The sequence below is a fragment of the Dasypus novemcinctus genome, chromosome 6, assembly GCF_030445035.2.
Source record: "Dasypus novemcinctus isolate mDasNov1 chromosome 6, mDasNov1.1.hap2, whole genome shotgun sequence".
Lineage (NCBI taxonomy): Eukaryota > Metazoa > Chordata > Mammalia > Cingulata > Dasypodidae > Dasypus > Dasypus novemcinctus.
The window spans coordinates 92,732,636-92,876,814 of NC_080678.1; the positions used below are offsets into that span (position 1 = coordinate 92,732,636).

Below are 144,179 nucleotides of genomic sequence, written 5' to 3' on the forward strand. Positions count from 1 at the left end.
ACTCAAATATCTAGGAATAAAATAAAGTGTTTAAAGTCCATGTATAAGAAATCATAGCTAACATTGTAGTCAATGGTAAAGATTGAAAGTTTTCCCACTGAGATCAGGAACAAGATAAGGATGCCTACTGTCACCACTGTTTTTCAACATTGTGCTAGAATTTCTATCTAGAGCAATTAGGCAAGAAAAAGAAATAAAAAGCACTAATAGGAAAGGAAGAACTAAAATATTTGTTTGTTGCTGATATGACTCTATACATTTAAAATCCAGAAAAATCCACAGCAAAGCTACTAGAATTAAAAATGAGTCAGCAAAGTAGCAGGATACAAGATCAATAAGCAAAAATCAATAGCATTTCTAGACACTAGTAATGAGCAATCTGAGGAGGAAGCTATAAAAAACTTGATTTATAATAGTGACTAAAAGAATAGAATATTTAGGAATAAACTTAACCAAGGATGTAAAGGACTTCTATTCAAAAACTACAAAAATTGCTAAAAGAAACCAAAGACCAAAATAAATGGAAGGACATTTTGTGTTCATGGATTGGAAGACTAAATATCATTAAGTTGTCATTTCTACCTAAACTGATTTACAGATTCAATGCAATCCCAATAAAAATTCCAAAAGCCGCTTTTGCAAAACTAGAAAAGCCAATTATTAAATTTGTCTGGCAGGGTAAGGGGCCCCAAATAGCCAAAAATATCTTTAAAAAGAGGAATGAAATTGGAGGACTCTCACTCCCTGACTTTTTTCATTTTTTATTGTATTGTTTTGAAGATACATAGATCACAAAAAATGTTACATTAAAAAATATGAGTTTCCCACATACCCCACACCCCACCCTACCCACTCCTCCCACATCAGCAATCTCTTTCATCATTGCAGCACATCCATGTATTTGGTGAATACATCTTGGAGCACTGCTGCACCGCATGGATTATAGTTCACATTGTAGTTTACACTCTCCCCCAGTACTTTCAGTAGGTTATGGCAGGATATATAATGTCCAGCATCTGTCCCTGCAATATCATGTAGGACAACTCCAAGTCCCAAAAATGCCCCACTATCACACCTTTTCCCCCTCTCCCTGCCTTCAGCAATCCCCATGAGCAATGTCTCCACATCAATGATATAATTTCTTCCATTGCTAGAGTCACAATAGTTCTATAATAGAATACCAGTAAGTCCACTCTAATCTATATTTTATTCCTCTATCCTGTGGACCCTGCATTGGTGATGTCCACTTCACCTCTTTATTGAGAGGGGGCTTAGATCCCACATGGTTGATGGTTGCAATTCTGCTTGGAGTTGTAGGCACTCTTGGCTCACTGTTGTGGTGGTTGACCATTTTCACCCCCAGTTAGCTGACCCGGGAAGTCCAACAAACCAGAGTAAAAGTTGCAATTCTGCTGAGGCTCACAGCCTAGCTGGCACATGGCAAGTCCAGAGATTCAAGTCTCCTGGGTATACACCAACCCCAGTGCTAGCCACAGGTTCAGTAAAAATGACAAGAGGCATGTATAGAAAAGTAACATCTCAGTCCAACTTCATCACACTCAGAAACACAAATTCCAATATGGGGCCCACTGACAAAGCACTGAACTCCAGAACCATCTGCCATGACTGTAGAACCTGTGTGTCTCCATAGCCCTCAGGAGCACCAGTACCTGGGATTGTATCTACTTTGACTGTCTCTGGAATCCTTCTGAGGTGTGCATAAGCTCAACCCCTCTGATGACCTCCTGACTCTTTTTTGAAGACTCTTAGCCATATAAACTCATTTGTCTTTACCATTTCCCCCTTTTGTTCAAGGTATTTTTCTAGTTGTATCACCAGTTATTGATTGATAGTAATCTCTCGGTGCCAGGGAGGCTTATCCCTGGGAGTCATGTCCCACATTGGGGGGAAGGTAATGCATTTACAAGCTGAGTTTGGCTTAGAAAGTGGCCATATTTGAGCACTATGGAGGCTCTCAGGAGGTAAAACTTAGGCCTAGTTGAAATTTAAGGAACACAGGCTCATAAACATAGTCATCAGTATCAAGAGCTCATCATTAGGCTATCCTTCTTCACTGGTCTATGGCCTTGCACTTTGAAGATTGTTGCTATTCCATTGGGGAATACAACTGCGGTCCCCTGGCTAGGAACTCAGCACTCCCTCAGTTGTCATTTGTAAGTGTAACTACTCTGAAAATACCCAATGCATATCTCAACTTATATACCTTATATACATGCCCTGGAGAACTCCCTCCCAACCACGTGTCCCCCATCCATAACACCCCACACCAGCATTCCTCCCCTGCCATAACTGACCCCCTCTGTGGTCCAAACTTCTTCAAAAATTAAGCCTATTATATTGTCAAATTCAATTAATAGGAATTTAGAAAATTATACAGTCTAAAATATAAACCATAATGTAAACCAAAATAGAACCATGTTTGATAGTTATGTGTCAATATCTGTAAATCAGCTGCAGCAAATATAACATGAACTTGTAAAAAGATCATTGCCGGGGAAGGGGGAAAAGGGTTTGATGTTAGATATATGGGAGTCCCCTATATTGAATATGTGACCTTACTTGATCTAAAACTTTTCTGAAGACAAAATTAAAAATGAGAGAGAAAAAAAAGACACTGAGGAAGAAATGAAAGAAACTGCCTTGGCACTGTACAGACAGGGCAACACCATTTATGATATTTTTCATTTTTTAATACCCCAATTTATTTATACTTCATTTTAGTTTTTCTAAATTGTACATATTCTATTTCTAATCTCTAAACCTATCATCACTCCCTGACTTTAAAGCATTTTACTTAGCTACAGTGGTTAAACAACAACAACAACAAACAAAGTGGGGGGTGGAGCTAAGATGGTGACAAAGTAAGGAGCTCCTGGAGTCAGCTCATGAAACAGGGCAGTTGATGGTCACCCAGAGCTACCTAAAGCACATTTTGGAGGACCCAGGAGACCAGAGGAGTATCCTGAAACATCCTTGACAGTGTGGAAGGAGGAGACTACCCATCTGCAGAGAGGAATCATGAGTAGAGTGCTCCACGCTGTGGAGGTCAGGGCCCGTTGCATGCAAGCCACCTAGGGAGTTCCATGGTCAGGATTGGAAGTTCCATTTCCCCCAATAAAAATGGAAGGAGAACACAGTTTGGCACCAACTTCAGCTACTGATTAGTGGATTCAGCCGGCTGAAGTAGAATCCTGGGAACAATTAAACTTTGAGTCTGTTCAGGTCAGAGGGAAGCCAGTGGCTGTGATTCTGACTCTGCCCCAGGCACGAGGAGAAGCAGCACTGACTGAAAATCATAATGCTTGTAGGGACCAGCTTCTTTCCACCCAGGTTGGATTGTAGGTCTAGCTTAAACCTCAGTCCCAACTTTGGCAGGGAGGAAGCTGGGGGGACCTGCACTACCTCTCTTGGAAGCTGCAAGCCATGCCACAGAGACTAGTGCCCATCCTACTCTAGGGGCACAAGCCGCCTCAGGAACTGTTCTGTAGTTGGAGTTGGAAGCTCCATTTCCCATAAATGGTGGAGGAAGAGACAGATGTCTACTGACCTCAGCTACAGATTAGTAGACTTGGCTGGCTAAAGTATAATCTTAGAGACTGCTAGGGTCTGAGCATGTCCAAGTGGGAAATTCTGGTAGCTGCCATTTTGACTCAGCCTCCCAGCATTAGAGGAAGCCAGCTGACTGAAATCCAGTGAAGTTAAAGATGGTCTTCTTTCCACCAAGATGGGACTGCAGCCCTGGCCTGGGCTCCAGCCCCACTCCAGCAGAGAGGTAGCTGGCAGGACCTGCACCAGGCTCTCCAGGCAACTGCAAGTGCTCTCCTCTGGTAGAGGCTGAATAGTCAGACAACTGGGGCTGCATCCCCACACCCCAAGAGAATAGGAGAGGAGCTGGGTTTCCTTGGCCTCTCCAGGTGATGGCAAGAGTTTTCAAGCCCACACAGATTTGTTGAGTGCCTTTGAGCCCATCTCCACCTCTGTCCCCCCACAGGATAGAACGGGACTTGTGTTGCTGCCTCCCTTCACCCCTCCTCTTAGCCTTTGTTATCTCCCTTTTCCAGCTGTTGCTATCCTTCACCGCCTACCTCATAGCTGCCTGCACAGCTCCGCCTATCCACTACCGCCTCGTAGTTAATCCACCCCCGTTCCTACCCCTCCCTTGACCCGACCTTATATAATCAAGTGTATTTCCGCAATAAAGTGGACTAGCTCACTCTCACAGGCTGTCTCCGTGGTTTTTACCACGCGTCCCCCACACCTGGAGAACCTAGGCCTACGCGCTGGCCTAGGGGCTCACCGCCGAGCCGTGGAAGCCCGCCCGGTCCTCGTGGGTTGCTAACTTAAAATAGCAAGCCCACAGCTGGGGGCTCGTCCGGGATCCTTTCCTTCCACCGCCCTCCGGCCCCTCTCTGCTGCTGCTGCTGCTGTCTACAGGCGACCATTTCAGCTCTCCAGGTAGGGACCCCATCGCCGTCTTTTCTTCTCCCACTATGGGCGCCTCTCTCTCCTCACACCATACCCCTCAGGTTCGGCTTTTAGCCGCCCTGCTTGATAAGAATGGAGTCCGCGTTTCCCTGAAACAGCTCCAAAAATACTGGGACCTGCTACTCCCTTTTAATCCGTGGCTCGCCACCTGCCAGCTCTGGAGCCCAGACACATACTCTCGACTCATAGATCGAGTCACCTCCGCCATAGAGCATGAAAAGCGGTCTTTTCCGCCTGGCCTGCTGCCTGCTCTAGTAGCCATACGTGCCTGTCTCCTTGGTGCGCCGTCAGAAGCCATCCGAGACAAATCGGTTAAGCAACCCAATGACTATGAGCCCGATGATCCTGGCAACACAAATTCTCTGTCTGACCAGCTCGCCGCCGCTCTCGAGTGCGAACCTCCCCACCAGCGCTCCCCACGACCCACAGAAGCAGCTTCAGTAGCTCCTCAAAATAGCGGACTTTCTCCCTCTTCTTCCACCTCTGCCCAAAATAGCGCACTTCCGGCTTCTTCTTCACCTATATCTGAGCCTGCCGGCGGGAACAAAGGCGCTTCCTCTCACCTTTACCCGCCCCTCCCTGTCCCGTCATCTTCCGGCCCTGCCCCGGAAATAATGCAGCTGCCATCTTGGCCGGCGCCCGGAAATGATGCGACTTCGCCGCCATCTTGGCCGGCGCCCGGAAATGACGTGACTTCGCCGCCATCTTGGCCGGCGCCCGGAAATGACGTGACTTCGCCGCCATCTTGGCCGGCGCCCGGAAATGACGCGACTTCGCCGCCATCTTGGCCGGCGCCCGGAAATGACGTGATTTCGCCGCCATCTTGGCCGGCGCCCGGAAATGACGTAACTACACCGCCATCTTGGCAGGCGCCCGGAAGTGATGTAGCCGCTCCGCCATCTTGTCCAGCACCCAAAAATATCCCGCCGCCAGTTTGTTGCCGCCTTGACGCTGCTAAGCCATCATTCTCTCATCTGTTTCCCGCTACCGTTCGTCCCTCGCCACCACCGTATGGCAGCAGCCCCCCACCTGCTTCTAGCGAAGCACATTCTCCCGCTCCCCAGCTATACCCGCTCAACCCGCTGCCCACGCAGCAACGCCCTCAAACTTGGCTTCCCTTCACAGCAGAAGAAGTTAAAACTCTTTGTAAAGCCGTTAAAGAAGACGGCATTGATAGCCCATATGTTCAAAAACTAATAGAAGAGTTGGGGGTTCAGCTTGTTCTTCCCTATGATTGGATTTCTCTAGCTCGTTCCATCCTTCAGCCAGGCCAGTTCCTTGAATAGCGCGCTCACTATCAAGTAGCTGTTGATCAACAAGTAGTGGAAAATGTTCGAGCGGGTGTCCAAGATCCAGCTGATGCCTACACAGGGGTTAACAACTATGCTGACCCTCGTTCCTATGTGAACATAGACCCAGGGTTTTGGCTCCGAGTGAAAGTTCTCGTTCAGCAGTCATTCTCTTTAATTTCCACCAAACAATCCACCAAGTTCGCGCAAATGCTTCAAGACTCGCAAGAAACCTTTCCGGCATTTGTCGCCCGCGTTATCGAAGCATGCCAACGTAAAATTACTAACGAAGATGCTCAGTTTGCGTTAGCAAAAGAACTCATTCTCGATGGGTGCCTCGCACCCTTCCGAGCTGTCATCCTTCCTATCCGCGACAAGCCGATGCACAAATGGGTCCTAGCTTGTCGAGACATTGACCCACAGACTAAAGCACTTACTGCTGCCTTCGCTTCCGCCATGGCTGTCTCATCTGCCTCCACTTCTGCCTGCTTTCGATGCGGTCAGCCCGGTCATTTTGTTCGCGAATGCCCTCAACCGGCAGCTCCCCGCCCTGCCGTAGCACTGCACAGACCAAGAGGCCCCCCCATGCCATGCCCGCGCTGTGGTAAAGGGTATCACTGGGCCCGCGACTGCCGCTCAGCGCAACGTTTTTCTCAGCCTTTAAACTTCCAGCGGGGCAGGCCTCAGCCCCTCCCCCAAGAGGCCCTCCACAAAGCTCCAAAACCCTAATGTGGACCATGCCTATCAAACGTCACCAAAAACCTTCACTAGAACTTAAAATAGAGGGACAATGGCTTGACGGACTCTTAGACTCGGGTGCCGAAATCTCTTGTATTCCCTTCGAAATCGCCGCTTTTAATCACTGGCCCCTCGAAACTGGCCCTCAAGTCATCGGCGCCACAGGAGCTGCTACTTCTTGGAAAACATCTCAGCCTCTGCATTGGAGCGACCGAGAGGGTAACGAAGGTCAAATTCGTCCACTCGTCCTCTCTTCAGTCCAAACCATCCTGTGGGGAAGAGATGTACTCAGCCAGCTAAAAGCTCGAATCACCACAGAAGCCTTCTTAGCTGCGCCGCCCCCCCCTTATAGGGGCCACTGCTCCTGTTTCAAAACCTGACCCTATCCCTCTGGAATGGGACACAGAAGAGCCCATCTGGGTCGAGCAGTGGCCCTTGCCAACTCACAAACTACAAGCTCTCTCTGCCCTCGTTGAAGAGCAACTACAGGCAGGGCATATTGAGCCGTCTACCAGTCCCTATAACTCGCCAGTTTTTGTCATCAACAAAAAGAACACAAGTAAGTTTCGCCTCCTCCACGACCTTCGAGAAATTAACAAGCATATTAAGCCAATGGGGTCACCTCAGCCTGGTTGCCCGCATCCCACTGCAGTCCCCCAGCATTTTTATGCAGCCACTATTGACATCAAAGATTGCTTTTTCTCCATTCCTCTTCACCCGCGAGACTGTCCACGGTTTGCGTTTACAGTCCCGCGTACCAACAATCAAGGAGCAGCACTCCGATTCCAATGGCGAGTACTACCACAAGGCATGCGGAACAGTCCAACTATATGTCAGCTCTATGTCAATCATGCCATTGAGCCGCTACGCTCTAAGTTCCATCCAGAGCACACATACATCATCCACTATATGGATGACCTTCTTTTAGCAGCAAGTTCTAACACACTTCTCAATGATTTACTTTCTGCAGTTATGACGAACCTCTCAAGTCTTGGATTAATAGTGCAACCTGACAAGGTCAACCCCCAGCCACCTTTCCAGTTCTTAGGCTTTCATTTTCATCAATATATTCGGCCCACCAGCCCGCAAATCCATGTTTCTGATCACATGACGCTGACTGAGCTCCAACGGCTTTGCGGACAGATCAATTGGCTTCGATCAGCACTCCCCATCACAACAGCGCAAATGCAACCCCTTTTCGAGCTCCTGCAGACTAAGTGCAGTCCATCCGCTGCAGTCGTTCGCCCCATCACCATCACCCCAGCTGCCAAAGAAGCCATCCAACAAGTAAATGCTGCACTCCAGCAATGCCGCCTAGAGCGATTCTCTCCCGATCTCCCAATCCTTGCCTTAGTTTTGCCAACACCAGTCACCCCAACGGGTCTCCTATGGCAAGATGGTCCTCTTCTCTTTCTACACACGTCAAAAAGTAAACTCCCAAAAATCTGCCCATTTACAAGGGCTTGGATCACATTAGCCACTGACTTAGTACTTCTCTCCATACAAACGTACGGCGTCCCGCCACACACCATTGTTTGGCCCTTTGATGCAAAAGAAGTTACTTCCCTTATCATGAATAATGCTCAAATGCAGAGCCTGATAGAGTTCTTTCGTGGCTCCTTCGACAACCACTATCCTCATCATCCACTGCTGCAAGGTGTATCTCAATTAGCATTTTTCAACCCGTTCCGTCCGCTGCCCGCAAGAAAGCCAATCCCCTTTGCCATCACTGCTTTCACTGATGCCTCAAAAAGGGGCTTCGCTGCTGTCATATATGTGCCAGGAAAGCTTGAGCCACGACAGTTGATGTTTGCCAATCACCTTTCTGTTCAAGTGGGTGAACTCTTAGCTGTCGCTGCAGTCCTCAATCTTTACCCAGACCAGCCTCTCAACATCTTTACAGACAGCTTGTACACCTTACAGGTATGTCGCAGCCTCCCACTTGCTACCTTTCTACCCAGCGACTCATCTATAGACCAAGCACTCGCCTTTGTACAGCGACTGCTTGAAGAAAGGCAACAACCCTGGTTCATCGCTCATATCAGAAGTCACTCTGGCCTGCCAGGACCACTGACTCAAGGAAATGCCCTTGCTGACGCCTTAGCGTCCGGCCGCCATGTATACCCAGCTGCCATTCGAGAAGATTCCATTGACAAAACAAGACTAGGAGACTTTGTCAACCAAGCCAAACTTTTACACTCTCAATTCCACTTCTCTGCGCGATCTATCCAGAGGCTCTTTCCAGACCTCCCCATCGAAACATGCAAACATCTTGTGCATTCCTGCCGAACATGCGCACCTTTGCTACCCCTTGGACCCTTGCAGCCCGCGGAGCTAATCCCCGTGGCCTGCGGCCTAACTCCCGCTGGCAGCTAGACGTCACCCATGTTAGTGCTTTTGGGCGCCTTAAATATCTTCATGTTGCAGTTGATACCTTCTCGCACCTATGCTATGCCGTGCCCCTCACAGGAGAGAGTGCCAAACATTGCATCAAAGCGCTTCGGCAAGCCATTCTATTCATGGGAATTCCCTGGGATCTCAAAACCGACAATGGACCAGCCTATCGCAGTGCCACCTTTGCCAGCTTTGTGCAGATGTACCACATCACACATCATTTCGGCATCCCCTACAACCCGCAAGGGCAAGGAATTATTGAGCATACTCACCAGCAGCTCAAGCTACTCATTCAAAAAGAAAAAGCTTCCTCTCCCCACAAGGCCCCTGCCGACGTCATTACTGCCTGCCTTATCCATCACAATCTCCTGACCTTCGATGACAAAGGACTCTCCCCAACCCATAAACATTGGGGACCCATGTGGCAACCTTCGCAAGTTCCCCTTGTTCATTGGAAAGACCCCGCCACAAACCTTTGGCAAGATCCAGCTCCCTTGCTAGCACAGGAGAGAGGTTTTGCTTGTGTCTTCCCAGACTCCGAGCCACAACTGCTCTGGGTTCCTGGGCACTACATCCGGCCTGCCACCGACCCCAAAGTTCCACCAAATGATGAACACACTATGCCCTCCGTAAGAGATAATATTAACTGCGGAGGCCCAGATGTCGCCCCATTCGCTCAAATCCAGCACCAACCAGCCCCTCCCTGAAATGTTTATATTAGATAAGTGCTCTCTCCAAGTTTCCTTCTGCTGATTGTCCCTCCCCTATGAGGGCTCTCTTCTCCTTTCTTTGTCTTTACAGATTCCCCAAAAGGACTCACCTCTGCACAGTCTACAAGAAGATCCTTATTGCCGCCTCTACAACCTGCTGCTGACAAGTGCCTAACCTCCACCGAAACGTGCCTTACAACTTATCAGAGAAGAACTCTCAGTGCAAATGCTCTTCCCACTCCCCTCGCACCCTCACCCACTTTTATACTTCTTTTTTATAGTCTTCATTTTTTTAACAATCTTTTCAGCTGTCTGTCTCGCGGCTACAGCCCCAGCAGATTGGAACCTCTGCCAACGCTTTCTCCTTGCTGTCGCCTTTCTACTTCTAATTGGCGTTTTCACCTCCCTCGTCGCCCTCCTCCCATGACCACCATGCGCCCCCAAGTAAATTCACTCGAGCCTACCTCTCCAACACCACCGTCCGTGAGAACCACACCAGCTCCTTCTCGCCGCGAACGACATCGACAACGCTTCCTTGCCCGCCGCTTAAGCCGTCTTTCCCTTGAAGATGATGACCCCATCGAGCGCCAAGTTCTCCAGCTCCTCCGACAGGCCCGCTCTGTTCACACCCCCACCTCCTGTTCCCCTACCCTTCCCTACCTCATCCATCTCCTCATTCTCATGTTGTCTCTAGCCTCCTCTGCCCAAAGCTCCTCATCCCATCAGCCATTCAACTGGACCTTGCAGACATTCCCGGAAAAACGCATTCTCGCTTATAATGTTACTAGTGTCGCTCCCTCCTTTCTCACACACGTCTGCCCTCTTGCTGGAATTTCCTTCCGTCCCGAATGCCAAGTAAGCAACATCAGAAAAGCGAAAGTAGGCCACCACTCCTCCTCATCCTGTCGAGGCGGGAATACAACATGCCTGCTTTCTCGAAACAACGTCTCCTTGGCCCTCAATTCAACCCTGTGTCTGGTTTTTACATCTGTCCTGCTAGTGCTCGAGGTTGTCATGACCCATCACACTTCTACTGCCCCTCTTGGGGATGTGTGACCATGGCCCATGGATGGTCCGGCACCCCCAACAGAGACCCGTATCTCTCTCTCCAAGTAGCCAACAATTCCCGTTGGGACTTCATTTGGCTGACAGTAAAAAACCCAAACGACGATACATGGCTGGCCGCTCGCCCCTATGGACTCCGGTTGTATATGAGCAACTATGATCGTGGCGCTTTGTTTGAAATCCAAAAGCGTGTTGTCTCTGCCCCACCCTCTGCTATTGGTCCCAACCACATCCTTAACCCTCCTCCCTCACCCACTGTTCACCTTCTTCCGTCCTCATCTACCCCCCTCAAAATCTCTTCCACCTCGGCCGCCATCGTCCCTTCTACAAGCCCCACTTCCCCCCCCCCCCGCTTCAGGTATACAACCACATCCTCTCATCCCCTCTAGTCCCTACTTCAAACTCCTAAACGCCTCCTATTCCTCTCTCAACGCCTCCCACCCCAACCTCACTCGCTCTTGCTGGTTGTGTCTTTCCCCCAGCCTCCCCCTCTATGATCCACTTGCTATCCCTTCACCACTCTTTACTTCCTCCACCGACGATTCCCCCTCTTCCTGCAATTGGAATCAATCTACTCATGTCCCACTCACTTTTACGCACATCTCTTCCAAAGGTTTATGCATTCACCCCCGTTCTTCCCACACTCCTAGCCTTACTGCCTGTACCAACTATACCTCCCCAAACATCTCTGCCAAATACTTAGTTCCCCTAAACACCACCCAATGGCTCTGCTCTTCCACCGGACTTACCCCATGCTTATCTGTTGCCACACTTAACAAGACCAAAGAAACGTGTGTTCTCATCCTCCTCACGCCTCGAGTCATCTATCACACTCCTCTACATTTCTTTGAAGCCTTTGACCACACTCAAGAAGCTATTTACCTCCACAAACGCGAACCTATTACTGCTGTACTGTCACTTCCCTCCTAGCTACAGCTGGAGCTGCCACTGGTGTTGCAGCCCTAGCCACACAAGCCTCCGCCCTCCAAAACCTCAGACAAGCAGTAGACTCTGATATCATCTACCTCCGAGATGCAGTCAAATATCTTAAAGACTCCCTCAATTCCCTTTCAGAAGTTGTCCTGCAAAACCGCCAAGGCCTTGACCTCCTCCTCCTCAAAGAAGGTGGCCTATGTGCAGCTCTGGGAGAAGAATGCTGTGTCTATGCCAACTATACCGGTTTAGTAGACTCCAGCTTAAAAGAACTTGAAAAAGGTCTCAACCAACGCCGACTTGAACGAGCCCAAACTGCTGGTTCCTGGGGCTTCCTGCAGCCCCTCCTCCCCTATCTCCTCCCACTAATAACCCCAGTTCTGCTCATCATCCTAGGTCTCACCGTTGGTCCTTGGGCCATTCAACGAATCATCCGCCTTGCCAAAGATCACGCTGACAGTGTACTTTCCTCGTTTGTTCAAATCCATTACCACCGTCTTGCTACCTCTGATCTCGCTCCTCAATCTCGCCCTTGTCCTCGCCCCCCTTCCCACCGTACTTCCCGCCTGTGAAGCTGCTTGCTGTGAAACTCCCTGACCTTAGCCGCCGGCACGGGTTTGTTTCCCTCGGCGTAAAGGGCTTGGGTGCACCCTCCGCCGCTATACGTCTGAGAGTCCTTCGCGGTTAAGCCAGCCACAGCGCTATCCACCCCAAAAAAGCGTGCGCAACATCATGTTAGATATTTCGTCTAGCACCGGCACGCACCGACCCTAAGGGCTATGCATACATTCTGGCCAAATGATATGTCATTTGCCCATCGCCAGTCAATTCTACCCCCTTTTTCTCTCACCCTCCACAGCCCATCCCCCTACTCTCTCACGCCTTTTTTTTTATAAAACAAAAGGAGCAATTGTTGCTGCCTCCCTTCACCCCTCCTCCTAGCCTTTGTTATCTCCCTTTTCCAGCCGTTGCTATCCTTCACCGCCTACCTCATAGCTGCCTGCACAGCTCCGCCTATCCACTACCGCCCCGTAGTTAATCCGCCCCCGTTCCTACCCCTCCCTTGACCCGACCTTATATAATCAAGTGTATTTCCGCAATAAAGTGGACTAGCTCACTCTCACAGGCTGTCTCCGTGGTTTTTACCACGCGTCCCCCACACCTGGAGAACCTAGGCCTACGCGCTGGCCTAGGGGCTCACCGCCGAGCCGTGGAAGCCCGCCCGGTCCTCGTGGGTTGCTAACTTAAAATAGCAAGCCCACAGACTTGTGTTGCCTCAACCTCTCAGGGCAAAAGTTTTGGGCTGCACAAGCCTGACTGTTCAGCATCTGTGACTCCACCTCCATCCCCAATAGGACAAAAAATGGACTGTTTGCATAGCCTCTTTGGGTAACTGCAGGTGATTTTGGCCCAACAGCCTGGTCTGGTGGGTACTTGGGGATGCACCCTCACCCCCAATAGGAAAGAAGGGGGCTGGCCTTTCCACAGCCCCCTTTGGGCAACAGCAGACCTTCAGCCTGCATGGACTGGACTATTGGATGCCTATGAATCCACTCCCACCCCTAATAGGATAGGAGTGGTTTGGTGTCTCCATAGCCTCTCTGGACAACAGGGACTGAACTGTAAGATGGCTGTAGATCCAACCCATGCCTTAAGAGGATAGAAGGGGACTGGTGTTTCCTTACCCTCTTCAGGCAATGGCAGGTATTCTCGGCCTAAAGGGACTGAACTGATGAGAACCTATAGACGTACCCCTACCACCCAATAGGATAGGAGGGAGCTGGTGCTTCCTCAGCCTCTCCAGGCAATGGTGGGTACTTTCAGCTTACAGGACTGAACTGTTGAGCATTTGCAGTTCTGTTCCCACCCCCTAAAGGGCAGAAGGGACAGTACTCCTTAAACCTCTCAGGACAACTGCAAGCATATTTGGCCCACAGAGATTAGATTGTTGGGCACTCCAGGGGGTCCATTCCCACTCCTGGCAGGGAGAGAGTCTGGTGATACATCAGTTTACCTGAGCAACTGTGGTCATTTTGGACCCACACAGCATATGCTGGCCAAAACTATAGCTCCATCCCTGACTAAGGTAGGGGAGGAAGGGGTATGAAGCTTCATTAGTGTCACTGGGTGACTAGAGATAGTCTTGTGCCCAACTGGGATTATTATACACAGCTACAGCTCTGTCCCTACCCCTGACAGAGGAGAAAAGTGAGAGAAGCATCATCCCTTCCTGGGGCAACATGGGCAGCTTCAGCCTCCATAGCTTATAGCACCAACTGCATTCTTGGCTCCTAGTACATAACCAGCAAGGGAGAAAAGAAAAGGAATCCCTAAACTAAAGGGAGAAACTGCACCCAGAATAAATACATCTAGCAAGGTAGATGCAGAAATGCCAACAAAAAATTACAATACATACCAAGAAACAGGAAGAGATGGCCCAATTAAAGGAACAAGAAAAGGTTGCAGATGACATAAAGGAGTTGAGACAACTAATCTTAGATGTTCAAACAAATCTCCTTAATGAATTCAATGAGATGGCTAGAGAGATTAAGGATATTAAGAAGACATTGGATGAGCACAAAGAAGAATTTGAAAGCATACATAGAAAAATAGCAGACCTTATGGGAATGAAAGGTGCAACAAATGAAATTAAAAATACACTGGAGGCATATAACAGCAGATTTGAGAAAGCAGAAGAAAGGATTGGTGAGCTTGAAGACATGGCCTCCAAAAGTGAACAAACAAAAGAACAGATGAAGAAAAGAATCAAAAAAATTGAACAGGGTCTCAGGGAACTAAATGACAGCAAGAGATGTGCAAACACACATGTCATGGATGTCCCAGAAGGAGAAGAGAAGAGAAAAGGGGCAGAAAGAATATTTAAAGAAATAATGGTGGAAAATTTCCCAACCCTATTGAAGGACATAGATAGCCATGTTCAAGAAGCACAACGTACTCCCATGTAAACAAATAGACCAACTCTGAGACACATACTCATCAGAATGTCAAAGGCCAGAGACAAAGAGAGAGTTCTGAGAGCAGCAAGAGAAAAACAATGCATAACATATAAGGGATACCAATAAGATTAAGTGCCCATTTCTCATCAGAAACCATGCAGGCAAGAAGGCAATGGTATGATATATTTAAGATAGTGCATGAGAAAAACTACCAGATAAGGATTTTATATCCAGCAAGATTATCTTTTAAAAATGAGGGTGAGGTTGGAATATTTACAGATTTAAAAAAACTGAGAGAGTTTATAACAAAAATACCAGCTTTGCAGGAAATATTAAAGGGAGTGTTACAGCCTGAAAAGAAAAGGCAGGAGAGAGAGGCCTGGAAGAGAGTCTAGAAATGACAACTCTACCAGTAACAGTAACTAAGAGTGTCAAATATAAAATGAAAGACAAAGCATAAAGATCAAAATGGATGAAATAACAATTGCCTTTACAGTTATAACATTGAATGATAATGGATTAAACTCCCCAATCAAAAGACACAGACTGGCAGAATGGATAAGAAAATATACACCATCTATATTTGTCTGCAAGAGACTCAGCTTAGACCCAAGGATACCAATAAATTGAAAGTGAAAGGCTGGAAAAAGATATTCCATGCATGCAGTAACCAAAAAAAAGCTGGGGTAGCTATACTTACATCAGATGATACAGACTTTAAAAGCAAAGCTGTTATTACAGACAAGGAAGGACATTACGTATTAATAAAAGGAATGAGTCACCAGGAAGAAATAACAATCATAAATATATATGCACCTAACCAGGATGCCCCAAGATACATGAGGCAAACACTGGCAAACTGCAGGGAGAAATAGACATCTCTATAATAATAGTTGGAGATTTCAATACACCATTCTCAGCATTGGATAGAACATTTGGGCAGAAGATCAATAAAGAAATAGAAAGCTTGAATAATATGATAAATAAACTAAACCTAATAGACATATACAGAACATTGCACCCCAAAAGAGCAGGATATACATTCTTTTCAAATGCTCGTGGATCTTTCTCCAGAATAGACCATATGTTGGGACAGAAAGCAGATATAAATTCAACAAAATTGAAATTATACAAAGCACTTTCTCTGATCATAATGGAGTAAAGCTAGAAAACAAGTGGCAAATAAAGGGAAAATTCACATATATATGGAGATTAAACAATACACTTTTAAATAATCAGTGAGTCAAAGAAGAAATTTCAAGAGAAATCAATAAATGTCTCGAGACAAATGACAATGAGAATACAACATATCAGAACCTATGGGATGCTGTGAAAGCAGTGTTGAAAGGAAAATTTATAGCCCTCAATGCTTACATTAAAAAAGAAGGACTACAATCAATGACCTAACTATCCAGCTGGAGTAACTAGAAAAAGAACAGCAAGTTAATCCTAAAGCAAGTAGAAGGAATGGAATAACAAAGATCAAAGCAGAAATAAATGAAATTGAGAACAAAAAAAAAAAACAATAGAGAAAGTTAACACAACCAAAAGTTGGTTCTTTGAGAAGATTAACAAAATCGACAAACCCTTAGCTAGAATGACTAAGAAAAAAAGAGAGAAGATGCAAAAAAGTGAAATTAAAAATGAAAAGGGGAACCTTACTACTGATCTCACAGAAATAAGGGAGATCATAAGAGGATACTATGAACAACTTTATGCTATAAAACTAGATGATGTAGATGAAATGGAAAAATTCCTAAGAATGTACAAACAACTTACATTGACACTAGAAGAAATAGAAGACCTCAACAAACCAATCCCAAGTAAAGAAATTGAGACAGTCATCAAATAGCTCCCCAAAATGAAAAGCCCAGGACCAGAAAGTTTCAAAGGTGAGTTCTACCAAGCATTCAAAGATTTAATACCAATCTTACTCAAGCTCTTCCAAAAAATTCAACAAGAAGGAATGCTACCAAACACATTCTATGAAGCCAATATCACCCTAATACCAAAGCCAGATAAAGATATTACAAAAACAGAAAATTACAGACCCATTTCTCTAATGAATACAGATGCAAAAATCCTCAAAAAAATACTTGCTAATCGAATTCAACAACACATTAAAAGAACTATCCATCATGATCAAGTGGGTTTTATACCAGGCATGCAAGACTGGTTCAATACAAGAAAATTAATCAGCATAATACACCACATTAATAAATCAAAGAAGAAAAATCACATTATCTTATCAATTGACACAGAAAAGGCATTTGACAAAATATAGCATCCTTTCTTGATAAAAATACTACAAAAAATAGGAATTGAAGGAAATTTTCTCAACACGATAAAGGCCATATATGAAAAACCTACACCTAACATTGTACTCAATGGTGAAAAACTAAAATCTTTCCCATTGAGGTCAGGGACAAGATAAGGATGCCCACTGTCCCCACTGTGGTTCAATATAGTGCTAGAGGTTCTAGCTAGAACAATTAGACAAGAAAAAGAAATAAAAGGTATCCAAATTGGAAAGAAAGAATTAAAATGTTCACTATTCACAGATGATATGATTGTATATTGAGAAAATCCTGAAAAATCTACAATAAAGCTGCTAGAGCTAATAAATGATTTCAGTAGAGTGTCAGGGTATAAGATCAATAACAAAAATCTGTGGTGTTTCTATATATTAATAATGCACAATCTGAGGAGGAAGTCAGGAAAAAAATCCATTTACAATAGCAACTAAAAGAATCAAGTATTTAGGAATAAACTTAACCAAGGATGCAAAGCACTTGTATTCAGAAAACTATAATGCATTGCTAAAAGAAATAAAAAAGACCTAAGTAATTGGAAGAACATTCCATGCTTATAGATTGGAAGACAAAATATCATTAAGATGTCATTTCTACCTAAACTGATACACAGATCCAATGCAATCCCAGTAAAAATTCCACCAGCTTTTTTTAAGAAAATGGAAAACATAATTATCAAATTTATCTGGAAGGGTAAGAGGCCCCAAATAGCCAGAAACATCTTAAAAAGAAAAATTGAAGTTGGAGGATTCTCACTTCCAGACTTACTTTAAATCATATTACCTAGCTACAGTGGTAAAAACAGCATGGTATTGGCATAAAGACAGACACATAGACAAATGGAACTGAATTGATGGTTCAGAAACAGACCCTCACATCTACAGCCAAGTGATTTTTGACAAGCTTGTCAAGCCCTCCTAGTTGGGGCAGAACAGTTTATTCAACAAATGGTGTTGGGAGAACTAGATAGCCATAACCAAAAGAAAAAAAGAAGACCCCTACCTCACACCTTATACAAAACTTAACTCAGAATGGATTAAAGACCTAAATATAAAAGGAAGTACAATAAAGCTCCTAGAAGAAAATGTAGGGAAACATCTTCAAGACCTAGTGGTGGTGGTGTATTCTTAAACCTTATATCAAAAGCAGGAGCAACAAAAGAAAACATGGATAAATGGGACCTCCTCAAAATTAAACATTTCTGTGATTCAAAGGACTTCATCAAGTGTTGGAGATTTGGACCTGAAGGGTATTGGGAATGAAAGAAAGAGAAAAGGAGAGAGTGAAACAAAGAAAGAAAGAAAGAGAACTGGGATCAGGGGGTCTGCGAGTAGTCACTCCTCAGACAAATTTATTTTCTACATGTGGCATTATATATACTCCAACCATCGAGATAACAAGCAGTGTAACTACCCATTAACAAGACTCGTAAATTGAAGAACTTATTTCAAAGTACAAAGATTTAGTATTCCTTTCAAACTACAAAGTGTGTTTGCTCATATTTCTCCCTGGCCCAGACAGCTCTGTCCTGCTGACTCAAAAGGCTTAATTGCTGCATTCCTATGTTAAAAGCATAGCCATGGAAATAGCACGTCTCCCTTTGTGAGACCACCATGCCTCAGTTTCCAACATTTCCCCCTTTTTGTTCTGGTCGAGGTGACCATGCCTGTCTTAGGTTGCCCTCCTTTCAAGAGTCTTACCCATCATTGACTACCGGCGAAGCTCTTCAACTTGGGGAAGTTATTGAAGTGCTTTGGCTAGCACCAGATTATTTGCATGTCCCATGGCTGTTACGCTTTGCAATTTTCTTCAAAAGCACTGTCCGGCACAGGTGAAAATCATGAGCAACAGAATAAATATGATTAGCCCTATTCCTAAAGCTGACAGGAAATGTTGTGATTTCCACCAATTAACTGGGTTAAATTTTGTTATATGTGAAATTATATCTGAGAAAATATCCTTATCATTGGCTACATGAATTTGATTGAGACATTTTAATATTTTCTTTGTAATTCAATTATTTCTAGAGAGATATTGCTTTTATGGCCTAATAAATGATTCACAATTTTTCCCCATTCTATATTAGATGAATTATAGGCAAGAGGAGTAATACAAAAGTTGTTTTCATTCCAATCACATTTCAATCTACTTAAGTTTAAATTATACAATTGATCTCCAATATGCAAAACAGTTGATTCTAAATCATTAACTCAATTATTTGAAGCTACCACAGCAGTAGCAGCAGCTGTAATGATTTCAGTCAGTCCCAAAATGCTTATAATAAGCAGTCCAATAAAGCATTTAGTCCGTTTCAAGAATTCTTGTACCATATGTAGCAATAATTGACTTTCAGGAGACAACTGCCAAATCCGCATCATTCTCACAGGTATCCAGATACCTTTTCTTCTTCTGGCCATCGCTATTGTTTCTCCATCCTGCAACACACTTTCTGATAGACATGTATACATGGCACCATTTTCATAAAACAATGAGTCATTCTTAATACTTATCTTACCAGTTATGAAAACAAGTGGATCTTTAACACATGCTTTAAGATGATATGTTTGATTAAGGGTTAAATACTGTTTTGTCTTATTTATATTTCCCAACCATTCATAAGTAGGTGCAATCCCAAGAAATATTTTCTACAAATTCTTTTGTAGGTTATGACTATGAGTATCATTATGGATACTCATAATACCAAGGGGCTGGTATCCATTTTCCTTTGTAATGTTCAGTTCCTGCCACAGTAGCATGAGAGGGCACACTGGCCCAAAGTCTATAGGCAGACACAAGCTGCAAGGTCACAGTTCCAGGATTTGTAAAGTTAATGTGATGCATGGCAGCAATTGCCACAGATCTCAGTGAAGTATTTTATCCTCTGGCCATATTTCCACTTTTCCCCTTTTTTGTTTTTGTGGAGTAAGGAATACAGTTCAGGTGGTTTTTTGTTGTGTTACACCCCAGAGCATTTGAATTGTGCACCTGAGGGCTCATTCTTCTCAAGAGCAGGAGGGATCTGATGTGACAGTCAATGGAGTAAGCATGAAGGAAGTTATGGGGGGTGTCTATGAGTTGTTGGCAAGTAACAGGCAGCTAGAACTGCTGGGCTAGGCACCACAAAGTTTGGTACTCACGATGTTTGCCTTTTCAGTGGAGCCACTTTGCCTTTTCTCAGGATTCAGTGGTAGGGCCCTGGATCTTCACAAAGGCATCTGCATCAACAGTCCTAAAAGGGATGTTAGTGGGGTGGGGAGGGACATGACAGACAGTCACCTGTTACTACTAGCAGGTATCTCAGATGTTTTTTCATAGATCTGAGGGTGATTTACAACAGTTCATTATTTCTGTCTTGCTTTTAGTATTTGCAATCCACCCCTGGATAGGGGTGGAAGTTTTCAGAGTGACCAGACACTATTGGGTTAAATCTTTCACTTTTAGCAGGATCTCCTATGCTGCACACAATTACTTTTTTATATTGCATTTTTGGCCTCCTTCCAGAATTGTGATTAAGACCCAAGGGGTACTTGTTTAGATTTGCCTTTGCCACAAACTCCACCCAAAGCCAATATTGGTGCCTGCTACATCCAATTCATAGGCTAAGTTAATTTCCATAATTTACTTTCCTTTTATTATTATTTAAGGCAGCTTGCTGAAGGTTTTCCTACTTCTCTGAAGGACTTTTCTCAATTAATACATACAATGGTTTTAATATTTTAGCTAAATGAGGGATGAAAGATTTGTAGTATTTTAACAATATTACAAATTCTATTAACATGAGAAAACATTGTACTTTATTAATTACAGCAGAAAGTATAGTTTTATCTTACCCAAATAAACAACATTTAAAAATTTGATAGAGCAGCAGGGACTTTGCAGCTTGTTCCAATTGTTTGCCTAGTTTAGGCTTTTAGGATACTATTGTCTCTGATGTTTCTTTTAATTCTGAAAAAAAGGATTACTGGTTAACATCATCAGTAGGGTTTCAGCTACAGATTTTTTTTTCTACACAGCCAGATTATTATCACCATACAAGGAGAGATGGTTGGGCTATGCACATAGCCCTAAAAAGCACTGCAAAAGTCCATTGTTGGGTTTTCCACAGATAAAGGAATGCAGCTGGCTTGATGTGTCTAAGAAGACACTAAAGAAAGTCTTAGCAAGTTTTAAAACAAAGTGATAGCAACACAGCTGGACATTAACTTCTTGCAACAAACTAGCAGTATTTGGGATTGCTGCATACTACAGTGTTGTTATTTTAATCTATGATAAGAGGTTGTTTCTGTGATACATACCCTTTTATAATAATTAAAACCATAATTAACCACATTGTACTTCTATTTAATATTATGCTGAAATATTGGTAAATTTATACAGTCTTAAGTATTCATAGGAACCTTTTACTCATACAACTTTAATAGAGGGTTAAAGAAAAAAAAACCTATTAATTTTATAACACTTTTAAACACCTTCTATTCAACTTATAACATATTAAATGAACTCAACTATTACTTTAATTTTTCTTTCAAGGTAAAAGAACAAATCTCTTGTAATTAGTTTGGAATAAAAGGCTACTTTTCAGGATTTGATTTTGAGAAAGCAGGTTTGAACATTATGTTCTTTTAAAAGAGATAAGACTTTTCCTTCTTTGAACACCAAGGAAATGATGAGGTTAAAGCACAAGCAGCTATTTTGATAAAACAAACTTTCTTTGTATATTGATTATTCAGGATAAAAACTTTTACCAAAACAGACTAATGACTTGAGAGACTGAGAAGGAACAAAATTTTTAAGTTTGCATCAGTATACCTCTTGATACTAAACTTTTTAAAATTTTATAGATAGACCCATCAAATTTTATTTAACTTTAAATTTCTTTTCCATGAATATTTTACACTTTCAGTATTCATTCAGGTTTTGTTTCACACTCTACTCTTTTCCAATAATCAATCATTTTATTTAGGACAAAATCATCTCCTGTTTCCTTAACAATAAAAACACATTCCATACATTCCACATACATAAGTTACCAGGCAAAATTCTTACAATGTATAATTGCCATTAACACTAAACAAGCTTGTTAAAATAATAAAATTTTTTTCACTTTAAATACTTAGTAGCATGCAATATTAGAAACAGTCCCCTAGAAGCAAGTTGTCAGGGGAGGCTGGCTGCTGCCATGTTTTCCTGTTATAAAATTATCTTTTATTATTATTATTATTAATTCAGGTTTGTTTAATAATCACTTTTTGGAATTAGCCATTTAAACACTTTAATTTAAACAGTGCTTCATTAAATTTCTTATAATTATTTATAACCATATAGACTATAATTATATTATTTTAAGACAAATTTTACCTTCACAGAACACATTTCCTTACTTAAAGTTACCACAATACCTTCTACAACTTGCTACATGCATTTAAGTTCCAAGAGTTTATGAAAATTAGCCATCCTACTTTAGGACAAAACACACCTTTTTGAAAAAAACTTATTAAATTTCAGTCAGCATTTTCACAAACTTTTAACCTTCTTTAATATTCATTTAAGTTTTATATCCTTCATTTTATCCTCTGAAGAAAAATAAACTATTCATTTCAATCTAGACAAGAACAACTTTTTATGAAAAGACTTATAGTAATTTTGTTAATCAAGACTTACAATTTTTATCATTGTAGTGATCTTATTAACATTTAAACTTAAGTATTAATATAAATGCTTATTTAATTTTTGGCCATTTGAATAGAGCTCTTTTTAGAATTTTTATTAATTTATATTACCATCCAGAGGTATCAAAATATACACTGACATTGAACGGACAGACACAAAACAATTACAACACATTAACAGAAACATACAGTTTACAATTAACTCATAATTCTTACTTTCTTGGTATAACTGTTTTTAAGTTCTCCATTATATCACATCTTAGATTTCACTTTTTGAGATTTCTTCTGGAATCCATGTTGCCTGTAACATGCAAGCTTGTACTTGAAAACATTTTTATTAGTTATCAGCAATCAGTTAAGATAACTTGAGCTGCGTAAATGTAGTTAAGCTCTTATTTAGCAGTTTAGACAGACCATTAACACACATTTTTGGATTGTTACTCTGTAAGGCTATACTGAGACTTGAAGTTCAGGAGTAAACTATTGATTTAAAACTGAAAATTCTTTTTTAAACCTTGATAAAAATTTTGTACTAATTTTATTATGTTGGTTAAATAGGCCCAATCAGAATTAGCATGGAAACAAAACAGAACACCAATGTTGCCATGTTTTTTCTCTTTTTCCAGTGGCTTAACTCTATTAACTCCCACTAGCCCACAGCTACATTGTCATGTAGACAGCAGGGGGTTTGCAGAATTGCTGCCAGAATTCTTTCCTTATCTTAGCTAACACTTTAACAGAGAGTTTTCTTACAAACTGATTTCACTAATAAGAATTTTATTTAGTATTTTTGCCCATTTTAAATCTTTCAGTAGTTTAAAAGTTTTTGGCTCAGGATGAAACTTGACACCCCCTTGCAGATTATTTGTATCTGGTGGTATCCCATGTAATGTTATGGGGAAAGCAGATAATAATTGTTTAACATAAGGCAAAGCATCGGCAACATCTGAAAACATTTTTAACTTAGGCTTAGTAACAGAAGGCAATTCAGTAGGTGGAGAGGGTTGTACTGGATACACAGAAGGTATTTCATTAGGACACTTCACCAAGCTTTTGTTGATGAAAGGGTTAATATCAGGATGAGGGGGGAAACCTGATGGTTCCCCATTCACCTCAAGTTCCTGTTCTTGTTCCAATTTACTTTCTTTTATTTCAAATTTACTTATGGGCTTAGAAAATATAGTAATTTCATCTTTCTCTCCTTCTTCAGACTGTAAAGGATCTAAGGCTGCCTTTATCTGGTGGCATAAGGCCCATACTGATAATGGAATGAATTCTCCTCTTTGATATGCTCTTCATAAAGCTTTCATTACACATTTCCCCTGTTTCAAATTTAAAACATTATGCCCTTGAGGCTGAAACCAACCACAATACTTTTGTATTAAAGCAAACAATTCTATTAACTCACAACTTTTTACAGGCACCCCTCTAGGTTTCAACAAAGTTTTTAACACTTGCAAATATGCTTCCACACATCCCATTTAATTACCCATTACCCCGATGACTTCATGGAAATGTTACTTACTTACTTAATCTTGAAGACTCGAGTCACTCTGCTTTGGACATCACACACGACCCTCGATGAGGTCTTTTCCGTGGTTCCCAATACTGATTTGGAGGCCTCGCTAACTTCTTCAGGCCCCACGTTGGGCACCAGATGTTGGAGATTTGGACCCGAAGGGTATCAGGAATGAAAGAAAGAAAAAAGGAGAGAGTGAAACAAAGAAAGAAAAAGAGAGCTGGGATCAGGGGGTCTGCGAGTACTCACTCCTCAGACAACTTTATTTTCTACATGTGGCATTATATATACTCCAACTATCGAGGTAACAAGCAGTGTAACTACCCATTAACAAGACTCATAAATTAAAGAATTTATCTCAAAGTACAAAGATTTAGTATTCCTTTCAAACTACAAAGTGTGTTTGCTCATATTTCTCCCTGGCCTGGACAGCTCTGTCCTGCTAACTCGAAAGGCTTAATTTGCTGCATTCCTATGTTAAAAGCGTAGCCGTGGAAACAGCACGTCTCCCTTTGTGAGACCACCATGCCTCCATTTCCAACAATCAAGAAGGTGAAAAAGCCACCCAATCGATGTGAGAAAATATTTGGAAATCATTTATCTGCTAAGGGTTTGATTTCCATTCTATATAAAGAGATCATACAACTCAACCATAAAAGAGCAAGCAATCCAATTTAAAAATGGGCAAAAGATTTAAACAGACATTTCTCCAAAGAGTAAATACAAATGGCCAAAAAGCACATGAAAAAAATATTCCATATCACTAGCTATTAGGGAAATGCAAATTAAAACAACAATGAGATATCATCTAACACTGTATAGAATGGTCATTATTAAAAAACAGACAACAGTAAGTGCTGGAGAGGATGTGGAGAAATAGGAACACTCCTTCAATGTTGTGGGAGTGTAAAATAGTGCAGCTTCTGTGGAAGACAGTTTGGCAGTTCCTCAGGAAGCTAAATATAGAACTGCCATATGATCCAGCAATTCCTATCTAGGAATATATCCAGAAGAACTAAAAACTATGGCACGAACAGATATCTGCATATCAGTGTTCATAGCAGTGTTGCTCACAATTGCCAAAAGATGGAAACAACCCAAGTGTCCATCCACCAATGAATGAATAAACAAAATGTAGTATATACATATGATGGAATACTATGCTGCAATAAGAAGAAATGAAATTGGGACATATGATAACATGGATGAGTCCTGAAGACATTATACTAAGTGAAGTAAGCCAGACACAAAAGAACAAATATTGCACGGTCTCATTAATATGAACTAAATACAAATAATAAACACATGGAATTAAAACCTACAATATAGGTTATAAAGAGATAAGAGGAGGGCTGAGAAGAACTATAGATGCTTAATGTATGTAGAAGTTTTAATTAACTTGACTGTAAAAGTGTGGATATGGATAGAGTTGATAGTAACACATTATAGTAAGTAGCAACTGGTTCATAAATAGGATTGTGACTGAAAAAGGTAGTCTGGGGAAGTAAATGTCAATAGAAACAAAGCTAGGGACTGAATAACACAGTGAACCCAGAGGCGGTTGAGAATTGTGGTTAAGGGTACAAATGCAAGAGAGTCCTTCTGTGAGCTAGAGCAGATGTACATCACTATTGCAGGGTGATGAGAATATGGAGAAACATGGAAAAACTACAATTGGTGTGACCTATAGACTGTGGTTAACACCAATACTATAATATTCTTGTATCAATGCCAAGCTGTACTGTGTTGATAATGGAGGTGTATGGAAAAAGTGTGCCAAATGTATGCTATGGACCATGATTGGTGGTATTAGTCTGATGATATTATCTCACAATCTGTAACAAATGTTCCACAGGGTGTGGAGTTGTATGGGAAATCTACATATCTATATGATTGTTTTACAAGTTCACAATATCTGTAACAAAAACATATTTTTAAAAAAATAGTATGGTTTGGGGGAAAAATACTCCAAATGTAAGATAAGGAATATAGCTGGTAGTAATATTTTGATGATGCTCTTGCATAGTTTGTAACAAATGTTTCACACCAATGCAAAGAGTTGGTGGAGGGGTGATGTATGAGGCCTTGTGTGATGTTATGTATGTTTATTTAGTAAGTTCACAATCTTTACTATATACTTACTGTCTATGTGTATTCACATATGAATGATATACTTCAATAAAAAATATAAAAACAACAACAACAAAAACAACATAGTACTGGCATAAAGATAGACATATTGATAAATGGAATGGAATAGAGAATTCTGAAATATACCCTCACATCTAAAGTGATTTTCGACAAAGTTTTCAAAACCACCCAGCTGTGTCAGAACCGTCTAGTCAACAAATTCTGCTGGGATAACTGGATATCTACACCCAAAAGAAAGAGGACCCCTATCTCATACCTTATACAAAAATTAACTCAGAATGGATCAAGGACCTAAACATAAAAGCTAAAACCAGAAAACTCCGGGAAGAAAATGTAGGGAAACATCTTCAATATCTTGTGGGGAGGCAGGGCAAGATGGCATCTGAGTAAGTACACCATCATCATCTCTCTTACAAAAGACTGGCTGTGTGGTGACGGAGTCCTACCGGAGCAGGCTGTTTCAAGAACCTGCAGGGTGGGAGGTGTCTGGACATTGATCTGGAGAGACTGCAGCAGAATTGGAGTTTGCTCAAGGTAGAATTGTGGGTTTCTAAGACTGAACGTGGAAGCCATGGGAAGGTAAATCTCTCCCCTCCTAGGGCTAAGAGCCACGGCATTCACTGAGAACTGCCTGTCATGGGGTGGAGTTTCCAAGCCCCATGTGCTCCAAATACGTGAACCCCAAGCCTGTGTCCCCTGAACCCCTGTGGCCCTCACTAAATACCCCAAGTCCACATTCTCCCGGGCCTCTGTTTCCCGAACCCAGCACTCCTGGAAATTTAGCATTGCCCTACCCCTTGGGACACAGACTAACTCTGGAATTGGGAGAGTTTAGGTGGGAGGTGCAGAGGGACCAAGGAGTGCAGGTTCAATTTTCTGGTCCCCCACCCCCTTTTTATTGAGTTTGGAGGAGATATTAGCTGACATAGGGAGAGCCTAGGAATAGAGAGGAGGCAAATCTGGTGAGAGAGCCCAATTTACTTAAATGTCCTGGGATAGGAAACTTGGTCTGGGAGAAGGTGGAGTCAGAAAATTAACCAGCCCGCTTGTAGCACACCTAAGGGAAAGGGACAGTGGGACATGGTTTACAGGCTTCCAATAGCATATTTAGGGTTCCTGGCAAGGGGTGGGCGCTCTCTCAAGAAATTAAGAGTCATTATTTTCTCAGGTGAGTTGGTTCACCACGGACCCATTTGAATTTCCTACAGGAGCCCTCACACAGCCTTCCTGCTGTCTTGGGAGAGAAGGAAATGAGGAAGGGAGAAAAAGGGAAGGTCAGACTCCTAAGCAGTTTATTCAGTTGCAAAGAGGATTCTTTGCCTGAGGCCTTGTCTAGTATTTTTTGTTGGTCTGTTTTCTTGTTTTTTCTTCCTCTTTATCCCCCCATCACACTTTTTCTCCTTTTCCTTTTTCTCCCCTCTCTCTGCTACTTTTTCTTCTCCCTTTCTCCTTTCCCCCCCCCCCCTTTTCTCTTTTTTTATATTACTGCTGCAGGCAACATTTCTTATTTGCTGTGCTTCCTCATCCTCAATTTTCTCTTTTCTGGGTGTACTGATTTTGGTTTCCAATGCTATCCCCTTTCCTTTACTTCAATCTCTCCTCCATTATTTATTGTTCTCTTATATTTCACCTCGCTCTGTTTAGCCCCCAGTGTTTCTGGCTTTTTATCTCTAATACCTCTAATCTGTTTTCTATCATTTATTCACTCTTTATGTTATTGTTCTTTCTTTTCTTTTTCCCTCTCTCCTGATCACACTGACCTTTTAATTCATAGTATATTCTTCCCCATATTCAGTTTAACATCTCATTATAGGTACTCCACTTTTTATGGTTATAACTATACACAGCTTCCATGAATTCTATATCCATTCTCCTAGATCTCATATGGTTCTTCAGCTAACACTCATTATCAATACTACTATTATGTTTTTCTTTTCTTACCCCATTTGCTTTCTCTGGACCTAATATTTTCCTTCAAGGGAACTTAGCCAACAATAAGGAAATAGAATAAGAAGAAAAGGTAACAAAGAGAAGACATAACATGCACACAAAAACAACTAAATAAACTCCAAGGCTAGAATAAGAAGATAATCAACAGAATAAACCCAACATGATAAAACAATGACCAGACAGCAACAAGAAACTACAGACCATATGAATATTGAGGAAAACATGGTCCAATACAATGAACAAACTAAAAACCAGGAAGGGAAGTAGAACACCAAACAGGTAATTAAAGCTCTCAAGGAAATATATGGGGGCAGGAGAGGGCGCAGGCTGCGGCTGATCAGGCTGCTACCTCTGCTGGTCTCAAAAACAGTTTTTGAGCATTAGAAATTCTTCAGAACCAGGCTGTTTCAGGATTTTGCAGGGCAGGAGGTGTCTGGACATTGATTTGGTGGGAAGGTAATAGAGAAAATTCGTGTTAAAGATAAAATTGAAGCTCTCTTACACGGAGGTGGGGGCTGCTCGAAGGACGCTCCCTCCTGGGTTGGGTGGAGCCACAGCACCAGTGCTGCGGAGGTGATTCCTGGAGGCTCTGTGGTACTGGGGAATTCATAAGCCCTGAGTGGGCTATTAAGGGGATAACAGAGCAGGAGGCCTTCGCAAACCAATTTGGTGAGAGAGATGGGAGTTATTTGCGAGGCGGGGAAATTTTGATTTCTGACACGAGAAATAGCTCTTCTGGCTATAGCCCCGCCCCCAAGGCTGGCTGCTGATCTGCAGTGGCCTTAAATCGCTGGCAGCAAAGAGACATCACCAGGAGGCTATTTTGGGGGATGGCAGTGTGGGAGGCGGCTGGAAGCCGATTAGGGGAATTTTTTGCAAGGCATGGGATTTTTGATTTCAGACACTGATACAGTGCTTCTGGCTAGTGCCCCGCCCCCTAAGCCTAGCTGTGGATCTACAGCATCCTTAAATTGGCTGCAATATAGAGGCACCCCCAATTGGCTGTTTCGGGGGCCTGCAGGGTGGGAGGTGTCCTGAAGTCGAATTGGTGATACAGCTACAGAAGAGACCCTAGTGAAAGGGGGAATTGTGGTTTTCAGAAACATAGGTCAGAGTTTGTGGACGTGACAGCTTCCATAGGGCTGGCACCCAGCTGTGGGGATCCCTGAAGGCTGTGTTGCACTGCGGTGCTCCCAGGCTCCCTGTTAACAAGATTTGAGGTTGCCAGATCTGTGTCCCTTAAACCCTGATGGCCCACACCCCACAGACTCACACCTCTTGAGTCTGCAATATCACAGACTTTCCATCCCTGAATCCACCATGCCCTGAGGCCCATCTGAGGTTCTTGATTGTCCTAGACCTCAACATTTGCTTTTTTTTCAATTTTAATTTTAATTTTTTATTTTTTATTGTCCTGGTTGCTAATATTGCATTATTTCCTAGTCTTTTCTCCCATTGTATCCCCCAAGGTCTTTTTTTTTTTTCCTCATTTATTTAGGGGTTTTTTGTTGTTGCTGCTGTTGGTGTTCTATATCTCCTTTTCTTTTCCTTACTTGTTCCCCTCCCTTTTCTTTACCCACCCCCTTTTTCTTTCTTTCTTTCTTCTCTCCTTTTTTTCCCCCTCTCTTTTCTCTTGTCCCTCATTTTCTTCTTATTTTATTTTATCTTAATTATACAACAGGTGCTGCAGGGAACACCTCACATTTGCTGGGTTCCCTCATCCTCCATTGCCTCATTTCTGTGTGAATTGATTTTGGCTACCTACACTATCCCCTTTCCCCCACATCTTGATATCCTCCATCATCTATTGTCTCTCTATATTCCATCTCCCTATCTTTGATCCCCAAATTGTCTAACTCTTAAATTCTAATACCTTTGTTTTGTTTTCTGTCTTTTATCCACTCTTGAAACTATTGCCTTTCTTTTCTCTTTCCCTCTCCCATGAAAACACTAGCCTATTAATTCGTACCATATTCCTCCCATATTCAGTCGACTACCTCATTATAGGTACTCTTACTGCTATAACTCTACACAACTTACATGAATCTAATATCGATCCTCCCAGATCTCATATTGTTGCTCTGTTAACATTTATTACCAACACTGCTTTAAACATATCCCTTTCTTACACAATTGCCTTTCCCTGGCCCTAATACTTTCCTTCAAAGTGAACTCAATCAGCAATAAGAAATTAGAATAAGAAGAACAAAGTGACAAAGAGAAGATATAATACTTATGCAAAAACAACAGCTAATTAATCCCCAAGACTAGACAAAGAAGCTAAGGAACTGAATAAAGCCATCAAGATAAAATGGTGACCAGACAGCAACAAAAATCTACAAACCAAACCAGTAATCAGGAAAACATGGCTGAATCCAATGAACAAACGAAAAACCAGGAAGGGGAGCAGAACTTTGCACAAGTAATTAAAGATCTCAGAAGATATATCACAGACAAATTTAATGAAGTAAAGGAAGAGGTTAACAATATGAAGACAACACTTGGAGGGGAAATTGCAGACATACACAAAAAGATAACAGATATGATGGGAATGAACACCACAGTTCAAGCAATCAAAAACACACTCACAGCAAATAGCAGCACATTAGAAGAGGCAGAGCAGAGAATTAGTGATGTTGAAGACAGTACATCGGAAATCAAACAGATAGTAGAATTGATTGATAAAAAGATAGAAAAAATCCAGCTAGGACTTAGGGACCTGAACGACAATGCAAAATGCACAAACATATGTATTATAGGCATCCCAGAAGGAGAAGAGAAGGGAAAGGGATCAGAAGGAGTGTTGCAGGAAATAATGGCTGAAAACTTCCCAAATCTACTGAAAGAGACAGATGTACATATCCAAAAAGCACAATGTGCCCCAAATATCATAAACCCCAACAGGCCCACCCCAAGACATAAACTTGTCAAATTATCCAACGCTCAAGACAAAAAGAAAATTCTAAAAGCAGCAAGAGAAAAAAAAAACATCACATATAAGGGAAGCTCCATAAGATTAAGCATGATTTCTCATCTGAAACCATGGAGGCAAGAAGGCAGGGGTATGATATAGTCAAAAAAATTTCCAACCAAGAATACTCTATCCAGCTAAACTAGCATTCAAAAATGATGGAGAATTCAAAATATTCACGGATAAACAGAAATTGAAAGAGTATGCCAACAAGAAACCTCCCCTTCAAGAAATTTTAAATGGAGTTCTGCAGGAAGAAAGGAAAAAACAGGACAGACAAAGTTGGAGGAGAGTGTAAGAGCAACAAAAAAGACAAAAAGAGAAGGAAAAACAAACAAAATATGACAAACACAAGTCCAATCAAAATATGGCTAACATAAATAATTCCTTGAAAGTAATAACACTGAATGTCAACAGATTAAACTCACCTATCAAAAGATTCAGACTTGGACATTGGATAAGGAAATATGACCCATCTATATGCTGTCTACAAGAGACACATCAGTCATAAATATTTATGCTCCTAACAAGGGCACCTCTAAATACATGAGGCAAAGGCTGGAAAAACTAAGTGAAAGAATATACGCATCTACAATTATAGTGGGGGATTTTAATACACCACTATCAACTCTAGACAGAACATCTCAAAAGAGAATCACTAAAGAAACAAAATATTTGAACAGTATATTAGAGGAGCTGGATCTAATAGATATATACAGATCATTACACCCAAAAAGCAGGATATAAATTTTTCTCAAGTGCACATGGATCATTCTCCAAGATAGACCATATGCTAGGCCACAAAGAAAGGCTTAATGAATTCAGAAAGATCAAAATCATACAAAATAATATCTCTGACCACAGTGGAGTGAAGCTGGAAATCTACAAGGGCCAGAGGCCCAGATTTCACACCAAGATATGGAAATTAAACAGCACACTCTTAGAAAAACAGTGGGTCAAAGAGGAAATCTCAAAAGAAATCAATGACTACCTTGAAACAAATGATAATGATAACACAATATACCAAAACTTATGGGATGCAGCAAAAGCAGTATTGAGAGGGAAATTTATAGCCATAAATTCGTATATCAAAAAAGAAGAAAGAGCAAAAATTGAAGAACTAACTGCACATTTGGGGGAATTAGAAAAAAAACAACAAAGTAATCCAACAAGAAGAAGGAAGGAAATAACAAAGATAAGAGCAGAACTAAATGAAATAGAAAATAAGAAAGCACTTGAAAAGATAAACAAGACCAAGACCTGGTTGTTTTAGAAGATCAATAAAATTGACAAACCTTTAGTGAGAATAACAAAGAAAAAAAGAGAGAAGATGCAAATACACAAAATAAGAAATGAAAAAGGAGATATCACCACTGGCCCCACAGAAATAAAGACTATCATAAGAGGATACTTTGAAAAACTATATTCCAACAAAAACAACAATTCAGAGGAAATGAAAAAATTCCTAGAAACACATAAACAGCCTATATTGACAAAAGAAGAAATTGAAGATCTCAACAAACCAATCATGAGTAAAGAGATAGAATCAGTCATTAAAAACCTCCCAACTAAGAAGAGCCCTGGGCCAGACGGCTTCACAGGTGAATTCTACAAAACATTCTGGAAAGAACTAACACCAATCCTGCTGAAACTATTCAAAAAAATTGAAACAGAAGGAACATTGCCTAACTCCTTCTATGATGCCAACATTACCCTAGTACCAAAGCCAAACAAAGACACCACAAGAAAGGAAAATTACAGAGCAATTTCTCTAATGAACCTAGATGCAAAAATACTTAACAAAATACTTGCTAATCGTATTCAACAACACATTAAACGAATTATACACCACGACCAAGTGGCATTTATTCCAGGTATGCAAGGATGGTTCAACATAAGAAAATCAATCAATGTAATACACCATATAAACAGATTGAAGGAAAAAAATCACATGATTATATCTATAGATGCAGAAAAGGATTTGACAAAATACAGCACCCTTTCTTCATAAAAATGTTCCAAAAGATTAGAATACAAGGAAATTTTTTGAACATGATAAAGAGTATATATGAAAAACCTACAGCCAACATTGTTTACAATGGAGAAATCCTAAAATCTTTCCCCCTAAAGTCAGGAACAAGACAAGGATGCCCACTCTCTCCCCTTCTTTTTAACATTGTCTTAGAAGTACTTGCTCAAGCACTGAGGCAAGAACCAGATATAAAAGGCATTCAAATTGGAAAGGAAGAAGTCAAAATTTTATTATTTGTGGATGACATGATCCTATACATAGAAACCCTGAGAGGTCTACAACAAAGCTTGTACAACTCATAAATGAGTTTAGTAAAGTCGCAGGTTATAAGATCAATGCTCAAAAATCAGTAGCATTTCTGTACACCAATAATGAGCAAGATCAGGAGGAAATCAAGAAACAAAAACCATTCACAATAGTAAATTAAAAAATCAAATATTTAGGAATAAACTTAACTAGAGATGTAAAAAACTCATACACCAAGAACTATACAAGACTGTTCAAGGAAATCAAAGAAGACCTAAATAAATGGAAGAATATTCCCTGTTCATGGATAGGAAGACTAAATATTATTAAGATGTCTGTTCTACCAAAACTGATCTACACATTCAATGCAATCCCAAAAAAATCAACACAGCCTCCTTTAAGGAACTAGAAAAACTACTATGAAATTTATTTGGAAAGGAAAGAGGCCCTGAATAGCCAAAGACATATTGAAAAAGAAAAATGAAATTGGAGGAATCACACTACTGGACTTCAAAACATACTACAAAGCTACAGTAGTGAAAACAGCATGGTATTGGTATAAGGAGAGACACACAGACCAATGGGATCGAATTGAAAGTTCTGATATAGAACCTCATATATATAGCCATATAATAGTTGATAAAGCCACCAAACCCTCTCAACTGGGAGAGAATGGCCTATTCAACAAATGGTGCCTGGAGAACTGGATAGCCATATGTAGAAGAATGAAAGAGGATTACCATCTCACACCTTATACAAAGATCAACTCAAGATGGATCAAAGACCTAAATATAAGAGCCAAGACCATAAAGACCTTGGAAAGAAGTGTAGGGAAACATCTACAAGATCTTGTAATAGGAAATGGCTTCATGAACTTCACACCAAAAGCACGAGCAGCAAAAGAACAAATAGATAAATGGGACTTCCTCAAAATTAAAGCCTTCTGCACCTCAAAGGAGTTTGTCAAGAAAGTAAAAAGGGAACCTACACAATGGGAGAAAATATTTGGCAACCATATATCCGATAAGAGACTTATAACTTGCATATATAAAGAACTCCTATACCTTGAAAATAAAAAGATAAACAACCCATTTAAAAAATGGGGAAAAGATTTAAACAGAAACTTCTCCAAAGAAGAAATACAAATGGCTAAAAAGCACATGAAAAAATGCTCCAAATCATTAGCTATCAGGGAAATGCAAATCAAAAGTACAATGAGATACTATCTTACTCCCATAAGATTGGCAGCTATGAAAAAAACAGAAGAATACAAATGCTGGAGAGGATGTGAAGAAATGGGAACACTCATCCACTGCTGGTGGGAATGCAGAAGGATCTAATCATTCTGGAGGACAGTTCGGCAGTTTCTCAAAAAACTAAACATAGATTTGCCATATGACCCAGCAATTCCACTGCTGGGTATATACCCAGCAGAACTGAAGGCAGGGACACAAACTGATATATGCACACCAATGTTCATAGCAGCATTGTTCACTATCGCCAAAAGTTGGAATCAACCCAAATGCCCAACAACAGATGAGTGGATCAATAAAATGTGGTATATACATACAATGGAATACTACTCAGCTTTAAGAACAAATACACTACAAACACACGTGATAACATGGATGAATCTTGAGAACCTTATGTTGAGTGAAGCAACCCAGGCATTGAAGAACAAATACTACATGACCTCAATGATATGAAATAAACAAGGTGCCTCAGAGAGCTAGAGATTGGAAGATAGGCTTACAGGAAATTGGGGGGTAGAGGAAGAATGTAAGCTGACATCTACATGGGTGAAATCTATGATAAGCTGGAGGTAAGTATGTGTACAAGGAAGGGATAAAATGGGGGCACTGGGTTACCTTTGAGTGGGACTTTGGGGGTTTGAGGGGGGCTAGGGATGGGCGGATGGGTAATATTGCCCAAGAAATTCGGGGGAGGGTGGGGCAACACATGAACATAGGAGATTGTCAGGTGTTGGTTGAGAGTATAATGCTGAGAAAACCTTTTCAAAATATAATTAGGAAAGTTACCTGTTTAAGATACTCAAAGGGGAGACTCTGACGCAGGACAGACTCCTAGGGAATATGTGAATGCTCATTTTGCAGAGTGGGTTATACCATTGGGTAGAGACCCATATAATGAGAGTGAAGGTAGACCCACAACCTGGGGAAGACTAATGCCATCAAATAGAGGGAACTGTATCTCTCAAGAGAAATGGTGGCTCCCAGGGCATTAGGGCAGTTGAGCAGGTCAGGCCCTCAGCACTGTTGCAAGTACCTCTGAACGTGGCTCCTCAGGAAATGAAGATTGACTGTCACTGTGGGCCCCAAGGGGATGGGGAAATATATATTGAATAGTAAATGTGAGGGCAAAGGAAGTGTTTCACAAGAGTACACAAGGATGGATATAAAACATGTAATATTACACCAAAAACATATAGGGGACGACAGACTAATAATGTAAACCATAATGTAAAACATAGGATAACTAAAAATTTAGAAAACTGTATAGCCTAGAGTATAAACCACAACGTAAACACAAATGTTACCTTGTTTGAAAGCTATTGTCTCAATATCTATACATCAGTTTCAGTAAATATGATATGAATAAGTTAAAAGATTATCTCTGTGGAAGGGAAAAGGTTTCATAATGGATATGTGGGGCTACTGTATATTGTATATATGAATTACTGTGATCTAAGGCTCTTGTGAAGAGAAGCTCAGTAATTAGGGAAAAAAGAAAAGAAAAAGATAGGATGTAGAATTTTTCCAAATCAATACATATTCTATATCTAACCTTTAAACTCATCGCTATATTCCATTTTACTATTAAGGGAAACTGACATTATTTTGGGCTTCACTTTTCAGGAAATTTTGGATCACAGAGTGGTTCAACAATGGCAGCAGAGGAATACTGGTATGGGATGTTATTGACAGGGGACATATGGTTGACAGGGAGTTATACAGGGCATGTGTCCAGGGTACATGGAAATGTTGGTTATACTCATAGTGGAAACAATTAAAAACAACAGCTGGGGGGGTACTGGGTTCCTGGCTGGGGGGGGTGCTCTGTTGTGGTCCCTAGGGGAGCAGCGGCAGTCCCCCAAGTGCAATGGCAAGGACCAGGAAGGAATGAGGGTCCAACAGTGATCCCCTGATACTAATGACTATGCTTGTGAGCCTATACACCTGAAATAAGAACAAGACCTAGAGCAGCACTGTGCCTAAGGTTTCCCTCCTGACAGCCTCCATGTTACTCAAATGTGGCCAGTCTCAAAGCCAAACTCAGCATATAAATGTACTGCCTTCCCCCCAGCGTGGGACGTGACACCCGGGGATGAGCCTCCCTGGCACCAAGGGATCACTACCAAGTATCAGCTGATGACGTAACTAGAAAATGACCTTGAATTAAAGGTTCAACGCAGACCAGCAGAATATCCCTGTCTACATATAATAACAGGAGTTAAAAATGCTGTTTCACCTAAATTAAGGGGGAAACGGAAAGGACAAATGAGTTTATATGGCTATGAGTCTCTAAAAAAGAGTCTGGAGGTTGTCAGAAGGATTGCCCTTATGCACACCTGAGCAGAGTCCCAGAGACAGATAAAGTAGAAACAACCCCAGGTATTGGTTCTTTTGAGGGCTAAAGAGACCCACAGGTTCTATGGTCATGGCAGATGGAGTTCACTGCCATGTTGGTTGGCCCTTCTTTGGAGCTGGTGTTTCTGCATGATGGAGCTGGACTCAGATGTGATCTCTTTTCACAAGTCTTTCATGCTACTTTACTGGAATTGTAGTTGGTGCTGGGGTTTAAGATATATCTAGGGGATTTGAATCTCTGGACTGATAATATGATAGCCAGGCCCTGAACCTCAACAGACTTCTGCTCCTACAGTCTGATTTCTTGGACTTACCCCACTCAGCTAACATGGAGTTGAAGCATGTCAACCACCACACCATGGAGCCTAGAGTGCTTACAACTGAAAGCAGGAGAATTGCATCCAGTATCCATGTGGAATCTAAGCCCCCTCTTGACATAGATGTGGAATGGACACAACCAAGCCAAGGTCCACAGGAAGGAGGAATACAGTAAGGATTAGAGTGGACTTAATGATATTCTATTCATGAACTATTGTGGTTAATAATTGAGAAAATGTGGCATTGGTGTGGAAAAAGTGGCCATAGTGGCTGCTGGGGGCAGGGAATGGGAGGAAGAGATGAGATGTGGAGGCATTTTCGGGACTTGGAGTTGTCCTGAGTGGTGCTGCAGGGACAATTCCTGGACATTCTATGTCCTCCCATGGCCCACTGGATGGAACATGGGAGAGTGTGGGCTATGGTGTGGACCACAGGCCATGGGGTGCAGCGATGCCCAGAGATGTACTCACCAGATGCAATGGATTTGTCATGATGATGGGGGAGAGTGTTACTGTGGGGGGGTGGGGGGGTGGGGGAGGTGGGGGTGAATGGGGACCTCATATTTTTTTAATGTAATATTTTTTTAAATGAATAAACAAAATAAAATTAAAAAAAATAAAGCTCTGAAAATATGTATCATGGAACAATTCAATGAAGTGAAGGAAGAGATTAAACATAATGAGAAAACACTTGGAGACAACATACAGAAGAAATTGTGATCATGCACAAAAAGATCACAGAGATGATGGGGATCAATAGCAGAATCTAAGAAATCAAAAATACACTCTCAGCAAATAACAACAGATTTGAGGAGGCAGAGGAAAGAATTAGTGATGTGGAAGACAGTACACCTGAAATCAAACAGATAGTAGAATTAATCAATAAAAAGATAGAAAAAAATCCAACAGGGACTTAGCGCCCTGAATGACAATGCAAAATGCACAAATATATGCATTATAGGCATCCCAGAAGGAGAAGAGAAGGGAAAGGGGACAGAAGGGGTGTTACAGGAAATAATGGCTGAAAACTTCCCAAACCTATTGAGGGAGATGGATGTACATGTCCAGGAACCACAACGCACCCCAAACACCATAAATCCCAACAGGCCTACCCCAAGACATATACTTGTCAAATTACCCAATACTCAAGACAAAGAGAAAATACTAAAAGTAGCAAAAGAAAAGAGAACCATCACATACAAAGAAGGGACCATAAGATTAAGTGCTGATTTCTCATCTGAAACCATGGAGGCAAGAAGACAGTAGTATGACATAGTCAAGGTACTAAAAGAAAAAATTTCCAACCAAGAATACTCTATTCAGCAAAGTTAGCATTCAAAAATGATGGCAAGTTCAAAATATTCACAGATAAACAGAAACTAAGAGAGTATGCCAATAAGAATCCTGCCCTTCAAGAAATCCTAAAGGGAGTTGTGCACGAAGAAAGAAAAAAAAAAACAAGAGAGACAGAGTTGGAGAAGAGTGTAAGAACAACTAAAAAGACAAAAACAGAAAAAGAAAATCAAAATATGACAAACACAAATCCAAAGAAAATATGGCTAATATAAGTAATTTCTTGAAAGTAATAACACTGAATGGCAATGGATTAAATTCACCTGTCAAGAGACACAGACTGGAAGATTGGATAAGGAACTATGACCCATCTATATGCTGTCTACAAGAAACACATCTTAGACCCAGGGATTCAAGGAGGTTGAAAGTGAATAGCTAGAAAACAATCTTACAAGCAAACAATAACCAAAAAAGGGCAGGAGTAGCTATATTAATATCAGACAAAACAGACTTTAAATGCAAAACAACTGTGAAAGACAAAGATGGACACTACATATTAGTGAAAGGGATAATCTTTCAAGAAGAAAGATCATAAACATTTATGCTCCTAACAAAGGCATCTCCAAATACGTGAGGCAAACACTGGAAAAATTAAGTGAAGGCATAGATGCCTCTTCAATTATAGTGGGGGACTTTAATACACCACTATCAACTTTGGAGAACATCTCAAAAGACAATCAATAAAGAAACAAAAATTTTGAACAATATATTAGAAGAGCTGGACATAATAGACATATATAGAACATTACACCCAAATACAGCAGGATATGTATTCTTCTTAAGTGCACATGGATCATTCTCCAAGATAGACCACATGCTAGGCCACAGAAAAGGTCTCAATGAATTCAGAAAGATACAAATCATACAAAATGATTTATCTGACCACAGTGGAAGAAAGCTGGAAATCTGCAAGGACCAGAGACCCAGATTTGGCCCCAAGATTTTGAAGTTAAACAACACACTCTTAGAAAAACAGCAAGTCAAGGAGGAAATCTCAAAAGAAATTAATAACTATCTTGACATTAATAAAAATGGTAACAAAAAATATCCAAACTTATGGGATGCAGCAAAAGCAGTACTGAGAGGAAAATTTATAGCCATAAATTCATACATCAAAAAAGAAGAAAGAGCAAAAATTGAAGAACTAACTGCACACTTGGAGGAATTAGTTAAAAAAAAAAAACTAACCCCAAAAGAATAAAAAAGAAAGAAATAACAAAGATCAGAGCAGAACTAAATGAAATAGAAAATAAGAAAGCACTTGAAAAAGTAAACAAAACAAAGAGCTGGTTCTTTGAGAAGATCAATAAAATTGACAAACCCTTAGCTAGACTAACAAAGAAAAAAAGAGAGAAGATGCAAATACACAAAATAAGAAATGAGAGAGGAGATATCACCACTGACCCCACAGAAATAAAGATGATCATAAGAGGATACTTTGAAAAACTATATTCCAAAAAAGAAGGACAATTTGGAGGAAATGGACAAATTCCTAGAAACACATAACCAGCCTACATTGACAAAAGAGAAAATTGACAATCTCAACAAACCAATCACAAGTAAAGAGAAAGAATCAGTCATTAGAAACCTCCCAACTAAGAAGAGCCCTGGGCCAGATGGCTTCACAGGTGAATTCTACCAAACAGTCTGGAAAGAACTAACACCAATCTTGCTTAAACTCTTCCAAAAAATCAAAACAGAAGGAACATTGCCTAACTCCTTCTATGATGCCAACATTACCCTAGTACCAAAGCCAAACATAGATACCACAAGAAAGGAAAATTACAGACCAATCTCTCTAATGAACCTAGACACAAAAATCCTCAGCAAAATACTTGCTAATAGTATTCAACAACACATGAAACAAATTATACACCATGGCCAAGTGGGATTCATTCCTGGTATGCAGGGATGGTTCAACATAAGAAAATCAATTAATGTAATGCACCATATAAGTTTGAAGGAAAAAAATCACATGATCATATCTGTAGATGCAGAAAAAGCATTTGACAAAATACAGCATCCTTTCTTGACAAAAACACTGCAAAAGATTGAAACAGAAGGAAACTTTCTGAACCTGATAAAGGGTATATATGAAAAACCCACAGCTAACATCATTTACATTGGTGAAATCCTAAAATCTTTCCCTCTAAGATCGGGATGCCCATTATCACCCCTTCCTTGTAACATAGTCTTAGAAGTACTTGCTCAAGCAGTGAGGGAAGAAATAGTCATAAAAGGCATCCAAATTGGAAAGGAAGATGTCAAAATTTCACTATTTGCAGATGATATGATCCTATACATAGAAAACCCTGTGAAGTCTACCACAAAGCTTCTAGAACTTATAAATGAATTCAGTAAAGTTGCAGGTTACAAGATCAATGCGCAAAAATTAGTAGCATTTCAGTACACCAATAATGTGCAATCTGAAGAGGTACTCAGAAATCAAACACTGTTCACAATAGTAAATAAAAAAATCAAATACCTAGGAATAAATTTAACTAAAGATGTAAAAGACTTATACACAGAGAACTACACAACACTGTTCAAGGAAATCAAAGAAGACCTAAATAAATGGAAGAATATTCCCTGTTCATGGATAGGAAGACTAAGTATTATTAAAATGTCTATCCTACCAAAATTGATCTACACATTCAATGCAATCCCAATAAAAATCAACACAGTATTCTTTATTGAACTAGAGAAACAAGCTATGAAATTTATTTGGAAATGAAGGAGGCCCTGAATACCCAAAGACATATTAAAAAAGAAAATCGAAATTGGAGGAACCACACTACCTGACTTCAAAACATACTACAAAGCTACAGTAGTGAAAAAGGCATGGTATTGGCACAAGGATAGACCCATTGACCAATGGAACCAAATTGAGGGTCTAATATAGATCCTCATATATACAGCCATATGGTATTTGATAAGGCCACCAAACCCTCTCAACTGAGAGAGAATGGCCTCTTCAACAAATGGTGTCTGGAGAACTGGATATCCATATGTAAAAGAATGGAAGAGGATTACCAACTCACAGCTTATACAAAAACCAACTCAAGATGGATCAAAGACCTAGATAGAAGAGCCAAGACCATAAAGACCTTGGAAAGCAATGTAGGGAAGCATCTACAGAACCTTGTAGTAGGAAATGGTTTCATGAACTGCACACTAAAAGCATAAGCAGCAAAAGAACTAACAGATAAATGGGACTTCCTCAAAATTAAAGCCTTCTGCACCTCAAAGGAATTTGTCAAGAAAGTGAAAAGAGAGCTTACATAATGTGAGAAAATATTTGGTAACCACATATCTGATAGGAGACTTATATCTTGCATATATATAAAGAACTCCTATACCTTGAAAATAAAAAGCCAAACGGCCCATTTTAAAAATGGGAAAAAGATTTGAACAGACACCTCTCCAAAGAAGATATACAAGTGGCTAAAAAGCACATGAAAAAATGCTCAAAATCACTAGCTATTAGGGAAATGCAACTCAAAACAACAATGAGATACCATCTTACTCCCATAAGACTGGCAGCTATCAAAAAATCAGAAGACTACAATTGTTGGAATGAATGTGGAGGAATGGGAACACTCATTCACTGCCGGTGGGAATGCAGAAGGATCCAGTCATTCTGGAGGACAGTTTGGTGGTTTCTCCAAAAACTGGCTATAGATTTGCCATATGACCCAGCAATTCTCCTGCTTGGTATATACCCAGTAGAACTGAAAACAAGGACACAAACTGATATATGCATACCAATGTTCATAGCAGCACTATTCACTATTGCCAAAAGTTGGAATCAACTCAAATGCCCATCAACAGATGAATGGATAAATAAAATATGGTATATACATACAATGGAATATTACTCAGCTATAACAACAAATACACTGCAAACACGTGATAACATGGATGAATCTTGAGAATCTTATGTTGAGTGAAGCAAGCCAGGCGTTGAAAGACAAATACTACATGACCTCTCTGATATGAAATAAATAAACCAAGCTGTCTCAGAGAGCTAGAGACTGGAAGATAAAGTTAAAGGAATTTGGGGGGTAGAGGAAGGTTGCCAGCTAACATCTACATGGGTGAAATCTATGATAAGCTGGAGGTAAGTATTTGTACCGGGAAGAGATAAAATGGGTGGGGCTTTGTGGGCATGAGGGGGGCTGGGGATGGAAGGATGAGTCAGATGGTCTATGAAATTGAGGGGAGGGTGAGGGGAACATTTGAACATAAGAGATTGTCAGGTATGTGGTTGAAATTATAATGTAGAGAAAACTCTTTAGAAAATATAATAAGGAAGGTTATCTGTTTAAGATGCTTAAGGGGAAACGGACTTTGGCCCAGTGGTTAGGGTGTCCGTCTACCATATGGGAGGTCCGCGGTTCAAACCCCGGGCCTCCTTGACCCGTGTGGAGCTGGCCATGCGCAGCGCTGATGAGCGCAAGGAGTGCCCTGCCATGCAAGGGTGTCCCCCGCGTCGGGGAGCCCCACGCGCAAGGAGTGCGCCCATGAGGAAAGCCGCCCAGCGTGAAAAGAAAGAGCAGCCTGCCCAGGAATGGCGTCACCCACACTTCCCGTGCCGCTGACAACAACAGAAGCAGACAAAGAAACAAGACGCAGCAAATAGACACCAAGAACAGACAACCAGGGGAGGGGGGGGGAATTAAATAAATAAATAAATCTTTAAAAAAAAAAAAAGATGCTTAAGGGGGGGCATCTGACACAGGGCAAGCTTCTAGGGAGTGAGTGTGAGTGCTCATTTTGTCATAGTAGGTTATTTCATTGGGTGGAGAACCATACAATGAGAGTGAAGGTATACCCACATCCTGGGGAGGACTGATGTTCTCAAACAGAAGGAATTGTATCTCGAGAGAGAATTGGTGGCTCCCAATGGGTGAGGGCAGTCAAGTAGGTCAAGCCCTCAACATTGTTGCAAGTATCTCTGAATATGGTCCTTCACATAATGAAGATTGATTATCACGGCAGGCCCTGAGGGGAGGGGGAAAGAGGTGTTGAATAGATGGAATCAGTGTGACTGTGGGACGATAGAAGGGTTCCACAAGATCATGCAGTGATGGATATAGGACATGTTAAATTGCACCAAAAATGTATAAAAGTCTATAGGCTAAAATGCAAATCATAATGTAAAACATAAGATAACTAAAAATTTAGAAAATTGTATAGTCAAAAATATAAACCATAATGTAAAGTCAAATGGAACCACGTTTGAAAGGTATTGTTTTAATATCTTTACATCAGCTGCAGCAAATATAATATGAACATGTAAAAAGATCATTGCTGGGGAAGAGACAAAGGGTTTGATGTTGGATATGTGGGAGTACCATATATTGTATATGTGAATTATTGTGATCTAAAACTTATATGAAGACAAACTTAATAATTCAAAAAAAAAGGATGTAGACACTGAGGAAGAAATGGAAGAAATTGCCTTGCTACTGTATATACAGTGCAACACCTATAGCAGAGATGAAAGGCAAAATGTGAAAAACAAACCTTTTTCATTTTTTCATTTTTTGGTACCCCAATTTATTTTTCTTTTATTTAATTTTTCAAAATTACTATGTATTCTATATCTAACCTTTAAACCCATCACTATATTCCATTTTACTATTAATGGGACCTGAGAATATATGAATATTGAATATATGAATATATGAATATTGAAGAAGTTTTGGATGACAGAGAAGTTCAACCATGGCAGGGAGGAACACTGGTGTGGGGTGTTATTGAGAGGGAGCACATGGTTGGGAGGGAGTTCTCCAGGGCATGTATACAGGGTACATAAAAATGTTTGGATATTTTCATAGTGGTTTCAGTTAAAAACAACTGAGAGAGTGCTGAGTTCCTAACCAGAGGAGCTCTATCACATTCCCCAATGGAACAACAACAATCCCCCAGGTGCAATGGCACAGACCAATAAAGATGGATGGTTCAACAATGAGCCCTTGATACTGAAGGCTCTGATTATGAGCCTGTGTGCCTGAAATATGAACTAGGCCTAGCGCTGCAGGGGGCCTAAGAATTACCTCATGAGAGTCTGCATGTTGCTCAAAAGTGGCCACTCTCTAAGCCAAACTCAGCATGTAGATGCATTGCCTTCCCCCCTGCGTGGGACACGACTCCCGGGGATGAGCCTTCCTGATGTTGAGGGATTACTACCAAACACCAGCTGATGATGTAACTAGAAAAACACCTTGAATGAAAAGGTTGACTCAGACCAGCAGAATATCTCAGCCCACATGTAATATCAGGTGTTAAAAACTGCTTATGACCTTGGATAAAAGGGGTAAATGGAAAGGACAAATGAGTTTATATGCCTATGAGTCTCCAAAAAAGAGTTGGGTGGTCATCAGAGGGGTAATGCTTACGCATGCCTCAAAAGGGTACCAGAGACAGCCAAAGTAGATAGAAACCCAGGTACTGGTTCTCCTGAGGGCTATGGAGACTCACAGGTTCTATGGTCATGACAGATGGCTCTGTAGTTCAGGGCCATGTCAGTTGGCCCTACTTTGGAGTTTGTGTTCCTGAGTGTGATGGAGTTGGGCTTAGATGTGACCTTTCTACACATGCCTCTTCTGTTACTTTTACCAGACCTGTGGTTGGTATTTGGGTTGGTGTATACTCAGGAGACCTGAATCTCTGGACTGTCCATGTGACAGCCAGGCCCTGAGCCTTAGCAGACTTGCAACTCCTACCATCTGGTTTATTGGACTTATCCTGGTCAGCTAACAGGGAGGTGAAGAAGATCAACCACCACACCAGGGAGCCAAGAGTCCAACAACTGTAAGCAGAGGAATTGCATCCATCCTCCATGTGGAATCTAAGCCCCCTCTTGATGTAGAGAGGGGCTGGACTTAACCATCCCAGGGTCCACAAGATAGAGTATAGATTAGAGTGGACTTACAAGTGTTCTTCTGGGAAACTATGTGATTAGTAAGGGAAGAAATTGTAATATTGATGTGGAGAAAGTGGCCATGGTAGCAGCTGATGGTAGGGAGAGGGAGGAGGAGATATGATGTGGGGGCATTTTCAGGATTTGGAGTTGTCCTGGGTGGTGCTGCAGGGACAGATGCTGGACATTGTGTGTCCTGTCATGGCCCACTGGGTGGAATGAGGGAGAGTGTAGTCTACAATGTAGACCACTGCCCATGTGGTGCAGCAGTGCCCCAAAATGTATTCACCAGGTACAGTGAATGTTCCACAATGATGGAAGAGGTTGTTGATGTGGGAGGAGTGGGGTGGGGGAGTGGGGGTTATATGGGGACCTCATATTTTTTAATGTAACATTTAATAGAAAATAAAGAATAAATAAATAACTTATGGGATGTAGGGAAAGCAATGCTGAATGGAAAATCTCTAGTTCTCAAGGCTTACATTAAAAAAGAAGAAAGAGCTAAAATAAATGCCCTAACTATATGGCTGGAGGAACTAGAAAAAGAACGGCAAATTATTCCCAAAGCAAGCAAGAGGAAAGGAATATCAAAGATCAGAGCAGAAATAAATGAAATTGAAAAAAAAATTTTTTTTTTTAAGATTGATTTATTTCTCTCCCCTCCCCGCCCCTCCCAATGGTCTGCTCTCTGTGTTCTTCTGTGATCACTTCTATCCTTATCAGCAGCACTGGGAATCTGTGTTTCTTTTTGTTGTGTCATCTTGTTGTGTCAGCTCTCCGTGTGTGCAGTGGCATTCTTGGGCAGGTTGCACTGGGCGGCTCTCCTTACGGGGTGCACTCCTTAAGCATGGGGCTCCCTTACACAGGGGACACCCCTGCGTGGCAGAGCACTCCTTGTGCACATCAGCACTGCACATGGGCCAGCTCCACACAGGTCAAGGAGGCCTGGGGTTTGAACTGCGGACCTCCCATGTGGTAGATAGACGCCCTATCCATTGGGCCAAGTCCACACCCCAAAATAGGAGAATTTTAAAAATCAAAGCTTGGTTCTTTGAGAAGATCAACAAAATTGACAAACCGTTAGCTAGACTGACCAAAAAAATCAGTAAAATAAGAAATGAAAATGGGGACATTACTACTGACCCCACAGAAACAAAAGATCACAAGAGGTCACTATGAACAAATATATACCACAAATTAGATAACATAGATAAAATGGACAAATTCCTATGAACATATGAACAACCTATGCAGATCTTTGAATAAACAGAAGACCTCATCTAACCAATCACAAGTAAAGAGATTGAAACAGTCATCAAAAAGCTCCCTAAAATGAAAAGTCAAGGGCCAGATGACTTCACAGGTGAATTCTACCTTGCATTCCAAGAAAATTTAATACCAATCTTACTGAAACTCTTCCAAGAAATAGAAGTACTCACTGTATGAGGCCAACACCAAAGCCAGATAAAGACATTATGAAAAAGCAAATCCAGACCCATTTCCCTAATGAATATAAATGCAAAAATCTGCAAGAAAATACTCACTCATTGAATCCAACAACACATTAAAAGAATTACAAGTGGGTTTTATCTCAGGCATGCAAAGATGCTTCAAACACAAGAAAATCAATCAGTGTAATATATCACATTAATATATCAAAGAAGAAAAATCATATGATCATCTCTATTGTTGCAGAAAAAAAAATTTAACAAAATCCAGCATCTTTTCTTGATAAAAAAAACATTCCAAAAGATAGGAATTGAAGGAAACTTCTCAACATGATAAAGGACCTGTGTGAAAAACCCACAGCTAACATTATACTCAATGGTGTCAGACTGAAAGCTTTCTTATTGAGAATAAGATGAGGATGACCAGTGTCACCACTTTTGTTCAATATAGTGCTAGAGGTTCTAGCTAAAGCAATCAGGCAAGAAAAAGAAATGAAAGGCATCCAGATTGGAAAAGATGAAGTAAAACTTACACTATTTGCAGATAATATGATCCTATATCTAGAATTCCCTGAAAAAATCTACAGCAAAGATACTAGAGTTAATAAACAATTTCAGCAGAGTGGAAGGATACAAGATTAATAGGCAAAAATCAATTTATAATAGCAACTATAAGAATCAAATATTTAGGAATAAACTCATACAGGACCTAAAGGAACTGAATTCAGAAAACTACAATGCATTGCTAAAAGAAATCAAAGAATAAAAATCCTAAATAAATGGAAGAACTTTCCATGTTCTTCGATTGGAAGACTAAATATCATTAAGATGTTAATTCTACCCAAGTTGATTTACAGATTCAATGCAATTCCAATAAAAAATCCAAAAGTCTTATTTATTTATTTTTCTCTCTGAGAAGGAAGAGTTATTAACAGCCAGCCGTGCCCAGTGGATTTCTGTCCAAAAAAAACTGAGCCCAAAAGCCTCTTTTAAAGAAATGGAAAACACAATTTTAAAATTTATTTGAGTGGGTAAAAGGCCCCAAATAACCTGAAACATCTTTAAAAGTAAGAACAAGTTTGGAGGACTCTCTTTTCCAGACCTTAAATCTTATTACCTAGCTACTGTGGGGGGCAAAACAGCATTGTAATGGCATAAAGATAGACACATAGACCAACGGAAGTGAACCAATGGTTCAGAAACAGACCTTCACATCGATGGCCAAGTGTTTTTTGACAAGGCTGGCAAGTCCACCCAGTTGTGTTAAAACAGTCTATTCAATAAATTGTGCTAGGATATCTGGATTTCCATAGCCAAAAGAAAGAAAGGGGACCCCTATCCCATACCTTATACAAAAATTAACTCAAAATGGATCAAAGACCTAAATATAAAATCTAGAACAATAAAATTCCCAGAATAAAAAGTAGGGAGACATCTTTAAGAACTGGTGGTATGTGGTGGTTTCTAAAACCTTATATCCAAAGCATGAGAAACAAAAGAAAAAAATGGATAAATGGGACCTCCTCAAACTTAAACACATTTGTGCTTCCAAGGACTTTATAAAGAAGGTGAAAAGGCAGCCCACTCAATGGGAGAAAATATTTGAAAACCAAATATCGGATAAAGATTTGATACTCATGCTATAGAAGGTGGTCATACAACACCACAATAAGAGAGCAAGAAATCCAATTGATAAATGAGCCAAAGACTTACATACACATTTCTCCAAAGAGGAAATACAAATGGCCAAAAAGCATATGGAAAAAATGTTCAATATCACTATCTATTAGGGAAATACAAATCAAAACTACAATGAGATAACATCTCACATCTCATAGAACAGTCATTATTTTAAAAAAAACAACAACAGAAAACTACAAAGGCTGGAGAGGATGTGGAGAAATAGGAACACTCTTTTGCTATTGGTGAGAATGTAGATTGTGCAGCCTCTGTGGAATACTTTTGGTGGTTCCTTAGGAAGCTAAATATAGAACTGCCATATGATCTGGCAATCCCTCTACTAACAATATGTCCAGAAGAACTGAAAGCAGTGATACAAACATACATTTGCACACTGATGTTCATTGCAGCATTATTCACAAGTGCCAAAAGAGGGAAACAACCCAGGTGCCCATCAACCAATGAACGGATAAACAAAATGCAGTACGTACATACAATGGATATTATGCGGCTGTAAGAAGAAATGAAATTGGGATATACATGATAACATGCATGAACCTTGAGCACATTATGCTAAGTGAAATAAGCCAGAAACAAATGGACAAATATTATATGGCCTCACTAATGTGAACCAAATAATAATAAACACATGGAGTTCAAACCTAGAGCATAGGTTACCAGGAGATAGGATGTGGGTTGAGAAGTGTTCTGGCGCTTAATGTATATAGAATTTTTAATTAGCTTGACTGTAAAAGTATGACTGTAAAAGTATGGAAATCAATAGAGTTAATGGATGGGAAACAGACTTGGCCCAGTAGTTAGGGCGTCCGTCTACCACATGGGAGGTCCGCGATTCAAACCCCGGGCCTCCTTGACCCATGTGGAGGTGGACCATGCACAGTGCTGATGCGCGCAAGGAGTGCCATGCCACGCAGGGGTGTCCCCCGCGTAGGGGTGTCCCCCACGTAGGGAAGCCCCATGCGCAAGGAGTGTGCCCAGTAAGGAGAGCCGCCCAGCGCAACGAAAGTGCAGCCTGGCCAGGAATGGTGCGGCCCACACTTCCCGTGCCACTGACGATAACAGAAGCGGACAAAGAAACAAGACACAGCAAATAGAGACAGAGAACAGACAACTGGGGCGGGGGGGGGGGGGAGGGTAGGAATTAAATAAATAAATAAATATTAAAAAAATATATATATAGAGAGAGAGAGTTAATGGCAACGTAGTGAGTAGAACTAAAGCACCTGGTTTATAAATGGGATTGTGGCTGAAAGGAGTAGTTTAGGGAGGTAAATGTCAATTGAAAGAAAGCTAGAGAATAATCTAGGACTGAATAATACAGTGAAACCAGTGGTGGGTGAGGATTGTGATTAATAGCACAAATACAAGAATGTTCTTCAATGAACAAGAGCAAATGTACATCACTATTACAAGGGGTAAGAATATGGTTATGTGTGGGAAATTTACAATTAATGTAACATGACTATTGTAATATTCTTGCATCAATGTCAAAGAAGGTATTATATCAACATTAGGGGTCAATAATAGGATGTGTCCATGGGATCTATGCTCCCTCTCAGTTAGAAGCAGAGTGGGTGACACCATCCCAAAATCCTCAAGATTGGGGAATGAAAAATGGACTAAAGTACACTTATTATATCAGCAATGGAAGAACTCTTAATATTGATAAATAGGCAGTGGCCACCAGAGGTTCTGAAGAATGGAAGAAGGAGTAATAGATATAATATGGGGACATTGGCTTTGTCCTGCATGACATTGCAATGACAGATACAAGTCATTATATCTTTTGTCATAACCTACAAAATTATGCAGGACAGAATGCAAACTATAATGTAAACTATAGTCCATGATTAGTAGCAATGTTTCAGTATGTGTTCATCAATTGTAACAAATGAACCACACAAATGAAACATGTTGTTAATTATGGGAAACTGTGGGAGGGGGAGAGAGTGGGGCATATGGGAATTCCTTTTTTTTCCCCAAAGATTTATTTATTTCTCTTCCCTTCACCCCTCCCCCATTGTCTGCTCTTTGTGTCCATTCACTGTGTGTTCTTCTGTGTCCACTTGCATTCTTATCAGTGGCACTGGGAATCTGTTTCTCTTTTTGTTGCATCATCTTGCTATGTCAGCTCTCCACGCGTGCAGCGCCACTCCTGGGCAGGCTGCACTTTTTTTGCTTGGGGCGGCTCTCCTTGCAGGGGCACACTACTTGCATGTGGGGCTCCCCTACACAGGGGACACCCTTGCGTGGCACAGAACTCCTTGTGTGCATCAGCACTGCGCATGGGCCAGCTCACCACACAAGTCAGGAGGCCCTGGGTTTGAAACCTGGGTCTTTCATATGGCAGGCAGATGCTCTATCAGATGAGCCTAATCCGCTTCCCTCCCTTATTTTTTAATGTAATATTCATGTAATCTAAAGTTCCTTTTAAAAAAAAGAATAGGGGGGTATGGGATTTTTTCTTTTGGACTAAGGAATATGTTAAAAATTTTACTGGAGCAATGACTGCACAATTCTGTGATGAAAGTGAGAGCCCCTGAGTGTATATTTTGGATCACTTGTACAAGGCATGGGATTTATATAATGCAGTAAACTATGTGTTGGAAGTTGGGCATGGTTAAAAGTACAAATATGAGAGTGTTCTCTTATGAATGATAGTGAATGTACAGTACTAATACATGGTGTTAATAATAGGGAGGTGTATGGAAAAAACAAACTAAATGTATGCTATGGACCATAGCTAGTAGTAGTACTATTTTCTTTTTTAAGATTTATTTTATTTATTTCTCTCCCCTTCCCCTCCACCCCTCCCCCCCCCCCCCATTTTCTGCTCTCTTGTGTCCATTTGCTGTGTATTCTTCTCTGTCCACTTGCATGATCATCAGGCAGCACAGGAATCTGTGTCTCTTTTTTGTTGCGTCATCTTGCTGCATCAGCTCTCTGTGTGTGTAACGCCACTCATGGGTGGGCTGTGCTTTTCACATGGAGCAGCTCTCCATGCAGAGTGCATTCCTTGTGCATGGGGCACCCCTATGTGGGGGACACCCCTGCATGGCATGGCACTCCTTGCGCACAGCAGCACTGCATGAGGGCCAGGAGGTCCTGGGTTCAAACTCTGGACCTCCTATATGGTAGGTGGATGCTCTATCAGTTGAGCCACATCCGCTTCCCTAGTAGTATTATTTTGATGATGTTTCATGCAATGCAAGGCATTGGTGGAAGGGTGAAGATTTGGAATTTTGCATGCTATGCATGATTGTTTTGTAAGCTCACAACTACTCTAATAAAAAATATATGTATTAAAAGAAAAAAAAGTCAATGATTTGGGGGCCTGATTTATATCTGCAAAATCCCTTGACATTTGCATTATAATGTAACCTAATCACAGGAGGAATATCCACCACATACACAGGTCTTGCTGATACTCCAGTAGAAGGGATTTATAGGATATGTACATGGGGTTGGGGGAGATATCTTGGATGCTGTGATGGTCAGTTTTATGTGTCCCAGTGATTCATTCAAACACTAATCTAGGTGTTGCTCTAAAAACATTTTGTAGATGTGATTAGAGTTCATAATAAGTTTAACTTTAAGATGGGCACATTCTTCTAGATAATGAGTGGCCTGATTCAGTCAATTTTAAGAAGAAATTGAAGGTGTCCCTAAAAAAGAAACTTTGCCTGTGGACAGTAGGTTCAGTTCACGCCAGAGAGTTCCAGCCTGCCCATCATGACAGCCTGCCCTGTGGCTTTTATGCTTGCTTCACCAACTCTCACATTCACATAAGCCAATTCTTTGCAATAAATCTCCTAATATACATCTCGTACTGTTTCTGTTTCTCTGAACGAACCATGACTGATACAGGGGTCATCTTACAATCCATCTACCACATTCCCACAAAATGAAAATTTTAATTACTAATGCTTTAAATGTACTGCCAGCTTAAGAAAGATAAAGCTGCTTCAGTTTGATGTGCAAGGTTACAATGTAAGAAAAGCAAGGTATATAGGTCCCAGAATAGCAATTAGTCATAAAATTCACTTCTGATTGAGACTTTAATAAGTATACAGTTTTTAATATTTGATAAATAAATGCCTTCCATCCCTCAACTCACCAAGTGATAACTGCACAAACTTTAATGAAGCAGGCTTTGACTAGTTTCCTATTCCAACTGATAACTCAACATTCTGGGAAAATATCCTATAGGAAGTCTTATTATAGAAATCCATAAATATTAATACATCTTACATCTTAATGAATCCTCAGAGAAACCAAAGGATTTGCATTTCAGATGAGCACTTTTATGATGAGTTACACTTAGACACATGGACATGTAGCTATTTATATAGATTTAATAATCAACACATTGGATATGTGGTATTCGAGAATAAATTTCATTTAATAATGTATGACAATTCCATTATTAAAGAACAGACGTTGTATTTCGTATGTAAAATCAATGCCTACAAAATCTTCCTCAGACGCTGGGAAGTTTCTGATACCTGCTTTACCGCTTACAAAGCTACAGTCTTATAGACAGTGTAGGAGGTCACTTCCTGAGAGGTAAGAACCTTGGAAAACTTCAAGGATCTTGAGGAAAGAGTAATCCATCCAGTTACAGATACTTCTGGAAAAATCTACTGGAAGTGAATTGTTTGGTATTGGTATCCTAGCATTGGAATAGACATGTTAATAAGAGCACTAAAGAACATCTCCCAAGTCACAGAAGCTATTGAAAATGCAATTCCTTATGTAATCTAGACAGAAGTTAATTATCAACTGTGTTAGATATCCCAAGACTACCCCAAATTTAGTGATTTGCTAGAGTACAATTATATGCTAGTGATTTGCTAGAGTACAATTATATGCCAGGTCTAACAGGACCTGGCATATAATTGTACTCATGGCTATGATTACTATGATTTACTACAGTGAAAGGAACAAAGCGAAATCAGTGAAGGGAACAGGTACATGGGATGAAGTCCAGAGGAAACCAGGTGTAGGCTTACAAGAGTCCTCTTCAGTGGAGTCACACATGATACACTTAATTCCCCCAGCCACACGTTGTGACAATACATGTGAAATGCTGTTGTCTTCAAGGGAAGCTCATTAGAAGCTCAATGCCCAGGGTCTTTACTGACGACAGGTCATTTGGGCATCCTCTGTCTGGCATGCACCAAAATTACAGGCTCCCAGAAGGAAAACAGGTGCTCAGCTTAAAATATATTTTTTGCACAAATAGACTAAGCATAGTGAGTTACCACTCCTGTTATTCAGGCAAATTCTAAATCAGAGAAGGCTACTGTTTACCAGTCAAGTTCTAAGGTACCATCCAAGAGGTAGCCTTGCAAGTAGGCTTTTCTACATATAAGCAGCCTCTGTTTTCCTATATGAATTATTTTTCTGTACCCTGGGGGAAGTTATCCATAAGTTAGACACAGGCAAAGCATCTGGGTATATTTTTCAGTGCTGCACTGGTCTTGTAGCTTTGATTGGGTTTCTATTTTCTAGGTTATTTTACAATTCTGTAGCTGTAGAGGATAACTTACAGAAATTTTGGTCCAGTAGAAATACAAATTATTTCTGTCCAGTGGAAAAAATAATTTCAAAAGTGAAGGTGTATTGCCTTGCAGGATATTGTTTTAGTTTGCTAGACTGCTCAAACCAGACACAATGAAATATGTTGGCTTTAACAATGGGAACTTATTACCTTACAAGCTTACAGTTTTGAGCTAAGAAAAATATCCAAATCAAGGCATCATCAAGGCAATGCTTTCTTCCCAAACACACGCTGCCAGCAATCCTGGACCCCTGTATCACACACAGCAAGGCACATGGCTGCATCTGCTGGTCTCTTCCTTTTCTTCTGTATTCATTGATTTCAGCCTTTTGCTTCCATTGCGTTTCTTCCCCCCTCACTCTGTATTCATCCAGTTCATAAGCGAGCCCAGTAAGAGGATTAAGACCCATCCTGAATGAGGTGGGTCACACCTTCGCTGAAGGAGTGTCCTCAAAAGATCCTAATTACAATGGGTCCACAAGCCACAGGAATGAATTAACTTTAAGAACATGTTTTTCTGGGTGCATTCAGTTTCAAACCACCATAAATATTAACCAGTTTTGTATCTAATGTGTCCATCTGAGACCATATAAATCCCTATTCCTCAACTGTTCTTAAATAGCTCTTCTGACTTTGTTCTGATATCTTCATTAATAAGTTTTTAAATAAAATGTTGGCATACACTAACAGTTCTGCGAAAATTATCTGTATCTTAGAGACCACTGGAAAATGTGGGTGCTATGATAGGGTCTTTTCTGGTAGAGATTATCCAAAGGCTCAAATGCTCTTTAGAATGTTCACAGGTCATAAATCTTATGGTGGCTTTTTTTTTAACTGTTCACACAGAGTACATTTATTAACATGGAAATACATTCATGGTCTCTTTAAGGGAAAAGAGATTACAAATAGCATGATCACCATTATGTTTTTAAAAGGATATATGTGTGTGCATACAGAAAAAAAATCTCCACCAAATGAAAACAGTTACTGTTTGGGTGATGGTAGGGAGATGATTTTTATTGTCTTTTTGCTCTATTCTCTCTCTTTCTTGCATTAAGCTTGTAGAACATGTGTAACGAACAATGTGTACAACCCAGAATACAGCTAGATCAATTCAGAGGTTGATGTCAACTCCCTGTTTCCCGCTGGATGTGCAGCCTTCATGGGAGTCCTCAAATTTCTTGTTTTTTGGATTTGATGCCCCCAGGTCTCTGTGTGTTGAGGCCATCCACTGCTCCTCCAGAGCTCAAGGCCTCAGGGCCACACAGTCTTCTGCCCAGTTAAGCAGAACCAGGGCTCAGTTCTAGATAGTAGATTAGACTGGAGTGACTTGTAATCAGGTCTCAACATGTGGCTTCTGCTACCCACTATACCTCCTTCCTCCTCCTATCTCAGTTTTTAGCACAAAGAAATCACCTTTTTGGATTTGTTTACTCATCAATATTTTGATTGGTCATCTTTATTTATCACAACTGGAAGTAAATGAACCTCCTTATTCTATGAAATTGCCAAATTCATAATTTCCCAAAGAGCTATTTTATTATTTATTTTTATTGGAGAAGTTGTGAGCTTATAAAAACAATCATGCATAATGTGCAGAATTCCCAAATATGTGATGACTTTTTGATGAATCAGCTTGGCTATGCTACAGTCCCCAGTTATTCAATTAAATTATAATCTAGGTCTTTCTAGAAAGGGATTTTGTAGATGTAACTAAACCTCCTCATCAGTTGACCTCAAGAGAGATTATCCTGGTAATCTGGGTGGGCCTGAATCAATCAGTTAGAAGCCCTTAAATGCAAGGCAATGACTTCCCAAGTAGAGAAAGGAGAGAGACAGAGAAAAAAATGAATTATACCTATGGATGACATCTTCAACCCATGCCCATGGGTTCTAGCCTGCCCATGATCTTTCCTTCCTGATGGCCTGCTCTATGGATTTTGAAATTGCTTAGCCAACCCATACAATTTCATAAGCCAAGACCTTGTAATACTTTGGTCTGCTATACACTTATTTTTATACTGTAAAGGTTGATGTTCTTCATTCATTCATTCAGTTTGTCTCTAGGTTTGATTCAAAATGTTAAAAATCAATAACTGTATATTTTTATAATTATGCAAATATTATCAGTAGAATAAAAAATTCTCCTAAGATTTCCTTCTCTATAGACCTAAAATCATGGATCCTGTGCCTTTGGAAGGGTCTTATTCTTAGCATTAAGGAATGCTCAGTTGCTCAAATTCATGTCACCTTCTACATTGTTTCACCTTTGGACAATGATTTTACTAAACTTGAGGCAGTGGATAAAAACTGTCAACTCCCATTCATGGGGAATTTGCAAAGCCCACACCCCAGCCAACCACTTCCCTTGTTGGACTCTAACACCACTGGGTTACCACACACACACCCAAATTCCAGGGGATCCTGATGTTAAACACTCAGGGACAGCCCCAAGATTCTTGGGCCTGTGGAAGTCTTAAAATGCCTAGTCCACAAAAAAACCCTTGTAAACCCAGCAATCACCATACATAAGCCACTTCCTACAGCTCTGGATTTCTGTTACTACCCTTTCCCCGGGTACTACTCACTGCATGGCAGCCTTCTCTCATTCGGAATTACAAGAGCTCTGCTTTTCATTTCTTTAATAGCCCTTGTGTTATGTCGCACCATTCAAAGGACCTACAATCATACCTAACACCATAAAATTATAAAACATAATCCTGCAAGCATTTTTAAAGCATCTGCTCTCATCACATCTACCAAACTCTATTAACCAAATTAAGTGACTTGGCCAATCCCCACGCCAATAGGCCTGGAGTTTCAGCCTGCCTCTAGTTTAAAAAAAAATTACAAATTCTTATGGAAAAGAATATGAACAGGTGAAAAATTAAAACTTCTGGTTCTTGCCAAGATGGATAGCCCAGTTCTTCCAGGGCAACTAAAAAGCTTTGGACATACAGAGTAAACAGGTACAGGAAGACCTTAAAAGGTGGAAATAAGAAGACAGATTGTCTAAGGACCTTGGGACTTGAACAGCAAAGGTTCCCAGGGTTTGTTTTGTGCCTCCCATATATCCTGCACAGGGTGCTAGAAAAACCTGCAACTGGAACCGATAAGCACAGACTTAGAAAAGGGTGGCCTTACAGAGCAATTTTTAAATTTTTCAATACCCTCCCTTCTCCAGGCAAACACCAATGGAAAGACTGCTTCCCCACCCCATTCAGTTTCAGCAGCGCTAGCAGAGAGCTGGTTTTCCACCCCACCCTCCACCCTGCAGTAGGCAGAAGAAAGTGGCAAGGTTCTAATTCTCCCACATTCCCCCACATGGCGGTAGAATCAGGGCCAAGCAGAGAGCTTTATCCATCCCCTGCCTGGAGGAAGCAGGTAGACTCCAATCAGCTGGTGTTCTCAGGGCTGAGCAGGCAGGAAATCTTCCATCCCCTGCTCAGCAGAAGTAAGTGGAGCTCCGGTTCCCAACTGTGTAGTGTCAAAGGGTTCCAGCAGGGAGTGGAGGCTGTATCCCCGCCCAGCAGCAAAGAGACAACACAAGACAGTGTGAGGAGGCTCCACCCCCAAAATCAGGGGATGAGTGGAGAGCAAGCCTTAACCCTCACCAAGCATCAGTGAGGTGGGAGAAGGGAAGTCCATTTTTTGCCCATTCTAGTATCAACGGGACCCAGCAAGGTGCTGAACTACCACCCCCATCCGACATCAATAAGGTGTTGTGATATTATAAATTACAAACTATGCTTAGTAGCAATATTTCAATATGTGTTCATCAATTTTAACAAGTGTACCACACTAATGAAAGATGTTGTTAATGGGGGAAGTGGGGGAGGGGTGGGGATGGGGTATATGGGAATCCCCTATGCTTTTGGTGTAACATTTATATAATTAAAGCTCCTTTAAAAATAAAGAAAAAAATTTAAAAATAAGGTGTTGTGAAGGTGTTGGAAGCTGAAACTACTTGGCACCCCTCTTCCTTCCACCCACTGCCCTGCCTCAGTAGTGAAGCAGGCTAGACAGGGAATCAACAGACAGATCTGGAAACTGGCAAAAAAAACTGCCACCATTGAACACATGTGTGATAGCCAGGCTAATGTGTCAACTTGGCCAGGTAACTGTGCCCAGGTGTTTGGTCAAGCAAGCACTGGGCTAACTGTAATACAAGGACATTTATGGACTTTAGTCACCAGTGACTTTACAGCATAGATAGCTGATTACATTTACATCAGTCAGGGAGACTGCCATCAGCAATGAGTGATGCTTTATCCAATTAGTTGAATGCCTTAAAAGGGGAAGTGATTTCAGCAGTCAGGGAGAATTTCCCAGCTTGTCTTGGACAGCCAACATTTCCCAGAAAGTCATCAATGACCTTCAATGGACATTCACTGGAGTGCTGGTTTGCAGCCTGCTTACAGAACCTGGACTTGTGCATTCTCACAGTCACGTGAGAGACTTAAAAAATTGCATACTATTTACAGATATCTCCTGTTGGTCTGTTTCCCTAGAGAACCCTGACTAATGCAACATGTTCTTCAGTACCCCCAAGATGATTGCTGGAAGACCCTCACGAGAAGTCCCATTTGGAATGAGATTTCCGCTGGAAGCCAGGAGAAGCCCTGGATATTCTCCAGGGGTCTTATCATTGGGGTCACCTGGGGATTGATGGGTGGGGTAATCAATCAAAACAGCAAACAGCTGGGACTTCTCCCACACCCTAGCAAAGGGGTGGAATAATTAGTGGTTTAAAAAGCAAGCAGGAAAATAAAATAAAATACAATAAAAAATAAAAAATAAAAATAAAAAATAAAAGCAAGCAGGAAGCCAAATCAGTCTTGCCTTTACCCCATCCCTGTGCCTGTTGGTGTCCTCTTCTGACCTTTTTTGTCCCTGCCTGGATCAATATCGTAGTCAAGAACCTAGACAAAATCCAGTAACAGTAGGACCAAGAGGGGAACTGAGTTTACAGCCAACTCATCTCAATGAGGCAGTGTGAATAAGCACTCTGTAATTGTTGGGGTGATGTCAGTGGGGAGCTGAAATCCAGTCCATCCAGACCAATGTGGTACACACAAACTGGGTGATTGTTTGAGAAAAAAGATTTAATGGGATCCAGACTCTCACAACATAATATCAAAAATGTCCAGGATACAATTTTTTTAAAATCATATATCCTACCAAGAACCAGGACAAACACAACTTGAACAAGAAAAGAAGGTTAACAGGTACGGAACTGAAAAGACTCGAATGTTGGAATTTTTTGAAAAGGATTTTAAAGCAGCATTTCAACAAGCATTTAAGAATTCTCTTGAAACAAATGAAAAATTAGAAAATCTCAGCAAAGAATTAGAAGATGTAAAAAAGGACCAAAGGGAGAGATCAATTACTGGCATAAGAGCATGAGTTCTGCTGATCCACTCCTCAATGAAACTGGTGAAAATTATTTTTTTTTAAATCATGTAAAGCATGGGAAATGGTCCTAAGGGCAAACAGCAAATGAAGAAACATCAATAAAAATTTAATAAGAAAAGTGACAGTCTTTGAACGAAGACTGCACCCTTTCTCCCTCAGTTCAGCAAGATGGAGATGATACTGAAAAAATGTGGGTTCTTTCTTTTTGATGTACACCATAGACCAATTTCTGAGAAACTGGGAATTCAAAGAAAGACTTTGTTTGCACAAATAAAGGAGGTCAGTGGCATTGAGCGGCCCAAAAACTGCTTCCTGGATCTGCAGAAATTCTAATATTTTATAGCATCAGGATGTTAAAGAATAATTTGGGTGGAGCTGGGCATAGATACCTTCATTAATAAACAGTAAGGGGCTGAACAGGATGGGGGTGGGTATCAAACCAGGGGAGTCACAGGGATCTGGGTTGGGGTATAAAAAACAAGGGTCAGTTAAAAGATTTTTCATATGGATATTAAGCATAGAAAGATGGAGTGTGTAGCAGTTTGACATGGTTATGAATTTCAAAAATAGATATTGGATTATGTTTGTAATCTGGTCTGTACCTGAGCATGATTAAGTTATGATTAGGGCTTTGATTGGGCCATGTCATTAGAGTGTTGAGTCCCCACCCACTATGGGGTGGGGACTCATAGATAAAAGACATGGCAAAGGACAGAGTTGCAGGTTTTTGATGTTGGAGTTTTGATGTCAGAGTTTGATGGTGAAGCCTTAAGCTGGAGCCCCAGGAAGTAAGCACACAGAGGAAACAGAAGCAAGCCCCAGGAAGAGAGGAAACAAGCCCTGGGAAGGGAGAGAGGAACTCTGAGCCCAAAGAGAAGCAAGACCCTGGAAGGGAGGAACCCAGGAAGCCTGAACCCTTGCAGAGGTCAACAGCCATCTCACTCCAACACATGAAAACAGACTTTGGTGAAGGAAGTAACTTATGCTTTATGCCCTAGTATTTCACATCAGCACCCCTTTGGCTGACTGATATAGAATTTGGTACCAAGGAGGGGGAAGTGCTTTTGCAATTACCGAAAACCTGGGACAGTTTTAAATGGGTAAGGGGTATTTTTTTAAGGGATTATGAGATGCTTGGAAGAAAAGACCTACAGTGCTTTGAAGAGACTGTTGACAGCAATATGGATGCTAAAGAGAATTTTTTTTTTAAGGATTTATTTATTTATTTAATTCCCCCCTCCCCCGGTTGTCTGTTCTCTGTGTCTATTTGCTGCGTCTTGTTTCTTTGTCCGCTTCTGTTGTCCTCATCGGCATGGGAAGTGTGGGTGGCGCCATTCCTGGGCAGGCTGTACTTTCTTTCACACTGGGCGGCTCTCCTTACGGGGTGCACTCCTTGCGCATGGGGCTCCCCTATGCGGGGGACACCCCTGCGTGACATGGCACTCCTTGCGCGCATCAGCACCGTGCATGGGCCAGCTCCACGCGGGTCAAGGAGGCCCAGGGTTTGAGCCGCGGACCTCCCATGTGGTAGACGGACGCCCTAACCACTGGGCCAAGTCCATTTCCCTAAAGAGAATTTTTATGATGCTTTATAAATAAATGATGAGCATGTCGCGGTGAGCGATGGCCGAGTACCTGGAGCGTTTGTTGCTGCATCGACAGACTATGGGAGTAAGAGTGAGGTAATCTCTGAAAATGGTTCCCTATTCCCTTGACCCAGAAAACCCCACAAAATCATGCAAATCAAGAGGTTCAAATCTTTGTGTTCACTTTAAGAACACCCAAGAAACTGCCCAGGCCATCAAGGGTATGCATATTCGAAAAGCCACCAAGTATCTGTAGTCACTTTACAGAAGCAATGTGTGCCATTCCATCGTTATAATGGTGGTGTTGGTAAGTGTGCCCAGGCCAAACAGTGGGGCTGGACACAGGGTCGGTGGCCCAAAAAGAGTGCTGAAGTTTTGTTGCACATGCTTAAAAATGCAAAGTGTAATGCTGAACATCAGGGTTTAGATGTAGATTCTCTGGTCATTGAGCACATCCAGGTGAACAAAGCCCCCAAGATACACTGGCATACTTACAGAGCCCATGGTCAGATTAACCCATACATGAGCTCCCCCTGCCACATGGAGATGATCCTTACTGAAAAAGAACAAATTGTTCCTAACCAGAAGAGGAGGTTTCACAGAAGACAAAGATATCCATAAGAAACTGAAGAAACAAAAGCTTATGGCTCGGGAATAACTTCAGCATACAATAAATGCAAATAAAAGTTAAAAAAAGAAAAAAAGAAAGAAATGATGAAACTATTGTTGGAAACCAGAGGAAAGATGATCCATGTTTTAAAGTTACAGAGAACTTAACAAGATTAACTCCTGGTGTTTTACGGAGAGCAGAATTTGAAAATGACAAGCTGAAGAAATTTCCAAAGGAAAACCAGAGAGTGTGGCTTGGCTTCTTGTAGCTTATAGCAAAATACTAAATGAGAGAGATATGTTGAGGACAGAACTGTCAGGCACAAAGAAAACAGAAACTGATTCTGGAAATTCCAAGCCTCTGGAAATCAAGCTCCCAGATGATATTGCTCCATTTGGGGACTTAACTAAACCTGGAACTTATAAATCAGGATTGAAGATGCAGTTATCTCAGGAAGACGTGTGGAAAGTCTTACTGTCTGATGACTTGGACCCCTGCTTCTTGCATACTAACCCCACAAGGTTTTGAAGAGAGCTAAAGGAACAAAATCACTGCCAGCTTTGACTAAAAGGGACATGGGAAAGAGAGATTGAAGGAAAAACAGCTTTAAGAGGAAAACCATGGAAGCTGAGATCTGGAATTAAGATATCACTTTGGGGGAAGCGGACTTGGCCCAATGGATAGGGTGCCCGCCTACTACATGGGAGGTCTGCGGTTCAAACCCCAGGCCTCTTTGACCATGTGGAGCTGGCCCATGCACAGTGCTGATGCGCGCAACAAGTGCCCTGCCACGCAGGGGTGTCCCCTGCATAGGGGAGCACCCCATAAGGAGAGCCACCCAGTGTGAAAGTGCAGCCTGCCCAAGAATGGCACCACACACACACAGAGCTGACACAACAAGATGACACAACAAAAGAAACCTGGATTCCCAGTGCCGCTGATAAGAATAGACGCAGTCACAGAAGAACACACAGTGAATGCACACAGAGAGCAGATAACTGGGGGGGTGGGGGGGAGGGGAAGAAAATAAATTAAATATTCTCAGGATGCTGAGACAGGGCTTCAGCTCCAAATTATGTGGAATGGTGAATTTAGTCAGACTAGGACTCTGAGATGCCAGAATGGTCAACTAAAGGGTGCTTCTTTATTCTTCCTAAAATAATGGGTGCAGTCTCTAGCCTACCAGCAAACTCCCCATAGGAGTCTCTTAGGAATCAGGAAATTCTGCCTACTGCTGGTCCACATGGCCACAGTAGAGCCAAGAGCAGCCTCTGCATAGAACCCTCCAGTTATACCAGTGTAAGGAAAAAAAAAAAAAGATAAATCTGAGGCCCAGAAACCTCATGTCATGTCTCCTTAAAGAAATGAGGAAATAAACCTCAGACTTCTCAGTTTAAACACAACTGTGCCTATAAAATGTATGAATAGTGATAAAAATTTTTGTGAAAACCTGATATGTCATCAATTAAGATCAAAGAGTTCCTTGAAATGTTAAAGGTATAAAATTCTTCTGTTCTAATTTGTGCATAACCTCATGTTCAACTTTGAAATCTGTGTTTAATTTTGTCAGTTTGCTTGTGCCTAGGAAATCAGATTTGTGGTTCACTGTTACAAATTGGATAATGGTAAAAGGTAATAACCTGAAAATGAGTCTTTGAGGGTCAATACTGTCTTGCTAGTGGATTTAATGCATAAATCACAAGTGAAAGTAATTCAGTTACTAGAAAGGAAAAAAACTCCAGAAAGTTGTTACTAATAAAATTCTTGTGGCTTACTTAAGAAAGGTACACAATTCACCTTAAGGTAAAAACTTACTAGAAACTGTAACTAAGAGTTAAGATCATTTATAGATGCATTTATATTACAAAGCAGCAGAAGGATAATGACTGAAATTATAACTGGGTGGATTTAGCCTGAACCTATTATTTTAAGTGTAAATTCTAAACTAACCTTACCTTCCTTTATGGTCACTTCAAGCCTAGCCTCACCCCTTGCCTTTGCCTATGGTTATTTCATAACAGCTTCTGCCCCTACAGTCCAGGGAAAAGCAGACGTGAGACATCCCTGTCTCCTGTCCTAGTGGTACTAGTGACCCTGCTTCCTCTCATGGCTCCAAGTGTGAACTAAACTGCTGCCTGGTAGAATTCTTGACCTTCAGGGTTGAACATCCACTCTCCCAGTCCAGCAGCCACTGGAGTCTTTTTATCTCCTAGGACTGCAAAGTGAAGGAGACCTCCTGCCTTGACTGTCGGAGTTCCTAAGAGTGGCAATTCATGAGAGAAACCAGTTTCCCTGAGGTTTCGATAGCCTCAGTGAATATACACAGAATCAGTCTTGCTCATCCAAAGTCTGCTAAAGTCAAACTAAAATATAAAGTTCTGAAGCAAAGGAAAATTGTATTAAAGCATTGGGGACATTTTGGTTATAAGCCATTACTTAAAAAAACAAAATTCTTGTGCAAAACTGCATGGTCATAGTGCAAATTTTTTAAAAAGCCTCTAAGAAAATCTTTCAAATGTTATTCTACAAATAAACTTATTTTGTAAAAAAATGAAAGCTTTAAGTAACTAAATTGTGTTTCTGTGTCAAACTATCCATGTCTGCCTATTTTCTCAGTGTGTAACTTCATACATCAGGATAATATAAAATTAACAAATGATGAAAATTCTAAGTTCATATCTAATGAAATTAAGTTTAAAAATGTAGAGCTGCCCTCTCTTAAATGCATAAAGTAAATTCCATTGGTTGCTAATTGTAATCTAAGGTAAATTAGCCAGTCTGTGGTTGTGGTCAATTATAAAGAGTTTGTAAAAGCATCCTCCAAACTGAAACATTTAAATAGCTCTAGTTTTAAAAATCCATTATTAACTAGAAACCTAGATTGATATTAATGGCAAAAAGTAACTTCGTAGCAATGAAACCTGTCTAAAAGTCACCTCAATGTACATATTCAAGTGGTGGTAATGAAAAGTTACCTTGATTTCATTGGGAATCTTCAGTTTTCATTTTAAAAATCAGAAAGTTTTTCCTCTACTGCTACAGTAAAATACGGGCTAATTAACATTTCATGGTAAAGCTGAAACTACCTTCTCAGCTTCTCTCTAGGATCAATGGTGCTGCAGCTTGCTCATTGTGTGAAGGACAGACCAAGTAGTCCATAATCACCAGAAAACTGTAAGTAGAACTTGAATACAAATTGGCACTATGGCCTGCTCCCATGGAGAGATAACATGTAAGGTATTGCTGGAGGTGGACTTGGCCCAGTGGATAGGGCGTCCATCTACCACATGGGAGATCCACAGTTCAAACCCCGGGCCTCCTTGACCCGTGTGGAGCTGGCCCATGTGCAGCACTAATGCGTGCAAGGAGTGCCGTTCCACGCAGGGGTGTCCCCCATGTAGGGGAGCCCCATGTGCAAGGAGTGCGCCCAGCACGAAAGAAAGTGCAGCCTGCCCAGGAATGGCGCCACACACATGGAGAGCTGACACACAAGATGACAGAGCAAAAAAAGAAACACAGATTCCCATGCTGCTGACAACAACAGAAGCGGACAAAGAAGATGCAGCAAAAAGACACAGAGAACAGAGAACCAGGGTGGGGGGGAAGGGGAGAGAAATAAATAAAAAATAAATCTTTAAAAAAAAAAACATGTAAGGTATTGCAAACCTGAAACTTGAACCTATTAATTACATACAGCTCAAAGAGAAACTTATGCACTGAGTAGTACATTAATTAGTATTAAGTACTGTACCTATATCCTATTCTAGATATATGCTTGGTGATTATAGTGTTATCTTTTCTATTCTAAATCATGTGCAGAAGAAAATTAAACATGTTAAAAGTCCTGGTAAACTTCATTTTCTGAGTAGTCAATAAACATTTCTATAAGATAAAGAAATGGCCATCTTGCCTGAGAGCAGTAGGGGCAATAGCCCTTTTAATTGAGAAAGCCGCCAAACTAACTTGGAGGCAACCTCTCACAGTTTTCACCCCATACCAGGTAACGGTATGGCTTGAGGCCAGGGGCCACCAGTGGCTCACAGGTAGCTGGTTAATTCAATACCAAGCTCAATTGCTAGAAACCCCTGAAGTGCAAATAAGGGTGCATCAGACTCTTAACTCAGCCACCCTACTACCAGTAGAGTGCCCAAAATCAAATCCTGAGGGACCCCTTCTCCACTCCTGCCTCAAAACTCTTAACTGAAACTACTCAAGCAGGCCAGATTTAAAAGATGAGCCTCTTGTGAACCCAAATGTTAAATGGTTCACAGATGGAAGCAGTTTTATTACGGAAAGAATTAAAAAGGCAGGCTATGCAGTGGTTTTTCTGTTTAAAACTATAGAGGCCAAAGCTCTTTCCCCTGAAATTTCAGCCCAGAAAGCAGAACAAATTGCCCTTACCCAAAGTTTAAAACTAGCAGCTGGGAAACGGGCTAATATTTACACAGACTCTAAGTATGCTTTCCTTGTCCTTCAGCTCACTCTGCTGTGTGGCAAAAATGAGGCTTGCTTACTAACAGTGGGTCACCTATTAAGCATAGGCAACAAAAATCTGAGATTTTCTAGAAGCCATACTGTTACCTCAAGAAATAGCAGTTATGCATTGTCCACGGCATCAGAAAACAGACACTGCTAGAACAAAGGGAAATGCTTGAGCTGATGCAGCTGCTAAAGCAGCAGCATAAGCCCAGGTCTCCCTCCTACTCCTTATTCCAACACCTGTACAGTACTTAAAGTTCCACAGTTTACCCAGGATGAACCAACCAGGGCAGCTAGCCTAGGGTTCATGCTGGAAACTGATAGGTGACTTGTTAAGGATACTCAAGTCTACCTCCCAGGAGCAGTGCAATGGAAAGTCCCTCATGGACTTGACCAAGCCACTCATCTTGGGAAGGATGCCCTATCCCGCTTAGCCAAACAGTTTTCAAAAAAACAAAGCCTGGTGAAAACAGTCAAAGAAATTACCAGGACTTATTCAATTAAAGCCAAAATGTAAGGAACTTTACTCTGTAGTTCTGATCACTCCCGTGGCTATTGAAGTTAAAGGAATTTCCAACTTGGTGCACTAATCCTAAATAAAGCCAGCTGCCCAAGAAAGTGCCAGCTCACCAAATGCCCCTGATGGGACACACGAATGCCAGTCATTGGATGGCCTGAAAAACCTCTGCAAGAGAAAAAGCTAAGTAGTGTCTTTAACAAAGTCACCTGTTCCCTCTAACTCTAGCCCAAATGCCTATTGCTAGAGGAAGAACAAACCAAACATCCCTTAAAAAAACCTTGTCTGTTTTCATCTCCTATACCTTAACTAAAAAGGGCAATATTTCTTCCTATTCTACTGAAAAAAAGAATATTCTTTCCCATCAACTTTGGGAAAATGCAGCCTTTGCAGGCACCTAACCTTTTCTACTCCTGTGGTTCGGTGTCCTCTCAGTGAGACCATATAGTCTCAAAATTCTAATCAAGTTTATTTCTTCCAGGATTAACATCTTGTTAGCCATATGGGGACTTCACCCAGCTTTACACAGGATGTCAGATCATCTTCCTCTAGTCAAAATAGAATAGCAGGTTTCTATACTTTGTCAGGTAGGGCTTTCAGCCCCCAATCAGCAGGAAGTAGCTACAGAAGAAAGATCATCTTCCTTCAGCACCCCTTTAAGATTAAAGGTGTAAAACTCTCTGTGGAGGGAATGAAGCAGGCTAGTAAGATAGGGAATTAATAGATGGATCTGGAACCTGGTAAAGAGTCCACATGGACATAAATAACCCCCAAAATGGTTGCTGAAGACCCCCACCCCCAGGATTCTGCTATCCAGAACAAAGACTTCTTCTGGATGCAAAGAACAGCCCTGGCTGTTCCCTAGGGACTTTATCATTGGGGTCCTCACTAAGGGATTGTTGGGTGGGGTAATCAATCCAAACAGCAAACAGTTAGAACCCCTCCCCTGCCATTAGCAAAGGGGTGGAATAATTAATAGCTTACAAAGCAAACTGCAAGAACTGAGCATGCTCTCTTTCCCTGCTCTCTTGCCTCTGGACCCGTTCCTGCCCTCTGTGTGCCGCTCTCATCATTTTTCCTCTGCCATGTGGCCACACAATGAACCTGGGGATTTATAATCTATAATGGGAAAATATAGCTTGTAAATCAGCCCTCTTTATACCTCTCTACCTGGGACCCCTGCTCTGTTATTTTCTCCCCAATTCTCTTCCCTCCCTACCTGAATAAATTGCAGACCTAACTCAGCCGGCATGCTCTTGAAATTCATTTTGTAGAATAGCCAAGAACTTAGATAAAATCTGGTAACACCAGAGAGAAGCAAGACCCTGGAAGGAAGAAACCCAGGAAGCCTGGACCTTTGCAGGCATCAGCAGCCATCTGGCTTCAGCACATGAAAATAAACTTTGGTGAGGGAAGTAACATGCTTTATGGCCTGGTATTTTGCATCAGCACCCCTTTGGCTGACTAATACAGAGTGGTTACACTTTAAATGGAAATGTTCATATATAAAGGTAAGATCTGTCTGGAATAATCATCATAATGGCAGGAGTTTGGTTGGAAATGGCCATATACAAAAGGTGAGGTCCGTATAGTCAAATTCAGTAATTTCGGGTATCAACCACTGGCTATTTTATCATTTACTAGAAGTAAAAAGGCATCTATACAATGATTTAGTAATCATATTATTTGTTAATTCTTAATGCTCGGTTACAATGATTACACTCAAGACTGGTGCAGCCAAAAGCATAGGGCTGCCTCTCGCCCCAGCTTTCAGAGAGCTGAAGCAGAACTTCATTATTTCTCATCCTTTCCCAGCCACCTGTTGTTGAGGAGAAGTCCTGGGTGAGTGATGGTAAGAAGTAGGGTTCTGTACTTCTGCCTAATGCCTGCTCATGGAACAGAGGCTCTATCTTGGGTGTACTTGTAATGAGGGTTAAGAATTAGCAAATAGGAAGGTCAAAGAGGTCTCCCAACCCAACTGGACCCCTCCTCCAGAAGCCACACAAGTGCTGACCACAGATAACTTCGATGACATTGTGAATGACGCCGATATCATTCTGGTGGAGTTTTACGCTCCATGGTGTGGACATTGCAAGAAACTTGCCCCTGAATATGAGAAGGCCGCCAAGGAGCTCGGCAAACGCTCTCCCCTGATCCCCCTGGCAAAAGTCGATGCCACTGCAGAAACAGACTTGGCCAAGAGATTTGATGTCTCCGGCTATCCCACCCTGAAAATCTTCCGCAAGGGGAAGCCTTTTGATTACAACGGCCGACGAGAAAGATATGGGATCGTCAACTACATGATCGAGCAGTCTGGGCCCCCCTCCAAGGAGATTCTGGCCCTGAAGCAGGTCCAGGAGTTCCTGAAGGATGGAGACGATGTCACTATCATTGGAGTCTTCAAAGGGGAGAGTGACCCTGCGTACCAGCATTACCAGGATGCTGCTAACAACCTGAGAGAAGATTACAAATTTCACCACACTTTCAACACTGAAATAGCAAAGTTCTTGAAAGTCTCTCAGGGGAACCTGGTTGTGCTGCAGCCTGAAAAATTCCAATCCAAATATGAGCCCAAGAGCAACGCGATGGACATTGGGGGTTCCCCAGAGGGAGCTGCCATCAAGGACTTCATTGTGAAGCACATTTTGCCATTGGTAGGTCACCGCAAGACGTCCAATGAGGCCAAGCGGTACACCAAGCGCCCCCTAGTGGTTGTCTACTACAGCGTGGACTTCAGCTTTGATTATCTAGCAGCTACCCAGTTTTGGCGGAACAAAGTCCTGGAGGTGGCCAAGGACTTCCCCGAGTACACCTTTGCCATTGCTGATGAGGAGGACTATTGCACAGAGGTGAAGGACCTTGGGCTCAGCGAGAGCGGGGAAGATGTCAATGCAGCCATCCTGGACGAGAGCGGGAAGAAGTACGCCATGGAGCCAGACGAGTTTGATTCCGACACCCTCCGGGAGTTTGTGACAGCTTTCAAAAAAGGAAAACTGAAGCCGGTCATCAAATCCCAGCCTGTGCCCAAGAACAACCAGGGGCCAGTAAGGGTTGTGGTGGGGAAGACATTTGACTCCATTGTGATGGACCCCAAGAAAGATGTCCTCACTGAGTTCTACGCCCCGTGGTGCGGGCACTGCAAGCAGCTGGAGCCCGTGTACACCGACCTGGGGAAGAAGTACAAGAACCAGAAGAATCTGGTCATTGCCAAGAGGGACGCCACTGCCAATGACGTGACTAGCGACCGCTACAAAGTGGAGGGATTCCCCCCCATCTACTTCGCCCCCAGTGGAGACAAGAAGAACCCAATTAAATTCGAAGGTAGAAACAGAGATCTGGAACATTTGAGCAAGTTTATAGAAGAACATGCTACGAAACCGAGCAGGACCAAGGAAGAGCTTTGAAGGCCTTGGGGCAGAGGGTGGGAAGGGACCAGACACACTGTAGCTTCCAGCAGCCAGTTGCCAGGGCAGCCCAGGGGAGCCTTGTGGGCAGAGGGTATTAATACAATTGCAGTATCTCAATTTTTTTAAAAATTTTTTATATTTTGATATTTCACCTCATGCTCTGAATACTGAATAGATATGAGTGGTTCTGTAGTTTAGTCCAGATTTTTATGGAGGAGTCATCTATTTTTATCATTACTTGGGGTTTGATTTTTTTTTTCCCTTCCACCTTCTTTAATGTTTTTCCTCAAAGCAGATAAGATGAATCGCAAATGTGTGAATGTTTTTTTTAATTTATAATTTAAAAAAAAAACCTCCTTTGCCAAATCATGTTGATTTTGCCTTTTTCCTTTTATTGTTATCTGAGGAATTGTTAAAGATGATTTCTTGGCTATTGATGTCATTTGGTTTTTGATTTCTTCATGTTATGGAAGAAAGTGAGGACCCTGGCAAGGATGTTACTTCAGTTTGACCTTTGAACTGCCACCCAGTTCAGGGAGAAGCGGCATGTCCGGTGGGACTGCATAGCTGTGCCTTTTCCCTTCAAAGCAAGGACCATGCGTGGAGAAGCATTTCCCGTGTTCCCCCCAACTGCTCCAGTCAGGTTCTGAGGCTCTGCTTCGGAAAGAGGCTGCTAGCCTGTGCCAGCCTTCCTTCAGAGTCTCCATAACTGGAGTGGAAATGGCATAAGACACAGAGGTAGATGTTAGGATGATAGAAAATAGGGTAAGCTGTAACAGTGGAATAAAAAAATTAACCACAAAAAAAAAAAAAAAAAAAAGAATTAGCAAATAGGGAAGCAGACTTGGTCCAGTGGTTAGGGTGTCTGTCTACCACATGGGAGGTCCGCGATTCAAACCCCGGGCCTCCTTGACCCGTGTGGAGCTGGCCCATGCGCAGTGCTGATGCGCGCAAGGAGTGCCGTGCCACGCGGGGGTGTCCCCCGCTTAGGGGAGCCCCATATGCAGGGAGTACGCCCTGTACGGAGAGCTGCCCAGCGCAAAAGAAAGTGCAGCCTGCCCAGGAATGGTGCCGCACACACGGAGACCTGACACACAAGATGACACAACAAAAAGAAACACAGATTCCTGTAGAAGCAGACAAAGAAGAAGACGCAGCAAATAGACACAGAGAACAGACAACCAGGATGGGGGGGGCGGGGCGGGGAAGGGTCAACGAATGAAGGAAGAGAGGGAGGGAGAGAGGGAAGGAGGGAGGAAGGAAGGAAGGAATTAGAATAAGGGAAGTGGACTTGGCCTAATGGATAGGGCCTCTGCCTACCACATGGGAGGTCCAAGGTTCAAACCCCCGGCCTCCTTGACCCGTGTGGAGTTGGCCCATGTGCAGTGCTGATGCATGCAAGGAGTGCCATGCCACACAGGGGTGTCCCCTGCATAGGGGAGCCCCACGCACAAGGAGTGTGCCCCGTAAGGAAAGCTGCTCAGCACAAAGGAAAGTGCAGCCTGCCCAAGAATGGTGCTGCACACACGGAGAGCTGACACAACAAGATGATGCAACAAAAAGAAACACAGATTCCTGGTGCCACTGATAAGGACAGAGGTTGTTACAGAAGAACACATAGTGAATGGACATAGACAGCAGACAACTGGGGGTGGGGGTGGGAAGGGGAGAGAAATAAATTTTAAAAATAAATCTTCAAAAAAAAAGAATAACAAATAACTATGATTACAAAATCATTATATAGATGCCTTTATATTATGAAATAGCAAAAGGTTAATATCTGAAATTGCTGAAACTGGATGGATTTAGCCTAGACCTGCTATTGTCATGGTCATTCCAAATAGGCCTCTGCCTTGTCAATGGTTATCCTAAACACCTTTGTTTAGGCTTACTATTGTGATGATAACTCTAGATTAACCTTACCTTTGTTTATGGTTATTCAAAAACCAGGCCCACCCTTGTGTATGCTTACTATTGTGGTGGTAACTACTCCACCCATCCTGTGTAAATCCATATGAAAAACCTTGTAACTGACCTTTGTTCTGTTATACCCTTATCCCAGATCCTTGTGACTCACCTTGGTACCCACCCCCATCCTGTTCAGCCCCTTAGTGTTTATTAATGAAGAACCTATGCCAGCACCACCCCAATTATTCATTAGCATTCTGCTGTCCTAAAATATCAAAATTAATGCAATTCCAGGAGGCAGTTTTGGGGCCACTAAGGAGACTGACCTCCTTTGTTTGTTTAGATAAACTCTTTCTCTCTTTGACACTGGAGTCTCAGAAATTATTCTTTAGAGTGTGAAAGAATAGGGGTGAAAGAACCCTTATTTCCTCAGTATCACTCTCAAAATGATAACCCTTCCCCCAGCTTATAGGGTGGTAGCAATATCCCATGAGAGGCAAGTTTGAAGAATCCCAGGCTACTGCCCTATCTCAACCCCTAAGGTGGGGTTATCACTCAGTGAGAACATTGCCATTGTCCCCACTTCCAGCTCCAGAACCCTAGCTCAGAGATTTTGCCTTGGGAGAATGAGGATATAAAACAGATTACTCTTAATCTCTTCCCAAAGGAAAAGACTTCATTTACACCAGGGAATGAAGAAATTTAAACCTAAGAAGATTCTCAAAATCATTGGAGGTTTTAGTTAAGAGAATTGGGAGGAGATTTATGGATTTAGTGAAGATACAGCCTAAATTGTAGGCCAGACTGTTGGCAGGGAAATGAGACAGCTGGCCAACAAGGGAATGAGAAAGCAAGGAAGAGTCCTTCTAGGGTCAGCACATATATTAAACATTCGTCTCAGAAACTATTACATCAAAGGAGCCAGTTTGATTAGATTAGTGTGTAGAGGACTTCATGGTCCAGGACAATGTTGTAAAGAGTAGAGAAATTGGTCAGCAACTAGTGGGACTTGGCAGCTGGGTGTGGTACGGAAGAGTGGGAGAGAATCCGACCAATATTGGGGCCAGTGGTGGGTTTCCAGGCTCTTGGCTTTGTCTTGAAAAAGAATTGAAAGACACACCATAGGATAAGCAAGCAAGTAAAGGGCTTAATGAGGAATGAAAAAAAGCAAGAGTACACACTCAAGACATGAGTGGTTTCCTTAATGGCCCAAAAACATGCTCAAAGGCAAGACACACAAAGGGGATGGTACTGCAGCCTTATTTAAGACTGGCCTTCCCACACCCCCTTCCATCCTCCATGTAAATGAAGGCTTGTGAGCTGCAACAACTCATTGGTTCTGAGTATTCAGAAGAAGGGTTGGAAACACAACATTTTCATTGGTTCTGAGTGTCTGCCATCCTGAGTCAGGGTCAGGGGAGGGTGTATGAATGGGTTTCTCATTATCTATTGTCTTCAGGTATTTGGCCTTGGGTGGTTGGCTTCTCCCTTGTTGTCTGGACATTCCACTTTCAGGCACAGGCAAAGATGGGTAACTGTGAGCAGGAGTTTTACATAGAGCAGTTTTACATAGAACCGACTGTTTTGACCTTATCACTCTAGTGCTTTTCTAAGGCACCTTTCTCTCTCAGGTCTCTGTTCAGTCACCTCAAAATCCCCCTCATTATGTTTATAAACTGGTCTTTTCCTCTGGGCAGTGGTTTACTTGATTAAGTAATCAGGTAAACCTCTTGTGTCAATAGGGCATTGAGTCCCCACCCCTTGGTGGGTGGGGACTCCCAGATAAAAGGAATGGCAAAAGACAGAGTTGGAGGGTTTTTTATGGAGTTTTGATGTTGGAGTTTGATGCCAAAGCCTTAAACTGGAACCCCAGGAAGTAAGCTCACAGAGGAAACAGAAGCAAGCCCCAGGAAGGGAGGAACCCAGGAAGCCTGAACCCTCACAGACATCAGCAGCCATCTTGCTCCAACACGTGAGAATAGACTTTGGTGAGGGAAGTAACTTACTGTTTATGACCTGGTATCTGTAAGCTCCTACCTCAAATAAATACCCTTTATAAAAATCAATTGACTTCTGGTATTTTGCATCAGCACCCCTTTGGCTGACTAATACAGAGAGTTTTCACCCTTATTCTTAAGGGGGAGCTGAAAAGCAATGGTCATTTTTCTACAGCTGCTTCCTGCTGGTGAGGGGCAGTAGTCCCTGCCTGACAGGGTATAAAACTCTCTGGCTATCCTATTGAGGCTGAAGGGAGGTGTGCTTGGGATTGTGGTTGGAACTGGCTGGAATCCTTGCATGATCATTAATTTGCTTTGTAAAGTATGCAATCTGGAAGAGATAAACCTGGCTAGGGCTTTTAAAACAGCCTTTTAGGAAAATAAAGAGGAAGGTTGAAAGTAGACCTAAAAGTAGTATGGGCCAGAAAAGGTTAGGAACAGAGAGTACAGGAGGGCTAGGTTCATGGATCCATAATATGGAGGGAGTGAAGTACTCCAGTGAGCATAAGCCTGTCCAGAGGGAAGGGAAGGAAAGGTAAGCCTTGTTACCACAAAGAAAGAAAATACCATTTTGATAGTTTAAAGTAGCAGTAAATGTAAGAATGGGCAAGGATTTCATCTTTTGTAGTTACTTCTTTCTGATTAGGGGTGAGGAAAATCTTCATATCATCTTGGAGAATGCCCTAGATATAAACTCCTACAAAGATAATATAGGGAATAACAAGACAAGCATAAGGCAAGCAAAATAAAGACAGTACTTAAGAGAGTCATTCTTTTCTCTTATAGGCACATTCTTTAATTGCTTAGAAAATGAATCATTTTCCTAAGTGTATTAGTCAGCCAAAAGGGTGCTGATGCAAAATACCAGAAATCAATTGGTTTTTATAAAGGGTATTTATTTGGGGTTGGAGGTTACAGATACCAGGCCATAAAGCATACGTTACTTCCTTACCAAAGTCTATTTCCACATGTTGGAGCAAGAGGGTTGCTGGTGTCTGTGAGGATTCAGGCTTCTTGGGTTCCTCCCTTCCTCGAGTTTCTTTTTCCTGGGCTCAGGGTTGCTTTCTTCCTGGGGCTTGCTTCTGTTTCCTCTGTTGTGGGAGGAAGGGCGCCCGGCTTGCCACAGTAGCAAACGGTGCGGCAAGAAGTGATACCGCCTCTGCCCACTGGGCCTAGATAAGGTGACCACGCCTGACTAGGCCTTTGCTGCTAACGGCTGGCTGGTGCTGCCCTCCCCCTTTTTATCTCCCGCCTAGCCCAACATCCGGCCAGCTCTCACTCCCCCTTTCCCCTCTCCTATTCCAAACCTCTCCGCCAGCCCTCTGCCTAGCAACCGCTTACAATCACCTATCAGGAAGCAGTACCCGCCCGCACCTATCAAATCCTTCCACGCAGTCCCTAACCCTATAAAGCTATGTCCCCTTCCGCAATAAACCGGACTTGAGTACCAGACCTGGTCTCCGCGGCATTCTTTCTCCCCTCGCCGCGCGTCCTCCACGCCTGAGAGCCCCTCTGAGGCTGTCTGCCGCAGCCTCAGACGCCTTTGCAGCCAGCTGACCTCTGTGAGCTTACTTCCCAGGGCTCCAGCTTAAGGCTTCAGCATCAAACTCTAACATCAAAAACCCTCCAACTCTGTCCTTTGCCATGTCTTTTATCTGGGAGACCCCACCCACCAAGGGGTGGGGATGCAATGCCCTATTGACACAAGAGGTTTACCTGATTACTTAACCAAGTAAACCTCTGAATCCAATACAATCTCATATGCCTGGAGGAAAAGATTAGTTTACAAACATAATCCAATATTTCTTTCCGGAATTAATCAATAATGATATTAAACTGCTACACTAAGACTTTTAACATGTTCAATATCCCTGTGCATATGATTGGGAATAGAGGAGATATTATCTTAGTCATCAGGTATATAGGTACAGCATTTATCAATCAATGCACAAGTTTCTCTTTGAGCTGCAGTTAATATTTAAGCTCCAGATTTGCAATACCATATATGTTATCTCTGCATGGAAGCAGGCCATAATGCCAATTGTATCTGTTTAGGTTCTACTCACATTATTACTCTGGTAATTACTTCTCCAGTTGGTATGTCCTTCACTCAGCCTACATGCTGTAGCACCATTAGTCCTGGAAACAGGTCCAGCGTTTCACTAGCCTGGTGCATAGCACCCTCCAGCACTATAAAATAGAGCCAGTCTGGAGGCAATATCTGTCGGAGTCACGGACCTGAAGGGTATCAGGAATGAAAGAAAAAGAGAGATTTGGATCAGTGGATCTGAGAGCATTGAATTCTCAAGCTCATGACAAGTTTATTGATCTCAGGGGCTTCTTTATATACCCCAAGCATTCGTGAGAACAAGCAACTATCCTAGTTAGCTATTCCCATTACCTCAACCTGTGTAATACACAATGGATCAAAATCTAAGATTATCATTCAAAGTACAGAATTTCAATGTTCTATTATATTGTCAAGAAAGCATACCCATAAATCTTGTTGCCCAGGTTGCCCTGTTCTATCTAGTCCTCGTTCCACCTGAATGTACACATCTCCTTGCTTGATTCATGACCTGCACATATAGCTATGGAGACAGCATGTCTCAGTGGTCAAGGAAGTAATTGCTTCCTTGGAAACAACATACCTTTGTTTCCCACAAATCTCCATTGTGGATCCAGTGATACCAAGCCATCGCTGGCTGCCACAGGAGTATTTCCTGTATTCCATCTACTTCAGGAGCATGACAAGGAGATGTTGCAGATATTTCTATTGTTTTAGGTCATAGTGACTGATTTAGCCAATAACACAAATGGAGAGACAGCATGCAAGGTACGGGGGTCTAGTTTAAATACACAAGTCTACCCCCTTTTGATTTTTATACACTTTCTAAATACTTCCAATGCAATTTATAACATATCAAATGAACTTAACTATTTTTAGTACTTCATTTTTTACTTCTACATCTTTACTATGATTATGCTAATTAACAGGTATTTTACTTTAGCTACAGGAAAAAATACATCCTCAATTATTTTAAGAAAACCTAAGATTATTTCCCCTCCTACCACCTAAATGAGCAGATTAAGGTGGTCTCTGACAGGTTTCTCTGTTATGAAGTTACTTTTTGTTATCAATATTAATTCAGGTTTCTATTAATTAACGGCTTCCTGGAATTACCATTAAAATACTTCAATTTAGAAAATGTTTTCACAAACTTCCTATAACCAACCATAACCATATAGACTAGTTATTTCACATTTAAATAAGCTTATTAAATTACAGTTAGCAACCAATATCCGTTTCAGTCTTGTCTGACATTCCTCATTTTGTTCTGTGAAAACTAGTCATTTCACTTTAGGATAGATCTATATTTTCTTCTTTAACTTAATTGTATTAAACACAAACTTACAAATTTTATCATTTTAAAGATTTAATAAACATAATGCTAATTTATTTTATTAGTGTCCTATAAACCTAGGGAGATGACACCAAAGCCATAGAAAATAGAAACAATTATAGTCTATGCAAGAAATGTTCTTTTTCCTTCCTACACAGGAGGCTAAAACCTCCTTTTTATAATATTCTAAAATTGTGAATAACCACAAAACATACCGACTGCCAGGTTCTGGAACATTTTATAATTGTTTAATTTGTTTTAATCATAATTTGGAAAAATCTTTCCATGACTTTCAAGGACTTTCTTATCACTTACTGAAATTTGGCAGTTGGATTAGTAATTACCTTCATTCTAAGGCTGTTAAAAGGTTTGAATTGGGAGATTATGGGACAAACTATGCAAACCAAGGTTTATTCCATAAAATTTTCTCTGTCCTTATTATTCTTAATTTCCCAGCCTATCAGAAAGAGTTTTAAGCTAAACTTGCATTTCCCTATCTTAGCACACCTAGGCCTTCCCCCATAGCTCTCTCAAAGAGAAGGCCCTGGTTAGAGAGGCAGGTGTATTAGTCAGAAATACCAGATGCAAAATACCAGAAATTGGTTGGTTATTATAAAAGGTATTTATTTGGGGTAGGAGCTTACAGATACCAGGTCATAATGCATAAGTTACTTCCCTCACCAAAGTCTATTTTCACATATTGGAGCAAGATGGCTGTCGATGTCTGTGAGGGTTCAGCTTCCTGGGCTCCTCCCTTCCAGGGTCTTTCTTCTCTCTGGGTTCAGGGTTCCTCTCTTCCTGGGGCTCCAGCTTAAGACTTCAGCATCAAACTCCAATATCAAAATTCCAACATCAAAAACCCTTAACTCTATCCTTTGCCATGACTTTTATCTATGAGTCCCCACCCACGAAAGGGTGGGGACTCAACACCCTACTGGCACAAGAGGTTTAGATAATTACTTAATCAAGTAAACCTATGAATCCAATATAATCTAATATGCCCAGAGGAAAAGATCAGTTTACAAACATAATCCAATATTTCTTTTTGGAATTCATCAATAATGTCAAACTGCTACAGCAGGGTAGGTCAAGGAGTTTAGGAAAAATGATTCTCTTCCAATAGTTTCTATATTTAAATTTTTGTATGGGTTTCCATCCTGCTTGGTTTCTTTAATTTGGGCTCCAGAAATATTCATTTACATGTATAAGCACTTATTTGAATTTAACTCTTTTAAGAATTGAACTCTTTTAAGAATTTTCATCCTCTTGCAAAAGAAGTTTAACTGTAAAAGAACATCTTTAAAAGATCTTTTAGGAGGTTATTTCTGGTTATTCTAATCTGACTGTGACCATGAAGTTTGGCACAAAAATATTGTTTTGTTTTGTTTTTTGTCTTGACTTATAACCAAATTGTTCCCAATGCTTTAAAATACAATCTACATTTTCCTTTACTTCAGAGCTCTGTTTATTTCTCATTTTGACTTTGACAGACCTCAGATGAATAATACCAATTACTCAATGAGGTCACTTAAGTCTCAGGGAAAACTTGTTTCTCCCATGAACTTCTGTTTCAGGATCCTCTCAGGGTGGGAGGTCCCCCCACTCTCCAGTTTTCAGAGATAATGAGACTCTGGTGGCCACTGGACTAGAATAGTGGATGTCCAACCCAGAGGAGCAAAGATTCCACTGGGCAGCAATCTCCTCAAAGGTCACAGGGTCCTACCTGGGGTGCCAAGTTGAAGGAAACCCCACAGGATTCCCCCTGGGTTCTTGTCCAGAGCAGATAAATTGGAGTCCACAGTGGGATGGTCATGAGAGAAGGCAGGATTATTAATGCCAGTGAATGGGAGATAGGGGTATCTCAAATCTCCCTGAATCATGGGGAACAGACGCTTCTATGGATTCAAATAGGGGAGAATAGAGTAGTTACCATCACAATGGCAAGTATATATAATGATGATGCTAGTCTTGAAAAAACCATAAACAAAGGTAAATTTAGAATTACAATCACAATGGTAAGCATACAAGGGTAGGGATAGTCTTGAAATAACAATAAGCAAAGGTAAGTTCAGTTTAGAATTACCATCACAATAGCAAGTCTAGAACAAATCCTCTCCATTTCAGCAATTTCATATATTATTCTTTTACTGTTTTTTTAATATAAAGGCACCTATGTAATGATTTTGTCCTAACTCTTAGTTACAGTTTCTAGCAAATTTCCACTTCAAAATAAATTGGGGACTTTTGTTTATCAACTAAGTAACCAAAACTATTTTATTAGTAGCATTAATATTGCTAAGTTTTTCTGCTTTTCCAGCAGTTGAACTAATTCCATTAGATTTCTTTTTATAAATGAAATCCAGTTGAAAGCTAGTATTGAAATTTATAGACCCATTTTTAGGTTACTTTTCACCATTATCCCATTTATACTGTGGCAGGCAATGTTGCAATAGAAAATCAAGTTTTTAAGGGATTCCCCTTCAATTTTAGACCAATTATCCAATATATAACCTAAAGGAGAGATAGCCAGCACATTGTGAGAGTTTCCCATGGCTAGGCAACACCAACAGAAGTCACAAAGGTAGAACATCAAGAAAAGAAGCTCCTCAAAGTTATATAAGTTATATAAGGTACACATTGGCAAATCTGAAGGGAGAAATAGATATCTCTACAATAATATTTGTGCACTGGATAGAGAACATCTGGACACAGAATAAATAAGGAAGCAGATCTTGAATAATATGATATATAAAGTAGACTTAATAGACATTTAGAGAGCATATACCCCAAAACAGCAGGATATACATTCTTCTCAAATGCTCATGGATATTTCTACAGGATATACCATATATTGGGTCACAAGACATATCTCAATAAATTTTAAAGATTGAGATCATACAAAGCATTTTCTCTGATCATAATGGAATGAAGCTGGAGATCAATAATGAATGGAAAGGGGAAATTCTGAAATATTTGGAGATTAAACAACACACTCTTAAATAATCTGTGGGTCAAAGAAGACATTGTAAGAGAAATCAGTAAATGTCTCAGGATGAATGAAAACAAGAAAACAACCTACCAAAACCTATGGGACACAGCAAATGCAGTACTGAGAGGGAAATTTACAGTCCTCAATGCTTACTTTTAAAAAGAAGAATAGTAAAATCAAAGACTAACCTGCACACTTGGAGGAACTAAAAAATCAATAGAAAATGAATCCCAAAACAAGCCAGAGGAATGAAATAATATAGGTCAAAGCAGAAATAAATTAAATTGAGGACAAGAAAAAGAGAACAGAGATAATCAACAAAGCCAAAGTATGTTTCTTTGAGAAGATCAACAAAATCAACAAACTCTTAGCCAGAAAAGAGAAGATGCAAATAAAGAAAATCAGGGAAGCAGATGTGGCTCAAGTGATAAGGCCTCCACCTACCATATGGGAGGACCTGGGTTTGATCCCTAGGGCCTCCTGGTGAAAAAGAAGAAGAGAAAGCGTGCCTGCATGGTGAGCCACGGTCCATGTGGTGAGCCCAGTGTCCATACAGTCAGTCAAGCGCCCATGTGGTGAGCCAAGTGCCCACGCAGTGAGCTGAGTGCCCTTGTGGGTGCCCATGTGGAGAGCTGAGTGCCCACATGGTGAGCCAAGTGTCCACATAAGTGCCCACATGTCGAGCTGACTGCCCATGTGAGTGCCCGTGTGGTGAGCCAGTACCCACACGATGAGCCGAGTGTCCGCATGGTGAGCTGAATGCCTGCAAGAGTGTCCGCGTGGTGAGCCAGTGCCTGTATGGCAAGCCAGTGCCCACAAGGCAAGCACAGTGAGCCAGTGCCCAGTGAGTCACACAGCAAGAAGATGACACAACAAAAAAGAGACAAAGGGGAGGGTCAAGATGAAGTGCAATAGAGACCAGGAACTGAGATGGTGCAATTGACAGGGAAGTTCTGTCCACATCAGAGGTACCCAGGATCAAATCTTGGTAAATCCTAGAGGAGAAAGATGAGAAAAGAAGACAAAAAGAGATACAGAAGACCTCACAGTGAATGGACACAAACAGCAAAAACAGCAGGGTGGGGGAGGGGAAAGGGAAGGAAATATATATATATAAAGAAAGTCAGATGAGAGGGGGGGCATTACTACTGACCCCAAAGAAGTAAGAGAGATCATAGGAAGATACTATGAACAACTGTACACCAACAAAGTAGACAACATAGATGAAATGGAAAATTCCTAGAAACACACTGTGGCAGTTAGATATTGTTTATGAATTCCAAAAATAAATATTGGCTTATGTTTATAAACTGGTCTGTCCCTCTGGGCATATTAGATTATATTGGTGTCAGAGGTTTCACTTTTACTTGATTAAATAATGATTAAAGCTTTGACTGGGCCAAATCAGTAGGATGTTGTATCTCCACCCGTTTGGTGGGTGGGGACTCAGAGAAACCACACCACAGAGAAGGGAGTTTGGAGTTTTGATCCTGGAGTCTGGGACATAAACACTTAGAGAAGTAGATGAGTGAGGAAAGAGAGAATCTCAGCTGGACACAGCAGAGGTCCTGGAAAGAGAGACAAGCCATTTGATACTCTACAGCTGGCCTTGTGGAGAGACAAGAGCAGCTGAGCCTGGAGAGAAATGAGCCCAGGAGATATGAGACTTATCCCAGCCTATAGCTGATATTGAAAGAAGCTGAAACCACAGAGCCTTAAGGCAAAGAGGAAGGCTGAATGTCAGCAGCAGTCTTGCCCCAACATGTGGAAACAGACTTTGGTGAGGGAATTATGCTTTATGGCCTGGTAACTGTAAGCATCTACCCCAAATAAATATCCTTTACAAAAGCCAACAGATTTCTTGTATTTTTGCATTTAGCACCCCTTTTGGCTGACTAATATACACACTCTAACAACCCACACTGAACCTAGAAGAAATAGAAGACTTCAACAAACCAATCACAAGAGATTGAACAGTCATCAAAAATCTCCCAAAGATGAAATGCCCAGGACCACATGGCTTTATTCAAAAATGATCTAATAGCAATATTGTTCAAGCTCTTCCAAAAAAATGAACAGGAAGGAATGCTACCAAACTACCTATGAAACAAACATCACTCTAAAACCATAATCAGATAAAGATACTACTAAAAAAGAAAATTATAGATCCATTGCTCTAATGAATATGGATGCAAAAATCCTCAACAAAATACTTGCAAACTGAATCCAAAAGCACAGTAAAAGAATTATACGCCATGATCAAGTGGGTTTTTTTCCCAGGTATGCAAGCGTGGTTCAATACAAAAAATCAATTACTGTAATAAACTACATTAGTAAATTGAAGAAGAAAACTCACATGATCCTCTCAACTGATGTAGAAAAGCATTTGACAAAACACAAAATCCTTTACTGATTAAAAAAAAAAAAAACCCAAAAGATAGGACTAGAAGAAAGCTTTCCCAATATGGTAAAGTGCATATATGAAAAACCTACAGCTAACATTGTGTTTAATGGTAAAAGATTGAAAGCTTTCCCACTGAGTTAGGAACAAGTCAAAGATGTCCACTGTCACCATTATTTTTTGATATTGTGCTACAAGTGCTAGCTAGAGCAATTAGCCTAGACTAAGAAATAAAAGACACCCAAATAGGAAAGGAAGAAGTAAAATTTTTGTTATTTACTGATGATGTGATCCTATATCTAGAAAATCCTGAAAAATTCACAATTACTAGAATGAATAGACAAGTTCAGCAAAGTGGTGGGAGACAGAATAAAATGCAAAAATCAGTAGCATTTCTATACCCTACTATAAGCAATCTGAGGATGAAGTCAGAAAAAAATCCATTTATAATAGTCACTAAAAGAATCAAATATTTACAAATAAATAATACCAATGACATAAAGGACTATATTCATAAAACTATAAAACATTGCTAAAAGCAACCAAAGAAGAAATAAATAAATGGAAGGACAATCCATGTTCATGAATTGGAAGACTAAATACCATTAAGATGTCAATTCTACACAAACCAATTTACAAATTCAATGCAATTCCAGTAAAAATCCCAATGCCCTTTTTGCAGGAGTGAAAAAGCCAACTATCAATTTTATTTGGAAGGGTAAGGGGCTTGCCAAAAATGTCTTAAAACAAAGAATGAAGTTGGAGGATTCTCATTTCCAGACTAAATCATATTACTTAACTACAGTGGTAAACACAGCACAATACTGGCATAATGATAGACAGATTGACCAATGGAACTGAATCTAGAACACAGAAATAGACCCTCACATCTATGGTCAAATGATTTTTTAACAAGGCTGTCAAGTCACTTAGCTAGGCCATAAGAGTCTACTCAACAAATGGTATATTTTTCAATGTAACATTTTGTGTGATCTACATATCTTAAAAAATATATATATATATGATTTTAAAAAATGTTTAAAAAATGGTGCTGGGAGAATTGTATATCTATATCCAAAAGAAAGAAAGAGGACCCCTATCTCACATATTATACAAAAATTAACTCAAAATGGATCAAAGACCTAAATATAAAAACTATAAAACGTCTAAAAGAAAATGTAGGGAAATATCTTCAAGGTTTAATTTTTTAAACCTTACACCCAAAGGACAAGCAGTGAAAGAGAAAATAGATAAATGAGTCCTCTTGAAAATTGAACACTTTTGTTCTTCAAAAGACTTTGTTTTGAATGTAAAAAGGCAGCCTACTCAATGGGAGAAAATATTTGGAAACCACATTTCTGATAAGGGTTTGATATCCATGTTATATAAACAGATTATACAACTCAATGATAAAAATACATTAAACCCAATTTTAAAATGGGCAAAAGACTTGAAAAGACATTTTTCCAAAGAGGAAATTCAAATAGCCAAAAAACACATGGAAAAAATGTTCAACATCACTAGCTATTAGGGAAGTGCAGTTCAAAACTACTATGGGATTCCATTTCACACCTCATAGAATGGCCATTATTTTATTTTTTTATTTTTTTAAAATTTTTCTCTCCCCTTCCCCCATTGTCTGCTTTCTGTGCCCATTTGCTGTGTGTTCTGCGTTCACTTGCATTATCTGGTGACACTGGGAAACTGCATCTCTTTTTTGTTGTTGTTGTTGCATCATCTTGCTGTCAGCTCTCTGTGTGTGCAGTGCCACTCCTGGGCCAGCCATGCTCCTTTCATGTGGGGCGGATCTCCTTGCAGGACACACTCCGTGCGCATGAGGCACCCCTATGTGGGGACGCCCCTGCATGGCACAGCACTCCCTGCACACCACAGCACTGCACATGGGCCAGCTTACCACACAGGTCAGGAGGCCCTGGGGATTGAACCCTGGACCCTCCATATGGTAGAAGGATGCTCTATTAGTCGAGCCACATCCACTTCCCAGCCATTACTTTAAAAAGAAAATAAAACCACAAGTGCTAGAGAGGATGTGGAGAAACAGGAACACTCCTTTACTGTTGCTGGGAATGTAGAAAGGTGCAGCCTCCATGGAAGACAGTTTGGCAGTATGTCAAGTAGGTGACTATACAACTGTCGTATGACCCAGCAATCCTGTTACTAGGTATATATTCGGAAGAACTGAAAACAAGATCTTGAACTGACATTTGCACACCATTGTTCATAATAAGGTTTATTGTAAAAGTGTGGAAATGAATAGAGTTGATGGTAACACATTATATTGAGTATAACTAATACTGCTGGTTTGTAAATGTGATTGTGGCTGAAAGGCGTAGTCTGCAGACATAAATGTCAATTGAAAGTAAGCTAGAGAATAATGTAGGAAAAGAAAAAAAAAAGGAAAAAACCATTTTTTAAAAAAAAGAATAATGTAGGGACTATATTACACAGTGATTTTGGTGGTAGATGAAGATTAGGGTTAATAGTATAAATATAAGAATGTTCTTTTACAAAGTGTTAAGAATATGGTGATACAAGGAAATATTATAACAAATGTAACATGGGCAATAACAGTAATATTGTAATAGTTTTCCAGCAATTGTAAAGAAGATAATATATCAATTCTAAGGGACAACAATAAGAAAGTATAAGGGGGTATGTGATTTTTCCTTCTGCGTAATAAAAACATTCTAAAATCTACAGAGGTGAGATAGCACAACTCTGATGAAATGAACGTACACATTGAATGGATTGTACACAAAGCATGGGACTATATAAAACAGGAAATCTGTGGTGGATGATGGACTGTGGTTAACAGAACAAATATGAGAACATTCTCTCATGAACTATAACAAATATATAATACTAAGACTGATATATAATACTAATACTAATATATAATACTAATACATGGTGTTATTATGGATAGGTTGGGGGAAATACACCAAATGTAAGATATGGTGTATAACAAGGTTATACTTAGTAGCAATATTTTAATGATACTCTTTCATAGCTTGAAACAAATGCTTCACAACAATGCAAGATGTTGGTGTTGGGATGATGCATGGGAGCTCTGTATGATGATATACAGGTTTGTTTTGTAAGTTCACAATTTACTATACACTTACTGTTTATGTATGTTCATGTAGGAATAATATTTAAAAATAAAATTTTAAAAAAATTTTTTAATGAAGAAAGACTTCAAATCAGAGATGTACCCTCTAAACTGGAAGAACTAGAAAAAGAAGAGCAAGCAAAACCCACAGTGAGCAGAAGGAAGGAAATAACAAAGATTAGGGCAGAGATAAATGAAATAGAAAACAACAGAGTCAACAAAACCTAAAGTTGGTTCTCTGAAAAGTCCAATAATACTGACAAACATTTACCCAGACAGACAAAGAATAAAAGAGACAGGGCACAAATAATGAAAATCAGGAATGATTACTAAGTCTGCAGAAATAAAAAGGGCTATAAAAGGATACTACAAACAAAATGTATGCCAATAAAATGGATAACTTAGGTGAATTGGAAAAATTCTTAGAAACACACGAACTACCTACATGACTCTAGAAGGAATAAAAGATCTCAACAGAATGATTACTAGTAAACAGATTGAATCTGTCATCAAAAACCTCCCAACAAAGAAAAACCCTTGAATAGATGGCATCACAGGGGAATTCTACCCAACATTCCAAAAAAATTTAACTCCAGTTTTGTTGAAACTTTTCCAAAAAGTTGAGAGGAAGGTGTACTCCCTAATTCATTCTACAAGATCAACATCACCCTAGTAACAAAGTCAGATAAAGATACCACAAGAAGAGAAAACACAGACCAAAATCTCCTATGAGTACAGATGCAAAAACCCTCAAGAAATAGTAGCAAACTTAATCCAATAGCACATTAAAAGAATTATACAACATTATCAAGTGGGATTTATCCATAGTATACAAAGTTGGTTCAACTTTAAAATATCAATTAATGTAATACACCACATTAACAGAACAAAGGGGGAAAAAAACAAATGCCCATTTCAATTGATGCAGAAAAGGCATTTGACAAAATGCTTTCTTGATAAAATCATTTACAACACTAGGAATAAAATGAAACTTCCTTAATATAATAAAGGGCATATGTGAAAAGCCCACATGTAATATCCTACTTAATGGTCATGTTAAGACTGAAAACTTTCCCTCTAAGAGCATTATTCACAATTGCCAAAAGATGGAAGCAAACCAAATGTCCATCAACTGATGAATGAATAAATAAATGTAGTTTATTACATACAAAGGCATATTACACATGTGACAACATGGATGAAACTGGAACACATCATGTGATGTGAAATGAGCCAGGCAAAAAAAGGTTAAATATTGTATGATCTCACTAGCATGAAATAATTAGAATAAGCACACTCATAGAATCAGGATCTAGAATATCAGTTACCAGGGGATGGTAATAAATGTTATAATAAATGTTCCACACCAGTGCAAGGTGTTGGTGGCGGGGTGGGGTGTGTGAATCTTTCATTTTATGTATTATTGTTTTGTAAAATCACAATTTCTCTAACAAAGAAAATAAGTAAACATTTTAAAAAGAAACTAAAGAAAGACAAAAGTCAATTAAAAATGTGTCCATGAGGATGTGGAGAAACAGAACTCTCATACTACTGTCAGAAATGCAAAATGATGTAGCCGCTTTGGAAAACAGTCTATTAGTCCCTCAAACAACTAAACATAGAGGAACCATATGGCCCAGCAATTCCACCCGTAGGTAAATATCCAAGATAAGTGCAAACATATGTACATACAAAATCTGTATGCAAATTTAATATTAGCAGTATTTCTATTATCCAAAAGTTGGAAACAACACAATGCCATGAGTATATGAATGGATAAATAAAATGTAGACTACACAGTAGAATATTATTTCACCATAAAAAAGAATGAAGGGGAAACGGACTTTGGCCCAGTGGTTAGGGCGTCCGTCTACCATATGGGAGGTCCGTGGTTCAAACCCTGGACCTCCTTGACCCGTGTGGAGCTGGCCATGCGCAGTGCTGATGCGCGCAAGGAGTGCCGTGCCACACAAGGGTGTCCCCCGCGTGGGGGAGCCCCACGCGCAAGGAGTGCGCCCGTGGGGAAGGCCGCCCAGCGTGAAAAGAAAGAGCAGCCTGCCCAGGAATGGCGCCGCCCACACTTCCCGTGCCGCTGACGACAACAGAAGCGGATCAAAGAAACAAGACGCAGCAAACAGACACCAAGAACAGACAACCAGGGGAGGGGGGGAAATTAAATAAATAAATAAATCTTTAAAAAAAAAAAAAAAAAAGAATGAAATACTGATGTTACAGCATCCATGAACCTTGAAAACAGTATGAAAAATGAAAGAAGCCAGTTACAAAAGACCACAAAGTATATGATCCCATTCATATGAAAATCTAGAATAGGGAAGTCTAGATACAGAAAGTAGATTAATGGTTTCTTTGGGTTGGGGGGAGGGGTGTGATGGTTAAAGGATACGGGTTTCTTCTCGAGTTTCTTTTATTTATTTATTTATTTTTTTTAAAGATTTATTTTTATTTATTTAATTCCCCTCCCCTCCCCTGGTTGTCCGTTTTCTGTGTCTTTTTGCTGCGTCTTGTTTCTTTGTCCGCTTCTGTTGTCGTCAGCGGCACGGGAAGTGTGGGCGGCGCCATTCCTCGGCAGGCTGCTCCCTCCTTCGCGCTGGGCAGCTCTCCTTATGGGTGCACTCCTTGCGCGTGGGGCTCCCCTACGCGGGGGACACCCCTTGTGTGGCGCGGCACTCCTTGCGCGAATCAGCACTGCGCATGGGCCAGCTCCACACGGGTCTAGGAGGCCCGCGGTTCAAGCAACATGTGGTAGACGGACGCCCTAACCACTGGGCCAAAGTCCGTTTCCCATCGAGTTTCTTTTATACAAAGAGGAAATGTTAAATGGTCCCTTTGTTTCAGTTCTCAAAAAGCTTGAATTAGCATATATGTATCTTCCACATCTTAAGTAAGCTTTTAGCATGGACTTCATACATTCTAGATAAGCTTTTAGCATATTTGGTTTGCATTTCCCCTGAATACTTAAAGTTTATACACCTTGCATTGTTAAACTGTTTCCTGGGACTGGAGTCATTGCCATGGTCACCAAGGACAGGACTGCAGCCTCTCACCATCTCACACCCACAAGTCAGACAGCTTAGGTTATCTCTGAAGAGACAAAGAGCCTCTCACCCATAGCCCACATCAGTATAGGCTGATAAATGAAAAGAATAATCTAGAAATTGACTCACACAAATATACCCAACTCATCATTGACTAAGATGTGAGGGCAAGTCAATGGAGAAAAGACAGCTTTTACAACAAATGGTGCTGGAACTATTGGACATCCATATGCAAAACATACTTCATCCTCAACCTTATTTTAAAAATTAACCCAAAATGGATCCCAGACTTAGATGTAAAACATTAAATTACAAAACTTTTGTATTGAGATGTATTCATTAACTATACAATCCACACTAAGTGTGCTTCAGACTTCTAACCTCCAGAACTCTAAGAGAATACATTTGTGTGTTGTGCACCAACAAGTTTGTGGTTATTTACTACAGCAGCAAAAGGAAACAAACTAATACACCAAGGAAGGAGGCTACCAAGAGAGGACCAAGCAACAGCTCTTTAACCCCACAAAGCAGCGGAAAGGAAGGAAGGGAATGAGTTGGAGAGGCCAACGGGGCCAATCAAGTCTCCCAGTGAGAGAAGGAACTGGACATGCAGCCTGGGAGGATTTTGGTGCCACTCCCTTGAAGGCATAAACAACTAAATAGGATGTCAGGGGGCAAGGCTTCTGTTTCTCTGTACATCCACGACACTACGTACTACTGAGTTTTAAAAAGCAAATTACAGACCCATATACATGGCATGATCCCCTTTTTGTTTTGACCGCGGAGTGTCACGTGACTAACTCCCTCACACCCTCAGTCTTTGCCACAATTGCATACCACCCAACCCACACCAGCACTCCTCAACCCCCTGAACTAGCTCTTTTTGCATATTATGTATAGCGCCCTATACCACTCATTTATATTAATGTATTTCTTGCTTCCCCACTAGAATCTAACATTCACAAGGGCAGGGAATTTTCTGCAAGTGTCGAGCAATTCCTGGTACATGGTAGGCTCTCAAATAACACATATGAAATGTTTTTATTTGTTTTTAATAGCTTTTTTTGTCTTTATTCATTTTTTTAATATTACATTAAAAAAATATGAGGTCCCCATATAACCCCCACCCCCCTCACCCCACTACTCCCCCCATAGCAACAATCTCCTCCATCATCATGAGACATTCACTGCATTTGGTGACTACATCTCTGAGCACCGCTGCACCTCATGGTCAATGGTCCACATCATAGCCCACACTCTCCCACATTCCACCCAGTGGGCCATGGGAGGACATACAATGTCCGGTAATCGTCCCTTCAGCACCACCCAGGACAACTCCAAGTCCCGAAAACACCTCCACATCTCATCTCTTCCTCCCATTCACTTGATCTTAGCCAAAAGGCCGAGAAGCAATGAAAGGAATGACCTTCAGAGGTGAGATGGGAGATGCTGAGTGGCAAATAATTAGGTCGGAAATTTGTTATGGTAAAAACAAACCTAAGGGTGATGTTAACATTCTCTCCTCTTCTCCCATCCCCTGTAGTATTTTAACAAAATGGAAAAAAGAGAAAAAACGGGTATTCCTAAAATAATTCTTACGCATTTTTAATAAAAATTAATAATAATTTTTTAAAAAGAAAAACAGAACATAACTTGAACGAACTAGTTCACCCCCAAAAACTGAGAAAACCAACTTCTCATCACCGGGAAAAAAGCTCCTTCCGCCACCACCGGCCGGAAGCGCCGGAACTAACGCCGGACGTGAAAGGGCCCGCGGGGTTTGCTGGGACTTGTAGTTTGCGGCCCCTCAGCGTGGGCGCGGGTCGGGGCTGGGTTCTGACGCGTCCGGGTGTCTGGTTCCACGTGGGAGGCGAGAAGGGCCTGGATGCCCCGCAGCGAAGCGCGCGGAGGCCGGCGTGTGGGCCGGGCCCGGCCGCAGAGCCCCGGAGCCTGCGGGCGGCCGTCGGAGGGCGCGGCCCGCGCCCCACGTGTGTTGGGATTTCGGCGTCTGTGCGGTCCCCGGGCCGGGCCGCGGTCCCACCGACACTAGGCTTTTCCTGTCTCCGACGGGCCGCGACTCCCGAGCCTCCTGCTCTCCTGGCTGAGTGCTGGCCTTGGCCGGTCTTTGGGAGCCAGGATTTCGGTGCCTCTTAGACGACCGCGAGGGCGTCTGTGGAAAACGTTTCTGCCCCACACCACTGTGCTGGCTAAAGAGGCTACAGGTGAGCCCCGCAACCCAGAAACGAGGCAGGCTCCCGAGAATGAGGTCGGGGAAGGCAACTCGAGCAGCCGAAATCTATCTCGCGGGGCGATGCATCTCACCGGAGAGCTCTTTCTCCTCTTACTAGAACTTTAGGGCAAGTCGAAAGTATCAGAAAATGGATGCATCTTAGAGCTGCTGGGAGCTGCAGAATTCACTCACCCTCGTGAGCTTGTGCAGAAGACTTGGCCTGTTTGATCATAAACCCTGTGCAGAGAGGTGAGGGAGGGGCGGCTCTGGGAGAGAGGGCGAGTGGGAGGAGGGTTCCCTGGAAAGGCTTTAGTGGCAAAAACTGAGTGGCCACAATCCTCCTGGACCACCTAGTGTGTGTCCTGCAAGGTAGGTTTGGTTTTTCATGGCTTTTTCTACTTCTCTAACTCTGCCTTTCCAGAACTCTGTCCTTCCCGGAGAGGAGCAAATGACGAAGTGACAGGTGAGTTGCGATCTCTTCTCTATTGAAGTGCCATCTCTCTGCCAATGGACATTACCTTTCGTTCATGGGACAAAGGAAGGACAGGAGCATTTGAGTGTCTATTTTATGTCATGTCCTGACTCTATACTGTGTCTTTTTTCTCTTGTAATTGTCAGACTGTAGGATAAGACATACTTATTTTATAAATGTGGCTCTAAAGAGATTAAGATACGGGGGCGTATAGCTAGCAAATGATGAGCTGAGGTCTGCATCTGTATCAGCTGGCGTTAAATTCCACATTAGTTTTCACTGTACTGCCCTGCCTCCATCACCTTGTCTCCATCCCTACAGCATGGGCTTATTCTCTTTAACTGAAAGACTCCACAGAGGATCTTTGCCTGATCTCTGTCTTCCAGACATTCTACTCCCATTTAGAGTCATTCAGTGCTCAAACCAGTTCTAAGTGATCTCTAGAAAACAACTAGAATTATAAGATACTGAGAGTATGGCATCTCTGTGCCTTGAAAAATAACTGAGGACTTTAGTAGTTTATTTTCATTCCTTCTCTTCTATTTTCATTCCTTCTTTTCTGTCTACCTGTTCCTTGATGAAGTTATTTATTCTCTGCTAATGAAGTTGGGAGTTGCTAGTTTAGGAAATTCTGGGATTCTGGTATGTGTTAAGTAACAACTTTTTAAATTGAATTAAAGAGAAGAATTCATTCCATCAATATTTATTGCACATTTTCTGTGTACTAGACATTGTCCTTAAGTCTCACGAAAGGCGACTCAAAGGAGTCCCAATTTAACCCCTCCCTTCCTCTGTGACCTTGGGTAAGTCACTTCACCATTATGAACCTTGGTTTTCTCATCTATAAATGAGGGTGTTAGGTTTGAGGACCTTTCGGTTCTCTTTCAGTTGTACCACATTGTTATTTATTTAAAATGAGTGTGAAATTGTAAATATTTATAATTTAGAGTCCCAGTCAGGTATGCTAATTGCTGGAGTAACTGAGCTTGGCCCCAGCCCTTTAAAATCTTTTTTTTTTTTTAACCTTTTATTTTGAAATAATTTCAAGCTTTCAGGAAAGTTGAAAAATAAAAAACCAGCAGAAACAATACATAGAACTACCCCCACCCAGATACCCAGATTTATTAACTGAGTATTTTGCCACATTTGTTATGTCCTTCTATCTACCTACCTATCTCACTTATCTACCTATCGATCGATCAGTCATCATCTACCTATGTATTTACTTATGTAGTTCCTAAACCTTTGAGAGTAGGCTGCATTCATCATATTCCTCTTACACTTACATTTCCGTGTATTTTTTCCTGAGAACAAAGACAGACACTTATTTCACCAACTTAAGTACAGTTATCAAGTTCAAGAAATTTAATACTGATCTAGAGAGTCCATATTTCATTTTTTTCATATACCCCAATAATATTTTTTTGGTTATTTTATCCTCCACTATTTGATCCAGTCCAGGATCATCTGTTGCATTTAGTTGCCATTGTCTCTTTACTTTCTCTCTTTTATAATTGTCATAACATATATACAACATAAAATGCAATTAGCATCTTATAGCCAATTAGGGAGACATATTTAATAGCTGTAGTAGAGGTATATGAAAGAGAGATGAGATTTTGGAGGTGGAGGAAGGCACCTAACACAATGTCATGCTTCAGAAAGGGGTTGTTGATTGTCCTGAGACTGAAAGGAGCTTCAAAATGGATGGGAGAAATAAAGTCAGGGGTAAAGTAATGTGTAAAGGGGTATTCTAGACTAGAGCCCGACAGGTTTGGATTACTACAAGTAATCTCTTGTGACTGCAGCTCTTGTCAGGGCTGTCTTCTGCCTTCTGCATTACATTTCCCTGCCCCTAAGTAAATTGTTGCATCCAACAGGGATGAGCTCTGGAAAGGAAGTTGAAAGCCAGCTGATGTACAGTAGTCTATGGAGTTGGACATTTGTCAGGTGGGAAAGGGTAACTGTTGGTCCCTGAACCTTCCTCTTTGGTTGGCCTGCAGGGTATTGAGTCTCCTTTTCCCACAGTAAACAGAATTGTTCAGCCACCTCTATCAGGAGACTACTCGTTATTCAGATTTATTTGGTTCCAGCCTTGTCTTTGTTTAGCAGGAACACTATTTTCTTTCCCTTTGTCCATTCCCCAGTCACACTAATTCCTCTCATTTGGTCCACTGTCATTTAAATTTTCCTGTCTTGGAATTTAACCGTTCTACCAAGTCAATATATCCTTTCCTTTCTTTGCATGAAATGACCCCCACCTCTTTATCTCTGAAATCTTAAACAGGGAAGGGACGAAAAATTTTTTGTTCATTGAAAAAAAAAACCACCTATGGACGGAAAGATGAAAAATTCATCTTCATAAGAAATTATGAGGGCACAGTGGCAGTGGAAATGAGGGGAGGGTAGGTCATTGGAGGGAGATTTAGGAGATAGGATTGACAAGACCTAAATGGTTTGAATACTTTTGAGGTAGAGAAGGAGTCTTGGTCAGTCCAGACCAGTGGCTTTTATAACCACATGGAAACAGGCAGAGGTGACCTCAGAGTTAGTGGCTTCCCTGGAAGGTTAATTCTTTATGGATCTGGGAGCCTCCATGGAGGCCCAGCAAGTCCACTCCTCCAGCCCTTATAACAGTTTTGTGAGCCCCTAATTCTGTCTATTAAATCAGCTTGTGTTCTAAAAAAGGGGGGGGGGGAGAGACCATTGATGGACTTGAATCTCAGACTAAAGAGGAAGGGATTGAAAGGATCTAGAACGTTCGCAAGCCTTGGGCAGCAGGAAACCTTTGTGTCTGAGGTGGGGAAGAAAAGGTCTGGCTGAGAATAGTAGCTTGATACTCACTGGGCCTTGTATTCCTAATGGGTGTGTTTATGGGACTATAAAGCAGCATTTTCAACTTCTGTTTCTTCTTTGTCCCGCCTTTGCTTAAGGACTTGCAGGCTCCTTTTCCCAATATTTCATTGCTCTTCCTCAGACATAGTAGAGACCCTTGACCTTGAACAGACTGCTTGGGAGAATACTGCCACTTTCCTTCATTTTTGCCTTCTCCATTTGAGACTAGTTGGGTAAGTCATGTCACTCCTGCAGCGCAGTTCTGGTTGTCCTCAACTTAGTGTGGACAGAGCAGCACCACTTCACCCTAAGGCCTGAGCTGTTATGGGATAGCCAGGCCTTCTGAAGGTTGTGGAGTACTTCCCTGGCCGGTAATTGAACTGATACTTTGGACTTCATTTATCTCTTGTTCTTTTGTGTTTATTCTGTCACTCTTCTTTTCAAGATGTCCTCTATGACCTCCAAGCTTACGATAAAAATCCCCTGATGGTGGATGGTAGTTGACATTGCAGTTCACACTCTCCCCCAGTGCAGTCAGTGGGTTATGGCAGGCTATATAGTGTTCTGTGACTGTTCCTGCAATGCCGTTTAGGACAGCTCCAAGTCCCAGATCACCTCTTCTTTCCTCTCCCTACCCTCAGCAACTGCTCCAAAATGTATTCACCAAATGCAGTGAATGCGCCACAATGATGAAAGAGGTTGTTGACATGGGAGGAGTGGGGGGTATGGGGTATATGGGAACCTCTTATGTTTTTTAATGTGACATTATTTGTGATCTATGTATCTTTAAATAAAAAAGACAATTAAAAAATAATTTAAAAAAAGAAAAAAAAAAGATGTCCTCTATGGACCAGTGTTAGACCACAGACTGTTTTTACCAGTGTGCAAAGAAATAACTGCAGAAATTGAAAGTTAGGGTTTAAAAATGTATAACAGTTTAACAGTAATTTTATGTGTGTTAAAACTAATAATTAAAACAAATTAACATTGTTATATGTCTGGGTTTTTACTTACTAGTAATTCTTTTAAATTGTACTTTACAAAAAGTATCAGTCTCTCACATATTAGAAATTTTTTTTAAAAATGGTTATTCATTACAGGTAGTTTGGGAAGTGTTGCTCCATCAGACAAAATAGTGGAGGGAACCAGGCTCACCCTGCAGTTAACTGAATAAATATTTGGGTTTCTTCTGTGCACCTGGCCCTCCTTGAGGTTTTGGGGATGGAGCCATGAACAAACCAGATGGCCTGTAAGAACTTATATCTTAGTGGGGAGAGACCGTAAATAGGAAAGCAGATGACAAGGAAATAAGGTAAAGTATAAGTGACAGTAATTGGGTAGTACTGGGGATTAGATGGTCAAGGAAATGCATCTCTGAGGAGGCGGTATTTCAGCTCAGCCTGAATGATAAGAAGGACCAGGTATTTGAAGATCTGGAAAAAGACAGTCTCTGCAGAGGGAACAGCTGGTGCCCAAATCTGGGAATGACTTTGATTGGCTCAAGGAACTGCAGGGTCAAGGAGGCTGAGCATGGCTATCAGGGAGGAGTGACTCAGGCTGAGGTTGGAAAGGCAGGTGTAGAAACCTACAGGCCAGGGTGAAGAGTGTGGAATTAGTCCATGTGTGCAGAAAAGGCCTTCGGAGGGTTTCACACCTCATCTGATTTGTGTTCTGAAAGATCACCTTGACTGCTATGTGGAAAGTTCATTTTGTGGGGAAGCAAAAGTGGAAGCAAAGAGACAAATGAGGAGATGGTGCTGATGAGAATAATGATGCCTCGACCTTGTAATGACAGTAGTGGAAGATAGACAGAAGTGGGTGGATTCAGATATATTTTAGACATATTGTTGATAGGACTTGATGTGTATTAAATGTGAGGAAGGTAGAGAATCCAAATGACTTCTTGGATGGGGGCCTGAGCAATTGGGTGGATCATACAGCTACTGCTATTTACTTGAGGGGGAGGATGGGGGAAGAGCAGATTTTGATGGGGGTCGTCACAGGTGAGGGGGCAAGAGTTTTGTTGAGGGTCTGCTAAGTTTTGAGTATCTTAGAAACATCCAAGTGTAGACGTTCAGTGGAAAGTTGGGTATATGAGTCTGAAATACAGGAGAAAGGTTAAGGACAAGAGAAATATTTGAGAGCCAATAGTATTTTAAACCGAAGGACTAGATGGGAACATCTAAGGAGAATGTTTTATGGGTGTGGTTGTGAGCTATTTTTCTCCTCCAGTGATATTCAGCTGCTACTTTTAGAAGACAAGATTGATGTGGCTAAGGAAAAACTTGAAATCAGAAGTGTATTTGGCTAGGAGACAGAAAAGAGAAAGGATTAAAGGATGAAGACCTTGATGAAACAGATGTGATGGAAGAGAAAAAACTGATTAGGAGGTGTTTTTAAGGCGTAGGATATTAAAAGATTAATACTTCAAAAGCATAGTGGGTTCATTTAATGAAATGATCTTGGTTATGGAGTTTGATGAAACAAGGTAGAGATCGTTATGGAGATTAAAAAATGTGAGCTTACAGTGTTGGGTAAATTGTTCTCATAGGGATTGAAGTTGTCAGGATAATTGCAAGAATGGGTAAAAGGACAATGCCCATGAGGTGACAGTGACCAGGAAAGATTCAGTAGCTGAATCGCGGTGACCTGATCTGCCCTCTGTCTTTCCCCATGTTTTCCCCACACTTAGTTTAGTACCATCTCTGCTTGGATTTTATTTTCATCAAATGTCTCCCTAGCCTGCAATATATTGTTTCTGTGCATTCTCTTGCTTTTCTTACATGACATTCAGGGATCCATCTATTTACCCTACTGAAAGTGGGACAGGCCTAAGGAAATAATCAGTAACTCCAACTGAAAATTGTGAACAAAGTTAGTCATTATAGAATTATTTAAAATAGTGAAAAAAATTGAACACCAAATATATCATAGTATCATAGGGGGATTGATTGGGCAATGTATAGTGGCTCATACAAAAGAAAAATATGTAGCCATTGAGAAGTACATTAATAAAAGATTTTTTAATAGATGGAAAATGCTAGTATACCTACTAGATTAAACTGTGTTAGATGGCCAATTTATAGTCAAAAACAGCTGTACTACAAAAAAGACTAAAAAGAAATGTCCTGTAACTGGCTTTTAGGGTCTTGGTTCACTTCCGGTTGTACCTCCCTCCCTCCAGCTGGTATTTTCAACAACAAGGCTGGGAATGAGGAGAGCTCTCCAAAGGGAAGTGAGGTCTCCAGGGAGATCACTCATTTATTTCCCTTTTCTTTATATAAACCGAGTGCCTCTTCTCTCTCATTGTACCCAAACTGCTCACTTGGAAGTCACCTCTGAACTTTTGTCCCTTTCAGAGTGTTTTCCTTTTTAAAATTTTCTTTTGTGAGAATTTGCAGTTATTATGGTTTTGATAGTGTTGACTTTATCCTGAAATTCTTTTTCAAATTGCATGAAATCATAGTTTTCCTGTTTCTTCCACCCTCTCTCATTTCTTTTCTCCGCATATTCCCTAACTTCTGTCTTTCCTCTAAATATGGAAATTCCAAAGGCTCTTTGTTTTTCTATCACAGTGTCTAAGTATTTCCCTGGGTTTTTTTTGTTTTTTATTTTTTTTTTAAGGATTTCTCTATTATCCATCCCCCCCTCATCCCTACCCGTTGTCTGCTCTGTGTCTATTCTCTGTGCATTCTTCTGTGTCTGCTTGTCTTCTCTTTAGGTGGCATCAGGAACCAATCCTGGGACCTTCCGGAGTGGGAGAGAGGTGCTCAGTCTCTTGCACCTCCTCAGCTCCCTGGTCGACTGCATCTCTTATTGTCTCACCTCTGTGTCTCTTTTTCTTGCATTATCTTGCTACACCAGCTTTCCGTGTGGGCCAGCTTACCATTACCAGGAGGCCCCAGGAATCGAACCCTGGACATTCCATATGGTAGAAGGAGCCCAATTGCCTGAGCCATATCTGCTTCTCCCAGTCTGTTTTTGTTTTTTTTTTTAAGATTTATTTATTTTATTTAATCCCCTCCCTCCCCCGGTTGTCTGTTCTCTGTGTCTATTTGCTGCGTCTTGTTTCTTTGTCTGCTTCTGTTGTTGTCAGCGGCACGGGAAGTGTGGGCGGCACCATTCCTGGGCAGGCTGCACTTTCTTTCATGCTGGGCGGCTCTCCTTACGGGGCGCACTCCTTGTGCGTGGGGCTCCCCTACGTGGGGGACACCCCTGCGTGGCACGGCAACTCCTTGTGCGCATCATCACTGCGCGTGGGCCAGCTCCACACAGGTCAAGGAGGCCCGGGGTTTGAACCGCGGACCTCCTATGTGGTAGACGGACGCCCTAACCACTGGGCCAAGTTCGCTTCCCTCCCAGTCTGTTTTAATATTATTACCACCCCTCCCACATCTTCCCCAGGAGACAAATTAAATTAAATTTCTCACTAATTGGAGAAATTAAATACTAAGGAATAAGATTTTGTCAGGTAGGACTGAGTTTTGGAAGGCCACAAGGAATTGTAGTATCTAAGATCCCGACATACCACTTTTCATCCCCTGTTAAGATGTACACTTATCTGCCCCCTTCTAAGAGCATTGTACTTAAGTGGTTTCACCCATCCTTTCTACTTGGATAACCTTAACATCTCCCTTTCCCATCCTCATATTAAACTCTATTATGTATTTTCTTGGCTATAGTATATCTGCACTTGAATATTCAATGTCACTGCAAAAATCAGTGTGTTGAGAATTTTAAGAATTATTTTCTTTTTTAGCTTCCTTTCTCATATTTTCACTTTTGTCAATATAAGATTATTCTTCTAGTCCCCTAGTTTGGAAATAGGCCATTAATAAGTTTCTCTCTCTCCATCCTCAATATCTGCAAATCACTCAGCAATTCATTTTTGGTTTTAAATTCTTTTCAATTTATTAATTCATAACCCCCATAGATATCACCCTAAAATGGTCCACTTAATACTTGAATTTTGGTTTAAAAAAAAAAAGCCAGATTTGTTTACATCATTTTTCAAAGCCAAGTGAGATGTTGCAGGTATACTTGTCTCCCTTAAACATATCATTTATCATGTTATTCTTTGGGTAAGAAAAGCAGAATTACCTTTAGTGGCCAGGTTTACAGTACCTAAACTCCCTGGTTTTTGAGGCCCTTTGTGCCCTGATCTGGCCTATAGAGAATTGTTCTCTGCTCCTCTGAGCTTACCCTCCTTTCCTACCAAGACTGTTTTTCCTAAGGTCCCCTATGCTTCCTTGCTCTGGAACCTGTGATTTTTACCATGCTCAGGCTCCTGATTACTTTTGTTCTTTAAGATTTTATTTGAAGTCCGTTTCTGGTATGAACTTTTGACCACCCCTTCCAGTTGACTCCTCCTTCTTAGAAGTTTAAATTTATATCTCACAGTCTCCAACCTGGTTACATATACTTTTATATATGTTTGTTTGTCTTTTGGGTTTTTTTTTTTACCCCACCATCAGATCTGAGTCATTTCTTTTCCTTGTTTCCAGCTGGGTTCCTGGAGGGAAAGCAGTATATCTGATATATTTATATAGTCAATATTTAATAATTGACTGCTGTGGCATTTGACAGAGCAAAAGTGTTTCTTACACTCTTGTGGAAGAGACATTAAGTAAACATAATAAATTATTATAGCCATGGCAGAGTCTACAAAGGATAGAACAGTGGTCAGAGAATAAAGGTGTGTGATGGGACAAGGGTGATGTATGTATTATTTTTTTTTTAAGATTTGTTTATTCCCCCCCACCCCCCAGTTGTCTGTTCTCTGTGTCTATTTGCTGTGTCATCTTCTTTGTCCGCTTCTGTTGTTGTCAGCGGCATGGGAATCTGTGTTGTCATCTTGTTGTGTCAGCTCTCTGTGTGGATGGCGCCATTCTTAGGCAGGCTGCGCTTTCTTTCGCACTGGGTGGCTCTCCTTATGGGGCTCACTCCTTGTGCGTGGGGCTCCCCTACAACACCCCTGCATGGCATCGGCACTGCACATGGGCCAGCTCCACACGGGTCAAGGAGGCCCGGGGTTTGAACCGTGGACCTCTTATTGTGGTAGACGGACACCCTAACCACTTGGCCAAGTCCGCTTCCCTGATATATGTATTGTTGAGAGTTGCAAGAGAAGCCTCTGACATGACAGTGAAATAGAGATCAAAAGGGTTAAAGGCATTAAACAGGTGACTAATGAGGGGACAAACATTCCAGGCTGAAGGAACAGTGCAAGGGAAGACCCCAGAACCTGGAGGAAGGACTTTGGAGAGCACCGGCCAGGAGTGGGCAGAAGTGGTAGTTGTGCCTGGCTCATTTGTGACATTGAAGGCAATGGTATAAAGTTTGGATATTATTCTAAGTTCAGCAGGAAGCCATTGGAACAAGGGAGTGCTGTCGTTTGACTTACTCTTTTATCACTGTGGCTACTTTGTAGAGAATGGTTTGCAGTGGGACAAATAGGGGCTTCCAGTTTCAAGCTTGCTCAGGGTTTTCAGTTTTATTGATATAAAATCGAGCATAGTTGTCCAGTATTTTTGTTTTGTGCAAGTAACCTTCAAATAACACTGAAGTATAACATGAAATGAAATCACTAATAGTTTGTGTATCCTATTTTTCCTATACTATATGAGTTGTACATATTACAAATAATGTGTGTAAATACTATAGGATTGTACTCTTCCTGTTTTTCAACTTGCTGTTCTATGAAGAATGTCTTAGAGATTTTTTTCTATGTCATATTAACATATAAGGACCCTTTTTCTGGTTCTATCAGCTTTTTCTCCTAATAATATCACCCATCTTCATTGCAAGCATTAGAATAAGACTGCCTAATACTGAGTAGCTATGAAACCAGTTACTTAAGCTCTTTCTGCCCTGGTTTCCTTGTGTCCTAATAGTCCCTGTTGCCTGAGATGTGTACCAGTGTTTGGGCATGTAGGGTGGGCACAGTAGGTATCATTATCATCTTATCTTGTTCGGTCGTTAATTTAGAAGAGTGCTGGCTATTTTCATAGTAATAGGTTTATATTTTGTTGTTGAATTGTGTTGTTTTTTTAGATTTGATAATAGTCCTTAGATTTCTCTGGGATTTTAATTAGGTACCTTTTAAATTCGGTTTCCTATATTCATTATTTCTTGGGTTTGGGCTTCTTTATTGATGTTTGTTTTCTACTATTTTTGTTTTATTTATTTCCTCTGCTTACATATATTTTTTATTATCTGCTTATATTTTTTCAAAGGTCTAGCATTCACAACAATACTGGGGTATATACCCTCAGCTGATGCTGGACTCTCTTTGGTGCATGTTTGTCTTAATTATAGGTGATTACCTGTGGTGATTGGGCTTGATGGATGCAGTTGGAATCCAAGTGATGGCAGGAGTAAGCTCCTCTTGTAAGGGTCCCCTCTTCAGGCCAGTAAGTTTTCTGGAGCATACCCTGCTATTCTATTTCCAGCTCTAGGATGTCTCCCTGGTCAGAACTCCCAGTTCAGAGGTTACCTTGAGGCTTTATCCTGGGGCAGACATGGAATCAGTTGCTTCTTTCTTTACCTTATTCAGCCTTCTCATTGTGCAAGTTCAGCATTACCTCAACCTCTTTCTCTCTCAAGCCCAAGCAATACTAGTAGGAGACTTTCTTTGGCAGGTCATTTATTGTGTTCTTGAGGCTTTATATGGGCCACTGCTGTTAGCCACCTGGTATTCCAGTTTTGGTTTTTGGTTTCTTGGTTGTTTTCTTCTTTTCTGGGGTTGGTGGGGAGTGGTGCTGCTAATGGCAACAAATACTCCAGCTACTAGGAATATCTGGCTTGAATTAGCAAATCTGTATTTCCATAATAAACCTTCTTCCTTTATAATTGTTGACTTTGAGTTTGGAATTTGAAATTCTAGGTCTTCTTAAGATCTCTTACCCCTTCAGAAGCGTTTTCTTGGACACGATTTGAGCTGTGCCTTTTTTCTAGTTTCTCCCTCCTTCCTATATTTCATGGGCTCTCTGTCATCCAGGGTTCCTCAAAATTTTTATTCTGATGATAACCTAGATTTTTATCCAAGACTATTATGGATATATGTTTTTTCATTTCAGTGCAATATTAGAATATTTACTCTGTTTTCACTAACATGTATACTGGTAAGTCTAAAGTCTGTTTTCCAATCACAGTTCTCTCCTGGAGTTCCAGATCCATCTGTCTCACTGCTTACTGAAAATTGCTACAAGAATGTTCCACCAGTAACACAAAGGAAGTCAGATTTTGAGTTTATCATCTGCCTCCCCTTCCTCCCTCTAGCCCTTTCCTCTTACGCTTCCTATCTTATTATAAAGCACCATCATTACATAGTCACTCAAATAAGGGACCTAGAAATCATGTTTGATGCTTCCTGTCCCCTCTAAGTTTAGTTTGTCATCAAGTGCATTAGAATGAATCTTTCTCATTCTCTCCATAACCATCACCCTTGTATCTTCTGATTTGCTATAGGAGTCTTTAATTGTCTCTCTACCTAAAGTCTTGCTGTCTTCCAATGGTGTTTATATTCACAGTCATTTTACTACCAGTTTAAATCCTTTATAGCTTTAATATCCCTGAGAGATTTCACCCTAAATGAGGGGTTCTTAACTTTTTTTGTTTCACGGTCCCCTTTGCCAGTCAGATAAAACCACAGACCCCTTACAAAGTTCACACTATACTGTGTATTATTTAATAGAAATATTACACCCACACCAACACTTCCCCACAGGAATGTTTTCTTGAATTTCAATTCAAGCTCATGGACCCCTTTGTTAAGAACCACTGTCTGAACTAACTCCTCAGTATTAGATACCAAGCCCTTTCTTCTGGCTCCTCCCTTCCTTTCCAAGGCACATTCTTCACTGCTTTTACCTGTATTATGTCCTTTACAAGAATTTTCTTGGGGTTTTCCTGAACCTGTCATATTCTCTCTTCATATACCTTTTCCCCCATCATTTTCTCCCAGAAATCTTCCCCAAGGCCCCTGGTTTGGGCTCCGTGTCCCTATTCTGTGCTCTCATGATTAGGTGTGTATATCTCTGTGATAGCACTTATATTGTATAATCATTGTTGATATCTTTGTGTTTCTTCCCATTGGGCTCTAGCTTGTTAAGCAAAAGGGTTTGTTATCCTTTCTGTATCCCCCAACACTTAGTAGAATATATTACCAATTAAATGTATATGGAATTAAAGTAAAGTGAAAAAATTGAAACGAAATCTTATTCGTGCAAGGATGTAGGATTCATAGCCTTCTGCAGGATTAGGGGAGAGACTTTTTTTGGCCATGCTTAAAAGCAGGAAATTTGTCTTTTGTACCCAGGTATTCTCTCTTTCAAACATTCACCCAAAGGACGTGACAATAAACTGAATTTATAGTTTATAAAGACAATAAACTAAATTTTTTCCTAGTTAGTAAGTCTTCAGGTCTTAGCCACTCCTGTTCTGAAATCTAGAACTCTACGCTTTCTTTGTTTTCACTGAATTCTCTTTGTTCCCTAGGAGACTTCCAGGAATATTCTATGAAGAATCTTCAAGAGAAAGGACATAGGGGTCTTTTATATGAAGAGCTTTCCTGCTGGCTAATTCTGGAAAAAGATGGCCAGTAAAATAACTGGGAGTCAGGATTATACTGTGAATCTTCAAGGGCAAGTGTATGGGGACCCAGAGCTAGATCTTTCCCCTTGTCAAAAATGGGGAGAAGCATCTTCTCGTATTTCCAAAAATAAGAACAATGCAATGACCCTTCAAAGTAATGAGTCCAAAAACATGGAAAGTAAAGAATCTTTGAAAATCCTAAGTGAAATTCCCACACAAGACTCTTTGGTGAAGTTCTGTAAGAATGAGCCACAGGATTCTCAGGAAAGCAAAAGTCTCTTTGTAAGTGAAGAAAGCACTGAAAGAAAAGTGACATGGGAGGAAAGTCCTGTAGACTTTTCAGAGAACCTTCAAGTTAAACTTCTGTCTAATGTAACAGAACCAGTTGTTTCTCCCTTGTTCAGTGGTGAGACAGTTTGCCAGAATGGCCAGTTGAAAGAATCCTTGGAGTCCTTTGACTATAACCATGAAGAGATTTATGGTTGGAAATCACAGTTTGTTGGTACTAGTCATCAGTCAGCTCATACAGATGAGAAATCCTGTAACTGTAATGACTGTAGCAAAATACTTAACACCAGCCCAAATGTCCACCCAGTGGAGAAAATCCACACTGAAGAGAAACTCTCTCAATGTGGCCAGTGTGGTAAGGACTTAAGTCTGAGCTCAGAACTATTACTTCATCATAGAGACCACATAGAAGAAAAACCCTATAAATGTGGGCAGTGTGGGAAAGGCTTCACAAGGAGCTCAAGTCTCCTTATTCACCAAGCAGCCCATACAGATGAGAAACCTTACAAGTGTGATAAGTGTGGGAAGGGCTTCACAAGAAGCTCAAGTCTGCTCATTCATCATGCAGTCCATACAGGCGAGAAACCCTACAAATGTGACAAGTGTGGGAAGGGCTTTAGTCAGAGCTCCAAACTGCACATCCACCACCGAGTCCACACTGGAGAGAAGCCCTATGAGTGCGGGGAGTGCGGGATGAGCTTCAGTCAGCGCTCAAACCTGCACATCCACCAGCGAGTCCACACAGGAGAGAGGCCCTACAAATGTGGAGAGTGTGGCAAGGGCTTCAGTCAGAGTTCAAATCTTCACATTCATCGGTGCATACACACTGGAGAGAAGCCTTATCAGTGCTATGAGTGTGGGAAGGGCTTCAGCCAGAGCTCAGACCTTCGCATCCACCTCAGAGTGCACACTGGAGAGAAGCCCTATCATTGTGGCAAGTGTGGGAAGGGATTTAGCCAGAGTTCCAAACTCCTCATCCATCAGAGAGTACATACGGGAGAGAAGCCCTATGAGTGCAGCAAGTGTGGAAAGGGCTTCAGCCAGAGCTCCAACCTTCACATCCACCAGAGGGTTCACAGGAAGGACACTGTTAAATGATAGGAGCCCACTCCGTTCTTCAGTTACAGTCCTTGTACTGTGAAGACTCAAATGTTGACATGGCTCTTACCTTTATGTCCTATGAAGGAGAGATTATGCAGCTATTTCCTCACTAAACATCATTCATTCGTTGTAAAAATGTTTAAGTAGCAAACACTTTATGCTATACAATGAATGGATTGTTTTGGTTCCTCAGATAGGTAGAGTGAAGACATCTGAACCCTGTGATTCAGCCAGTGTTATTAGAGCTACGTATCCTGCTCAGTACTTTTAGCCACAGAAACGTCGTATCTGTCCAGGCTAGACATGTTTCCCTTTACACACATTCTCTGAGAAATGGGAACTCAGATTTCTCTTTAAATCATGTGCCTTGTGTTTTTATTTTCTTCTGGCCCTGCATAGCTTTTTCTAAAGTATGAGTGTACAATATGTCAGTTTTAGACCAAGGGATGGTTGGAGGTATAATGAACATAGAACTTGATTGTATTTATTGAAAAAAAAAAAAAACATGCTAGACTGTGACCATACAACCAAGAGGTGGAAAAGCACTCTCCCATCCACTCTTTTGACAGGATGTTGAACCTTTCACCCCTCCGTGAAGGAACTGTTCCAGAACATCAGTAGTTCTTTTTCCTGATTGCAGCTAGTCTGTTGGGGTACTTCATATCTCATATGATGTCCCCACACCAAAGCCAAGTAGGGTACCTATGCGATGCTGAATCATGTCAAATGAAATTGAGAAGTATTTAAATATATTTAATTCCTTTCTCAGCACTTCCCTATGTTGTTGTTTCCTTAGTTTTCTTCAATGCCCACGTTCTATAAGCAAAGCAAATGAGTCAGGAGGGAAATTTTCTGATTTTTCTTTTTAGGCTAATCTCTTATTTTAACATTTGATATAGAGTACCCTCAAAAAGTCATTTGTTTTTGCAGCATCCCCAGCCTACTTAGACCTCACTGTGGACATCTCACTCATTTATAAAATTATTTTTATGTTTGGCCAATAGCATATCACTTTTTAAAAATTATATAGAATTTTTAAAACTAGGAGTTAAACAACAGATTGAGAGTAGAAATGTGATTTCAGAAACCAGCTCTAGGGAAGCAGACTTGGCCCAATGGATAGGGCGTTCACCTACCACATGAGAGGTCCGCAATTCAAACCCTGGGCCTCCTTGACCCGTGTGGACCTGGCCCACGCGCAGTGCTGATGCACCCAAGGAGTGCCGTGCCATGCAGGCGTGTCCCTGCATAGGGGAGCCCCATGCGCAAGGGATGCGCCCTGTAAGGAGAGCCGCCCAGCGCGAAAGAAAGTGCAGCCTGCCCAGGAATGGTGCTGCACACACGGAGAGCTGACACAGCAAAATGATGCAACAAAAAGAAACAGATTCCCAGTGCCGCTGATAAGGACAGAAGCAGTCACAGAAGAACACACAGCGAATGGACACAGAGAGCAGACAACTGGGTGGGCGGCGGGGAGAGAAATAAAATCTTTAAAAAAAAAAAGCTTGGAAATTAGACAATAAGCCTCAAATTGCAGCCCTGACTTTCTGAACAATGGGTAATGATTCCTCAAGCAGGATATAGACATTGTCAAGTATTCTATATCCTAGTGTGTCCCCCCCCCTTTTTTTTAAGGATTTATTCCATACCACCCCTCCCCCCCATTGTCTGTTCTCTGTGTCCATTTGCTGTGTATTGTGTCCTCTTGTATTCTCATCAGGTGGCACTGGGGATCTGTGTCTTTTTGTTGCATCATCTTGCGTGTGTGCGGCACCACTCCTGGGCAGGCTGCGGTTTCACACGGGGCAGCTCTTGTACTGGGGGCACCCTTATGTGGGTCATCCCTGTGTGGGCCGGCACTTGTGCACAGCAGCACTGCGCGTGGGCCAGCTCACCACACAAGCCAGGAGGCCCTGGGTATCCAACCCTTGGGCCTCCTATACAGTAGGCAGATGTTCTCTATTGAGCCACATCCGCTTCCCCCTGACCCCCCCCCCCTTACGACAAGTGTCCAAATATCAAAACTACCAGATTAAGAAAATATGGATACTTCATTAATTTAGGAAGTAGGGGGTTGTGGGAGGGGTTACAGCTGATAGGATGCATCGAGACCAAAGAACATGAAGCCATTAACTGGAAATGAGCAGGGAAGGCAACATACAGTACCATTAATACAGGGGGAAATATCTAATCTCTAAAAAGGAATGAAGGAAAACATTACATTTTTCTTCAAGAATATTTGGCTCAAACTCTAAGTGGTCAATATGGAGATGACAGGGTGATGATTTAGCATCGCTCTTTGGCAATGCGTAATATCTTTCATTACTTGTTTGGATACTGTGAGGCAGCAACACTACAAAAATGCCCCTCCAGTTCTTCCTTCCCTCTTAAAAGATAGTGCCTGGATATCTGCTCTTACGGATTTGACTTCTTTTTCTCACATATGTCTTCTAAAGGACTGATGTTGTATATAATCTTAACTGGGGTTTGAAGCTAAATATCACAAGAATCCAGAGAGTAAATCTGAGGTCATAAAGCCTCAAGTGAGTGAGTAAACCAACCTGTCCTGCAGAATTGCCTTTTTTTTTTTCACTTATTTTTTAATATGTTTTTATTTTTAAAAGATACATAGATCACACAAAATGTTACATTAAAAAATATAGGGGAAGCGGACTTGGCCCAGTGGATAGGGCATCCATCTACCACATGGGAGGTGCGCGTTCAAACCCCGGGCCTCCTTGACCTGTGTGGAGCTGGCCCATGCGCAGTGCTGATGCGCACAAGGAGTGCCGCACCACGCAGGGTGTTCCCTGCATAGGGGAGCCCCACGTGCAAGGAGTGCACCCCATAAGGAGAGCTGCCCAGCGCAAAAGAAAGTGTGGCCTGCCAGGAATGGCACCGCACACACGGAGAGCTGACACAGCAAGATGACACAAGAAGAGACACAGATTCCCGTGCTGCTGACAACAACAAGTGGACAAAGAAGAAGATGCACCAAATGGACACAGAGAACAAACAACCGGGGCAGGGGGAAGGGGAGAGAAAATAAAAATAAATCTTAAAAAATATATATATATATGTATATATATATGTGTATATATATATATATATATATATGTAGGAAGTTCCTATATGCCCCCCCACACACACTATTCCCATATCAACAAGTTCTTTCATTAGTGTGGTACATTCTTTGCAAATGATGAATACATTTTGGGCCACTACTACACAGCATGGATTACAGTTCACATTGTAGTTTACATTCTCCCAATTGATTCAGTGGGTTTTGGCAGGATATATAAAATCCTGCATCTGTCCCTGCAATATCATTCAGGGCAATTCCAAGTCCCCAAAATGCCTCCATATCACACCTCCTTTTCCCTCTCCCTGCCTTCAGCAACTCCCATGGCCACTGTCTCCACATCAATGATATAATTCCTTCCATTGCTAGAGTCACAATAATTCCATAGTAGAATACTAGTAAGTCCACTCTAATGCATATTTTATTCCTCCATCCTGAGGATCCTAGGATGGCAATGCCCACTCCACCTCTCAATTGAGAGGGGACTTCGTTCCCACACAGCTGGTGGATGGGGCGCTCAGGGCCACAGCTGTAGACTCCCTCAGTTCCTTGGTGTGGTGGTTATCCTCACCTCCCTGTCAGCTGACGTGGGTAAGTCCAACAAACTGGAGAGCAGGTGCTGCAACAACACTGAGGGTCAGAGCCCATCTGGCACATGGACAACCCAGAGATTCAAGTCTCCTGGGCATATTCTAACCACAAGTTAAAGGGACAGAAGAGGCATGTGTAGAGAAGTCACATCTGAGTCCAATTCCATCACACTCAGGATCACAAATTCCAAAGTAGGGCCCACTGGCAAGGCATCGAACTCCAGAGCTGTCTGCCATGACCGTAGGACCTGGGTGTCTCTAGCCCTCAGGAGCACTACTACCTGGGGTTGTATCTACTTTAGCTGTCTCTGAGATCCTGCTGAGATGTGTGTAAGTATGACCCCTCTGATGAACTCCCGACTCATTTTCAAGTCTCTTAGCCATATAAACTCATTTGTGTCTACCATTTCCCTCTCTTATTCAAGGTCTTTTTCTAGTTGCATCACCAGCCAGTGCTTGGAAGTAATTCCTCTGTGCCAGGGAGGGCCATCTCCAGGAGTCATGTCCCATGCTTGCAGGGAATGTAATGTATTTAAATGCTGAGTTTGGCTTAGAGAGTGGCCACATTTGAGCAACATGGAGGCTCTCAGGAGGTAACTCTTAGGTACCCTGCAACACTAGGCCAAGTTGAAATTATAGGTGCAACAGGCTCATAAGCATAGTTATCAGTATCAAGGGCCCATCCTTCTTCACTGGTTATTGCCCTTGCACTTGCAAGCCAAGTTGCCTTTTATACATACTTTGAGTTATTACCTGTTTTTAACTGTTTATCTTTTATTCTTTCTTGAGCATTAACTTCCTTAATACTACTGAAATGTGATCAGAGTCCTTGGGCATGTCACTGATTTGGGGAAAGGCAGTAAATTACAAAGAAAAAGCAATTTGTACACAAAAACAGGAAGAGCAATGGAATATATCATTTCATCAGCTCTAAAGATGCCATTGATTGTTTTTTTAAAAACACACTAAGAAATGAAAGTGCTTTCATTTAAGTTAATGACACCATTAGTTTTTTGGGTTTTTTAATAGGATTTATTTATTTCTCTCCCCTTCTCCCCTCCCCAGTTGTCTGCTCTCTGTCCATTCGCTGTGTGTTCTTCTGTGTCTGCTTGTATTGTTGTCAGCAGTACCTGGAATTTGTGTCTCTGTTGCATCATCTTGCTACATCAACTGTCCATGTGTGTGGCGCCATTCCTGGGCAGGCTGCACTTTTTTTTTACACTGGGTGGCTCTCAATATGGGGTGCACTTCTTGCGCATGGGGCTCCCCTATGTGGGGAACAGCCCTGCATGGCACGGCACTACTTGCGTGCATCAGCACTGCGTGTGGGCCAGCTCATCACTCAGGTCAGGAGGCCCTGGGTTTGAACCTTGGACCTCCCATGTGGTAGATGGACACACTATCCGTTGGACCAAATCCGCTTCCCATCATTAGTTTTAAGATAACTCAATTTCAGAAACATGAAAAAAAAATTTTTTTTAATGTCAGGATTGTTTAAAGTGATTCCTTTTCAGAGTTCAAGAATAGGCCCAGGCTTGATGCTTTGTCATTGCTTTGTTGATTTGACCAGACATCTCTGGCTAGTCTCAGTACCAATTATGTTGAACTGATAATTCTATTATTAGCTAAGCAAAGGATCTAGGTTATAGACTGTTATTTGTTGAGTACTTCTTCTCTTCCCCATCCTAACCACAAAACACCTGGAGCATAGTTAGGGGATAAGAAGAAATATCAAAAACAAATATATAAAATAAGTCTTCTTTTACAGGTCCCATGGCCCTTTGCATTGTACTTTCCTTGGTGAGAAAGGGTTATAACTAAACATGGAGTACAAGGCTGAACCCTAGGTAATGAAAGCAAGGAAAGGTTCAAAGCAACATGTCTAAAGTAGTTGCTAGAGCAAAGTCAGTATTGAAGCAAAGGGTGGTACCCAAGAGCTGGTGATACCACCTAATAGGTTCAAGAGGCAAAGTGAGTAAAGCTAATACATAGGAAACATATGGCAACTGATCAGAAGGGGCTACAGAAATCATTTTGGGACTTGGTCAATTAAGCAAAATGGTTAGCAGACAAAGGGCTGGAAAATGTTCTTGTGTTTAAGTAAACATGTCTGATCTCTGGACAGTCTTAAAGTTCTAGGAAATAATTTTTCTAAATTTGCAAAATCACAGCAAAAAAACATGAAAAAATCAAAATTGCAACACAATTTTGAAAAATGGAAAAAAGATGGAAGATGATATAGCTATTGTATCAGAGTAGAAGCAGGCACCTTTTATACTGCTTGCATATAGAGATAATAAGAAGGAACTGGTTTGACTTAAGGTTCAGAAATAATATTATAAAGGATGGGAGTGAGGCATGAGGGGAAAGTAACAGAATTAATGGCCAGTCTGTATTTGGAATGTTCCCATCATCCCATGCACACATACCCTCCTCCCCAACTCATGCATTGTGAACCAGGGATTTGGCCTCCAGACAAGAAAGGAAATTTTTTCTCTCCAGCAATCAAATGACTTCTATATCCTGGCATTTGGGAATCCAACAGTAAAACAGCTATCTTCTCTCTCCAATACACATATAATATAGCTTCAAAATTGAAAGATCTCAAATACCTTAAGAAATTAGAAAAAGGGGAGCAGATTTAACCCAAAGCAAGCAGATGAAAGTCAAAGAATGGACAGAGAATCTTAATAAAAACAAAACCTGGTTCTTTAAAAAGATGGGTAAGACTGCCAATATCAGGAATGAATGCAGAGATATCACTACAGATCCTATTGGCATCAAAAGGATAAGTTAGGAATTTTATTAACAACTTTATATCAATATATTCACCAACTAAGATGAAAACAAAAAATTCCTTGAAAGGCACAAACTATCAAAACTCAAAAACAAATAACTTGAATTGCCCTATTAAGAATTTGTAACTGAAACCATCCTATAAAAGTCCAGGCCCAGATGGCTTCACTAGTGAATTCTACCAAACACTTAAGGAAGATATAGTAATAATGCTACACTAATTCTCCCAGAAAGTAAAAGAGGAAGAAATTTCCAAACTCATTTTATTAGGCCAGCATTACCCAGATACACAAGAAAATAAAATGATAGACCAACAGCTCATGAACATAAAAGCAAAAATTCTTTTTAAAAATACCAAATTGAAAACAGTAATCTACAAAAGGGTAATAATACATTATGGATCAAATGGAATCTATTCCAGAAATGAAGGTTGGTTTAACATTCAGATATCACTGTATCTCATCATATTAACAGACAAAAAACCACACACACACAAAACTGTGAAACAATTCTAAAACTTATTTGAAAAATTCAACATCCATTCACAATAAATATTTTCAACTGATTAGGAATTAAAGGGAACTTCCTCAATCTAATGAAGTGGATCTATGGAAAAACCTACATTTCACACCACACTAAATGGTGAAATAAAGAATCTTTCCTCCTAGAATTGGTAACAAGGCCATGATGTCTGCTCTCACCATTTCTAGTCAACATCATACCAGTCAGTGCAATAAAGCAATAAAAAGGAAACAATTTGAAAGAATACATAAAACTATTTGCTATGATATGATTGTCTATGCAGAAAAACATAAGGAATCTATGAAAAATTTTTTGAATTAATGAGTGTAGCAAGGTCAAAGGATACAAGCTGATAAAATTAGCAACAATCTTTTGAAGGTTGAAACTTAAAAGAATATTCACAGCATCAAAAATATGAGATAAAATTATAGGAATTTGCACAAGACCTACATTTAAAACTAAAAAATAGTGGAGAGAAATTTTAAAAGCCTTAAATAAACAAATACTCCATGAATTATAAAACTGAAGGACCTAGAACTTAAAATAGTCAAAACTTTTTTTAAAACAAAAATGTCAGAGGAAACTTACACTATCCTATTTCAAGACTAAGTATAAAGCTATAGTAATCAAGAAAGTATAATATTGGAGTTAGGATAGAGATATAGATAAATGTAACAGAATATAGAAATAGGCCCACACATATTTCAATTGATTCTCAACAAAAATGCAAAGAGAATGCAATTGAGAAAGGAGACTCTTTTCCAAATATGGTGCTGAAACAACTGAATATCTAAAAGGAAAAATGAACCTGATGTACACAAAAACCATATGTAGAGTGAGTTGCACTATGGTGGACTGTAGTAACACAGGCTCAAGCACAACAGAAACTTTCAGCAAATGACCACTTTATCACTTACACAGTGCAAAGGGTCCAAAAGAGCAGGGGAAGAGATCCCATCATGGCCAGTCTCCTGGGGAGGTCAACTGCTCAGGGTAGAGTTGGTGGGTGGCAGCTCTGCACACTCCACTAAGTGTAAGAGAGCAGAGACTCTCTGCTGTTTTAGTATTGAGTATTGATGCACCCCAGGGGGAAGGTGCCCTGCCTCAGAGATATACCACCCTAATAAGAGGTTGGGGCTGCTTGCTCCCAGTTTCCAGGTTTAAGATTTGGTCAGACCTTTTCATTAGACCTAACATCTCCCCCAGATGAAAGAATGGAAAAATCCACACAATAGAAAAGGAGGCAGGGGATAGGTGAGGGCTTGGAGATGGTTGCTAAGTGTGTCTGTGACTTCTACAGCACCATAAATTGTCTAGGAGAAAATTTGGGGACCTTGGGCATAGAAAAAGATTTACTAGATGGGATACAAAAAACAAATCATAATTGAAAAAACCAGTTAGTTGGACTTGATCCATTTTTAAATCTCTTGGAAAGAGACTTAAATAATGAAAAGAAACTTAACAAATTGGGAAAAATATTTGCAGAACATATATATGATAAAGAACTTGTAATGAGAATATATAAAGAATTCTTACAACCCAATAGTACCCAGACAACCTGATTTAAAAGTGGACAAAATATTTGAATAGACACTTTATTGAAGATATGCTAATGGCCAGTAAAGCACATGAAAGGATACTTAATATAACATCGTTAATCATTAGGAAGGTGCAAACTGAAAGTACAATGACACAACACTACAAACCTAGAATACCTAAAATTAAAGAGTCATAATAATGCCAAGTGTTAGCAAGAATGGAGCATAAAACTCCATTAGCGGGAATGGAAAATGGTATACCTTTTGGAAAACAACTTGGCTGCTCTTATGAAACACTTATCACACAACCTGACAATCCCACACCTAGGTGTTAACCCAGGAGTAATGAAAACATGTTCACAACAGCTTTATTCATATTAGGCAAAAACTGGAAATGTATCCATAGGCAGGCGAATGAGTAAACAAATTGTGGTACACGCATACAATGGAACACCTCTCAGCTAATAAAAATACCCACACTCAAGCCCCACCCTGATCAAGATGGTGGAATGAGATGCTTCTGGTCTCTGACACCCCAGAGACTTTGAACAACCAGTAAAAACTGATGAAACATCTTCCTTAAAGTTCAGAAAACAATTAAAGGACTATAGTAACAGAATAAGCACCAAAGCAAGAAAAAGGCTATTTAAAAGCAGTAGTACCTCGTGGCACTCTGACAGCCCCCTCTTCCAACCTTATGAATCCAGTTCACACTCCCAATGTGGATCCCTGGGCCCAAATTCTAGAGAGAACAGAGTAACCCTAGTTACTAGCATACATATCCAACCCAATCTGTCTACTGGTGGCCATCCCAGAACTTTCCCTGCGTGTAGGGACAGATTACTGAGCTCTCCTACATAACGCTGAGAGGCAGTCAAGCAGTGCTGCCTGAAGCAAGGGACTGCTAGCTATAGGACATAAATTGCAGTACCTGGGCTGTAAGGAACTATTCTCTAGAGGAGAGGGGGCATTTATATCTGTGTAAACAGGAGGATTCTCAGGGCCACACACACATATCCAAGACAAGATGCATCCACAGTAAGTTTTGGGGAGGCCTAGAGTTATTCTCCTAACTTATGAATAAGCTAAGAGAGCAACTGCAGATGTCTATCTGCAAAGACAGAGAAAAGTGTTTTCTTTTTTCCCATTTTTTGTTAGGTCTTGGCATTCAAGGATAGCTCTCACATAATATTAGCTAGATACTCTCCCCCAGTACATTCAGTGGGTTATGGCAGGATATATAAAGTCCAGCATCTGACCCTGCACTATCATTTAGGACAACTCAAAGTCCCCAAAATGTCCCCATATTACAAACAGGGTAAACTATTATCTATGTTGTGCAGCAGTGCTCCAAAAAGTGTTCACCAAGTGTGATGAGTGTGCCACAATGATGGAGAAAGTTGTTGGTGTGGGAGAAGTGTGGTGGATGAGTGGGGGGTATACAGGAACCTCTTATATTTTTAATGTAACATTTTTTGTGTGATGTATATATCTTCTAAAGAATACAATTTACAAAAATGATGGGGTGAGGGATTGGGGTTGGGGAGTGGGGTATATGGGAACCTCGTATTTTTTTTTTTTGTTTTTTAATGTAATGTTCTTTGTGATCTATTAACTTTAATTTTTAAAAGTGTAAAAAACAAGAAAAATAAATGAATAAATAAATAATAAATAAAATTAACTAGATACAAGCTTAAGGAACAGATCCTTAGGGTTTAAATTCCAGTGATAATACATTAAAATATTAGAATGTCCATGTTTTAGCAAAAAATTATAAAACATACATCGTAACAGAAAGTAATGGCCCTGGCAAAGATTAAAGCATTAGAAACCATCAATGAGAACCAAACCTGGGGACATACTACACAAAGACTCTTTTAAAAATGGTCCTACCTATATTCAGAAAGGAAAACCTGGACAAAGAACTAAAGAAAATTGGGAAAATGGCAAATGAACACAAAGAGACCATCAATAGAGATATGAAAGTTATGAAAAGGAACCAGAGCTGAAGACCATAGTAAAAGAAATCAAAATTTTCCTAGAGGAAATAGTAGATTGAATTGAGATAGCAGAAGAAACAAGTAGTGAACTTGAAGATTAGACAACTGAAATCATTTGGTCTGAGGAGCAGGTGTATGTAATCAGGAACCCAGTTGTATGTAATCAGGCAGCTCTCCCTAGACCTTATCTCCTTGAGCCCCTTAGGGTTTCTATGTATCTCTGCAGCTGTCGGTAAACCTGGAGTCCTCTCTCTCACATGGCCAGGTCAAATGGCAAGAGCTTCTTTTCTCTGTGTCTCTTTTTCTGTGTATTCTCAGTTTATATAAGACCCAGCAAGAGGGCAGAGACCCAACATGGGTCATGTCTCACTGACACAGTCCAATCAAAAGCCCTAAAGCAATTTAATCAAGTGATCTAATCAAAGGCTCCTTAACTGAATTTAATGCAATTAAAGGGCCCCACCCCCACAGGAATGGATTAATTCAACACATAATCTTTTCTGGGATTTACAAAATTCAAACCATCACACACCACCAAGCATATCAATATACACATTGTGGAAGTTGCAAAAGGAGAAGAAAGAGAGAAAATGCAGAATATTCAAAGAAATAATGGCTAAAAATTTTTCCTCTTGGAAAAGAGTCGTAAGAAGTCCATACTGTCACAGGGTGTGAGCAAGGAAGTACTGTAGGCCCATTTCTATGACCTCATGGGGAAATATTCAATACTGTGGACAGAGAATACAGACAGAAAGAATGTACATCCTTGACATCTCCAAGTGTGAAACTAACACTGATGCTCACTTTGCCTCTATACTTCCAGTTATGGGAACCAGTAAATTTCCTTATTTTGTAAGCAAGTTAGAGTTGGGAGTTATGTTACTTGCAGTTGAATGTATCCTAAATGATGTCCCACCACCACCAGCAGTTAATTGGTTTGTTATTTAACAAAAAGATCAAATATTAAAAGCCTTAATGCCCTTGCAAAAACCAGCTTCTCCCTTTTCCCCTTGTGTAGCTCCCTGTAAATGCTGTTTGGGAACTTTCTGCTCTTCGGTGACATAATTTCTGCCTCTATTCAAATGAACAGAGAATGCTAATTTCAAATTTATTTTTCCTCAGTGATCTGATGATATTGCTCCACTGCCTTCTAGTACCTAGTGTTCTTATTGGGAATTTTGATGAGCATTTGAGTCCCATTCCTTTATTACTGACTTGTTTCATATTTAAACATATGAAAAGGCTGTTCCATCTTACTTCACAGTCTATAATTTCATCAATGTTGTCTAGATAGTGTACTAAGTCAGTCATTCAGTGTGACACTTAGGGAATCACATCAATCTGAAGATCCACAGACTTTTCCAATTTGGGGACTTTTCTTCCATTAGTCCTTTGGTTATTTCCTCCTCTGTCTTCTCTCTGTCCTCATTTTGGAATGCCTATTAGATAAATAAAGCACTCCTGGACCTTTCTTCTATATTTTATTTTGCAACATTTATTTCAAAATGGAAGGGTACTTCAGTATTAGGAAATTCATTAATATCATTCATTAAATTATAAAAAAAAAAGGAAAATATTCATTATCATGTCCATAGGTATAAAAAGGGCATTTGCAAAATCCACATTTAATGTGATTGGCAAACACTTTCCCACTGAAGTCAGGAACAAGACAAACGTTATGGGTTGAATTGTGTTCCCCCCACCTCAAAAGATATATTTAAGTCCTAACTTCTGATACCTGTAAAAATGACCTTATTTAGAAATAGGATCTTTACTGATGTAATCAAGTTAAGATGAGGTCAAACCGAGTTAGAGTCGACTTTAATACAATATTACTGGTGTCCTTATAAGAAGAGAAAACACAGACACAAAGACACACAGGGGAGGTGGTCGTGTGAAGTCAGAGGCAGAGGTTGGTGTGATCCATCTACAAGTCAAGGAATGCCAAGAACTGCCAGCAAATATCAGAAACTAGAAGAGGCAAGGAAGGATACTTCCCTACAGTTTCACAGTGAGCACTGGTATGCTGACACTTTGATTTTAGATTTTTAGCCATCAGAACTGACAGAATAAATTTCTTTTATTGTAAGCTATCCAGTTTGTGGTAATTTGTTATGGCAACCCTAGGAAACTAATACAAGTATACTTGTCATCTTCCCTACTGTTTAACATTGTTTTTGAGTTGTTTGCTAGTCAATGGCATACACAGGTCAATATGATATGTGATTATACATCTGCAAAACTGAATAGAATCAATGGAAAAATTATAATAAACAAAAAGAGAATTTGATTAAACAGCAAGTTATAACATTAAGATAGAAAACTTAATGGCCTTCATATAGACAAACAAGAGGCAGAAAGTATCATGGATGAGATGACAGCATTTATGACATAAAAAAAGAAAAGGAAAATACTCAAATGTAAAATTAGAAGATACGTTCAAAACCTTTAAGGTTTTTCATTCCTGAAAAAACACAAAATGACATGTTCTTTAGTAGGAAGATTCAACACCATAAAAATGTCAGTTCTCCAAAAACCTTGTAACTCCAGGTTTTGAAAGACTTATAGGACTTACTTACAAGCCTATTTAAATAGGCCCATACTGACCAAATATAGGTCAATTTCAGCAAAAATCAAGATAATAACTACAATGTGTTATGGGAAAACAGTAAGGAACATGGTTTGAAGTTGAAATGTTTCCATAATGCAGACAAAAGTGTGGGCTTAGGAACACCAGGCCTTGACTAGATGGAACACTGTCTGGTCAGCACAAAAAGTTGTTAGCGTGAGGAGGCATTTGAACTTTGTATGACCTGTACTTATTATCGTAAATGTTGCATCTGTCCCTTATTATAGTAAATAACAAACAACTGCTGGTTAGTTCCTAAATAAATACAATGTGGAATCTAGGGTGGAGGCTCTCAGTTTCAGAAGCTGTGAGTCCCCTGGTCCCATCTTTATTTCCTCTCTTGTGTCTTTCTTTCTGTCCTTTTATTTCTTCGGTTCTGCATCACCTTCCCTTTGTGCAAACCCATTGCTGAGACCAGCTCAGCAACTGGTGCCCAAAGGGGGGCATGAAGGGAAGAAGAATCACCTTAAGTGAAATTAAAGGTGTTGTCACAGCATAGAGCACCAAGTGGTTTAGAAGGCCTTCCAGGTCCTCGGTGAGTAAGGACACTCTTGGGTATTCTAGCAGGGTTATGATGGAAAATGGAGACAGTTCAACAAAATATCACCTGTGTGTCTGTCTCCTCAAACAAATCCTCAAGTCAGGAGGAGCTGAGGCCAGTGAGACTCGTATTTTAGAACTTTCATGGATTATAGAAAAATATTGCTCATGGTTCCCAGCAGTAGGAAGTTTAGAATTAGAAGACTGGGAAAAAGTAGGAAAAGAGTTAGAAAAAATACATGTACAAGGTATTCCATTCCCTGCTACTATTTGGTCCACTTGGACAATTATTAAATCTGTTTTTGGAACCTTTGCAAACAGAAGATGAGGAAGAGAAAAATGAAAATAGAGAAAGTGAGGGAGTTCCTCCCATTGAATTTTTTGATGATACTAAATCTAAAGTTATTTTGCTTTCAGCTCTTTCATTAACTGACTTTAGAAAGTCACCTTCACACACCCCCAACACTGCCTCCCCCTCCTATGCCCAGAGACACTCAGCCAAATTTGTCAGCTTTACAACAAGGCATTTTACAGGCTAGAAGGGAGGGTGACTTGGAGGCAATTCAAATGACCTTTCCAGTCACTGTATGAGAAAGAGTAGCTCCTTTGGATCCTCAAAATCTGAATGGAGTTTATGAGTTCACTCATGAACCCTTCCCATTTAAAATTTTGAAAGAGTTAAAAGTAGCAGTGCAACAATAAGGTCCAAATTCTCCTTTTACTTATGGAACAGTGCAGGGTCCTGGCTGAAGGTTCTAGACTGATCCCAGCTGACTGGTCTGCATTAGCATGCATCACCCTAGGGTCTGGAGAGTTTTTACAATTCAAAACCTGGTGGGCAGATCATGCAGAAAGTCAGGCTACTCATAATAGAGCCTGTAATATCCCCATTACCTTGGATCAGTTAGTGGGGGTGGGGAATTGGGCAAGAATAGATCAGCAATTGAATGATCAAGCCATTGCACTGGTCCATCACTGTTGCTTAAGGGCATGGGGAAAAAATGAGGCTGAAGGCCAGCCTCCAGTGTCATTTCAAAAAATATTACAAGGACCTAAAGAACCTTACCCTGACTTTATCACTCGGTTACAAGAGGCTATCAAAAAACAGGTTGTTATTTTAGAAGCTGCTGATACTATTTTGCAGCTAATGGCTTATGGAAATGCTAATCAGGATTGTCAGAAAACTATTGGGATTATGAAAGGTAAAGTGGATTTGACTGGATATATTAAATTGTGCCAGGATGTAGGGACAGAGGACCACCATGCTACTAGGATGGCTCAGGCTATGGCAGAAATGAAAATCAATAAGAGGCTCTCTGGAACATGTTTCAATTGTGGAAAAATTGGTCACATGATAAAAGATTGTCAGAAAAAGTCTGAGGTGAAAACAATGCTGTCCAGACAGAATATTTCTGCTTGGAAACCATTTGAGCTGTGCCCCTGCTGTGGTAAAGGAAATCAATCACTGGGTCAGCCAATGTTGGTCTAATTATCATAAGAATGGCACTCCCTTGTAGGGGAAACTTCCATCAGGGCCAGCTCCTAGCCCCATTCCAAAAGGGAGCTTTCCCAGTTCAGCAGAGTAATCCCAGCACTGCCCAATACTCTGCAGTGCCATTGACTTATCCCCCGCCACAGCAGGAAGCGCAGCTGTAGATATCCCTATGGCAGAACCTGCTTTCTTGCTTCCAGGGAATACCCCCATCTGTGTAAAAACAGGAATAAGGGGACCTTTACCAATTGGCACAGTCGTACTTCTCCTCAGGAGGAGGAGTCTCACCTCCCAGGGAGTTAGAGTACATACAGGAGTAACTGATTGTGACTATCAAGGAGATATTCAAGTTATCATGTCCACCTCAGTTCCACGGAAAGCTGATATTGGAGATCACATAGCACAATTGTTGTTGCTCCCTATGCTCCTGCAGGAATTAGTGAGAAAGTCCAAGGGAAAAATGGTTTTGGAAGTACAAGAATAACAGTATTCTTAACTTAAAAAATTTTAGAATCTCATCCCATTTGTGAAGTAACCATTCAGAACAAATGGTTTAAAGGACTTATTGATACTGGAGCTGACATTTCTATCATTAGTTCTAACCATTGGCCCTCTGCTTGGCCATTACAAGGTGCATCTATTTCTGTAGTGGGACTTGGCACTCCCAGAGGTTTAAAACAGAGTGTGCAGTTTTTTCATTGTCTGGGACCTGATGGGCAACATGCCACCCTGCAGCCATATGTTGCAGACTTACCTATTAATCTCTGGGGGCATTACCTATTAGAACAATGACAGGCTGAAATTTATATTCCCCAGGTTAGCCAATATAGTAAACAAAGCCAACAATTAATGAGGAAACAAGGGCACATTCCAGGGTTAGGATTAGGGAAGCATCACCAGGGAATTGTTAAACCAATAGATCCCACAGGATCTAGGATATTCACCTTTTCTATAATGGCCACTGCTCAGTCTAGCCCCCTTGAACCACCCAAACCCATTCCTCTTAAATGGACTATAACCTCTGTGGTTTGGGCTGAACAGTGGCCATTAACCCAAGAAAAATTGGAGGTGCTCCATAAATTAGTTAAGGAACAGTTAGATAAGGGGCATAGTAAAGAATCTTTTAGTCCTTAGAACTCTCTGGTGTTTCCTATTAAGAAAAAATCAGGTAAATGGAGGCTATTAACAGACCTCTGAGCTGTAAAGTCAGTCATTCAACCTATGGGTGCACTGCAGCCAGGTTTGCCCACACCAGTTATGATCCCTTGTAGGTGGCCACTTGTTACTGATTTAAAGGATTGTTTCTTTACAATACCTTTGGCACCCCAAGACTGCAAGAAATTTGCATTCTCAGTGGCTTCTTTCAATAACAAAGAACCTATGAAATGGTTTCAGTGGAAATATCTTCCTCAAGGAATGCTTAATAGCCCCACCATATGTCAAAATTTTGTAGGTAAAGCCTCATATCCAGTCAGACTGGCTTTTCTTTCTTGTTATATTATACATTACATGGATGATATATTGTGTACTGCTCCCTCTTCCCAGACTCTAGTTTTAGCATATCAGGCCTTAGAAAAGAATTTAACTGCACCAGGATTAAAACTTGCCCCTGAGAAAATTCAAAAGGTTTCTCCCATTTCTTACATTGGGACTATTGTTAATAAAATTACAATTAAGCCTCCAAGGTTCAGATTCATAGGGACTCTATTAAAACTTTGAATGATCTGCAGAAATTATTAGGAGATATAAATTGGCTGAGGCCCAAAGTGGGCATTTCCACATATGAACTGTCTAATCTTTTTTCCCTATTACAAGGAGATCTTCATTAAACAGCCCCTGGGTTCTAATGAGAAAAGCAGAACAGGAATTAAAACTAATAGAGAAAAAACTTCAAAGTACCCAAGTTGAGTGCATTAATCCAGAACAGCCACTGCAATTGATTATCTTGCCTTCCTTACACTCCCCCACAGGAATCCTGATGCAACAAGATCATATTGTCGAATGGGTATTTTTACCTAACAGTATTGTTAAAACTTTATCTCCTTATCTGGATTTTATGGCCCAAATTATACTTAATATAATGCACTCATGCCCTTCAAGGATAGGACCCTTCTCATATAATTCTTCCACTTTTGTGCAAGGAAGTTGAGGCTTGCCTACAAAATCACTTACAATGGCAAATAGCCTTTGCTGATAATACAGGACAGAAAGATAATCATTACCCTAAAAATCATATATTACAATTCATTAAAAGCGCTCAGTGGATTTTACCTAGCATAACTTTCAACCAATACTTGGTGCCCCTACAATCTTTACTGATGGGTCTGGAAATGGTGCAGCTGGGTATACTGGGTATAAAAATAAGAAAATTCCTACACCTGAATTTTCAGCTCAGCAAGCTGAATTAATAGCAGTACTTACTGCTTTGCAAGACCCATAAACATCCTCTCAGACTTGGCATATGTCATTCATGTTACTCAATTGATTGAAACAGCTCTTATCAAACCTAACATGAATCAGTTCCTTTATAAGCTTTTTCACAAACTTCAACAGATAATTAGAAATAGAAAAAGTCCATTTTTTTATCACTCACATTTGATCTCATTCAAATTTACCTGGACCATCAGTACAAGGCAATAATGCTGCTGATAAATTAGTCACTCCTGTTTTACAAGAAGCTATTCATTTTCATAATCTAACCCATATAAATGCAGCTGCCTCAAAGCTCATTTTCCTTTAACATGGACACAAACTAGGGACATTGTTCAGACTTCTCCATCCTGTCAAATTCTTAATAACCCAAAACAAGTGGAATCTGGAGTAAATCCCCATGGTTTAACTGCTAACTCACTGTGGCAAATGAATATAACTCATATCTCCTCCTTTGGAAAATTATGTTATATTCATGTCTCTGTAGATACTTGTTCAGGATTCATTTGGGCTACAGCTTAGATAAGAGAAACTGCTCAACATGTAAGACGGCATTTGTTAGCTTGCTTTGCTGTAATGGGACTTCTCCAATCTCTAAAAACAGATAATGCTCCTGCTTAGACCAGTGTTTCCCTTAAAAGATTTCTAGATACTTGGAGTATTTCACATATTATAGGACTTCCATATAACCTCCAAGGGCAAGCTATAGTGGAGCAAGAAAATCAAACCCTTAAACTCATGTTACAAAAACAAAAAGGGGGAAACAAGGAAACACCACAAGTGCAGTTACATAAAGCACTATTCACTCTTAATTTTCTTAACTGTGGAACCACCCTGGAAGGGACAGCAGCTGAAAGGCATTTCCAAAATAGTTTGAAAACTCAAATCCAAACTGTCTGAAAAACCTTTAATTTGGTGGAATGATTCACTGACTAATGAATGGTCAACAGGGAAGCCGTTAACTTGAGAACGAAGGTATGCTTGTGTTTCCCCAGGAAATGGAGAACATCCTGTGTGGGTACAAGCTCATTGAATAAAACCATATCATGAATGCCAAAAGATGACGAAAGTTCCTATGGAACCCAGAACCTCCAGTCATGCAGATGGAGAATTACATGGCTGGGTCCCATTCCAAAGACCAGAGCAGCTTCACCCCCACATGGGGGCAAGTTAAATATCTTAGTCAAGAAGCCAAAAAGCAGTTGGAAAAGGAGAAATTGCCAGGTACTGCTCCTAATTTGCTGGTAGCTATGCTTGCCATAGTAACATCAACCTCCTCAGAGGCACACAACAAACCCTCTGGGGTATGAAGCAGGAAGAAATCACCAAATGTGTCATCACTGCTTTGCAAAAACAAAAATGGGGAATTGTTGTGGGAAAACAGTAAGGAACATGGTTTGAAGTTGAAACATTTCCATAACACAGACAAAAAGTGCAGGCTTAGGAATACCAGGCCTTGACTAGATGGAACACTGTCTGGTCAGCACAAAAAAAGTTTGCATGAGGAGGCATTTGAACTTTGTATGACCTGTACCTTATTATCGTAAATGTTGCACCTGTCCCTTATTATAGTAAATAACAAACAGCTGCTTGTTAGTTCCTAAATAAGTAAGATGTGGTAACTAGGGTGGAGGTCCTCAGTTTCAGAAGCTGTGAGTCCCCTGGTCCCATCTTTATTTCCTCTCTTGTGTCTTTCTTTCTGTCCTTTTATTTCTTCAGTTCTGTGTCCCCTTCCCTTCCTGCAAACCCATTGTTGAACTGGTCTCAGCAACAATGGATTGAAATATACCACACATTTTAAATCCATTAGTTTATTATGATATTTATAAGAAAACTCATTGGTTACTTCTGTAGACCACTAGGGATTTAGCTTATTATTTTGGAAACTGACAAAGGAAATAGTCAAGTATTTACTCATTTATTCTTACTTTCTTCCATGAACTCTTCCTTATAGTAAACAAATAGTTCACAAAGGAAAGTTTAATTAGCATGTCTCCCTTCTATAATCCCTAATGAAATAATGAATCTAAGCAATGATCATCAACATTTGCAAAATGATTAAGTGAAAAACACTGATGGAGAATTTTATAATGGATGTAACATGCTCAGAAAACAAACCCATTGAGAAATCTTAACATCATCAAAGAAGAAAGAATCCAACATTATGAACCTCCCAGTCATATAATGGAAACAAAAAAACTGAGCTGAATCTGGTTAACACTATATCTGGCTATCAATTTACAGTTAGTACAAGAGAAAAAGGAATATGTTAAATTACTCCATATGGAGATAATAAGCAAAATCCAGTCTATGGGGATTCATACAGATCAAATACCTTGGTTTCTTCAATTTAAAAAAAATTTCAAGAAAAGAAGAGAGAAAGAACCTCAAAATTAATAAGATTTAAGAGACATATGAACCAATAATAATATGCAGACCTTCTTTAGACCCCAACTCAAAAAAATTTCATGGAAATTATGAACACTGAATGGACATTTGGTATTAGGAATAACTACTACTTTGTTAGGTATGGTAATACTTGTGCTTTTTTAAAAAAGCATCCCTATCTTTTAGAGGTACATAAAGACATATTTACCTATGAAATGATATATCTGAGATTTGCTTCCACATAAGATCTTAATGTGGTTGTAGGGAGAACTGGATGGACATAAAGATAAAACAAGGCTGGCTATGAGTTGTTAATAAAACTGGATGAAGTGTATATAAGAGTTCTGTCTGCTTTTGTAAAAGTTTGAAGTTTTCTGTAATAAAAAAGTTTAAAAAACAGGAAAGGTTTATAATGTACTGATAAGGAGCAATTTTCATATCAAAGCAATGAAGCAAGTTGCAGAACAAGGTATATACTCTACCATTTCTGAAACAGAAAGGATAGGACAGAGTATAAATAGGACACATTTAAATAAGAGTGGTTTCCTGGCTTGGGGAGACTGGGAAGACAGGTAAATGGAGGGGTGAAAAAAAGCTCTTCACTCTATACCTTCCTGCTGCTCCTCAAACATACCACACCTGTTCCAATCTCTGGTCTTTGCACTTGCTATTCTAGCTACTAGACTCCTCTTCTACATCTTCCCCTGGTTCATCCCCTCACTTGATTCAGGTCTCAGATGCTACCTGTTCATTGAGGCCTTCCTTGGTCACTCTAAAATAGCCACACCAGCAGCCATCCTTAATCATTGTCCCAGTATTTTCTTTACAGCACTAAATCTCACTTGAGATTGTGTTGTTCACACATCCATTTCTAATCTGTCTCCTCCATTAGTTCCTCTACAGCAGGGGTTCTTAACCAGGGATCCTTGAGATTGAACTGAAATTCAAAAAAACATAAATCTTGTGGGGACATGGTGGTGCAAGTGTGATATATTCATTAAATAATATATAGTATAGTGTGGACTTAGTAAGGGGTCCATGGTTATTCACAGTATTGAATTAATAAAGAATTTCTGCATAAATAAAACAGTAATGAAAGCCCCATATAATGAAAGCATGGAGAACAGTGTGGAAAGAGAAAAAACTAGGCTACAAATATAGTTTACCTCAGGGGATGGGAGCAGAGTATGTGATGAGAGAAATTATTAATTTTCAATACATCTTTGAGTTTTTCCCAAGTATTTCAACTAGCATGCAATGTTTGGGTAATTAATAAAATAAAGAAAATAAAGTATGGCATTAGGATATAATTAGTATTTTCTTCTGTAATGAATCTTGACTAACATAGAAAAACTTTTGTCCTTTATTGGCTGCTTTTGGAGTGAAAGTCATAGACATGAATCTTAACCTACTATATGTACTTTAGTTATAGTCAGTTGAAAAGCTGAAATTAAAACTATGTTAAAATCTAAAATACAATCTTTTGGAAGTTTGCTATTAAAAAGCCTCTAACTATTTACCACAATAAACTGCAAGTGCAAGGGGACAAAACTCCTAAGCTGTGCGATTCCCCATTTGGGAAAAAGGATCAAAGTTTCCTAAAAAGTGTGAAGTTTTGCACCAGGGAGAAACCAACACATACTAGGGCATGTAATTAGTTTCATTTATTCCAAGGGGATTCTTCCCCCCACAGTAAGGAAACAGAATGAGGAATGAATTTTAATTGGTCTCTTCATCAACAGTGGTAAAATTGGTCTCTGTATTCGTGAAGTCAGTTTTTGTAAGCAGACTGTGGAAGCAGACAGTAGAACCAGCTTTCTGTAGCCACAGACCACTTCCTTGCATGTGGCAAAAGCAAAGAATAACTCAAACATTTATCAAAAGTCACCATTAACTGTAATAAAGTGTAAAGTTCACCACTATGTATTTTAAAGGAAGTTGCCTAAAAGTAAGAATTCAATTAACCCTGAGTAAGGAAAATCAAAATAAGTGAGTACTTACTAAGGAAATGTCCATACAAGGTCAGCTGGTGAGAGTGAACACCACTACACTTGGTATCATACTTGGCAAGTCTGAATTTCTATTAACTAAGGTCAGAATAAGGGAGCGCAGAAAGCTACATGTGTAACATTTTAGTATATAGATGGTGTAGTAGAAACTGATCCAGGGACAAATACATTCCATTAATCACATTGAACCGGATGCATTATTCGTTTTTTTTGTTTGTTTGTTTGAGAAGCTTGTTCATCTCCCTTTCGGCTATTCCAATGTACTTTGAAATGATTCCAAGTTGGTCGAGTTCAGGAAGCAACAGAAGTAAGTCATTCTCAGGAAGGTGAGAAAAAGGTGGTGAATTTGCTGTCCCACCCAAGCAACTCCAGCAAGGGAAATGGTCATGAAGTACCTTTTCAGCTTTTCTTCCTTTTGTGTGAAGAAGCATTTCTACCAGCCCACAGCTCTGAGTCAAGTTTTTAAAAGAGTACTGCGGCAGCGGACTTGGCCCAGTGGATAGGGCTTCTGTCTACCACATGGGAGGTCCGCAGTTCAAACCCTGGGCTTCCTTGACCTATGTGGAGCTGGCCCATGCACAGTGCTGATGCGCACAAGGAGTGCCTAGCCACACAGGGTGTCCCCCGCATGGGGGAGCCCCACGTGCAAGGAGTGCACCCCGCAAGGAGAGCCGACCAGCACGAAAGAAAGTACAGCCTGCCCAGGAGTGGCACTGCACACACGGAGAGCTGACACAGCAAGATGATGCAACAAAAAGAAACATGGATTCCCATGCCACTGACAACAACAGAAGCGGACAAAGAAACAAGATGCAGCAAATAGACACAGAGAACAGACAACCAGGGGTGGGGATAAATAAATAAATAAATCTTTAAAATAAATAAATAAATAAAAGAGTACTGAAAATTTCATGGAGTATTTTCCAGTGTTCAGTGGTTCATTTATTGGAGCCAAACATAGGCACCAGAACGGGGACAAAGGTAGTCAGCCAAGCACAAAAACAGCGAAATAGGAAACACCAGACAGAACAGATGGGTCCCTATCTAGATAGTCAGGTACACCAAAGAATCTGTGCCCATGAAAGCAAGGGGAAACCAGGCGCTTTCCCACTGGAGGGCTTTGTCAGCTGTCAGCACCGCTTCCCATCCCTGTAGCTGCTCTTCCATTCTTGCAGTCTCTGCAGCCAGCAGGGTGGAGCAGCCATTATCTCCCTCTACATCTCCCTCCGCCATCGTCCCCAGGTGCAGCCTGAGCAAGCACTAACCAGGCTCTGCCCTCATGGCCACCCCAGCCTCTGTGAAGTGTCTTGCCTTGAGTTTCCTCAGCTGCCAGCTTAGGCTTCTGCTTTTCTTATTCTGTTAAGGCAGTTAAAACCATTTGCTCTCCAGTAACCAAACTGCCCAAACTATTGCTCTTTTTTTTTTTTTTTTTTTTTTTTTTTTTTGAGGTACTGGCCAGGATTGAACCCCAGACTTTATGTGTGGGAAGCAGGCACTCAAATGCTTGAGCCACATCCACTTCCCCTGCTGCTCTTCTATGTGGATAATCATGTCAAAATTCATGGGGGAAAAGTGTTTATGTTTTTAAAAGGATTGTATTAAATGTATACATTGTTTGGAGTCCAACTGGCTTCTCGAAAATAATAGGTTAACCTTACTGGGAACGTGGCATATTTTCCATTAATTCAGTATCCTTTTACCTTTTTCAATAAAAATTTCTAGTTTTCGTCATAAGAGACTAACACACATTTCTTCTTAGATTTATTCCTAATTATTCTACACTTTGGGTTGTTGTGACTAGGATTGTTTTTCCTATCTACAAAAGCTATGTTGGTCTTTTACTCAGTCAACCTTATAATGTCTTATCCATTCTAATAATTTTCCATTTGAGTTTTAAGGTTGTCCAGATAGGCAGTAATCACATGGTTGCTGCTGCTGCCAGCATCTTACCAACACCTCAGTTGAAGTGGTCTCTGAAATAGTCTTCTATTAACATGAATAGTCTTCTATCGCCAGTGAATCTGATACTCATATTACCCATCCCTATATCAGTGGTAGCTTTTCATAAGCTTTTCATAGGCACTTTGGGATGACAAATCAAAGTTCATAAAAAAAAAAGATGCTAAGGGGTGGAGTTTACTCTCCATTTTTTAAAATATAAACACAAACAGGGGAACTTCCACTTCTGAAGTAGCTTAAGGCAGATCAATTTTCCCATTAACAACTAGAAACCCTCCCAATACAAAAAAATTGAAGACATTGAAGTGCTGCTGAATCAGCCAGAACTAGAGGGACAAAGATTCCAAAGGGCAGGGGACTAAGGAGGCATGAGCTGACTTTTGTAGTAGCTCTTCCCTTGGGTTCATTTACCAATTCTGAACACAGAATAAGAGAATGAAAATCAGAACTTTTCCCTGACAGAGGGCTGCAGCTGGGGGAAATCAGCATAGCCTTCTTGGTCTCTTGGGATAGAAAGACAAAACTGGGGCTTAAGGGACAAAGATCTTTATGAAAAGGGGCAGACAACTGAACCAACAATGTAGCTGGTTTCCTCCCTTGAGGTATTTGTGAATTCATGAAGCTTCACAGAAAGGCTCTGAAAAATGTGAGCGTTTTCAGAAAGCTAACCGTGCTGATGAATCAAGAACTGGAGTTCAGGATTCAGCAGAGAAAGGGTTCCAGGGAACAAGTTGGGAGGCTTAAAGAGATATACCATAGGATATTGGACAAAAGGAAGGTATACAGAGCCCAACCAAATTTCAACCTAGCTCCTATGCAGCTCTCTCCCTAAAAATTTAGGATGATTAGTCCCATCTTCTCAGTAGAAGAAAGCATAAATTCCCTACGAAAGAAGATACGATCAAGAGCCTCTACAATTTTTATATACAGTGCATGACATTCATTTAAAAATGCCCGGACATGCCAAGATAAAAGGCAAGGTGACCAAAAGAAACAAATAAAAAGGAAAGACAGGGAAGCGGATTTGGCTCAGTGGATAGAGCGTCCCCTACCACATAGGAGGTCCAGGGTTCAAACCTCAGGGCCTCCTGACCCATGTGGTGAACTGGCCCACACGCAGTGCTGATGTGCAAAGGGGTGTCCCCTGTGTAGGGGAGCCCCATGCACAAGGAGTGAGCCCCGTAAGGAGAGCTGCCCAGTGCAAAAAAAGGGCAGCCTGCCCAGAAGTGGCGCCTCACACATGGAGAGCTGATGCAGCAAGATGATGTAACAGAAAGAGACATAGATTCCTGGTGCCGCCAACAAGAATAAAAGCAAACACAGAAGAACACACAGCGAATGGACACAGAGAGCAGACAACGGTGGGGGGGGAGAATTAATTAATTAATTTTAGAAAGGAAAGACAATACAGATACCAAGTGATCTAGATAATGTAATTAGTATACCATGACTTTTAATTAATTATGATTAGGTTTAAGAAAATAGAGGCAAAGAGAGCTAAAATAGAAAATTTCACCAAAGAATTAAACTATATAAGAAAAAAATCAAATAGAAATTCTAGATCTGAAAAGTAAACTGATCTTAATAATCCATAAATGGGTCTGAAAACAGATTGTACACAGCAAAAAAGAGGGTTAGTGAACTGGAAGATATATCAATAGAAAACATATACACTGAAGCATATCAACAACAAGAAAATACTCTTAAGAAATAAAAAAATAAATAGAAAGGTGTAAGAGGCATGTAGGACACTGTGACAAGACCTAACATGCATGTAATGGAGCTACAAAAAAAGTAGAGAATGGGAACAGAAGCAATATTTGAAAGATAATGGCTAAATAGTTCCTAAAACTGCTTTTTAAAAAACTGATAAAAACAGATTAATCTACAGATTTAAGAATCTTTGAAAATCCCAAGCAGAATAAACACAAAGATAACAACAGCTAAGTCCATCTTTTAAGACTTCTGAAAAAAAATCAAGACAGTGTCCAGGCACAGCTTAGTCAGATTCTCTGCTTCAGATTTTACCTGGCTTCAATCAAGGTGTTGCCAGGTCTGCTTTCTCATGTAGAGGCTCAACTGGAGATAAATTCATTTCCAAGTTCACTTGGGTTATTGCCAAAATTCATTTCTGTGTTGCTTTAGAACTAAGAGCTTCATTATTGTGGGCCACTGGCCAGAAGCCTGCATCAGCTGCTGGAGGCAACCTGTGGTTCCAGTCCCATGGGCCTCTCCACAGGCAGTTCACAGCATGGCATCCTGTTTCTTCATGGTATTCACAAATACTTCGAGGGAGGAAACCAACAAGAGACCATGAGCAAGTCTAATCATGATCTGAAGTCTTGAATAATATAATGTAATCAGAGCACAAATAAAGCATCATATTTGTCATATTTGAGTGGTTACAAACAAGTTGCATCTCACCCACACTCAAGGGAAGGGGATCACACAAAGTTGTAAATGCCAAGAGGTTGTGCTGATAGGGGGCAGTCTATCTTTGCCAGAGGGAAAGAGGTACATTAATGATACAGGATCAACAATAACATAATAACATAGACAGCTGACTTCCAGAGAAACAGTGGAAGCCATAAAACAATGAAATGGCATCTTTAAATTGCTGATAGAAAAATAACTGCCAATCTATGAATCTACAACAGTGAAATCAATCTTCAAAAATGAAGGTAAAAGTAAATAAGTTTTCATACAAATAAAAACAAAATTCCTCTCCAAGAGACCTAAAAGAAAGACTAAAGGCAGAAAGAAAACAATGCCACCTAGAAGCACTGGAGGGAAGCATACCTGGCCCAACAGGTACGGCATCCGCCTACCACATGGGAGGTCCGAGGTTCAAACCCCAGGCCTACTTGACCCATGTGGAGCTGGCCCATGAGCAGTGCTGATGCGCGCAAGGAGTGCCGTGCCATGCAGGGGTGTCCCCCGCGTAGGGGAGCCCCATGCGCAAGGAGTGCACCCCGTAAGGAGGGCCTCCCAGCATGAGAGAAAGTGCAGCCTGCCCAAGAATGGCACCGCACACACGGAGAGCTGACACAGCAAGATGACACACAAAAAAAAGAAACACAGATTCCCGGTGCCACTGATAAGAATAGAAGCGGTCACAGAAGAAAACACAGTGAATGGACACAGAGCAGACAAAAGGGCGGGGGGATGGGGGAAGGGGAGAGAAATAAATTTTAAAAATTTTTAAGAAAAAAAATAGAAGCACTGAAATGCTTCTGGGAGTTATAAAGAGCAATCGAGAGGATAAACGTATGTGTAAATATAAATATAAATGAATAGAGGCATACATTTCACTGTGACTCTACAAAACAATAATAACAATAAGTTCTTATGGAGTTTAAAGTACATGTCATACTAAAATATATGACTACAAAAATGCAAAACCCAGGAAGACCATAAACACAGTTAAATTCTCTTAAGGGTCTTGGATTATCTGAATAAGAATTTTCAGACTGTAATAAGTCAAGGATGCATTTTTAAATTTCTAAGGTAATGTCTAACAGAAAAGTAATTAAGCTAATGGAGGAAAATGGAATAAAGATATCATAATGAAAAGACAGCAAGTAAGAGATAAAGGAGCATAAAATAAAAGAGAAAATAGAAACAATAGAATGGTAGATATAAACCCAAATATGTTAGTGATCGTATTAAATGCAAGTAGACCAAATACTCTTAAGACAAATATTTTGCAATCAAAAAAACCTCAATTACATGCTACTTACAAGTTACATATCTTAAATATAAAGCCACAAAGACATGAAGATGAAAGGATGGAAAAATATGTACTGTTAACAAACACTAACCAAAAGAAAACTCATGTAGCTATACTAATGTTGCCTGAAATGTGGATTTTCAGGCAAGAACCATTATTCAAGAAAAAAGAGGTTATTTTGAAATTATAAAAGGTTACATCTATCAACCTGACACCACAATTATAAGATTAAAAGTATATGAAGGAAGTGCATGTGGCTCAACTGATAGAGCATCTGCCTACCATACGAAGGGTCCAGGGTTCAATACCCAGGGCCTCCTGACCCATGTGGTGAGCTGGCCCACACGCAGTGCTGCCACACTCAAGGAGTGTTGTGTCACACAGGGGTGTCCCCTGCGTAGGGGTGCCCCATGCACAAGGGGTGCACCATGCAAGGACAGCCACCCCATGCGATAAAAGAGCAGCCTGCCCAGGAGTGAAGCTGCATACATGGAAAGCTGACTCAGCAAGATTATGCAAGAAAAACAGACACAGATTCCCAGTGCTACCTGACAGGAATACAAGCGGACACAGAAGAATACATAGCGAATGAACACAGAAAGCAGACAATGGTGGGGGGGGGGAGGAGGGGGCAGGGAAGGGGAGAGAACATAAATAAAATAAATCTTTAAAAAAAAAGAGTATATGAACCAAAAAAAGAGAAACACAAGCCCTCAGCATTGTTGCAAGTATTTATGAATCTTGTCCTTCAAGCAGTAAAGCTTGGTTGTCACTTTGGGCCCTCAGGGGAGGGAAAGAGAGGAATAGAATAGTTGGAAGAGGGGTAACTGGGGGCAGTGGAAGTGTTCTCCATGATTCTGCAATGATGGATACAGGCCATATTAAATACCACCAAAAAGTTATGAAGGTGTATAGTCTAAAATGTAAATCATATGTAAACCATACTGTAACCAAAAATTTATAAAAGTGTACAGTCAACCATAATGTAAACCATAATGGAACCATGGTTAGTAGCTATGTTTCAATAATTTGTATATCAGTTGCAGCAAATGTAACATCCACATGTAAAAAGATCATTGATGGGGAAGGGGAAAAAGGTTTGATGTTGGGTATATGGGAGTTCCCTATATTCTGTATGTGACTTTACTGTGACCTAAAACTTTTTTGAAGATATTTAAAAAAAGGATGTATGCACTGAGGAAGAAATGTAAGAGATAGCCTTGCCACTGTACATATAGGACACCATCTATTTCAATGATGAAAGGCAAAATATTTTTTTAAATATTTATGATATTTTTCCTTTTTTTAATACCCCAATTTATTTTTTATTTCATTTCAGTTTTCCTGAATTATTGTGTATTCTATTTCTAATCTTTAAACCTATCATTACTATTTCATTTTCCTATTAATTGAATTTGCATTATATTAGACTTAATTTTTGAAGAAGTTTTAGATCACAGAGGGGTTCAACTATGGCAGGAGAGGAGCACTGATGTGGGGTGTCATTGAATGGGGATGCATGGGTGGGAGGAAGTTCTCCAGTGCATGCATATAGGGTATATAGATATGTTCATTGGTTATTGACATAAGGGGTAGTTTCACATGATAACTGAGGGAGTGCTGACTTCCTAGCAGGGGGAACTCTGTTGCATTTCCCAATGGAGCAGCAACAATCCCCCAAATACAAGGGCAAAGACCAGTGAAGAAGGAAGGTCCAATGATGGGCCCTTGATACTGACGACTATGCTTATGAGCCTATGTGCTTGAAATTTCAACTAGGCCTAGACCTGCAGGGTGCCTAAGAGTTACCTACTGAGAGTCTTCATGTTGCTCAAATGTGGCCACTCTCTAAGCCAAACTCAGCATTCAAATGCATTACCTTCCAAGCAAGCATGGGACATGACTCCTGGAGATGAGCCTCTGTGGCACTGAGGGATTATTACCAAGCACCAGCTAGAAAAAGACCTTGAATAAAAGGGGGAAATGGTAAAGACAAATGAGTTTATATGGCTAAGAGACTTGAAAATGAATCGGGAGTTCATCAGAGGGGTCGGGCTTACACACATCTCAGCAGGATATCAGAGACAGCCAAAGTAGATACAACCCCAGGTAGGGGTGCTCCTGGGGGCTACAGAGACATGGAGGCCCTATGGTCATGACACATGGCTCCGGAGTTCAGTGCCTTGTCAGTGGGCCTTACTTTGGAATTTGTGCTCCTGAGTGTGATGGAGTTGGACTCAGATGTGACCTCTCTAGACATGCCTCTTCTGTCAATTTTACTGAACCTGTGGTTGGTGCTTAGGTTGGTGTATGCTCAGAAGACTTGAATCTCTGGACTGCCCATGTGCCAGCTGGGCCCTGAGCCTCAGTAGAGTTGAAACACCTATTCTCCAGTTCGTTGGACTTACCCAGTCAGCTAACAGGGAGGTGAGGATGGTCAAGCACTACACCAGGGAACTGAGAGAGTCTACAGCTATAAGCAGGAGAATTCCATCCATCAGCCCTGTGGGATCTAAGCCCCTTCTCAATTTAGAGGCAGAGTGGACATCACCATCCCAAGGTCCTCAAGTTGGAGAAATAAAATATGGATTAGAGTGGACTTGCTGGTATTCTACTATAGAATTGTTGTGACTCTAGCAATGGAAGAAATTGTGTCATTGATTTGGAGACAGTGGCCACAGGAGTTGCTGAAAGCAGGGAGAAGGAAAAAAAGATGGGATATTGGGGCATTTTCAGGACTTGGAGTTGTCCTCAATGATATTGCAGGGACAGATATAGGATATTATATATCCTGCCATAACCCACTGAAAGGACTGGGAGATAGTATAAACTACAAAATAAAGTATAATCCATGCTGAGCAGGAGTACTCCAAAATGTACTCATCAAATGCAATGAATATACCACACTAATGAAAGAAGTTGTTGATGTGGGAGGAGTGGGGGGTGTGGGGAGTGGGGTATGTGGGAACTTCTTATATTTTTTAATGTAACATTTTGTGTGATCTATGTTCTTAAAAAAAAAGATAGTAAAGAAAAAAGAAATGATAACACCCAGAATGCAGGTGGAACTACAAAGTCAACATGAGTTATCACAACCTCATCCTAAAACTACAAAGCTGGCATAAACCATCACAATCTAGCCCTTTGTAGTCTATCCCCAGAACACCTAATAAAAATTGTCTCTCCCCCTCCCTCAGGGCTGATGTCTATTCAGAAATAGTCACCTTCGGGACTTGGAGTTGTCATTGCAGGGACAGATGAAGGACATTATATATCCTGCCATAACCCACTGAATGGACTGGAGGAGAGTATAAACTACAATGTAAGCTATAATCCATTTTGTGTAACCGTGTTCCACAATGTATTCATCAAATGCAATGAATGTGCCACACTGATGAAAGAGGTTGTTGATGTGGGAGGGGTGGGGGTGGGGGTGGGGAGTAGGGATATATGGAGACCTCTCATATTTTTTAACATAACATTTTGTGCGATCTATGTATCTTTTTAAAAAAGATTAAAAAAAGAGAAATACATAAATCTACAATCATAGTGGGAGAATTTAGTAAAATTCTCTCAAAAGTTAATAAAACAAGATCTAAATTTAAGTGAAGATCTAGGCATAATTAGCACCTTTGACCTAATTGATATATTAATATATATAAAACATTCAGCAAATAATGACAAATTACACATTATTTTAAAGTGACCATGGAACATTTATCAAAATTGACTATATGCTGGGTGTAATAAAAGCCTAAAAATTATAAAGGATTGAAATTATTCAGAGTATATTCATGACTACAGTGAAATTCATCTATAACAAATAAAAATGAAACATAAATAGAAAATCCCTAGATGTTTACCAATAACTTGAGTCCAATAAAAAACCATGATAAAAATTATTAATAGAAAAGGATTTGAACTGAATGACAATGTGGGATGGAGCTAAAATAGAACTTAAAAAGAAACTCATAGCCTTAAATGCAAACATTAGAAGACCTGAAAATAAAGTATCTAAATGTCCTTTTCAAGAAGCTAGGAAAAAAGGAAGAGCAAATCGAACTCTAAAAATAGAAGAAAAATGATAAGAGCAGAAAGCATTGAAAAAGGAAGCAAACATATATTACAGTAAAATGAACAGTTTCTAACTAATAGTGAATGTTTCACTGGATAAAAGATCAACATGTAAAATAAGTTATATTTCTATATAACAGTTAAAATTTAAAAATGTAATGAGCAAATATAAACAATTGAGCACTGAAAGCCACAAAAATAGAGTCATATTTTTAAAAATTTAAATAAGTTGTGGGAAATACCATGTTTATGGATTGTAATACTCAATATTGAATACCATCAATATATAAAAAGCATAATACATCATGGCCAGGGAAAGTTTATTCCAGGAATATGATTTATTTTTAATATTCAAAATGGAACACTATAATCTGCTACCTGAAGAGAACAAAAGAGAATAATTTGGCCATCTCAATAAATATAAAAAGAGCATTTGATAAAATCCCATGCCTATTATGATTTTAAAAATTCTTAACAACTGAAAATAAAAGGAAACTTCTTTAAGCTAATAAAAACCTACCACAAACAATATAATTAATGGTGAATTATTTTTTTTAAAGATTTATTTATTTTATTTATTTCTCTCCCCTCCCCCCCCCCCACACCTCAGTTGTCTGTTCTCTGTGTCTATTCGCTGCGTCATCTTTGTCTGCTTCTGTTGTTGTCAGTGGCACGGTAATCTGTGTTTCTTTTTTTGTTGCATCATCTTGTTGTGTCAGTTCTCTGTGTGTGCAGCACCATTCCTGGGCAGGCTGCACTTTCTTTCGCGCTGGGCAGCTCTCTTTAGGGGGCGCACTCCTTGCGCGTGGGGCTCCCCTATGCGGGGACACCCCTGCGTGGCACGGCACTCCTTGCGCCACATCAGTACTGCACATGGGCCAGCTCCACATGGGTCAAGGAGGCCCGGGGTTTGAACCGCGGACCTCCCGTGTGGTAGACGGACGCCTTAATCACTGGGCCAAGTCCGCCGCCCAGTGGTGAATTATTGACATTATTCTTTCAGAAATAGAAAATGACAGAATAGAAGTGGTGATAGCCACTTCAACACATGGTTAGAACCAGTGCAATATGGCAGAATAAGGATATAAAAGGCCTAACAATTGGAGAAGAAAACAGTGAACTCTCATTAACTTGTAGATGACATATTTGTGTAAATACAAAATCCAAAGGAATCTGTAAATTTTAGAATTGATAGTCAATTATTTAAGGTCTCCAGATATGAGGTCAATATACAAAATCAGTTCTACTTCTAATACAGTAACAAGGAAATATACAAGGAAATGTGGTAGCACTGGAAACCCCAAACACTGAGTGAAATTAAAGCCTTAAGTAATACAAAGGGACATATTATATTCATGACTTGGAATAATATTGGAAGATGACAACTTTTATGAAATTGATTTAAACTATAAAAGATTTAAAATACTTCTAATGTCTTACGAGGTTTTTGTGGAAAATATCAAGCTGATTTTAAAATCAATAAGAAAATACAAAGAGTGAAGACTAGCCAAATCAATTTTGAGTAAGAACAAAACTGACCTTCTGTCCTCCTACCCTAAACAGAATCCGAAAATTCCCTTTAATGTTTTTCTGTGTTAGATAGCCTGCTTACTTGGTCTCATATCTTTTTCCCCTTGCTTTACTTAAATGTGGCTATTTATGGATAAATGATGAAAGCATATGATAAACCAACCATTATGATTAACCCATCTGTTCACCTGAAGTCTAAGTTAAAATATATAAGCAAAAAATGAAAATAAAAACATCTCCTCGTGGTTATTTGAAGCCAAATATTTATTTTTCAGTGTTTAAACATAAACCTAGTTCTTTCCCTTTAGTGCTAGATCCTATTCTTTCTTGCATATTAACAAATTTAGACTCTACAATTATCCCTTCTTTCTCTCTTCTGTATCAATTATTATCTCCTTAGGTACTGAATTATTTCCTATAGTCTACAATTATTCTATATTATAATGCAGTGGAAAGCAAGCAAATACATCTTCTTCGATTCCACACTCCTCTCCAGCTACACTCATATTTCTCTATTTTTCTAGTTCCCTATCTCCAGTTAGATCCACCTATACATTAAAACTATTCGTATTCAACATCATATTGCCAAATTTAATAGTCATTTGTCTATGCATATCTTCTACAAGTTCAAACATGTTGAAAACCCCTTCCTTCTTGACAGTTATTCTTCATTTAGATTTGGGAATGCCTTACCCAATTTTCCTGCTGTCTTTCTATGTCTTCTTTAAAATCTACTTTAAAAATTCTTCCACTTCTTCTTGACCAATAAATGTTAAAGTGTTCTAACTAGTCTTTTTTCTCAGTGTACATGCCTTCCTATGTAAATCCATATCTTACCTATATGCTAATGATTTCCAAATGTCAATCTCTAACCTTAGCCAAATCCTGAACTTCCAGAGTTTTACACACACACACACACACACATATATATATATGATTGCTTCCTTGAGATCTCTGCTTATATATATCTAATGATGACTAAAGTTTTAACATGTCCAAAACAGAATTACTGATTTTGAACTTCAAAGACTTTCCTTACCCTAGTCTGTCCCACTTCAGTAAAATATGCCCGTGTTATACTAGACATTCAGGCCATAACATACACTATACATTCTTGAATCTTCTCTCTCCTTCTTGTCCTTATCCACCAGCAAGTCCTATTAGATTTATATTCAAAAAACAATACCAATTCTCCTTGAAAAATTAACCATATAACTACCATATAACCCAGCAATTCCACATTTACGTATTTACCAAAGAATTGAAAACTAACTCAAATAGATATTTGTACACCATTGTTCATAGCAGCATCAGTCAGAAGAGCCAAAATGTGGGAAAATCCCAGTGTCCATAAGTAAATGAATGGATTAAAAAAATATGGTTCATCTAGTCAATGGGATATTTCATACAAAGGAATATTATTCATTCCTAAAATGAAATGACTGTTGGATAAATGTTATAACATAGATGAACCTTGAAAACATGCTAAGTGGAAGAAGTCTGACATGAAAAGAAAATTTTATATATTACACTCAAATGAAATATCTAGAACAAGCAAATTCATAGATACAGAAAGAAGATTAGAAGTTACCAGGCACTGGAGCAAGGAGGAAATAGAAAGTTATTGCTTCTGGCAAAGAATTTCTGTTTGGGGTGATAAAAAAATTTTGGAAATGGATAATAGTGATGGCTATATGACACAGTGAATGCAATGCAAACCAATTAATTGTGCATCTAAAATGGTTAAAATGGCAAATTTTATGTTATATGTATTTTGCCACAATTAAAAATCACTATAAAATGTAAAAAAAAAAAAAGCTGAAAGATTTATATTGCTATTGAGATCTCTTTTATGACACAGTATTAAGATAATATGATATCATGTGTAGATATATCACCTCCTACCTGACAGTGGATTGACCGCACTCCTGCCCTTCTCCTCAGACAAACCTTCCTCTAACACCCTAGAAGCACACAGAGCTTTGGCTGCCATAACTTTGAACACAGCCTGCTCCAAGCACATCTTGTTTTGAGACAAGAGCACATACCGAGATCTTTCTCCAAAATTTGCACATAAGCCCCTAGCACTTGTTCCTCACCCATATATATACATGACCTATGAGTGGCTGCCACAGGCATGGACATATGCAACTGAACTTCTTGCTGTCTCACTGTCAGCCATGAAGTAGCTTCAACTCTCTATAAGTAAGTTCCCCTAATAAATACTTTTGGGGTGATTACCCTGGTATTTAGTGGTTCTTTGGAATCACAACCAGCCCCATTGTTGGGCAGTTTGAGGCAGTCTTTGATGGGCCTTCTCAGATTTCTTGTTCAGGGCAAGTCCAATTTGCTGGTTCAACAACTGGTATTGAGCAGGATTCTGGAGACATGGGCTGGGGACAAGAGGAACTGAATAAGGAAATTCCAAGCTGGTCACAATGGTCCACACCTGCCACACATCTCTTAGACACCTTTAGGTTGCCTCAGGAGTATAGTGATGCTCCAAAAACCCAAGCAAGTCTAAAATTGCACTCAGCCAGAAAGGAGGTAAAGGATCTTGTGGCTGGCATAGGGTGGCCCCTCCTGTGGGCAGTAAAAATTGCTACCGAAGCAGAGTTAGCAGCTGAGGCCAGAGAATATAATGTAGAGGAAAAGGTGCAGATGGAGCAAGACATGAGGTCAACTACAACTTTGCAGGTGACTGATATGATGAAAAAGGTAGATAAAGGAGATAAAGGTGGAAAAAGGAGAATCAAGGTTAAACACCTTGGCCTGCTATGTGCAGAAAAGTGTGGGAAAAGACTCCTTAAAGTGAAGGTATGGGCTATCGTGAAGGTTACCAACTGGTATGCAAAGATACAGAATCCTTTAGAAAGAGAGTGAGTCTGGTGATTTGGTTGAGGTAGTCAGCTCAGAAGACAAGGGTGGGGAAGTGTCTCTGTGCACTCAGTCCCTTATACAGAATAAAGTAAAAGGGACACAACCAGTGGGAGCTCAAAGGCCCCTCCTGCAGCGAGTCAAACATATTCCAAATGGGAATATATCCCAGCACAACTGATTGATATTGCAAGCCATTTCTGCCAAAATCCTTAGGAGACACTGGTGGCATAGCTAGTGAGGCTGTGGGTGAGTCTTGTCTGGCAGTAAGGCTGATAAGATCAATAATGCCCCTGCCCACCCATCCATCAGATAGGGCTTACATGGGGCAAGGCAGTGCAGGGCAATCATACCTTAACCGATTGGCTCATTAATGCCTATCAAGATGCATGACTATTCCCTGGAAAACTACTGAAGCCCAAGCACTTACTCAGAGAGCTGACAGTGCACTTGGCCATTTATGCCCTGCTCTTCTGGGGCTCTGGCAATGCCACTCTTATACAAGCATGAGGAAAACTTATTAAACCAAGGACTAAAAGTGGGACCTCTCAGTTGGAAGAGGATACTCCTCCCCACTTTAGGTCCTCTTGCCAGTATCCCTGTGTATGAGGCAGGACAAGTCCTTGCTAAGACAGGAAAGAAAGAGATAGATAACAGGATATCCAGAGTTCAGAATGTCAAATGGGAGAGTGAAATACAGGGAAAAGATAATTACCTCCCCCCAAAATCCAGTGCAAAGAGGGTTTCCAGAAGCCAGGTGTGGCTGAAAGCTAGGGTGGCACAGGAGAAAATTGACAAGCAACCTAATGTAGTCCTGCTGAAATACTGAAAGGGGCTGAAGCCAGAACAGCAATATACTAGAGGGTCCTGTAGGCAAGGCTTAGAGCTCCGACACCTCAGGAGAAGACAGAAAGAGAATGGCCAAGGTTCCCTGAGATACAGGACCATTCTAGGAGCTGGAAGCCATGGAAGTAACTATACACTGGACCCCATGAAATAAAAAAAGGTGTTGGCCCTAGTAGAAAAGGGAGCACAATGAACTTCTTATATGGGAATCCCCATCAGTTCTCCAGACCCCTGACATACATTCATGGGTATAAGAATGTGTGATAGTTTGAGGCTTTTATGGACCCCAGAAAATCATGTCCTTAGGACTAAATCATTCCTGTGGGTATAAACCTATTATATTAGGTGGGATCTTCTTTTTATTTGGTTACTTCAGTAAGGCGTGACCCAGGGTGGATCTTAATCCTCTTACTGAAGTCCTTTATAAATGGGATGAATACAGACAGAAAACCACAGAACACAAAGAAAAAGCCACAGGAACAGAAAGAAAAAGACAGGAGAACCAAGAGCTGAAATCAACAGATCCCAGGAAAAAGGAAGCCAGGAGCTGAAGCAACAAAACCTGGAAGAGAAGGGAGAGACCAGAAGATGGCTCCATGTGCCAGTCTTCAAGAGGAAAGCATCATCAGATCGTGCCTTGATTTGGACATTTTTCTCAGCCTCAAAATTGTATACTTACAACCTGATAAATCCTCATTGTAAAAGTGAACCCATTTCTGCAGCTTTTAGCAAACTAAAGCAGGGTGCATCCATCCCAGTATCATCTGTCAGATAGGTCCAACCCCTCTATCCCACAGTGGGTATATCTATCTCCAGTACCTGAAAATATACTAGGAGTAGATGCTCTCTTAGGGGCTGTATTAGATACCATTTTGGAGAATTTTGCCTAAAGGTGGGTGTCATGAAGGCAGGGCTACAGGGAAATACAAGGTGGGAAACTGCTGCCTACCACGACCAAGGAAAACAGTAGCTATTAAATAAGATCACCTGCTTGTGGGACACAAAGAAACCTGTGCAACTATCTTGGAATTGGAAAAGGTGAAAATTACATGACTAGCACAGATGACTCTTGATAGGCCAGTTTGGCCTGGATGGAAGCTGGATGGAGTGTGGAAAATGGCTGTAGATTATCTGGAACTGAACCAAGTGACTCCTACCATCTGTGCTGCCATAGTCAACATAGTTCAAATATTTGAGATATTAACAACCTGGCTAGGGACCTGTCATGCTATGATGGGCTTAGCGAATGCATTCTTTAGTATGCCAACTGATAAACAGTCACAGGACATAGGGAGGACAGCAGTGGGCCTTCTGAGGCCTTCCCCAAGGATATCTACATAGTCCTACTATTTGTCATGGATTAGG

General features: G+C 40.6%; 2 protein-coding genes and 1 pseudogene across 2 annotated transcripts; 2 read left to right on the forward strand and 1 right to left on the reverse strand.

Moving 5' to 3' along the window:
* The first annotated feature begins 61,398 nt into the window (after positions 1–61,398).
* On the forward strand, positions 61,399–70,491 carry LOC101428829 (protein disulfide-isomerase A4). The gene is made up of 2 exons (XM_071215556.1): positions 61,399–61,457; positions 68,919–70,491. The coding sequence occupies exons 1-2, from the start codon at positions 61,399–61,401 to the stop codon at positions 70,369–70,371; spliced, it is 1,512 nt and encodes a 503-aa protein (XP_071071657.1). The 3' UTR covers positions 70,372–70,491.
* Positions 70,492–91,317: 20,826 nt separating this feature from the next.
* ZNF239 (zinc finger protein 239) lies at positions 91,318–106,140 on the forward strand. The gene is given in 3 exon segments (XM_004452104.5): positions 91,318–91,484; positions 104,298–104,389; positions 104,391–106,140. Coding segments are annotated over 2 exon segments (1,461 nt in total). The 5' UTR covers positions 91,318–91,484; positions 104,298–104,317; the 3' UTR covers positions 105,780–106,140.
* A 21,855-nt stretch (positions 106,141–127,995) lies between these two features.
* On the reverse strand, positions 127,996–129,031 carry LOC101428390 (ADP-ribosylation factor-like protein 6-interacting protein 1 pseudogene; annotated as a pseudogene).
* Between the last annotated feature and the right edge of the window lie 15,148 nt (positions 129,032–144,179).

Bases quoted from the DNA above. Each gene is read 5' to 3' on its own strand.
- LOC101428829 (XM_071215556.1), top strand. From the start codon at position 61,399: ATGGCCGAGTACCTGGAGCGTTTGTTGCTGCATCGACAGACTATGGGA. The intron at 61,458-68,918 runs GTAATCTCTGAA...ATTAGCAAATAG, and splicing joins ACTATGGGAGTAAGAGTGAG to GAAGGTCAAAGAGGTCTCCC.